The 115,638-nt window shown below is 48.5% G+C and overlaps 5 protein-coding genes and 2 long non-coding RNA genes across 14 annotated transcripts in view; 4 read left to right on the plus strand and 3 right to left on the minus strand.

The window, feature by feature from the left end:
* The window catches only part of HAPLN2 (hyaluronan and proteoglycan link protein 2), a 5,455-nt gene extending 842 nt beyond the window's left edge, over positions 1 to 4,613 (minus strand). Inside the window, exons 1-6 of one of the 2 annotated variants that reach the window (XM_040230250.1) lie at positions 4,382 to 4,613; positions 3,771 to 3,829; positions 1,503 to 1,608; positions 949 to 1,302; positions 636 to 752; positions 310 to 492 (exon numbers count right to left, since the gene is read on the minus strand). In XM_040230250.1, the coding sequence (XP_040086184.1) occupies positions 310 to 492; positions 636 to 752; positions 949 to 1,302; positions 1,503 to 1,590 (742 nt within the window). In that variant the 5' untranslated portion in view covers positions 1,591 to 1,608; positions 3,771 to 3,829; positions 4,382 to 4,613. Of the gene's footprint in view, positions 1 to 309; positions 493 to 635; positions 753 to 948; positions 1,303 to 1,502; positions 1,609 to 3,770; positions 3,833 to 4,381 lie in introns of both variants that reach the window. The other variant, XM_040230249.1, reaches the window with a different exon arrangement.
* Positions 4,614 to 12,723: 8,110 nt separating this feature from the next.
* On the plus strand, positions 12,724 to 21,373 carry LOC120855679. Its single transcript, XR_005719285.1, has 3 exons — positions 12,724 to 12,832; positions 16,915 to 16,922; positions 21,362 to 21,373. It is a non-coding gene; the product is annotated as an uncharacterized LOC120855679 (long non-coding RNA).
* A 367-nt stretch (positions 21,374 to 21,740) lies between these two features.
* GPATCH4 (G-patch domain containing 4) lies at positions 21,741 to 28,361 on the plus strand. Of its 2 annotated transcripts, XM_040230251.1 has the most exons (8): positions 21,741 to 21,823; positions 23,729 to 23,865; positions 24,313 to 24,386; positions 24,494 to 24,586; positions 24,680 to 24,766; positions 26,566 to 26,657; positions 26,895 to 26,945; positions 27,175 to 28,361. In XM_040230251.1, the coding sequence occupies exons 2-8, from the start codon at positions 23,787 to 23,789 to the stop codon at positions 27,911 to 27,913; spliced, it is 1,215 nt and encodes a 404-aa protein (XP_040086185.1). In that variant the 5' UTR covers positions 21,741 to 21,823; positions 23,729 to 23,786; the 3' UTR covers positions 27,914 to 28,361. The 2 variants fall into 2 exon arrangements, with proteins under 2 accessions (XP_040086185.1, XP_040086186.1); XM_040230252.1 differs by lacking the exon at positions 21,741 to 21,823 and having other exon boundaries at positions 23,728 to 23,865.
* NAXE (NAD(P)HX epimerase) lies at positions 25,080 to 31,174 on the minus strand. 2 transcript variants are annotated; one of them, XM_040230254.1, is made up of 7 exons: positions 30,936 to 31,160; positions 30,693 to 30,801; positions 30,432 to 30,542; positions 30,240 to 30,353; positions 29,329 to 29,476; positions 28,792 to 29,000; positions 25,080 to 25,451 (listed from the first exon to the last, which is right to left on the minus strand). In XM_040230254.1, the coding sequence occupies exons 1-6, from the start codon at positions 31,115 to 31,117 to the stop codon at positions 28,798 to 28,800; spliced, it is 867 nt and encodes a 288-aa protein (XP_040086188.1). In that variant the 5' UTR covers positions 31,118 to 31,160; the 3' UTR covers positions 25,080 to 25,451; positions 28,792 to 28,797. The 2 variants fall into 2 exon arrangements, with proteins under 2 accessions (XP_040086188.1, XP_040086187.1); XM_040230253.1 differs by lacking the exon at positions 25,080 to 25,451 and adding an exon at positions 28,245 to 28,483 and having other exon boundaries at positions 30,936 to 31,174.
* Positions 31,175 to 35,268: 4,094 nt separating this feature from the next.
* Positions 35,269 to 46,627, minus strand: TTC24 (tetratricopeptide repeat domain 24). Of its 5 annotated transcripts, none has more exons than XR_005719287.1 (11): positions 46,541 to 46,627; positions 44,028 to 44,737; positions 43,633 to 43,836; positions 42,648 to 43,024; positions 42,212 to 42,310; positions 39,414 to 39,511; positions 39,166 to 39,266; positions 38,472 to 38,568; positions 38,148 to 38,303; positions 37,870 to 38,047; positions 35,269 to 35,517 (listed from the first exon to the last, which is right to left on the minus strand). XR_005719287.1 is itself a non-coding variant. In XM_040230258.1 (11 exons), the coding sequence occupies exons 2-11, from the start codon at positions 44,731 to 44,733 to the stop codon at positions 37,966 to 37,968; spliced, it is 1,785 nt and encodes a 594-aa protein (XP_040086192.1). In that variant the 5' UTR covers positions 44,734 to 44,737; positions 46,541 to 46,627; the 3' UTR covers positions 36,766 to 37,965. The 5 variants fall into 5 exon arrangements, 4 of the variants coding, with proteins under 4 accessions (XP_040086192.1, XP_040086191.1, XP_040086190.1 ...); XM_040230258.1 differs by lacking the exon at positions 35,269 to 35,517 and having other exon boundaries at positions 36,766 to 38,047; positions 42,648 to 42,760; positions 42,896 to 43,024; XM_040230257.1 differs by lacking the exon at positions 35,269 to 35,517 and having other exon boundaries at positions 36,766 to 38,047; positions 42,212 to 42,307.
* Positions 46,628 to 49,289: 2,662 nt separating this feature from the next.
* IQGAP3 (IQ motif containing GTPase activating protein 3) lies at positions 49,290 to 89,599 on the plus strand. Its single transcript, XM_040230260.1, has 38 exons — positions 49,290 to 49,379; positions 51,547 to 51,634; positions 56,166 to 56,322; positions 56,956 to 57,033; positions 58,289 to 58,365; positions 59,103 to 59,170; positions 59,261 to 59,374; positions 59,612 to 59,790; positions 60,227 to 60,314; positions 60,880 to 61,043; positions 61,772 to 61,859; positions 63,427 to 63,590; positions 65,015 to 65,172; positions 66,834 to 66,955; positions 67,058 to 67,221; positions 68,531 to 68,621; positions 70,022 to 70,189; positions 70,283 to 70,422; positions 70,524 to 70,694; positions 74,078 to 74,161; positions 74,326 to 74,397; positions 74,499 to 74,568; positions 77,364 to 77,572; positions 78,271 to 78,423; positions 78,720 to 78,883; positions 79,217 to 79,441; positions 80,285 to 80,425; positions 81,860 to 81,944; positions 82,381 to 82,613; positions 82,978 to 83,110; positions 83,212 to 83,314; positions 83,869 to 83,995; positions 85,262 to 85,349; positions 86,122 to 86,334; positions 86,788 to 86,954; positions 87,242 to 87,343; positions 87,798 to 87,906; positions 88,577 to 89,599. The coding sequence occupies exons 1-38, from the start codon at positions 49,343 to 49,345 to the stop codon at positions 88,688 to 88,690; spliced, it is 4,908 nt and encodes a 1,635-aa protein (XP_040086194.1). The 5' UTR covers positions 49,290 to 49,342; the 3' UTR covers positions 88,691 to 89,599.
* A 22,242-nt stretch (positions 89,600 to 111,841) lies between these two features.
* On the plus strand, positions 111,842 to 113,795 carry LOC120855687. Its single transcript, XR_005719288.1, has 2 exons — positions 111,842 to 112,161; positions 113,481 to 113,795. It is a non-coding gene; the product is annotated as an uncharacterized LOC120855687 (long non-coding RNA).
* The last annotated feature ends 1,843 nt before the right edge of the window (positions 113,796 to 115,638 follow it).

Consider the following 115,638-nt stretch of genomic DNA (forward strand, 5'->3'; position numbering starts at 1 on the left):
GGTGGGGGAGAGGGGCAGGTGTAGATCGGTGGGTCCGAGCCTGGGTAGCAGGAGTGGGAGTATAGAGACTGGGGGTGCAGGAGAGGTTGTAAAAGACAGGCTGGAGGCTGGGTGGGCCTAGTGACGGAGGGGCGAGGCCTTCAAGGAGTCGGCCTGTAACCTCAAGCCTCTAGCCGTCTACCTTCCCCGCCGCATGGGCCCCGCCCGCCCCGCCCCCCGCCTCTTTCTCAGGCCGGATCCTCCTCTGTCGCGTGCGGGTCAGGCCCGGGCCGCTCCCGACGCGGAGGACGGCTCGCCCCGCCCCCTTACCTGACAGCGCGGAGGTGAAGCAGAAGGCGTCGTAGCGGTCGCGCTTCCGGTCGCGGGGCCCGTAGCTGCGAATCCCGGGCCGCCCTCGGCCACCGCAGGGCGCGCGCGCGGTGAGGACAGGGTAACGCACGGAGCCCTCGAGCAGCCAGCCCGCGTTGCACCAGTCCAGACCCTCGGTCCACGCTGGCGGGAGATGGCGGGGGAAGGAACGGGGGTAGCGGGATTAAACGCATCACAGGCGGGAGCCAAACCCGGAGTTCGCCTCCACTGGGGTCCAGGCGACAGCCCGGAGGGAGCCTGGGCGGTACCCGGGCTCGGCCACTCACCCTGGTACAGCTGGGCGTAGGTGGCCAGACGTCCGTCCTGCTCCTCGCACGCCTGCTTCGCCTCGTAGTAATTGAACTGGTACCGGCCCCGGCTGGGCTGGTATGGAAACACCACACCTGGGAGTGGGGGGCAGACAGCCTGGAGAGGGCCGGCAGAAGGAGGGGGGGAGGAAGGGCGGTGCAACCTAGGAGAAAGGGCCGGGGGCTCCGGGAGCAGGGAGGGGGAGAGGCTGGAGAGGAGCCCCGGGAGACCTGAGACGAGACGGCCGAACCACCGCCAGAGAGGCACGCGGCAGCAGCCGAAGGGCCTCACCCTCCAGGCGCAGGGTCAGCGCCACGCTCTCATCCTCGACGCCATTGATGAGCTCACAGCGGTACCGGCCCTCGTCTTCCAGGCGCACGCCCGCGATGACCAGGGAGGCGTCCAGCCGATGCCCTCTTCGCATCCTGGCGCGCCCCCCCAGGGGCCCGTAGCCCCGGGCGTGCAGTCCGTTGGTGATGAGGATGGGCGTTTCCCGGAGTTCCCCGGGCTCCACTTTGCTCCAGCGCACCTTGTAACTGGGAGGCGGGGCGCCCAGGACGCAGGGCAGCGTGGTCGTGGCCCCACGACGAGAGTGAATGACCTCGTGGATGGGGGGCAGGAGGTAGTGGGGGCCAGGGTGGGGTGCTGAGCAGAGGGGGCCACAGTGGCAGGAACCCCCTGGCCCCCACTGCCCCAAGTGCCTGTCCAAAGCCAGCGTTCCGCAGACCCCACCAAACCTCTCTCCATTGCTCACTCAGAAATGACTCAGTCCCTGGGACCTCCAACAACCCTTCCCACTTTCCCCACCACAGTTCTCCAGATTCTGGGCCGAGTTAAGGTCTTACCTTGGCTCCCCAGGGCTCTGTGGAAGGTGGTGAAGGCCCAAGGGAGAAGGAAGTGGCAGAGAGTGGGGAGGCTGATCCTGCCTTGCATGATGGGAGTCAGCCCAGTCTGTGGGGCACAAGGTTGGGCATTCCTTAGCACTCTCCTTCCTCCGAGAAGGCAATGGCAACCCACTCCAGTACTCTTGCCTGAAAAATCCCATGGACGGAGGAGTCCACGGGGTCTCGAAGAGTCGGACACACTTCACTTTCACTTTAGCACTAAGGAAATGGGGTGGGGAGATGATGAACTCCCACCCGGATTCCTCATAGGGGACTGTTCAGCTGGAAGCCATGGCGGCAGATAAAGGGGCTGAAATTGTCAGCAAAGAAAGGTGATGGGGAAGGGGCAGTAACAAAGTCTCCTCCCCGCCACCCCACCCCCCCAGGCCTCCTGAGCCCATCCTTTTTCCTCTCTTGTCCCTTCAGTCAGCAGGTCCTCTACCTATCCATTTTCAGCACAAGTGCTGCTTCCAAGTCTTCCCTTCTGGATTGCCACCTCTGGCCTCTGTCTTCACCCAACACCCATTCTCCATCTGAAGCCAGAGTAAATATGATCTTGTCACTCTCCTGCTTAAAGCAGTGACTCCTCGTTGCCAATGAGGATCAAATCCAGTGTCCTAACCCAACTTCCAAGGCTCTCTGTGATCCAGCCTCTCAGGGCACCTCCAGCATTGCCCCCCTACCCAACCCCTCACCACCTGTGCCCTCGGCACTATGCCGCAGACACGTTCTGGCTCCAGCACAGTCCGAGTTCACCCTCTCCTTCTCACAGGCCATCAGTTTGGGCCTCGCCCCCTCTGGGAGCCTTTCCTCTAGCCCCTCTCATCACACTGCAGTGCACCGTGGTCTGCCACTCTGGGTTCCCACTGCTCCGGACTCAGAACTTTTGCCCTTAGAAGTATTTCTCTTAGCAGCTAAATTAGCAGTGTGAATTTGAAAAGTTAAATACATATGCATATGTAGACTACATCAGTGAGCTCTCCAGTAATTATAAAGTATAAAATTATAAGGCTACTAAAAATTATTTTGAACACCGCTGTCTATTTCAGTAGTTGATTTCCCCCTTCTTTATCTTATCTATTCTTTATCACCTTGGCCATTTTTTAAAATAATTGGACTAAAGACCCTTAACCTAGTTTTATCCCTTTTTAAGACCTAATTCCTCGACTTCCTTTGAACAAGTTACTTAACCTCTCTCTGATTCAATGTCCTCATCGGTAAAATGCGGGGGATAGTGGCACACCTACCTCCCTGAGTAGTTGTGGAGTCAGACGAAGTAACATATATGAAATGCTTAAATAGGTCCTGATATCTATTTAAGCATTTTATGGATAAGTGCTATGTATATGCTAGTTGTTATCTGCCACTGCCGGCATAGTTGCTGGCACACGGTCGGTGCTAAATAAATATGTGTGTTAATGAATGAGCTCACATGAAGGACTTTTGGGAAGAAGAGCAGGGACATGGCAAGAGGAAGGAAACTTTGAGGAGGACTAGGAAAGCTAAGGAGCCAAGCTCCATCTTCCTGCAGATGAAGGTCAGAGCTGAGTATGCGGCAGGAGACAGAGGTTAGGTGCAGAAAGGACTTCCCAGTGGTTAAGAAAAGCATCTGCGACAGGGAAGTCAGTGAGAGAACATGTCTTCTGTACAGGACAACCTGGTAAACACCTGGTTGAGACAGTGGGAACTGGTAAGAGAGAATGGGAACTGAGATCAGTTGAGGGATCCATAGCAACCACAGCCAGCACCAACACAGTCAAGTTAAACGTGCCTGAAACTGCTCCAAGCACTTCTCAAGTACACTTTTATATTTACTCCCCTCAGCAACCCTATGAGTTAGGAATGGTTATGAATCCCAATTATACATGCTCGAAGGAGCTCCCATGTCAGGATTCTCGAATGAGGTCACACAGCTGTTAAGGGGAGGGGTTTGCTGGGACTTGAATCCAGGCTTGAGCTGAGGTTCAAGCTCTTAGTCACTGGCCTGCATTTCTGTGTCTCAAAGCAGGCGCACACATTCCTTCTTCGTGTCCCTTACAGAGAATGAGAGAGTGGCCAACAGCCCCAGTGCCTACTCCCTGTTTTGTTTTCACTTACAAAGCTTTATTTAAGAGAAACATTCAAAATTTTTATGGGATGCTTTTAGATACAATGCAAAGTCATTTCTCTGGTAATTATTTTTATGAACATTTTGATCAATAATATGCTGTAAGATACTTTGACACTGACCTGTTAGAAGTGGGCCTCTTCACAGAGATGGCAGGTGCAGTGATTGGCAGCTTTTAGTCCTGCTGGAGAAAGAGTTTCCAGGTGAAGGAGTTGCCCGGGTCCCGGGAGGTCCAAGCACTTAACAGCCTCAGGACTTGGGCCCCTGATCAGTGTGGTCTCTCCTTTTGCATCTTTGAGGCAATGCTTCTGCCCTGAGTTCAAAGAAGCCAAGGTACCAGAAACTCCCCCACTCATCATTCCACTACGCCACGTTAAGTGACGCGGGTCCAGCTTTGTGACCGGGCACTGGATCTACGATACTCACTGCCCTGGGCCCGGGGGAAGACACAGAATGAAACGGGAACCCATGAAGAGGGATGGAGTGAAGGAGGCAACCCAGGAATAATTGCCTGAAATGTTGCAGACAGTGGGGTGCCCCGTTTCTTATAGATGCTCTTGGACCAGAGAAGGGATGGATTGATTGGTGGGTATAAGGATGTTGGACTGCTGGACCGGGGGATAAATTACAAATGAGGCTTAAAGATCTATGTGTTGAATTCCAGCTGCCTCTGCTTTTCTATATGATCCTCCTCTAAGCAGCACCCCTCTCCCTCCCCGAACAGAGTCCTCACCTCTGCCCTCCGGCGCCTGGGTGCGCATTGCCTATGGGAAGAGGCTGTCAAGGTGGGAACCAGACTTCCAGGACCTCCACTTGCTTCAAGAAACCTGACCCCTTCTGTCCAGCCCCCTCTGTCTGTCATCTGTCTGTCCTTTCCTTCTCTGTCCCCTCCCCATCGGAAGCACAATTTCCCATTGTCTCCTTCTTTTCCCCTATTGTTGGATAACAGGGGCCCTTTCTTTATCCTCTGGGTAATGGCAACGAAATGTCAACAGCTGGGGATGTGGGATGCAGGACCGGCTGGCACACACCACCGGAAAAAGGGCCCGAGTAGGGGCGGGTTCAGAACAGGAACTGACATCCCCAAGGAGAAGAAAATGGGGAGAGAGAGAAAGTTGGTGAGAAGGTTGAAATGGGATCTGCCTTAATACTCAAGCTTCAAGTCTCGAAAGAGATTTGGGGTAAGGCCAGGGAAGTGGCTGGGTGCCAAGGAGGGCAGAGTGACTAGTTAGCATTGCAATAGGAGAGGATGGAAATTAGAGAGTAAGGAAAATTTTTCTGTCTCTGGGAAGGACTTGGGAATTTCTGAGGATGGAAGGACTTTGGAAAGCTCTCAGAGAGGTCATTTTATTTGTTCCCTAGTTCCCACCTCCTCCTTCAGCAGATGGATGAAGCTCTCAAGAGAAGGGAGATCCTTAACTTCCCCGAGTAGAGATTCACTTCTCTAAAATTCCCCTTATTAGGAAGTTCTTTCTGAAGTCTAAACTCCTACTAGAGCTTAAGCTCATTTTTAAAACCTATTGAGATAGAATTTACATACAACAAAGTGCGGATCATAAGTGTACAGCTCAATAATTTTGACATGTGTACACACCCTGGAACTACCGAGGCCCAGGTCAAGATATAGAATCTCTCTAACACCCAGAATAGCCCATTTTTTTTGTATGCTATCGATGCAAACGGAGCACTCTCTCTGTAAATAGCCATTTCGAAAAGTTTCAAGCTTCAAATTGCCTCTTGGCCTTTTTCCTCTGCCACCCAAAATCAGTGGCTTCAAATGACTAATCCTACACTTTCAAAACTGGAGGGGACCTTGGTGTCATTATCGTCCTCATTTACCAGGTGGAAGGGAAAGTGACTTGTCCAAGACCACACAATGCAGTTGTTGACTCAAGCCTAGAATGTTCTGCTTCTCCAGCTGATTCCTCTTCCATTCCTTTCCTCAGCCTTCGGAGTCAGCCCCCCAGCTACAAGGTCTCCCCTGGGGCCATATTTGAGAGCACAGTGCCCACCAGGATGACGCTCTTTAGGGACTGGATTGATTGTCTTACCTCACTCCTCCATCCCTTCCTAAACTCTTCCCTCTTCTTCCCAGAGAAAGGGGCAGATGAGAAGAGACAAATAGCAGCCTGTCTCCTCTGCCAGGACACCCTGATCCCGTGCATCTGACTGGCTTCAGCCCAACACAAACAGCCTCCCGCAGAGAGGGAGCATAAAAAGGCTCCACAGCCAGCGGTTGTGCCCCTATTCTCCAGCTCCCTTCTTTCTCCCATCGCTTCTGAGTCGTGGTTTGGAAGTTTATAAATTTGTAAAAGGCTGAGTTTGGCAAGGAGGGAGGGTTAGAACTGCGATAGATGCCAAAGAACCCTTTGAGTATGGAATGAGAAAGGAACAGACCAGGAATAAATATCCCCTGAGTATAACCAAACTGTGTTTAGTTTGCTCAAGGTCACGCTCATTCTCAGTTCTCCCGGAAAGACACTGCGAGATAAGAATGGAGTAAGATTGCTAAGGCTTGAGATGGCATCTTTTCTAGCATCTTCTGAGGACAGGCCTTTGCCATTCTCACTGCCTATCAACCAGGATAAAGTGGAATCATCCAGGATGAGCCTGGATGAGCCTCTTTCCCTAACGCCCCAGGCTCAGCCCCCACATTCCAGGCTCATTCAGCTGACCAATTTGCTGGATCTTTGGTGATGGCAAGCAGGGGCCCAGTTTTCTACGGGATTGTTGCATGAAGGACTGGAGGAGTTGGCAAAATGGTACTTTAGGGGGCACAGCAGAGAGGGACCAGGTGTGCCTGGCAGGGCTTCCCTCTCCTTCCAATAGAATTTACATTCACACCCAACTGCTTGCCCACCTCCCTGTCTCCCTGCAGCGCTGTCTTTGGCAGACGGTGCACAGCAGTCTCGTGTCCCTTCTCTGATGGCTCTCACCCTTGTCCTCCTGCCTGGGAGCCTCAGGCCTCCCTTTTTTTCTAACCCAGGCTCAAGCCTTTTATGGGGCTGGATCCTGGCCGCACTGCAGGACGCTGTTGGGGGTGAACCTGGGGGATGCAGCCTTGTGGAAAGACATGTTTTCCTCTCAGGACACCTCAGCGTACTCTGAACGGTGTTTGTACTGTGGTTAGAGTCAAGGGCGGGAAGGAAGGGGAAGATGTGGTCCCTGCCCTTGTGGGGGACCTGCTAATCTGAAGGGGGCATGAGGCCACATCGCCTAATGGGAAGAACTCTGGACCATGACTCAGGAATCCTTCTCCAGATGCCGACTTCATATGAGGCTCTGCCAACCTCCTGGAGCTTCCGTCTCTGTAACTGCCAAATGGGCCCCACACCTGCCCAAAGGGGCTGGCTGGTGTGAGGGTGATGGAGCAGGCTGCTATCAAGTGAAAGTCATACTATAAATGATGTTCATTGTTACAACAGTTGGTTCAAGTTAGAAAAGGGTTAGAAAAGGGGAGAACAAGATGGGAAAGAGCTGAGACTCATTAGACCCACTCATCCTTGCCCTAGCCACACCCTTCAAGAAAGGGGGGCCCCTCGTGGGGCTAGGGTCTGTCTAAACAGTGAGGGTGTCCCTCTCTATATTTCTATCTTACCCTATTTCCGTCTCTGTGGAGAATAGGAAGAGATCACCACCACGCCTCAGATGCCACATGGAGCCCTGACTGTGTCTCATCTCAGGCTGCCCAGCCCTGTTCCCTGTTTGTCACTCCAGCCGCTTGATTTGGGGCTCTTGAGAAGTGGACCCCACAAAGCCCACTTCAGTCCTGATCAGAACCTAGAAATGGAAAGTGCAGATGTCCAGAGGGAGCAGCTGGCTGACTCTAAAAGATTTTGGAAGACTGCAGTGGGGATGTCTTGTCCTCATCTCAGCCTGGCAGATGCTCAGGCTTGTCAACCACCTCCATCCTTAAGGTGGGGTGGGTGGGGGTGGGGTCAGAGTAGGGCTTTTCTGAAGGGCTTCAGGATATAGAGAACTGTTTGAGCAACTCAGTAAATGAGCTTATGAAAGCCTTGACCTTATGAAGTGCTCAGTCTAGTGAACTGACACCTCTCCTGTCTTAAAGGTGCACGCTGAGTTGCTAAGTTCTGCTTGGCTCTTAGTGACCCCATGGACTATAGCCTGCCAGGTTCCTCTGTCCATGGGATTTCCCAGGTAAAAATACTGGAGTGGGTTGCCATTTCTTTCTCCAATCTCAGAGGTAGATGAGGGTAAAATAAAATGATGGAAAGCGCAGAGAACAACAAAAAACAAATATCTAGAAGCTATTTTCATGGTTACTAAGATTTAACAAGATTTACATTTTGTAAGATTTATATTTTACATATTACTAACCATGTTACCTACCTATTCTGTTTGTCACAGTCACTTCATGGTTACATTCGGGTTGGGCTTCTCTTTTGGCTGTGCTGAGTCTTAATTGTGCCACTCGGGGTCCTCAATCTTCACTGTGGCATGCAAGGTCTTTAGCTGCAGCAGGTAGGACCAAGTTCTTGGGGCAGGGATTGAACCTGGGCCCCCTGCATTGGGAGTGAGGAGTCTTAGCCACTGGACCACCAGGAAAGTCCAAGTGGGCCATTTAAATTGTATTTCTGTGGTGCAGCCACTACGGAAAACACTATGGAGATTCCTCAAAAAACTAAAAATAGAGTTGCCAAATGATCCAGCAATCCCACTCCTGGGCAAATGTCCAGAGAAAACTATAATTTGCGAATGTTCACTGCAGCACTGTTCACGATAGCCAAGACATAGAAGCAACCTAAATGTCCATCTACAGATGAGCAGGTGAAGGTGTGTTCCATATATACAATGGAATATTACCCAGCCATAAGAAGGATGAAATAATGCCATTTGCAGCAACATAGATGAACACAGAGATTATCAGGCTAAGTGAAGTCAGAAAGTGAAAGGCAAATACCATATGTGAAGTCTAAATACGGCACAGATGGACTTACCTATGGGAGAGAAGTAGACGCGTGGACACAGAGAATGGATCTGTGGTTGCCAGGGGCCAGGAGGGAAGGGAAGGACTGGGAGTTTGGTATTAGTAGATGCAAACTTTACATGTAGGACGGATAAACAACAAAGCCCTACTGTATAGCATAGAGAACTATATTCAACAGCCGGTGATAACCCATAATGGAAAAGAATATGACAAAGAATGTACATATGTGTGTAACTGAGTCACTTTTCTGTACAGCAGAAATTAAATACAACATTGTAAATCAACTCTACTTCAATCAAATAAAATTTTAAAAAAATAGTGGTTTTGACCTCTGCAAATTCCTTGAGTTCCCGAGTCCTCATTTTTATCATCCCTTCTTATGCTCCCAGGCCTCAGGCTTGCTCTCTCAAATTCCTGCTTCTGTTCTCCTTCAAGCCAGCCTTGGTAGGATCTAACTCGACTTTGTACATAGTCTTATTCTTGGTCTCACGCGGCTCAAATTTAAGCCCAGAAGTAGGAAGATTTGCAGGTATTAATCAACCGTTCTCAGACCCAAATGTGAATAATTTTAAAAAGTTAAGTCCCTGGACTTCCCTGGTGGTTCAGTGGCTAAGAATCTGCCTGCCAGCGCGGGGGTCACAGGTTCGATCTCTGGGCGGGAAGATCCCACATGCGACGGGGCAATTAAGTCCATGGGCCACAACTACGGAGGTTGCGCTCTAGGGCCAGCAAGCTGCGACTACGGAAGCCCTGCAATGAGAAACCAGTGCGCTGCAGTGAAGAGTAGCGCCCATTCGCCACAACTAAAGATGGCCTGCATGCCGCAACGGAGTCTCAGCACAGCCGAAAATTTTAAAACTAAAAAAACGGATTAAAAAAAGCAAGCACCAAATTATTGCTTTACATTGTCCCTGACAGATACAAATGCTCTCACAGTATCATTCCCATTTTATGGATGAAGAAACTAATATCTAAAGAAAGTTATTAAATTGTTAGTAAGTAATCCAGGTAGCTCATCTCCAGAGTTAGATGAGTTCTTCCCTTCTGTAGAAGAATAATTCCTCCAAACTTAGAAGAGATAAAATGAGAATTGCTTCTTTTTGTTTTGTTTTGATTTGATTAGGGCTTCCCAGGTGGTGCTAGTGGTAAAGAACCCTCCTGCCGTTGCAGGAGACGTAAGAGACACGGGTTCGGTTCCTGGGTCAGGAAGATCCCTTGGAGGAAGGCAACCCACTCCAGTATTCCTGCCTGCAGAATACCATGGACAGACGACCTTGGCGGGCACAGTCCATAGGGTTGCCCAGAGTTGTTTTGATTATTGGGGTTTTTGTTAGTTTGGGGGGGGTTTTTGGTGTCGCTCTAGTGGACTGTCTAAAAGCTTGCTTGACATTCAACTAGTTCTCTTGGAGATTGTAACTTTGCTGTTGAAGTGTATTTGATAAATAATCTACAATCAAAAAAGATAGAACATTTACAGTCTTGAGAGTGAAAAAGTTGGCTTAACGCTCAACATTCAGAAAACGAAGATCATGGCAACCGGTCCCATCACTTCATGGGAAATAGATGGGGAAACAGTGGAAACAGTGTCAGACTTTATTTGGGGGGGCTCCAAAATCACTGCAGATGGTGACTGCAGCCATGAAATTAAAAGATGCTTACTCCTTGGAAGAAAAGTTATGACCAACCTAGATAGCATATTCAAAAGCAGAGACATTACTTTGCCGAGTAAGGTCCGTCTAGTCAAGGCTATGGTTTTTCCTGTGGTCATGTATGGATGTGAGAGTTGGACTGTGAAGAAGGCTGAGCACCGAAGAATTGATGCTTTTGAACTGTGGTGTTGGAGAAGACTCTTGAGAGTCCCTTGGACTGCAAGGAGATCCAACCAGTCCATTTTGAAGGCGATCAGCCCTGGGATTTCTTTGGAAGGAATGATGCTAAAGCTGAAACTCCAGTACTTTGGCCACCTCATGCGAAGAGTTGATTCATTGGAAAAGACTCTGATGCTGGGAGGGATTGGGGGCAGGAGGAGAAGGGGATGACAGAGGATGAGATGGCTGGATGGCATCACTGACTCGATGGACGTGAATCTGAGTGAACTCCAGGAGTTGGTGATGGACAGGGAGGCCTGGCGTGCTGCGATTCATGGGGTCGCAAAGAGTCGGACATGACTGAGCGACTGAATTGAACTGATAGTTAGTGGTTAGGCTTCCCTGGAGGCTCAGTTGGTAAAGAAGCCACCTGCAATGCAGGAGACCTGGGTTTGATCCTTAGGTTGGGAAGATCCCCTGGAGAAGGAACTGGCAACCCACTCCAGTATGCATGCCTGAGAAATGCCATGGACAGAGGAGCCTCGCGGGCTACAGTCCTTGGGGTTTTAAAAGAGTCGGATACGACTTAGTGACTAAACCACCACAACCATCGTTAGTGGTTAACTTGCTAAAGTTGCTAAAACCATAGGGTTTTATTGCCCAATAGAGAAATTAACCACAAAGGTATTTTGGTTCTATTGTCCTGGGAAATTGACCAGTCATCTAATTAGCAGTCTTATTTCAGTATTCCTTTTGCTTATTGACTATATAAATTCCCTGTTTCTCAAATGCTCTCCAAAGCAGCTCATTTGTCTTCTAGTTCCCTCATTAATGAGTTAATGTGTGTTAACAAATAACTTAGAGAAATGTGTTTTTCCACTTCTCAGCTTCCCTATACTGCTGGCTGTTTTCCCTCCAACCACAGATTCGAGTGTCCTGACAGCCTGAGCCTCTGTGAGGGTAGGCTCCTTTGTATCACCAGCCTGCAGAGGACCAGCAAAGGCACGAGGAGGAGGTAGCCATTCGCAGCAAGAGGCCTCTACAGTGCCTCCTTGTAGTTAAGGCTACGAAGGCTGCACCTCCAGTGGGCCACCACTGTTACAGCAACTCAGTTTCATTGGCTGCATCAGAGACAGCATAATGCATCCATTGTGCTTCCTCCAGGAAGTCACCGCCTCCCCCAAATTTAACAGCTTTCTCACATGGCATATAGGAGGCATTCAGAAAATGTTGACCGAATACATAGATAAAATTGAGGTCTTCTTTCTTTAATTTCTGCAAACTTAACCAAAAGGCAGGGCATAATGTTGGAGTTTCACAGGCTCTGGAATTTGAGTGTCTGGAGATAAATCTCAGGCAGCCCACTAGCTGGATAACATTAGGCATCTTACCTTCTCTTCATTGTTTTCATCGGAAAATGAGGATAACAACATCAATAATTAGAACTGAGCCTGACTCATATTGGAGAATGAAATGGCAACCCACTCCAGTATTCTTGCCTGGAAAATCCCATGGACAGAGGAGCTTGGTGGGCTCCAGTCCATGGGGTTGCAAAAGAGTTGGATACTACTTAGTGACAAAAATAACAAACTGACTCATATAATGCACTCAATATATTTTAGTCCTTACCGTTGGTAAGGGGACGAAGTGTCAAAGGGAGCAGAATCAATCAAAACACAGACACTGATTGACTGATTCTAAGGGATCATCTGATCTTAAGAACACAAATACTGTAAACGCATACAAGTCAGTGTTCTGCTTATTTTTATCACAAAATACAACAGAATTAATGCATGAACAGAATAAAAAAGAATTAAACTACAAACAAGAATAAAATGAAAAGTAAAATCCTTCCTTCTTCTTACCTTCTCCTGGAGCAATTAAACTATTGTTAAGTTTCTTCTGTAAATGCCCAGAAACTTTTAAAGAAACTTCAAGAATGCAGATAAATAGAAATATACACCAGGTATATATATTCTTTTTAAAATCTATTTTAGATCATATAATACAAACTTCCCTACTTTGCTTTTTTTAATCTAATAATATGTTGTGAGCATCTGTTCCTATTAGTTTGTGACATAAAACTTCATTCCTTTCCATGTCTGCGTAGTATTCCAGCTGTGATCTACACAGTCAAAGGCTCTTGCATAATAAAGCAGAAGTAGATGCTTTTCCAGAATTCTCTTGCTTTCTTTATGATCTAACGAATGTTGGCAATTTGATCTCTGGTTCCTCTGCCTTTTCTAAACCCAGCTTGTACATCTGGAAGTTCTTGGTACAAGAACTTCAGACTGCTGAAGCCTAGCTTGAAGAATTTTGAACATAACCTTACACGCATGGGAAATGAACACAAATGTATGGTAGTGTGAACATTCGTCAGCATTGCCCTTCTTTGGGATTGGAATGAAAACTGATATTTTCCAGTCCTGTGGCCACTGTTGGGGTTTCAAAGTTTGCTGACATATTAAGTGCAGCACTTTAACAGCATCAGTTTTTAGCATTATTTTGAAATAATTAAGCTGGAATCCCATCACCCCCCACTAGCTTTGTTCATAGTGATGCTTCCTAAGGTCCACTTGACTTCACACTTCAGGATGTCCAGTTGTAGGTGGGTGACCACACCATCATAGTTATCCAGGTCATTAAGACCTTTTTTTTTTTTTTTTTGGTATATTTTTTTGTATTCTTGCCACCTCTTCTTAATCTCTTTTGGTTCTGTTAGGTCCTTACCATTTCTGTCCTTTATCATATCTGTTCTTGCATGATATGTGACTGTGTGGATCACAACAAACTGTGGAAAATTCTTAAGATATGGTTTACCAGATAGCCTTACTAGTCTCCTGAGAAATCTATATGCAGATCAAGAAGTAACAGTTTGAACCTTACATGGAACAACAGACTGGTTCAGAATTGGGAAAGGAGTATGACAAAGCTGTATATTGTCACCCTGCTTATTTAACTTCTATGCAGAGTACATCATGTGAAATGCTGGGCTGGTTGAATCAAAAGCTGGAATCAAGATCGCTGGAAGAACTATCAACAACCACAGAAATGCAGATGATGCCACTGTAATGGAAAAAAGTGAAGAGGAACTAAAGAGCCTCTTGATGAAAGTGAAAGAGGAGAGTGAAAAAGCTGGTTTAAAACTCAACATTCAAAAAACTAAGATCATGGCATCTGTTCCCATCATTTCATGGCAGATAGAAGGGGGGAAAGTGGAAGTAGTGACAGATTTCATTTTCTTGAGCTCTGAAGTCACTGCTAACATTGACTGCAGCCATGAAATTAAGACATTTGCTCCTTGGAAGAAACGCTATGACAAACCTGGACATCATATCAAAAAGCAAAGACATCACTTTGTGACAAAGGTCCATATAGTCAAAGTTATGGTTTTCCCAGTAGTCATATACAGATGTGAGAGCTGGACCATCAAGAAGGCTGAGAAATGCTTTTGAATTGTGTGGTGCTGGAGAAGACTCTTGAGAGTCCCTCAGACTGTAAGGAGATCAAACTAATCAATCCTAAGTGAAATCAAGCCTGAACATTCATTGGAAGGACTGACACTAAAGCTGAAGCTCCAATACGTTGGTCACCTGATGTGAAGAACTAGCTCACTGGAAATGACCCTGATGCTGGGAAAGACTGAGGGCAGGAAAACGGGATGACAGAGGATAAGATGGTTGGATGGCATCATAGACTCAATGGACATGAGTTTGAACAAACTCCAGGAGATAATGAAGGACAGGGAAGCCTGGTATGCTGCAGTCCATGCAGTCACAAAGTATCAAACACAACTGAGCGACTGAACAACAACAAAGCCATATATAAAATAATGAGCCAGTGGAAATTTGCTGTGTGATGCAGGGAGCTCAACCCCGTGCTCCGTGACAGCTTAAAGGGGTGGGATGGGATGGGAGGTGGGAAGGAGGTTCAGGAGGATGGGGACATGTGTATACTCACAGCTGATTCATGATGATGTATGGCAGAAATCAACACAACATTGTAAAGCAATTATCCTCCAATTAAAAATAAATAAAATTTTAAAAAGTGAAGCCAGAATAAGTCACAGAATAATAATTTTTAAATTGGAGGAGCACTTTTATTGCTTTCTTAAAAACTGATCCCACAACGAGGCACCTAATTGCAGACAATTTAACAAACATAAAAACATTTAAAAATGAAAATCCCTCTTAATCTTACCATGCAGAAAGAATTAATTTTTTTACATTTTGTCATCTGTCCTTCCAGATTTTCAAGGAATTTTTGTTTCTTAAGGCATCTGGTCCCATCACTTCATGGGAAATAGATGGGGAAACAGTGGAAACTGTCAAACTTTATTTTGGGGGGCTCCCAAATCACTGCAGATGGTGATTGCAGCCATGAAATTAAAAGATGCTTACTCCTTGGAAGGAAAGTTACGACCAACCTAGACAGCATATTACAAAGCAGAGATATTACTTTGCCAACAAAGGTCTGTCTAGACAAGGCTATGGTTTCTCCTGTGGTGATGTATGGATGTGAGAGTTGGACTGTGAAGAAGGCTGAGTGCCGAAGAATTAATGCTTTTGAACTGTGGTGTTGGAGAAGACTCTTGAGAGTCCCTTGGACTGCAAGGAGATCCAACCAGTCCATCCTAAAGGAGATCAGTCTTGGGTGTTCATTGGAAGAACTGATGCTGAAGCTGAAACTCCAATACTTTGGCCACCTCATGAGAAGAGTTGACTCATTGGAAAAGACCCTGATGCTGGGAGGGATTGGGGGCAGGAGAAGGGGACGACAGAGGATGAGATGGCTGGATGGCATCACCGACTCGATGGACATGAGTTTGAGTGAACTCCGGGAGTTGGTGATGGACAGGGAGGCCTGGCGTGCTGCGATTCATGGGGTCGCAAAGAGTCGGACACGACTGAGCGACTGAACTGAACCGAGCTGAACTGTTTTGACTTTTTTCATGACTTAATATGCAATACATCACATAGCCAGCAGGTGGCGGGAGAAGGCTGCATTACCGGCACTGACAAGCCCTGCAGAGTGCTGGACCCCACACTCAGCTGGCGTCCTGTGCCCTGCTGGAAAATCACCATTTGTTTAAGGCGGAGAACATTCTGAGATGGGAATGCTACAGCAGAGACTTTAAAGTTCTGGGGGCGTCTACCAGACTCAGAGCGCCCTTCAGACTCTTGCTTGCTAAGGCTTAGCTAAGCTTCAGTTCAGAGGGAGAGTCCCAGTTTCTCAGAGCGTTTTCCTTCTTGATATATGCATCAGCAGTGTCAAAGGAATGAGGTGTTTCTCTTTTCAGCTCAGTCTTTTTTCCTACCTCTGCTCCCACTCATGTTGGTGTATTTCACACTTCCCCCGTTCAGAAAATTTTCCATGGCATTTTTACTGAAATTTTTCCATTTCATTTTTTAAATATAAAAAACAACCCAAGTTGGAAGTATCTGCTGTCTTGAAAACTTTACTCCCCTAGGTTGACTCTAGAAGTGGCAGCAAGCACTACAGAGGAAAGAAGACCTCTTCGGTGGTTCTCCCCCTCATGCATTCTCCCCACCCCCGACCATGACCCCCATGGCCGGCTCTGGGGTGTTCAAGCCCCTTCACAGGAGACACTGAGGCCAGAGAGAGTCAGAGACCAGAACTAGAGGGACAGGGATGCCGGACTCAGAGAAATGTCTTGATCCAGACTGGAGAGAAGCATGGAACCAAGGAGCAGTGGCAGTGTGATTCAAAGAGAAATAAATGTTTGTTAAGCAGAGCACACACTAAACTGCGTCAAAGAACAAGCCCTTGCGGCTGAGACCATTCTATTCCCTTTTTCTGTGCCGACTGGCCCTCAGGTTGCTGCTGCTAAGTCGCTTCAGTCGTGTCCGACTCTGTCAACCCCATAGACGGCAACCCACCAGGCTCCACTGTCCCTGGGACTCTCCAGGCATGGCCCTCAGGTTACCTACTTACAAATGGGGAAGATTGTGTACAACATGGGATTAGGCTGAGAATCAAATATACTGATGTTTGTGAAAATATTTCAAACTGTAAACCACTGTTTTAAATAAAAGCCACTACTTTTAAATAGCAGAGCACTCTACACAAGAAATTGTATTATTTTTATTGTTATAAATTCCAAATGGTTAATGGAGTAGGAAAATTAGAAACTGCCTAAGGCCTGAAGATTAGGAAATACTATCAGCCTGAAGAAAAACTCTAAGAGACAGACAGAAAAATAATATTATGTTAGGGAATTCCCTGGTGGTCCAGTGGTTAGGACTCCTCGCTTTCATTACTAGAGGATTGTTGGTTTCAATCCCTGGTGGGAGAAATAACATCCTGAAAGCCTTGCAGCACAGTCAAAGCACTCGCACACCCAAACATTATACTAGATAAACACTGTCAATATTTGTGATACAAACTTTAAAAAAAATCCCCATACTGTAGTTGCAACCACAAGTTCTTTTCTCTTCCCTCAATCTTGCAGTCCAGTAATAGAATAAATAAATAAATGAGAAGAGGTAGAGGAAAATGTTACACAAGTTTATGCACCAAAGGTATTTGTTAGCAGAGTATGGTTTTTATGACATTGTGCAGACTTAGAGTAAAGAAAAATAACCTAATATCTAATTTTTAGGATTTCATTCTGCTCCAGAAATTTAGAAAGGATTTCAAGTGTTGGTCATCTCAGGGCCACACTCACCTCCTCTTGAAGATCCCCCTGTTACCAATCATGAAAAAAGTGAAAGTGTAAGCTGCTCAGTTAGTCCTTCAACTTTGCTCATTTTCAAGAAAAAGTATCCCTGGCATTTCCACTTGAATTTTCAAATCACCTTGTCGACTGATGCAAAAATCCGACTCGGATTTTGATAGAGATTGTGCTGAATCTGTAGACCAATTTGGGGAGAGTAAGTTCAGTTCAGTCACTCAGTCCTGTCTGACTCTTTGTGACCCCATGAATCGCAGCACACCAGGCTTCCCTGTCCATCACCAACTCCTGGAGTTTACCCAAACTCATGTCCATTGGGTTGGTGATGCCATCCAGCCATCTCATCCTCTGTCGTCCCCTTCTCCTCCTGCCCCCAATCCCTCCCAGCATCAGGGTCTTTTCTAATGAGTCAACTCTTCACATGAGGTGGCCAAAGTATTAGAGTTTCAGCCTCAGCATCAGTCCTTCCAGTGAACACCCAGGACTGATCTCCTTTAGGATGGACTGGTTGGATCTCCTTGCACTTGAAGGGACTCTCAAGAGTCTTCTCCAACACTACAGTTCAAAAGCATCAATTCTTTGGTGCTCAGCTTTCTTCACAGTCCAACTCTCACATCCATACATGACTACTGGAAAAACCATAGCCTTGACTAGATGGACCTTTGCTGGCAAAGTAATTTGGAGAGTACTGTGATCTTATTAAGTCTGCCAATCCATAAACACAGGTATTTATCCATTTATGTAGGTCTTCTTTTGCTTCTTTCAATGACATTTTTGAATTTTCAGTGTACAATTATTGTACTTTTTTGCTATATTTTATTAAATTATTAAGTGTTTTATTTATTTTGATGTCATGGTCAATGAATCTTTAACATCGATGGCTCTTACTATTTAAGGACCAGTTTGTATCTGCTATTTTGCCAACAAAGGTCTGTCTAGTCAAGGCTATGGTTTTTCTAGTGGTCATGTATAGATGTGAGGGTTGGACTGTGAAGAAAGCTGAGCACTAAAGAACTGATGCTTTTGAACTGTGGTGTTGGAGAAGACTCTTGAGAGTCCCTTGGACTGCAAGGAGATTCAACCAGTCCATTCTAAAGGAGATCAGTCCTGGGTGTTCATTGGAAGGAATGATGCTAAAGCTGAAACTCCCAATACTTTGGCCACCTCATGTGAAGAGATGACTCATTGGAAAAGACCCTGATGCTGGGAGGGATTGGGGGCAGGAGGAGAAGGGGACGACAGGATGAGATGGCTGGATGGCATCACCGACTCGATGGACTTCAGTTTGAGTGAACTCTGGGAGCTGGTGATGGACAGGGAGGCCTGTGCTGCGATTCATGGGGTCGCAAAGAGTCAGACATGACTGAGCGACTGAACTGAACTTGTACCAGTTTTTTTCACTTCAATCATATCATAGACATTTTCCCCAAATTATTAAGAATCCTTCTTCAAATTCACTTTTTAAGACTATGTATTAGTGCACTGTATAGTTCCACTCTTGGAGGAAACTCTGGGAGATAGTGAAGGATGGGGAACCTGGTGTGCTGCAGTTCAAGGGGTCACAAAGAGTAAGACATGACTTAGTGACTGGGCAATAAGCAACAGTGGTTCCACTGTAAGTTATTTAGCCATTCTCCTGTTGTGGAATATTTAGGTTCTTTGCATTTTTCTCCATTTTATAAATATTCCTGTAATAAATATTTCTGCTGATCTTTCTATGTCTGCATTTCAGATTATTTTCTTATAAGTAGACATGGCCCCTTCCACCACAAAAGAACACAGCAAGAAGTTGCCAGATATGAATCAGGAAAAGGGCCCTCACCAGAGGTCATCAATCTGGTGCCTTGATCTTGGACTTCCCAGCATTCAGAACTGAGAGGGGCCAAGATGGAGGAGTAGAAAGACCCCGAGGTTACCCAAGCAAGAGTCATATATTCTTGCTCTCTCATAATGGCTTTTATTTTGTACAACTCTTGTGAAGAGTTTGAAGCCCCTGAAATTTTGAACTCCTGGAGGCCCATTTCTTCTTTTGCAAGCCCACATAGCCTCCAGGGACAGGCCTGCAGGGGCCCTGACTTCTCCTTTTACCTCCACAGCACTGTGTTCTGAACTTGCCACAGCTCTCATCACTCACTGATATAAGCTCATGGAAACTTGTTACACCCCACATGATCGAGAAGCCCAACAGGACAAGGGCTGGACCTTTAGTCCTTGGTCTATAGAAGACCCTTAATAAATGTTTATCAAATGAGTGAGCCAGGCAGAGCAGGAGTTCAAGTTCCTAGGCCAGACTCAGAATCTTGAGTCAACAAGTTATGTTGTTGTTCAGTTGCTCCGACTGAACAAGTTGTATCCAACTCTTTGCAACCCCATGGACTGCAGCAGGCCATGCTTCCCTATCTTTCACTATCTCCCAGAGTTTGTTCAAACTCATGTCCGTCAAGTAGATGATACCATCTAACCATTTCATTCTCTGTCGCCCCCTTCTCCGCCTGCCCTTAATCTTTCCCAGCATCAGGGTCTTTTCCAAGAGTAGGTTCTTCTCATCAGGTGGCCAAAGTACTGGAGCTTCAGTTTCAGCATTAGTCCTTCTAATGAATATTCAGGGTCGATTTCCTTTAGGATTGACTGGGAACTCTCAAGAGTCTTCTCCAACACCACAGTTTGAGAAAAAAAAATTCTTTGGTACGCAGCTTTTGTTATAGTCCAACTCTCACATCCATACGTGACTACTGGAAAAGCCATAGCTTTGAGTATATAGACCTTTAAAGGACAGTGATCTCTCTGCTTTTTAATATGCAGTCTAGTTTTGTCATAGCTTTTCTTACAAGTAGCAAGCGTCTTTTAATTTCATGGCTGTAGTCACTGTCTGCAGAGATTTTGGAGTCCAAGAAAATAAAGTCTGTCACCGTTTCCATTTTTTCCCCCCATCTATTTGCCATTAACTGATGGGACTGGATGCCATGATCTTAGTTTTCTGAATGTTCAATTCAACAAATTATGACCATTAGGTTTTCAGAATGGCCGACAAAGAGTATGCTGAACAGAAATTGTGGGCTGAAAAGGGCCCTTGACCTATTCATGAGTTTTCAAACTTCTTTTATGACCACAGTATAATATGTAATATTAGATAGACGGGGGAGATAGAAAGGGTGGAAAATTGAAATGGTGGAAATTGAAACCCTATCTATGGAATTTTCTCAGTGGCCTCTGAGACACTACAATAAAACCAAGTTTGTAAAGATGATTGCACGAGTCCAACATTCTAATTTTATAGACCAGGGAAAGGTTGCTCTTGAGCAGGAAAAGGACTCAGATCTGACTGCCATTCACGAAATGTTTCTCTATTGAATCCAACCTCTGAACCGTATATTTGAAGCATTCCACATCACTTATGAAAGCATCTAAAAGCCCACTAATCAAGATCCATTGTTTAAAGTATTGTTCCCATGTAGCATATTTTTAAAGTAAAATTAATTTCATGTAAAAAAAACGTACTGGAATGAGGTAGTATGACATACTGAGCAATTGTGACAAAGCTTGAGTGAAATGGCAGCTTTTCTCTTTGAAGATCCTAGGGGGCGCTAAGTTACCGTAAATATTGATATGAAAGTGAAAGTGAAGTCGCTCAGTCGTGTCCGACTCTTTGCGACCCCATGGACTGTAGCCTACCAGGCTCCTCTGTCCATGGGATTTTCCAGGCAATAGTCCTGGAATGGATTGCCATTTCCTTCTCCAGGGGATCTTCCCAACCCAGGGATAGAACCCGGGTCTCCCGCATTGTAGACAGACGCGTTACCGTCTGAGCCACCAGGGAAGTCCAAATATTGATATAGGGATGCAAATAAGGGAAAACTTTTTTTTTCCCCTTCCGATTTTAGTTCCTGGGTGGCTCAGTGGACCCTAAGAACACTGTGGGCATGAGAGGATGTGCAACCTCTCTTGCTGACTTCTTTGCAATATGTTCTTTCCCTCTCCTGCTCAATGGATTCTCATACTTAGAAGGCAAGTCTGAACTCCTCAACCTATTATGCATCCCGGGATTTTGCCTCTCCAGTCCCACTCAAGCTTCCAGCTTTGCTTGGGCTAGACAAAGTGCTCCTCGAAGTCAGGGCTCGTGTCTTACGCATCTTTGTATCACCAGTACTAAAGAAGAACAGGTCCTGGCACACAGTGGTGAATCAAAATGTGTTTGATGAACGTATTGAAACCTCTTACCTCTAGGATTTTATTAAAAAAAAAAAAAATCAACTGTCCCCGCAGGCTGAGTATTCATCCCCTGAATTATTAATCACCTCAGAGGTACTACCTCCTTCTCTGCCTCCACGAATCTCTCAGGCCACTCTCGATGCTTTCACCTAAAATTTTCCTTTCTCGTATTTGTGCCTAGGACTAGTCAATGTCGGACCCAAAGCTATTCTCCGAACCCCAATAGAGCCAGGTAGGACTGAGGTCCCTTAGCTGCTCAGGGCCTGCTGGGAGGCAATAAGTAGAATACTTCTCGAATCTCCAGAAATGGGCTAGCTCTGGGGCGGAGTTTCTATGGCAACCATACGGCAAGCCGGCCTCTCAAGATGGTTTCTCCTGGGACCACAGAGACTCAGCTCCAGCGTGCATCTCTATGGTTTCCACAGCCTAGAAGGGTCGAAACAGCACTTCCGGGAAGATGGCTGCGCACAAGTCACGTTTGTCACATGTTTCTGCGGAGAGGATCTCTCAATGACGGTAAGGGGCTACAGTCCCCCGAATGGTGACTGTCATAGCCCGGGCTCAGGGGCAAATGTGACAGAAAGAGAATAGTTTTACTCAAGTGAAGCTGCGGTGGGAGGGCTGGAGTTTTAACCTCCACAGGAAGGAACCCTAGGGAAAGGAGCCAGCGCTTCAGAACCTCTAAGAATGGTAGCCCAGGGCCCCTTCTCCAGAAAACTCACGTTGACTGGAAAGAAGACAGTTCCTGAAAGTGTGCTCACAGCCTTCGCAAACACTGCGAGCACAGCCTGGTGTCTAGCTTCTGTCCACAGTTACCTGTTCTAGGTCGGTTAAGGAAATTTCTACCTGTGTCATTCAGTTCAACAATTAAGGACTGAACGCATTCAAGAGCTGCATTAAGTGCATCAGGGGTTTGGGAATAAGACTAAGCATAGGCTGTGGTATATACTATAATTTCGAATTAATGCGACAAGGCATAGGCTGTGGTAAGTCTTAGAGTGTAAAGCGTAAATGGCTATGAGCCTGTGAGTAGTGATTGAGAACACCAGTTCTGGAGTGCCTGAGATCCTAGATCCGCTACTTAACCAGCTATTTGATTTGTGCAAGTAGCTAAACTTCTCAGTGCCATTTCTTCAGTTGTAAGTTACAGTAAAAACACCTCCTGGGAATTCCCTGGTGGTCCAGTGGTTGGGATTCTGCACCTTCACTGCAGAGGGCTGGAGTTCAGTCCGTGGTTGGGGAACTAAGATCCTGCAAGGAACCTGGGGCAGCCAAAACAAAAACCCCAAACACCTCCCTGTGGGGTTGTTGGAAGGATTAAATGAGATAATATTCGTGAAACAGTTAGCAACATTCTGGCATGTGGAAGGCTGAGTATGGAATTTGGGTTTGGGTATCAATGGCAGGTCCTAAAACAAGTCCCCTGCTGATAACTGAGGGATGACTGTAGTTGGGAATGTAATAGAAGCAGGGCTACTATACAGTCATGCATCCTGGGCTCATATTTCCAGCTGCATCCCTTACCAGCTGTATAAGAAACCAGGCAAGAAGCCGAGACTTTATTTTTCTCCTCTATAAAATAAGGATAGTATCTGTCTTACAGAACTGTTGGGGTTAAATGAGACAGTATAATAGTATGTGTAATCCTCCTGTTAAATATAAGAGCACCTTTCCAAGCTGGACAGTTTCAAAAAGGGTGCTCCAACAAGACTGAAAGACAGTGGTGGTGAAGCCCGCACAGTGTAAATGTTGGGGCACAGGTATAGGATACAGGCTCTATTAAGCACTGCTGTCTTATAACTCGAGGAGGAGATGGCAACCCACTCCAGTATTCTTGCTGGGAGAACCCCATGGGCAGAGGAACCTAGCGGGCTACAGACCAAAGGGTCACAAAGAATCACACAACTGAGCACAGACAGATATCACTCAGGTTAACAAACATCTCATTGCTTTGCTTTGTTTTTAACATGGTAATAAATCATGGGAGATGTTGTCAGGTAGCGGTAAAGAGTGGGAATTCTGCAGACCAGCTGCCTGAGTGTGAATTCTACATGCATCAGCTGTGTGACCTTGAGCAAGTCACCTAACCTCTTTAGGCTTTAGTTTCCTCATTTGTACAAAAGGATAGTAATACTTTCCTGAATGCAAAGTTTAGGACGTCTTCCTGGACTGGGACGATTATATGAAATGATCCATGCAAAGCCTTAGCAAAGCCCAGCGTGTGGTGAGCTCTCCATAAATTTAGGCATTATCATTAATACCGGTCCTCCTTGACTTTCAGTATGTTGACCTCTCAGGGAGCTCCCTAAGGGCCAGGCCTCCCAGCTTGGTCTCTGCTCCAGCTCCAGGAACGAATTCTTATAAGAGCAGTTAGGGTGGATTTGGTACATGATCTGAGCACTTTCTCCCTTCCTCTTAAAGGGATGACAGTGACTGCTGCTTCTCCAGTGAGAGCCTGAAGACAGTGGCTTTTCTCACCATGAATATCACCCCCGAGGTCAAGAGTCGGGGGATGAAGTTTGCTGAGGAGCAGTTGCTAAAGCATGGATGGACTGAAGGTGATTCCCATGGGGCCCCTTCCACATCCCCCAACTCCCTCACTACCCTCTGCCGGGGGGAGAGGCATTATCCTGGATTAACCTCTATGTAGTCTGTTCAACGGAAAAGTTAAAGAGAAAATTTGCAGAAGAAAATTGCTGACGTTTCCAGAAAAGGGAAGAAATATGACTCTGGGCAGTGGGAAGGAAGTGGCTGAGAGAACTGGGAGTGGGAAAGAGATGACCTCTGTCCTGAGAGAATTATGGGAAAAGAGAGTTTGGGCTCAAAGACCTGAAGACCGTATGGAGAGGTACTAGGAAGAGTGGAACTGGGAGGGTTTCTGAGAGAGACAGGGCACACCCAGTGCTAGGTGTGTGGAATGACAAGGAGTAGCATGTGTCCGGGTGGCTTTGTGAGGGCTTAGGGCAGGCAGTAGAATAAGCCAGGTCATTCACTGTCTTCTGCAGGCAAAGGCCTGGGCCGGAAGGAGAATGGTATCACCCAGGCCCTCAGGGTGACGCTGAAGCAGGACACTTACGGGGTAAGACTGGACAGACTGCGGGAGGTCAGTGGGGATAGGAGATGGGGGCCTTGAAGATAGGGTGAGGGAGGGGAATGACAAGCCCTGAGTTCACACTTCTCTGGCAGGTGGGACACGACCCTGCCAAGGAGTTCACAAATCACTGGTGGAATGATCTGTTCAACAAGACTGCAGCCAACTTGGTGGTGGAAACTAGGCAGGTATAAGCTCTAATAGCAGGCATGTAACACACGAGGGCCTGGACACGTGGGGGTGAGGGAGACATGGCACCCACTCACACATACTTCTCCCAGGACGGAGTACAGATAAGACGCCTGTCTGAGGAGACCACCCGTCAGGATCACGCCAAGCCCAACTTGCTGTATCAGAAGTTTGTGAAGGTATTAGAGGCTGGGGGTGAGAGGGCCCACCCTTTCCCCTTCCCTGGTCTCTTGGGGTCTGAACAATTGCCTTGCATGCCCTACCTGTTCTCAGGACTGTCCTAAGTGGGGTCCTGTGACTAACCTCGCTGTTGCTGACCCAGACTGCCCAGATCCTCAGCAAGAATTGAAATCTTCAGGCTGCATGGATCCCTGCCCTCTGCTGAGGAGGCTGCAACAGGGAGGGGGAGGCGGAGGACAGTCAGGAGCTGCCAGAGGAGAGCAGGGAGGGGACATCTATTTCAAAGGACTTAGAAGCCAGAGACCTGAGAGGTTATCGGACCCATTGTCTTTTATTTTGCAGATATGGCCAGAAGGGGGAGGTGGCTCACTGAAGAGCCCACAGGTGGCTAGTAACTATAAGAACCTGTTCTAGCCAAGGACTAGAACCCAGGTGTTCAGACTTCCCTTTTCTAGCATGCCAATGGAAGGGAGCTGACATTTAATGATCTTCCATTACCTGCTTAAAGGCTCTACACGTTATCCAGCAGATCTTCCCCATTCATCTCTGTGGCCATCTTCGGCCCCAGTTCAGACTATCATCTCCTGCATTTCTTCCACAGCCTCATAACTAGCTAGGATCCTCACTCTAGTCTCAATCCTCGTGCCAATCAGTTCATCCTCCACAAAGCATCCAGAGTGTTCTCTGTAAAACACAAGTTTCACTGCATCACTGACTCCTCCTGACCTAGGATGACAGTCTACAGGTGTCAGACTGACTCGGATGGCCCTGCAGCCCTTGTCCTCGCCTTCTTCCCTAGCCTGTTTCTCGCCACTTCTCAGGACCTCTGTCTACACTTTAGCCAGATTGATTCTGAATCTTTTTCAGGTACCATGTTTTTTCACCTTCAAATTTTTGCACATGCTCCCCCTCTCTGGGACATTCTGCTTCCTTTACCTGCTGACCTTTTCCTTGTCTTTCACAGCCGAGTTACTTGTAGGAACTATTCCCCAAACCCTGAAGGCTGAGTCAGGTACCCCTCCTCTAGCAGAGTTAATTGTTGTTTAGTCACTAAGTCATGTCTGACTCTTTGGGGACACTATGGACTGTAGTCTGCCAGTATTTTCTTCATAATTGCCTACATTCTGCCATATCTCCTTCCCTGTTAACCATGTAGGATCTATGTTGCTGCACCCATCTCATTCTTATTCCACTCTGTATCCCCAGCCTTTTAATCCACAGTAGGTTCTTAACCTGGTTAAATAAAGAACTGTGCATAGGTATTGGCCCAGGGTCGGGGGGGTGGGGAGGCGCACAGGTTGTGAAAAGAACCATCTTTATTGTCTGTTGCTAGAACCAAATGGCAACCCACTCCAGTGTTCTTGCCTGGAGAATCCCAGGGACGGGGGAGCCTGGGGGCCTGCGGTCTATGGGATCGCACAGTCGGACACGACTGAAGCGACTTAGCAGCAGCAGAACCATGAGATGACCACCAGGGGGCACTTGTCCCTCTGTGAAGACCTGATGACCCAAGCACTTGTCCCTCCCTTCTTGTTTTGCCCACTAGCTAGCTGGCTGTGGGCCAGGGAGCCAGGACTGCCCCTGCCCCACCCATTCCCAACTGCAGCCTACTTCCTGCCCAAGCTGACATATGCAGGTTGGCACACCTCTGTGGAGGTCTGTAAGAAGTGATGTCAGGGGCTGACAGATCTGTGCCTCTGGCTACTTGAGATGGTGGTTGGGAGTGGTTTCCAGAAGGGAAGTGGGATGACGGTGGTGTTGAGTGGGCCTTGTCCATCCCCACGATTCCTCCTTCTAGACGGCCACACTGACTTCAAGTGGGGAGAAGCCAGACAAAGACTGGGAAAGCTGCAGTGATGACGACAGCCAGGAGCCCAAGCCTCCAAAAGTGTGAGACGTCTTTCTAGTGCTGGGGCATATGGGAGGAGAGGCCTTCAAATCTCAGAAGAAAAAGGACCAGTATAATGCTTGACTGTGGTCTTCTTTGGGGGTGGAACTGTTGGACTAATCTTTGGCACTTCCAGGTCCTGAATAGGAACTCATTGGTGAATGTTTTAGAGGGGAGGAGAGGTCAAGCCTTTCCACCAGATCCATTTGTAATTCCTGATTCCCGCCCCTCTCCAACAGTCTGACCGATGAGATGCTGCTCCAGGCCTGCGAGGGACGAACAGCACACAAGTAAGTAGTGCTTGGCTTCTTGGGCTCCCTTCTTTTCTCCCCATCACAAGCCCACCATTGAGGGTGGCCTGTGCCACTCTTTTCACCCCAGAGGAAATGATTCCTACTCTTTGCCCATTTCTGAAGCTGCCTGAAGATAGCTCCTCCTTACCAACTTTCCCTGCAGTCTCAAAGATGAGGCCTCTTTTCCCTGATAGCCTCCCTCTGACTTGGGCCCCATCTGTTTCAGGGCTGCCCGTCTTGGGATCACAATGAAAGCTAAGCTTGCTCGCTTAGAGGCCCAGGAGCAGGCCTTCCTGGCTCGGCTCAAAGGCCAGGACCCTGGGGTCCCTCAACTGCAGTCTGAGAGCAAGTCCCCCAAGAAAAAGAAAAAGAAAAGGAAGCAGAAAGAGGAGGAAGAGGCTACAGCAACTGAAAGGAGTGCAGAAGAGTACTCAGAACACCCTGACGAGAGCATCAGAAAAAGCAAGAAGAAAAGACGGCATCAAGAAGAAAAAGTCACAGATGAGAGAGAGGGCACAGCTACAGAAAATGAAGAGACCACAAGAACAGGTGGGCTTGGGGAATTGAAAAACAGAGAGCACACCGACTGGTCCCTCAGGAAAAAGAAGAGGCAGCACCGTGAAGAGAAGGTGGAGCTGGCGGTCTTAGATAATGAGGGAGGCAAGGTGGTTGTCAGTGGAGTCGGGACAGAGGAAGTGGAGAGGAGAGTATACACTCACCCATGTGGCAGAAGCAAGAAGAGGCGGCAGCATGAGGAAGAAGACTTGACCACAGACGACGAAGAAGTTGAAGAGGCTCTCGTAGATAGTGGGACCAGAGAAGCAGAAAGCACATCATGCAGTGATCAGAAAAGGGGGAGAAGCAAGAAGAAAAGACAGCAGCATCAGGAGGAGGAAGTCTTGGATGGACCTGGAGTCAACACTGCCCAGAAAGCAAAGAAGAAGAAACGGAAGAAGAGAGACTGAAGGCCAGGCCACGGAGGGGCCTGACTGACTCCCCTCCAGGAGCTGAGGCCTCAGGGGCCTGAGCTGATGCAGGTCTTAGGCACCCTCTCAGTGAGGAGTCCCTCCCGAGGAGGAAACAGCCGTGAAACAGCAGTCTGCTGAGAGGAGAGTGGTAGTGCCGTGTCTGAGCTGAGGGAGAGGCAAGTCCCCCTTACAGAACCTATCCCAGAGATGGTGAACTCAAGCACCTGCAGGGGCCAGGCAGATAAGGGACCAGGATGCGGGGAGCTGTGGCAGTGGGAATGCAGACATCTGAAGAGACATCTTGGCTAAAAGAAGCTGAAAATGTAGATCTATGGAAAATATACTGATTTTTTATTTTGAAGGCTAAGAAAAACATGCAAATTCAGCCTATAGATTGCCAGTTTCTAACTATACCAAATTGAATAAACATCAGCTTGGTCTTCTAGTCTGTAGATAAGTTGTGACTGTCATCTCCATTCTCAGCCCGGGAAGGTCCTGAATACAAATTAGTTCCCTTAGAGGCCTCTGAAGAAGTTCCTTCTGTTAACATCTGGTAGTCTTGCTATGCTGTTAAGTGAAAGGAGAGAGTTCAGAGAACCTCACCCAGCTCCCTGTCTGCATCCCTAATAACTCTGCGCGTGTAAAGGACGCACACCTCGCCTGGGAGCCTTTTTCAGCATCTGAAAGCCAACTGTCATTGCCCCCAAATGCCACAGAAACCTCTCTTGCATACTGTTCCCACAGAGAGCACACCACCTCTCCAGTGTTGCTCTCTGGCTATACCATCTCTTAACCGTTATTGTCAGAAGAGCTCCCAGGACTCCACAGTTCTGGGAGAGAGGCACTAAGTCTTTATTGAAAAGAATGCCCCCCACCTTCTCTCACTGCAGACGATAGACACATTCGGTGTCAGGGTAGGGTGGTAGGTTCAGCTGGTACTTCTTTTCCAGAGCAGGTGGCACGAAGCGACCCCCCAGGTAGTGGTAACGACCAGTAAACTGGGTTGCAGACTTTTTGGGTGCTGTCAGGGAGATGAGCAAGTCTGGCTGGATTCCTCCAGAGCTTCCCTTCTCCACGTCCCATCCTGAAAAGGTGGTGGTAGTCAGAGCAGAAGGGACCAAGATGTCCAGTCCCCTTCCACACCTTGCTCTGCTCTAATCTTAAAGGAGTGGGAAGCCCCCTGGGTCCCCACCTGCAGAAATCATGTCCTTGGAGCTGCACATACTCCTGGGCTCTGGTCTCACAGTCAACATGTAAAGGGCATTCCTAAACTCTTTGTTCCTCAGCCCTACTTTGGCTCTTTCTGCACCTCTAGACTCTTGTCTGAACCTTGAATCAGGAACAAGAACTCCTAGGTACCTACCTCAAGACAGGGCAGGGCCCTGATCCCCCCAACCTCCTTGGACCCGCACCTGAGGGAATGTCGATGCTGGCAATGGGCACAGTGAGTCCATTCAGGACGCTGAGGATGCTGCGGAATGGCTCCCGAACCTCACCCGTGAAGCTGAAGCCAAAGATGGCATCCACCACCAGCTCATACAGTTCATCAATCAGCATCGGCTGTAGTAGAGCAGAAGGAGATGTCAGAACTAGCAGCTTCACAAAGAACCCTTAACAGGAAAGGGCTGTCCTCTGTACCCAAAGGCCATAGGCACAGGGAGAATTTTAATCTCATTCAAATGGCATTCTGAGGCCTAGAGTTCAGTGCAAGTCACTGATTGAGGCCAAGCTGAGTCCAGTCACATCTTCCGCTCTGAGTGTCTGCCAACCACTGGAGAGGTTACAGTGTACCACAGCCCAAGACCTGGAGTCAGGACGGGCAGGCTTTGGCCTTGCCTCTGCCGTGAACTGATGTGTGACTTTGGACAAATCACTTACCTTCTTTTGCATCTCAGTCTCTTCATCCATAAAACGTGCTAAGGAATTTTAAAATGTTCTCAAGTTACCCACTCCTAAATCCATCATCTGAAGAAAGGGTTTAGGATAAGGTAGTCACTTCAGTTCCCAAGAGGGGCACATAATGTGTTTACCGCATGCTAGAGGAAGAGGAATTGGCTACCGCGTGGAAAGAGTGACCAGGGGAGATTAAGGGGAAATAAAGCTTTAGAGAAGGGGGTGCAGGCAACTCATAAATGGAGCACACCCTATGACACTAATTCCATTCAGGTAGCATACTTTAGGCACCTGTGTGAGGCACGCTCCCTGCCCTCTAAGAGTTAATCTAGAGAGGAAGAGTTGTAAGTGAGCTCAGCCTGGAAAGGTGAGGGACGAGCAGGATGCAGGCAGCAGTTACTGAGGAGGGCAGTGAACAGGAGCCACCTACCTCTGAGGGCATTTCACCAAGGAAGGGGATGTCCATTTTCTGGCACTGTGTCACCAGTGCAGTGAAAAGTGGCTTGTTAGGCCTCTTAGGGTAATAGATGGTTGGCTGGTAGCCCTACGAGGAAAGGAAGGTGGGTAATTCAAGCCCAGGTCTTGGAAACCTCTCCCCCACAGCCCTTCCCTGCGTACTCACAAAGAGTTTGAGGTGTCGAGCACAGACCAGGCCATCTCCTCCGTTATTCCCAGGGCCACAGATGACCAGGACGGTAGGGGGGCTCCTGGACAAGGACTTAGGGGGATATGCCTGAAGGCAAGAGTCAAAGGGGATTCAGAGGGGCTTTGGGCAGCGACAGACCAGGCTTGGCCTGGCCGTCCCTCCCCTCACTTCGTTGTGCCTAGGCCAGGGGGGCTTGTACAAGGGCTTGCCCCAAAGGTCGAGAGTTGTGCCACTGACCTTGGCAATGGCTGTAGCACAGCTCAGACCGGCCAGCTCCATAAGTTGGTCCACGCTGAACTGGTACTCATTAAACAGCTCCTGGTCCACGGCTTGGGCCTCCTCCTGGCTGAGGAAACCCACGGCCTGAGTCCCCACCGCTTAGGTGCTCCCTCGCGCGGGCGGCGCGGCCGCCCCAGGTCCCGCCCCCTTGGGTTCCACCCAAGCCCTACGCCCCGCTTGCCCGCTCGGAACCTCGCCTACCTCAGGTATTTCACTGCTGAACTCGCCATGACTTCTGAGTCCCCGCGGCCACCCGAGATCAGCCGCTGCGGCACCCACCAGGTGTGTCCTGCGCGACAGGAGCCGGCCTGGACTCTGACGCGTGACAGGCGCGAGCCTGCAACCAGCAGCCCGAGCCCCAGAAGCGCCCGCAAACCGGACATCCAGCTAGCCGGGAGGGAGCACGCTGGCCCGCCCGGCGCATGCGCAGCACTTAGCCCTGCCCCCGAGGGGCCGGGCCCGCACGCACCCTGGCCGGAAGCGGCCCTAGGACTGGCAACTCCGCCGCTTCCCTTCTTGTTACCGTGCGCGCCAACGCGCGGGTGCCTTCCCACCCCGGCCCCGCCTCCGTCAGGGCGTCTTACGGTCTGGATCCCAGCCCGTCGCTGGAGCATTTTCATATTGCCTCGCAAATGACCCGAAGTGCTTTGCTCCCAAGCGCCCGTCGATAATAACGCTTCATTTCCTCATGCTTTTGTGTAGCAGTTCTGTTACTGCTAAGCTGTATAGCACAGCAGTTAACCCGGGTTCCTGCCCTACCACTGACTGAGTGAACTTGGCTCTCCAGATTTGTTGCCTGTCTATAAAATGGGATACGAGTACATATGGGGCTGTATTCCGTGCAAAGCCTTAGACAGCGTCAGGCACATAGGGCTCCATAAGTTAATGTTCTTATTAACATGATTATACATTGGAAGTGAGAAATAGATTTAAGGGACTAGATCTGATAGAGTGCCTGATGAACTATGGACGGAGGTTCGTGACATTGTACAGGAGACAGGGATCAAGACCATCTCCGTGGAAAAGAAATGCAAAAAAGCAAAATGGCTGTCTCAGGAGGCCTTACAAATAGCTGTGAAAAGAAGAGACGCGAAAAGCAAAGGAGAAAAGGAAAGATATAAGCATCTGAATGCAGAGTTCCAAAGAATAGCAAGAAGAGATAAGAAAGCCTTCCTCAGCGACCAGTGCAAAGAAATAGAGGAAAACAACAGAATGGGAAAGACTAGAGATCTCTTCAAGAAAATTAGAGATACCAAGGGAACATTTCATGCAAAGATTGGCTTGATAAAGGACAGAAATGGTATGGACCTAACAGAAGCAGAAGATATTAAGAAGAGGTGGCAAGAATACACAGAAGAACTGTACAAAAAGGTCTTCACGACCAAGATAATCACAATGGTGTGATCACTCACCTAGAGCCAGACATCCTGGAATGTGAAGTCAAGTGGGCCTTAGAAAATATAACTACGAACAAAGCTAGTGGAGGTGATGGAATTCCAGTTGAGCTATTTCAAATCCTGAAAGATGATGCTGTGAAAGTACTGCACTCAGTATGCCAGCAAATTTGGAAAACTCAGCAGTGGCCACAGGACTGGAAAAGGCCAGTTTTCATTCCAATCCCAAAGAAAGGCAATGCCACAGAACGCTCAAACTACCACACAATTGCACTCATCTCACGTGCTAGTAAAGTAATGCTCAAAATTCTCCAAGCCAGGCTTCAGCAATACGTGAACCGTGAACTTCCTGATGTTCAAGCTGGTTTTAGAAAAGGCAGAGGAACCTGAGATCAAATTGCCAACATCTGCTGGATCATGAAAAAAACAAGAGAGTTCTAGAAAAACATCTATTTCTGCTTTATTGACTATGCCAAAGCCTTTGACTGTGTGGACTACAATCAAATGTGGAAACTTCTGAAAGAGATGGGAATACCACACCACCTGACCTGCCTCTTAAGAAACCTGTATGCAGGTCAGGAAGCAACAGTTAGAACTGGACATGGAACAACAGACTGGTTCCAAATAGGAAAAGGAGTACGTCAAGGCTGTATATTGTCACCCTGCTTATTTAACTTATATGCAAAGTACATCATGAGAAATGCTGGGCTGGAAGAAACACAAGCTCAAATCAAGATTGCCAGGAGAAATATCAATTACCTCAGATATGGAGATGACACCACCCTTATGGCAGAAAGTGAAGAGGAACTAAAAAGCCTCTTGATGAAAGTGAAAGAGGAGACTGAAAAAATTGGCTTAAAGTTCAACATTCAGAAAACAAAGATCATGGCATCCAGTCCCATCACTTCATGGGAAATAGATGGGGAAACAGTGGAAACAGTGTCAGACTTTATTTTGGGGGGCTCCAAAATCACTGCAGATGGTGACTGCAGCCATGAAATTAAAAGATGCTTACTCTTTGGAAGAAAAGTTATGACCAACCTAGATAGCGTATTCAAAAGCAGAGACATTACTTTGCTGACTAAGGTCCGTCTAGTCAAGGCTATGATTTTTCTAGTAGTCATGTATGGATGTGAGAGTTGGACTGTGAAAAAGGCTGAGTGCTGAAGAATTGATGCTTTTGAACTGTGGTATTGGAGAAGACTCTTGAGAGTCCCTTGGACTGCAAGGAGATCCAACCAGTCCATTCTGAAGGAGATCAGCCCTGGAATTTCTTTGAAGGGAATGATGCTGAAGCTGAAACTCCAGTACTTTGGGCACCTCATGCGAAGAGTTGACTCACTGGAAAAGACTCTGATGGTGGGAGGGATTGGGGGCAGGAGGAGAAGGGGACGACAGAGGTTGAGATGGCTGGATGGCATCACTGACTCGATGATGGACGTGAGTCTGTGTGAACTCCAGGAGTTGGTGATGGACAGGGAGGCCTGGCATGCTACGATTCATGGGGTCACAAAGAGTCGGACACGACTGAGCAACTGAACTGAACTGAAGCATTTCATATAACTTGGGACCCCTCTCCCCACTAAATTAGCCTCGCTTATCTCTGCTTACCTGGCTTCCCAGGTAAAGAACCCGCCTGCCAATGCAGAAGTAAGAGAGGCGAGTTAGATCCCTGGATGGGGAAGATCCCCTGGAGAAGGAAAGGGCAACCTACTCCAGTATTCTTGAATCCCATTGACAAAGGAGCCTGGCAGGCCACAGTCCATGGGGTATAAAGAGTCAGACACGACTTAGCAACTAAACAACAACAGGATTTAGGGGGGTGTTTTTATGCTAGTTTATTCTTTTTCTGTAACATAAATTCCATTCCTGGCTAGTTCACTGAGAAAAGCAAAAACCCCTCCTACTTTAAAAGAAAAAAATTATGTATTTATTTCAGCTGTGCTGAGTCTTCATTGCTGCCAGGGTTTTTTCCCTTATTCACAGCGAGGGGGAGCTACTCTCTAGTTGCAATGCTTGGACTTTTCATTGCGGTTGCTTCTCTTGTTTCAGAGTCCAGGCTTTAGGGCACACAGACTTCAGTAGTTGCTGTTCCTGGGCTCAGTAGTTGTGGTTCCCCAGCTCTAGAGAACAGCTCAGTAGTTTTGGCGCCTGGGCTGAGTTACTCTGCAGCATGTGGGATCTTTCTGGACCAGGGATCGAACCCATGTCTTCTGCATTGGCAGGCAGATTCTTTACCACTGAGCCACAAGAGAAGCCGGAACCCCTCCTGCTTTTAACTATTCTTCTGATGCTGTGCAGTGCTGTGCATAGTCGCTCAGTCATGTCTGACTCTGCAACCCCATGGATTGTAGCCCGCCAGGCTCTTCTGTCAATGGGATTTTTCGGGCAAGAATACTGGAATGGGATGCCATTTTCCTTCTCCAGGGGATCTTCCCAACCCAGGGATCGAACCAGTGTCTCCTGTGTCTCCTGCATCACAAGCAGATTATTTAGTTACCCACTGAGCCATCTGGGAAGCCCATTCCTCTGATAGTCTCTCTTTTTTTATTATAAGAGGCTTATGATCGCCTATGGGTTGTAACCTTGCCTTCATCTACGTTTATTTACATGTCTGATGTGGAAAATTGAATGTATCAGACTGTGATTGTGGTGGAAAATTGTTTTGGTTAGACTGTTTGTGGTTTACTCATCCTTGTTTTTAGTTTATTCATCTTAATTAAAAGAGAGTTTACATTACAATTGCATAATCTTATCTAAGACTTCCCTAATTTTGTTTTATAGCTTCACCAGTATGTGTAGCTTCACTTTTATATATTAGTCATGACTTAGTGACTGAACAACAAGACTCCCTACAGGCCTACTTGAGAAAATTAGTCAATTCTGAAGATTCATTTCCAAAACACAATGTGAAGAATGTTTCTTTAACATAGATAACATTTTGAGTATATGTACCCAGTGCTGACATGAGTCTTCTCATTTTATCCTTACAACAACTGTCATTATCCCTATTTTCCAGATGAGGAAGTGAGAGTGTTAGTCACTCAGTAGTGTCCGATTCTTTGCAACCCCGGTCAGGTTCCTCTGTCCATGGAATTCTCCAGGCAAGAATATTGGAGTAGGTGCCATTCCCCTCCCCAGGGGATCTTCCTGACCCAGGAATTAAGCCCGGGTCTCCTGCACTGAAGGCGGATTAGGAAACTGAGGCTCAAAGATGTTGAATGATATGTCCAATGATACACTGATAGCTGTCAGTGGAGATAGGGCCCAAGCAGCTTGACCTAAAGTCTGAAGTCTTAAGCATTATTCTATGCTGAAATGCCTCTCCAAATGCAGAGCTATATATCTGAAGGGTTATCAACTGCTGACTTCATTCAGATGAGATGTAACTATAAAATAGTAACACAAAACATATCCCACTGTACACACTTAGAATTTATGAAACAACCAATGGAGGCTATCTTCAGGAAGGCAGTGCCCAACCTGTTCCACCTTGCTGCCTTTCACATTTTGGAGTGTACTCTAGAAAATGCCTTCAAAGTCAATTTAAGAAGGGCATGTCGGGCTTCCCTGGAGCTCAGTGGTAAAGAATCTATCTCCAGTGCGGGAGACACAGGTTCAATCCCTGATCTGGGAAGATTCCAGGTGCAGAGGGGCAACTAAGTCCATGTGCCACAACTACTGAGCCTGTGCTCTAGAGCCCAGGAGCTGCAACTACTGAGCCCATGTGCCTAGACAACCCACGCTCTGCGACAAGAGGAGGATCCATTGCCATGAGGAGCCTGAGTACCACAACTAGAGAGTAGCCCCTGCTCACCACAACTAGAGAAAAACCTGTGCAGCAATGAAGACCCAGCACAGTGAAAAAATAAATGAAAACCTTTTAAAGAAAGGGGGCATGAGGATTGAGTATTTGCTAAGTTCCAGATGCTCTGCCTATATTATCTAATTTGATCCTGTCCATCCTATGATGTATTTTTGTCCTTATGTTATAGATGAGAAGTTGCGTAGCAGAGAGAAGTTAAGTAATTTTCCTAAGGTAATATAGCTATAAAATGGTAGAGCCAATGATGCTTGATCCTGACCTAGGACAAATACATTTGTGTGGCAGATGCTGCTACTTGTCCCTCAAAATCATTCTCCTTTCTTCTTTCTTCATTTAAAGGCAGTTTGATTGGCTTTGTTATAGTCAGTGAATCCATATCTCAGTCAAGACATCTCCAATGCCTGACAAGATAATAAGCTCCACTGAAATAAGGAAGATTCAAAACCTGGTTTTGTGCCTGAAACCTATCTACAAATATTTTAATGAATCCTTAAAGTCTCATTGTGAAGTAATTCACAGTGCAGTAGAATGCCTCTTATCTGACACGACTGCTGCTGCTGCTAAGTCGCTTCAGTCGTGTCCGACTCTGTGCGACCCCATAGACAGCAGCCCATCAGGCTCCCCAGTCCCTGGGATTCTCCAAGAACACTGGAGTGGGTTGCCATTTCCTCCTCCAATGCGTGAAAGTGAAAAGGGAAAATGAAGTCTCTCAGTCGTGTCCGACTCTTAGCGACCCCATGGACTGCAGCCCACCAGGCTCCTCCTCCACGGGATTTTCCAGGCAGGAATACTGGAGTGGGGTGTCATTGCCTTCTCTGATCTAACACGACTAGGACTAGATTATTTTATTTCAACAAACGTTCATTTGCCATCTGTCAAAGTGTGACCAGGGTCTTGCCTTTGAGGATAAGGCCAAAGATTGTAGTTATCCATCTTCTTTCTTGCATAAACTTCACCACTTACATATCACTTAACAGTTTGAAGTTGGCTTCCTTAAGGTGGAGCAAAAAACTGATGGTATATTCAAAGCAATCTGAGTGCAAAATTCACCTAGATTTTCATGATTTCCCCCAATTTGTAATAGTCTCTCCGCTCACATCTAATTCAACAGCAGTTTTTAAAGTCACTCACCTGAATTGTGTCTTCTAAAGATTCAATATAGTTGTCATAGAAACAGCTTGTTTTCACACTCTTAGTTCATCAGTTTAATTACAAACAACAATAACACATACATTTGGTATCAAACACAAACAGCTGTTGGTAAGCAATGGCTTAACTGGGGAAGTTGAACTGCACAGTATCCTAAAAGGTACTCACTGCCTAGGTATGAACCTCAGCTTCACTTACTAGTTGTATGACCTGGCAGGTAAACCACTTAAGCTTTGTGCCTACTTTTCCTCATGTGTGAAAGGGGATTCATCTGCTGTGAGGATTAAAGAAGACACTTGTGAAGCACAACAGGGTGTGGCATGTGCCAAAGTGAGCAATGGTGCAAAATACTGTTGCTGCAGCAGCTAGTAGCAGTACTGCTGCTATAGGCCCGAGGGGCCCTGCATCCAGCATCTGCGTTTTTTGTGTGGAGGAAGAGGAGTGTATCAATAGCTCCCTTAAGATGTATCTTCAGTAGCATGAGATACCCATTTCCCATATGAGAAAATGGAGTCAGTGGCCCTAAAATGTCTTAAACAAGATGTCATGCTTCTTAAGAACTGGCAAGGCCAGACTGTGAGATTTGATGCCAGAAAGAAAGGGGAGACATGTACTATCCATTTTCCTTTTTTCTTTTCCCTATTGAATCCAAAAATCCCAATGAGAAGCACCCAGAACACCTTGGTGCTGAGACTGCCAAGCCCTTGTCCAGCCTGCTCGGGGGCCCACTTGCAGACATTGCATTCCATGCCCATGCAGTCCTCACCGGAAACGACGGGGAAGGGGTTCAGCCCCAGAAGTCCCTGAAGTGTGCATGTTGGGAGGGTACTGCAGAGGCCATGCTGAGGCTAGCAGGGGATGGTCACATGATTATGCAGAAGCCAGACTCCATGGATCTCCTCTGAGGGTTCCTGCCAGGGGGTTCCCTGGGCTCTTTGAGTGACCTGAAGGAGGCAGAGGGGGGCTTGCCAACGGGAGTGACTAGGGAGAGAAGAGAAGGCAGCTCGCTCTGGCTCCAGCTTCTGTAACCCTCTCTGGCCCTACCTCTGCCGGTGGGCTCCAGGGCAGTGGGGAGTACGCTGAAGCCGTGTGTTCCCCCATTCAGCAGGATTCTCCCTTTCGCCGAGGTCTACACTCGGGCCATGCAGGAGGCGGGGGACACTCTGGACCTCCAGAGCTGGGTGAAGGTTGTGCAGACTGCTAAAGGGCAAAGTCAGAGAGGCTCAAAGCACCATGTCCCCAAGCAACAGACCGCCTCTTCCCCCAACTTTAACAGTGATCATGTTCCATTAAAGTCATCCAAAGTCACATCCTCTCCTACTTCTTTTATCCATTTTCCAGGCTTCATCCCTCCTCCCAGGTACCCACCTATTGCCACAGGGTCCATTGGGTACCAGAAGACCAGGGTTCTCCATTCTGTGGGGGCCTTGGCCTCCAAATGAGAGCTGGGCCTTGGGTCTTGGGCCTGGATGGAGAGACAAACACATTCATCATAGGCCTCGCTGTCCTAGGAACCATCACGAGGGGAAAGAGACATCTTTGGCAGAAGAACCAGGAGGGTGGGTATCGGGATGTTTTGGTCGCTGTACGCAGAGGGTCCCCCTGTATAGGGCAGGTGCTTGGCAAACTTGGACTGAGTAGATGGGAATGATGCACCAGTGGGCCTGGGGCCTGGAAGAAAACACACTGAAAAGAAGACATCAGTGAATTCAAGTCACCAAGAAGCAAGGAACTCTGTCCTCAGAGTGCAAAGCCTTTGGGGGAAAAGACTAGCAAGCTAAGGTAAGAAAAGCACTCCGTGCCTGGCATGTAGCAGGTGTGGAAACCTTGGTGCTCCAAGATACAAAGTTCTAGATGTTAGGAAAGCGTCATGAGAAGGGGGGAAGAGGCAAATTCAGGAAAGGGTTTAGGCAAAATGGTCCAGGGCCTTGAGAGAGGAGCAGAAAGTGGGGAGGGCTGGTCCTGGCCTTGGGAATATGACAAGTGGGAGGGTGCAGCACAGGGAGTAAGAGCGCTTGCATCTGGGGGACGGCGATGCTACAAGCAGCTTCCTTAGACTCACCCTCCAGCCTTGGTGCCTGAGATGTCGTGGGAACATTTGCTGACTCTTCCTCTTTCCCCTCGTGGCCTTCCTCTAACTCATCTTCCCACCCACCAGAAGATCTGTAGAGGCAGGAAACAGGTGGCAGAGTGGTACCCTGGCCAGCTCCCCTCCTCCCCATGTCCCACCCACTGTGCCAGGCTGTGACACCTCCCAACACACCCCCGAGGCCACATCCATCCCTGAAGCTCTGCTCCTGCCCTGCTTACCTATGTTGCACTCCTGGTGTGCCCCTGCCTACCCTGGCTGGGGTCCCTTCCACCAGGCTGGCTCCACCTGGAGCCAGGGATCTCCCTGGAGCTGAGGTCTAGGAATGAAGAGGGGTAAACGGGGTCAGTTTGAGAAAAATGGCTATCCCAGCTGTGGTTGTGGTGTGAATGTACGTTTCTTCCACACACAATGGCCCCAGAGAGACAGAGAAGTGCTAGAGACAGCTGGGCTGTGCCTTGTGTCTAAGGATGAAACTACAGGGCAAGGCCCTTTGTTCTATTAAGGTTCCCAGTAGTAACTCTCAAGTTAGAACTCAAGCTCATGGAGTATCAGACCTGGCCAGAGCTTGATGACCCCCTCATCCTTCCTGGGGCCTCCAGGGACAAAGTCACAGAAAGTTGGTGGCCAACTTTGGATAGAACCTAGGTGTTCTGACGCCTAATCCAGTCATCTGCTTATACCGAGATAATGTTACCTGCGAACTATAAATATGATGTCCTAGTCTTTCAAATAAGAGAGGACACACATGAAAAAGTGAAAGTGTTCGTCACTCTGTCATGTCCAACTCTTTGCAATCCCATGGACTGTAGCCCACTAGGTTTCTTTGTCCATGGAATTCTCCAGGCAAGAATACTGGAGTGGGTAGCCATCCTCTTCTCTAGGGGATCTTCCCAAGAGAGGACATCAGTTCAGTTCAGTCACTCAGTCGTATCTGACTCTTTGAGATCCCATGGACGGCAGCACACCAGGCTTCCCCGTCCATCACCAACTCCTGGAGCTTACTCAAACTCATATCCATCAAGTCCGTGATGCCATCCAACCATCTCATCCTCTGTCGTCCCCTTCTCCCGCCTTCAATCTTTCCCAGCATCAGGGTCTTTTCCAGTGAGTCAGTGCTTCGCATCAGGTGGCCAAAGTATTGGAGCTTCAGCTTCAGCATCAATCCTTCCAATGACTATTCAGGACCGATTTCCTTTAGGATTGACTGGTTGGATCTCCTTGCAGTCCAAGGGACTCTCAAGAGTCTTTCTTCTCCAACACCACAGTTCAAAAGCATCAATTCCTCAGTGCTCAGCTTTCTTTATAGTCCAATTCTCACATCCATACATGACTACTGGAAAAACCATAGCTTTGGCTAGACACACCTTTGTCAGCAAAGTAAAGTCTCTGTTCTTTAATATGCTGTCTAGGTTGGTCATAACTTTTCTTCCAAGGAGCAAGCATCTTTTAATTTCACGGCTGCAGTCACCATCTGCAGTGATTTTGGAGCCCAAGAAAACAAAGTCTCTTACTGTTTCCATTGTTTCTCAGTCTATTTGCCATGGAGTGACGGGATCAGATGATCTTAGTTTTTTGAATGTTGAGTTTTAAGTCAGCTTTTTCACTCTCCTCTTTCACTTTCATCAAAAGGCTCTTTAGTTCCTCTTCACTTTCTGCCATAAGGGTGGTGTCATCTGCATATCTGAGGTTATTGATATCTATCCTGGCAATCTTGATTCCAGCTTGTGCTTCATCCAGCCCAGCATTTTGCATGATGTACTCTGCATAGAAGTTAAATAAGCAGGATGACAATATATAGCCTTGACATAATCCTTTCCCAATTTGAAACCAGTCTGTTGTTCCATGTCCAGTTCTAACTGTTGCTTCTTGACCTGCATACAGATTTCTCAGGAGGCAGGTAAGGTGGTCTCATATTCCCATCTCTTGAAGAGTTTTCCACCATTTGTTGTGATCGACACAGTCAAAGGCTTTGGCGTAATCAATAAAGCAGAAATAGATGTTTTTCTGGAACTCTCTGCTTTTTTGATGATCCAATGGATGTTGGCAATTTGATCTCTGGTTCCTCTGCCTTTTCTAAATCCAGCTTGAACATCTGGAAGTTCATGGTTCACGCACTGCTAAAGCCTGGCTTGGAGAATTTTGAGCATTACTTTGCTGGCGTGTGAGATGAGTGCAATCATGTGGTAGAGACATAAAACCCAGCAAATAAATATAACAAATATTCAAGCATAATTTCAATTCCTGGGGTAAGTAGGTTGCCTGAGAGTGAGGGAAGAGGCAGTTGAAGAAACATTGACCTGTTGAGAGAGGATGGGAGGTAGAGAGGGAGGGAGGAGGAGTTCGGAGCCGGAGGGGCACAGATAGAGACCCACAGAGAACTGTCCCCTAGAGAATGAGAGGAGAGAGAGAACATCCTTGGAGCACTGCTCCCATCCTGTGGCTGTTTTGGGAACTGCAGCCAGAGACAAAACCACGTCCTGCAGGTTTGGCTCATTTATCTTTGATGGTGTGCATGTGTGCAAGTGGGCTCAGCCATGTCTGACTCTTTGGGATTCAATGGACTGTAGCCTACCAGGGTCCTTCTGTCCATGGGATTATCCTGGCAAGAACACTGAGTAGGTTGCTATTTTCTCTTCCAAGGGATCTTCCAAACCCAGGGACGGAACCTGTGTCTCATGGGGCTCCTGCATTGGCAGGCAGATTCCTTACCACAGAGCCACCTGGGAAGCCCCATCTTCAATGGCAGCCTTTGGCCTTCACCCACTAGGCTATTACCAATCAGCCAAAGCCCTGGCACAGTCCTGGTGTTGGGGACAATCCCCAACCCCCCCACCCACCTCCACACCCTCAGGTGGCCTCTGGAAAGTGTTATGTGTCCCACACGCAGGCCCTGGGGCAGGTGAACATAGAGGAGCAGTCAAGTGCAGCATCCTTGGCATCAGCTCCGCTCATCACCACCCCTTTCTCTGGGTAACCTCTCCCCACCCCCTCCTGCTTGTCTCGGGTGTCATCTCACCAGGGTGTGAGTCGGAAGCAGCCCACCCCGGGCCAAGTGGGTCCTTATGGCGTCTGTCAGCTTGGCCACCAGTCGCTCTCGCACAGAATCGGACTCCTTCTGGGGAGAGAGTGTAATGGGCTAGTGGGGAAGGCCTGGGCTTCGGGACCGGGGAAGAAACAGAAAAGGAGGAGGGGAGGGGCCTTTGTCTCCTCTCTTCTCTAGCCCATCCCTGTGCCTTTGCCAGCGTCCTGCCACCGCCTACCCAGAACCGTGGACAGAGGTGGATTCTTCCTCACAATAGTGTCCCAGGACCCAGCACACCGTGTGTCCAATGCACATTTGATGAGTGAATGGATGGTGGGGAGAGACAGGAAGATCAGCTGGAGAAAGCATGTCAGGAGAGCAACTGGAGGGCTACTGGGGAACAGTTCCATTCTGGGATGGAGGGTCTCACCGGACACCGGGCCAGCGCTTCCTTATAGTACTTCAGAGCCTGGTCATGCTGTCCCAGTCTGGCTGCAGCAGCCCCCAGACCCTCACAGGCCTGCCATTGCCCCTTCACGTCCCCTGGGGAAGACAGTCTGAGAGGTCCTCCCCTGGCTCCCAACCCCACCGACCCTCCCCTCCAGAGGTCCTCCCACCAGCCCCAAGGATCCTCAGGCTTTGCCCCACCCCAAACCACCTGCAAACCGCTCCCCTCACCAGTGTCCCGGGCAGCCTGCAGGGCATGTAGGTAGTTGTCTCTGGCGGCCTTGTGGTCTCCCAGCTGGCTCACTGCAAATGCCAGGCTGCCAAAGCTCCAGCCCTGCTCCCTCCGCTGCCCCACAGAGCCTGGGGACAGAGCCCGCCCCATCCTAAGAGAAGACTTGGCCTGCTGGGGCATCAGAGCCCTGCCCCCCAATGAGGAAGGTAGGGTTGCCAGGAGTCCTGGTGCGCAACCCCGGCACACCTCTAGAGGCACCATGAAGGCTTGAACTCTTGAAACCCAGCCTGAGTTTTGACCTGAATGCCTCCCCAGGCTACTTTGAGCCACATAAAAACTCAGGGAGGCAGGCAAGGCAGGTATTAATAGCTCCATTTTTTATACATGTGCAACCTGAAGCTCAGAAAGTGAATGTGCTGAAAGTCACACAATCATTTAGAAGAAGCACTGGGCTCCACTTCAGGCCTCCCCTTCCAGCCAGGTTCTTCTCTCTGCCCATTGCTGCTTTCCCAACCCCAGGCTTCAGCCTCTGGGCCCAAAACGCTCTGTCCTGCCTGGCTATCCCATCCCCTGCACCCTCCCACCCCCACTCTCTCTTCCCTGGTTCTGGACTTCCCAGTCTAATTCGTTCTAAAGTATAACCATAATTAGTTCTAGAGTTCCACCTTGGGGCCCAGCTGGAACCCCCCTCTTAGCCCCTTGGTCTCAGTCTCTCTCCCCAGTCCCTGGTACCCACCATGCAGGTCGGCAGCCTTCTGGTGGAACTCCCGGGCTTCCTGATAGTTGCCGAGGGCATTGTGGGCCATCCCGAGGTTCCTTAACACCGTGGCCTCCTCTCCTGGCTCCCGGCACAGGGGCAGGGCTTGCAGGAAGGCCTCTACTGCTAGCGGGAACAGCTGGAGCTGGGAGTAGCCCAGGCCTAGATCGTTATAGAGTTGCCCTAGAGGGCATAGCCAAGGTCACTGGCCGGATGCTGCTGAAGCTGTACTGGTGCAGCCTCTGTCCCACTCTCCCAGGGTACCCATGCCCCTCCCAGCCCTCAGAAAGGCCTCTGCTTCCACCCCATGTCTCAGAGAATCACCCGGTCTGAAATCCCCCAGATCCCACACCTTCTCAGCCCCGAGGCCTCACCCAGCAGTCCCCGCTCAGTGCTGCTCTCAGCAAGCCTCCGACTTTCCTCCAGCACCTGCGTGACTTCACCCACCCCATGCTGCCCGCTCTTCAGCATACACCCCGCCGCAGCCCTCAGTGTCAGGGCTGCAGCCTGGGGCTGCCCTGCTTGGGCATAGGCCCGGCTCGCTTCTTGCAGGCAGTGGGCTGCTAGCCCAGGCTGTCCCAGGGCTCGGTAGCAGGCTCCCATTTTTGCCTGGGCTTGTCCCTGGTCACCTAGTGGCTGGTAGTGGCACAGGGCCTTGTGGTACCAGGCCAAAGCTTGAGGCAGGTCACCCAGGGCATGGTAGGCCAAAGCCACATTGAAACACTGGTCGCCATGACACCCGCCTTGGGCCGTCTCTTGAGGGTGAGCACGTAGGAGCAGCTCAAGGCCTCTGGCTGGGTCCCCAGTCTCCACGTAGGCAGCCCCCAGGTTGAAGGCACAGGCCTGGAGAACAGGGGTGTCTCTGGTTTGTGGTGACTTGGAAGCCAAGAGGAAGGCCCTCTGGAAGCTGGTCAAGGCCTCATGGTTCCGGCCAGCCAATAGGGCCCTGTGGCCAGCCCTGGTGAGGGCTTGGATGGTGGCCTCTTGCTGAGGCCACTTTCTTTTCTTCTTTTTCTTCTTGGAGCTTGAGGACAAGAGCGAGGGTTCTTGGGGGGTATCCTTGGTGTTGAGGGAAGACATAGGGCTGACAATAAGGAGCAGAGGGGTCAGTATGTTATCCTTGGTCCTCCAAAGGACCACTGTCCCTCTATAGCAATTCAGCTCTACTTCTGCCCCGGTGTGACCCTCAGGGTTAAAGGATTTCTCTCTGCCATCCCACTTTGCTTCACCTATCCCATTGGACACCACATCAACTCTCACTCTAATGTCCTGACTAATTGTTCATGCTCCAAGACTCGTTTTAAGACAAGGAGGGGCAGGGCACAATCTTTAAAAAAATGACTTAGCCTGAGGACACAACAAACTGATTTAGAACCAACTGGGTCCAAGATGGCGGACTCAACTTCCACTTGACCTTGAGCCTCAGTATACTCTCAATGTGACACACCCCAGGTGCCATGATGGTTCTAAGGATGACCACAAAAATGTCAAAAAGTGGGTGGTGGCCCAATTCCTTGAAATCCCCACCCCTTTTCCAAAATAACTGGAATACTCCACCCAATCATTAGCCTATATAATCACCTCAATACTGAGGATACCCACCAAGAGCCTATGTAAAAATTGACAACCCCACACACTCTGTCTATGGAGTGTGTTTCGTCCCTGAATAAGCCTTCTTTCTTTTTACTATGGCTCAACATTGAATTCTTTCCTGCATGATGCCAAGAACACATACTTGGCATCCACCCCAGGGACTTGGACCTGGGATGTGACATCCTCTCTTGAACCACTCTCTTTCTTGCAACAATTTCAAGTAACAGCTTCCTTTAGAAAGCCCCTCCCCTCAACCAACTGGGTCCTTCTTCTGTACTCCCATAGTACTTATCTGTCCTTGGGTCTTTTATGGCTTTTTTCACACCAGGTTAGGGTTGTTGACTTTCTTGACCATTTCCCCTACTAGATTTGGAGCAACTTGAATGTTCTAAAACAGTAGATTCTCAAAATATGTTTGCCGAATGAGATGAAAAAGTTGTGGAGATGGATGGTGGTGAAGGCTGCACAACAATGTGAGTACTTAATGCTGCTGAACTGTATGCTTAGAAAAGGTTTAGAATGGTGAATTTCATGGTATATATAGATTTTTGCCACAATAAAAAAGGTGTACTGAATGAATAAATGAATGGATGAACGAACAGAGCACATACAGGGCCTCTGCTCCACCATCTCCTTCACTCTGTGCATCCAAAGACATCCACTCATAATCTACATACTCCTGCGTCTAATCTCAAGGTAGAGTTCAAGTCAGTTCGACAAAAGCTCAGTGTGCTCCTGCTGTGTGCCAGGAGCCATACAAGGCACTAGGGACACAAAGCTGACTAGGCCATGTCATTGGCGAGGAGCCAGCTTTCAGGAGCAAGGCCTCTGTGTCTCCGGTTACTGCCTACTCCCTATCTCAGGGGGAACCTCTCTCCACACTACCTCCTTGACTTTCCGTCTGCTTGCTAGTTTTGGTCGCCTAACATCCTGCTGTCATCTCCGGGGCACTGTTAAACCCAAATACATTTCTTGCATCAGCATGTGTTTCTCATTAGTATCTCTCCCCCTAGAAAGGCAAAGCCTTTTTCCTGAATCCTCCCGAGACAGGAAAAGGAGTGGAAAAGGCCCAAGAGGTGAGTTCTCAGTCCTTCCCATTTTCTTCTTCTTCCCTGCTGCCTTTTTTTTTTTTTTTTTTTTTTAGGAGAAGCAAGCAAAGTGATACATTCTCTTTTTAAAGAAACTACCCCTGCTCCTAAGAGCACCCAGAAATTCTGTCTCTTTGAGGCCCTCCTTCCTGGCCATTCCTGGCTACCCCCACCAGACCTTGGGGCCCCAGGCACAGGCGCCTTACCTTCTTTGATCTTCTTTGTAGCTGACTTTCTGGAATGGTCCCTCTGGCTAGGGTTACCTCTCTCAGCTCTTAGCTCAGAGCCCCTGGGGTTACCAGACAACCAGGTACCGCCCTCAATGCCTAGGGAATTCTTTGATTGACAGCTCAAATATCCTATCTTAGTGCTGAACTCTGCTGGTGCTTGGGCACAGATACCTGGATTTCTTTGCCCTTCCTGCCCCACCTCTCCCCACTCTTGCAGACACATGCCTCAAATCCTTCACTTCAAGCAAGAATCAAAGCAGCAAGGGCTCGTTGCTAGTTATAGCTTCAAAGATCATCTATCACATTCCCTCATTTCACAGAGGAAGGGACCTCAGAAGAGCAGGTGTGCCTGAGGTCACAAAGCAGTCATGAGGCTGAGATCAGAGCCCAGGTTTTCTGATTCTGGGCTAACTAGCCTAAGGTCCTTTCCACTAACCGTGATTCCAAGTTTTAATGAGGCGTGGGTTATCCCGGCAATGAACCCTTTCACACACACACGAACACACTCATACACTGTGCTTCTGTGTGGTAGTTTTACATTTGGGAAGAGGGCGAAAAGTTGATGGTCAGGAAAGGCCTGGAGATCAGAGGGGCCTCTCTGCCCCCGGACTCCTTTTCCCAGCTCCACTGATCTGCAACCTCCAGGTTCTGCTTAATGAGAGAACAGCAGGACCCGGAAAAACAGGCACCTCCTGCCCTCACTCACCAAGGGTGGCCTGCATCAGAAAGCAAATGTCCTCATTTATCTAGGAGAAAGGCCTCTTTTAAGTAGAGAGGCCATGGCCAGAAACACAATTATAAGGAAGTAGTTGGGCTCACCTGCATTTGCCAGGCAGACTTGGTTGAGTGCCTGCTGTGTGCAAGCCTAGTGCTGTGTGCCGCAGATAGTGTCCATGCCCGAGGCGGGCTCTCCTAGCTGCCCGCGGCTTCTGCCCATGGGCTGGGCCTTCAGGATGCTACCACAGCATAACCAGTCAAATATGCTGCTCAGTCTGTTGCTCACTGACCAGCCTTTCTTAAAGGAAAAAAAATGATTTGGGAAGGGGGCAGGGACTGAAACTGATCTCACCAAGGTTCCAATGACCTCTTAAAGATCTAGTGATCATTTCTGGATCATATTTCTTGTTTGATTCCCTGCTATATCTGACATATCCTTGCAAATCTCTGCTTACATGGCTCCATGAGCCACTGTGTTCTGGCTGTCTTTCTCCTGTGCTGACAACTCCTTCTCCATCTCCTTTGCTTGCTTTCTGTCCACTTCATTTTTTTTTTTTTTTTTTAATTTTTATTTATTTGGCTGTCCACTTCTTCTTTTTTTTTTTTTAATTTTTATTTATTTGGCTGTACCAGGTCTCAGTTGTGGCATGCAGGATCTTCTTTCTTTGTTGTGGCATGTGGGACCTTTCGTTGCAACATGCAGATTCTTTAGTTGCAGCATGTGGCATCTAGTTCCTTGACCAGGGATGGAACCCCTGGGCCCCTACTTTGAGAGCATGGAGTCTTAGCCACTGGACCACAAGGGAAGCCCCTGTCCACCTCTAAAATACCAGTGTTCCCCGACACTCTGCCCTTTGCTCCTTTCTTACTTTACATACTTTTCCTCAAACACTTACTTCATCCCGTCCTCTGAATTTTTTTAATTGAAGTATCATTTATTTATAATCCTATGTTATTTTCAGGTGTGCAGCATTGTGATTCAGTATTTTTGCAGATTATAACCTATTATGTGCTCTGTTTAGCGGCTCAGTCTTGTCCGACTCTTTGAGATCCTTTGGACTGTAGCCCGCCAGGCTCCTCTATCCATGGGGATTCTCCAGGCAAGAATACTGGAGTGGGTTGCTATGCCCTCCTCCAGGGGATGTATCCTATTATAGGCTATTATAAGATATTGGGTATAATTTCCTGTGCTATACAGTAAATCCTTGTTGCTTTCTATTTTATGTATAGTAGTTTATGTCTGTTTCTCTCATACACTTAATTTGTCCCTCTCCTCTTTGGCAACCACAGGTCTGTTTTCCGTGTCAGTCTGTTTCTGCTTTGTATATACATTCATTGTATTATTTTTTATATTCCACATGTAAGTGATATCATATAGTATTTGCCTTTTTCTGTTTGATTTATTTCACAAAGTATTATTATTTCACTGCTCTTAACAACAGCAATTATCTGCTCCCTCTGTGTATCACTGACCTCTGAGTTACTTGATTATGTCTTTATCACTCAAGCAAATTTCTTTAGGGCATTAACTGTGTCTGTTTATCTCTACATTGGGCTTCCCTGGTGGTGCTAGTGGTAAAGAACCCGTCTAGTATTTCTGCCTGGAGAATCCCATGGACAGAGGAGCCTGGCGGGCTACAGCCTATAGGGTCGCAAAGAGTTGGACACGACTAAAGCGACTTAGCACGCACGCATCTCTCCATCAGCACCACCTTGATGAGCGCGTAGCACAAAATAGGCCCTCAAGTTAGCGAGACCAAACCAAAGAACACTATAGGAACGGGAGTGGGGTTAATGGGAATATTAGGGGGAAATGAAAGTGGCAGGGGCAGGAACAGAGGGTACTCGAAATAAGACGATTTAGCAGCGAAGAAGCCCTGGAGAAATAGAGACCCAAAGTACCGCAAGGGTCCTCCCAGCCTTGAGTGGTACCCTTCCTACCTGGTACTACAAATCCCAGAGCACCCTGCGGCACAGACCGGAAGTATCCTGTCCGCCTGTGGCAACGGTGAGGGGCGGTGGCTGGGCGGCGGGAGATTCAAACCTGGAAGAAGGAGGAACATGGAGCGGAGAGGAGCGGGCCCGGGCCGGGCGATCTGTGAGTGCTAGAAGAGGCCGAGTAGGATCCGGTTGTGGTGCCACTGGTCGGGGACACGGCGGTCCTGGGAGAGGTTGGGGCTGGGGCTGGGCGCGGTGCCCGCTGGACAAGGGGCGCCCGGACTGTGTTCCTTGGAGGGGGAGCACCCAGTTCGGACTCTGGCGGGCAGGAGTCAAGCTGTGAGCTGCGAAATGCTCTGACTTCTGTGTCGCGTGTCAAAGCTTACAAAGAGTTTTCTCCTTTATTCCCAAATTCTGGGGCTCCGGGGCTGGGAGAATGTAGGTGGTTTGGTTGGCTCCTTAAAAATTCAGCAGTTCATATTTGCCAAGCACTGCCTAACAAGACATGGGGGACTTCCTTGACTTTTTGGTGCTTCTTTTGAGACAATGCCTCTTAAACTTTATGGTGTTCGTTCTATCCCAGAGCGTTAGCAACAGTAGGTCTCAACTTGGGTCCATAATCTGCATTTATAACAGGCACCACTGGGCTTCTTCCATAACCCTACCTAATTGTGATGCGGGTAGTCTGTGTACCACATTTTCAAAACCACTGCTTTAGAGTGGGGTCGGAAAAATGAAGTGCAGAAAGGTTTTCATCTGACCTGAGTGAAAGCAAAACCTTCTACTCCTTTTCCTTCTTCTCCATTTGGATTCAAAAAGCTAAGTCCATGTCTACCGATCAGTTGAAGGAAAGCTAGTTTCAGACCTGAAAAGAACAGGAAAACTGATTTTTTTTTTTTAAGACTCTGTGTATGTGCAAAGTCCCGCCCATCTCTCACAGTCCTCAGTTCATAATTCTGAAGTGATGTCATTCACTTACTGGTTTATTTTCCATGCTTAGCAACCAACAGTTGTTCCTTGTACACCCCCTCAGAGGAACTGGTGGATTTCCTGCTGTTGGCCAGTGCTTTCAAATCTGAACATGGAGGGGTGTGTGTGTGTTTTAACTTGCTTAACTACCAATTCAAAGAAGCCCTGCCCCTCCCGCAAGTCATATCATAGGATAAGCAACAGAAGGAAAAGAGATAAAGAGTCGGAATGGCATTAAGTGCTGAGTCAAAGACAGATTTGCTAAACTCTCTTTTCAAGTTCTCTGAGTTTATTTTCTTGGTGTGTATATGTAGCTTTCTCTCACTGTGTCTGATTTTGTATCGTCTTCCCTAAGGAGACTGACGGATGGGAGAGAAGAGTTAGGGGAAGGATAAGAGGAGGCTGTGGCTAAGGCAAAATAAGGCTGCCTCATTTAAGGGATTTCCTGTTCTTGAGTTTGGGAGTCAAATTATTGTCTGCATTTTATTTAGCTTGGAGATTCTTTTCTTTCTCAGGTGACCTATACCAAAAGGGAGAGTAAATACACCTTTGTGATCTTTTAAAATTTTCTGTCATTCCATTTAATCCCAAGTTGAGTGGCTTTTTTTTCACATGGTACTCTCTGTTGAGTTGCTTTTCCTTCCTTTCTGCTTGGATTTCCCTGGTGGCTAAGATGGTAAAGAATCCACTAGCAAAGCAGGAGACCTGAGTTCAATCCCTGGGTAGGATCCCAGGGATCCCCTGGAGAAGGGAATGGCTACCTACTCCAGTGTTCTTGCCTGGAAAATCCATGAACAGAGGAGCTGGAGGGCTCCAGTCCCTGGGGGTCAAAAAGAGTCAGACAGGACTGAATAACTAAACAAGAACTTCTTGAGAGTAGAGCTCCACTAGTCTAGTGCGACACACAGGAGGTATTGAATGAATGAATGGTTGCTGAATGATGCATCTTAGTTGGTTCTGTTAACCTAGTCTCTGGGAGAGTACATGAGGAGGATGACAGAAGTCCAGTTCTTGGAGAACTAAGACTAATTAGGGATAAAATGAGGAGCTAAGTTCTCAGCCAAGGAGGGATCTGGACATCCCTGAAGGGAGGGAGGAGGTCTGGAAGATGGCTGGAGAGGAAGATGGCTGGAAAGGGAAGGAATGCCTCCAGTAGAGGAAGGATCCTCCCTCTAACAGGGTGCTGACTAGGGTATCTTTATTGAATAGGAGCAGAAGATTGGAGCCAGTGTCCTGGGAATAGGGGGACAGGCATGTGGGAGCTGCCTCTAGTCTCTGAGCAGAGTTGCCTAAGAAAATCTACTAAGAAGAACCTGGCTACGGCCCTCTGTCTAATGCTCCCTTCTTTGACTCCTCAGATGAACGCCTCACAGCGGAGGAAATGGATGAGCAGAGGAGGCAGAACATCGCCTATCAATACTTGTGCCGGCTGGAGGAAGCCAAGCGGTGAGCAGAGGGACTGCCTCTTTCTGGCCTCCTTTTCCCATCTTGCCCACCCCAGGCATCTGCCCCCAAAGCAAATGGAAAAGGGCAAGAGTCCATTCTGTGGGAAAGGGAGAGTTGAAATAGCATCTTTTATTTTTTTAAAGACTTTATAGAGCCTATTTAAGTTCACAGCAAAATTAAGATAAAGATGCAGAGATTTTTCATACATCCCCTTCCTAGAAACATACATAGCCTCCCCACCATCAATATCCCCCATAAGAGTAGTACATGTGTTACAATTGATGAACCTACTTTGACACATAATCTCTCAAAGGCCATATTTTGCCTTAGAGTTCACGCTGAATTGTAGGCGTTCTGTGAGTTTGAACAAATATATAATGACATGTATCCTTCCATAATTTTTGTATTAGTTTCACTGCCCTAAAAAGGCTCTGTTTCAGGTATTCACCCCCTCTCTCCCACCCCACCCCCAGTTCCTGGCACCGACTCATCTTTTTACTGTCTCCAGAGTTTTGCCTTTTCCAGAATTTTACTTACCTGGAATAATGCAATATGTAGCTTTTTCAGATTGATTTCTTTTTACTTGGTAATATACATCTATCTAAGTTTCCTCCATGTCTTTTCATGGTCTCATAGCTCATTCGTTGCTAGTGCTGAATAACATTCCATTATCTAGATGTACCACAGTTTATTAATCCATTCACCTATTGAAGGTCGTCTTGGTTGCTTCCAAGTTTTGGCAGTATGCTTTGCAGATGTAAGTTTTCAACTCCTTTGGTTAAATACCAAAGAGCACAATGGCTGGATCACATGGTAAGAGTACAGTAACCACCAAATGGCTTCCCAAAGTGGCTTCCCATCAATGAATGAGAGTTCCTGTTGTTCCATTGCCTCAGCAGCACCGATATTGTCAGTGTTCCAGACTTTGACCATTCTTATAGGTGTATATTGGCATTCCATCATTGTTTTAATTTGCGTTTCCCTGATGAGATATGATGTGAAGCTTCTCTTCAGATTCTTATTTGCCATATGTTTATTTTCTTTGTACATCTTTCTTTCTTTTCTTTTTTCTTATGAGGGAGAATAAAGTATATTAGAGTGGGAGATGCTGTTAGAACAGCAGGCTGGCTCAAGGGAGAGCCAGACCTGTTCGTCTTTCTTGGTGAGGTGTCTGTTAAGATCTTTATCCCATTTTTCAGTCAGGTTGTTTGTTTTCTTACTGTTGAGTTTTAAGAGTTTTTGTATATCTTGGGTAACATCTTTTATCAGATATGTCTTTTAAAAAACTAATAATTTAATTTAATTTATTTATTTTTGGCTGTGGGATCTTAATTTCCTGACCAGGGATTGAACCTAGGCCCTGGTAGTGAAAGCACCGAGTCTTAATCACTGAACCGCCAGGAAACTTCCTCAAATGTGTCTTTTGTACGTGTTTTCTTTTGCAAATATTTTATCCCAATCTGTGACTGTCACATTATTTTCTTGGCATTGCCTTTTGTAGAGTAGACGGTTTTAATTTCAGTGAAATTTAGCTTATTATTTCTTTCAAGGACTGTGCCTTTGGTGTTGTATCTAAAAAGTCATTGCCATACCCAAGGTCATCTAGGTTTCCTCCTATGTTGACTTGTAGGAGTTGGGTTACAGTTTTGCATTTTACTTTGAAGTTGATGCTCCGTTTTGAGTTGATTTTTGTGCAGGGTGTAGGTCTGTGTCTAGATTCCTTTTCTGCACATGGATATCTAGTTATTCCAGCACCGTTTGTTGAAAAGAATGTCTTTGCTCCGTGGTGTTACCTTTGCTCCTTTATCAAAGATGGAGTGACTGTATTCACATGGGTTCTGTTCGGTTCCACTGATCTATTTTTCTGTTCATTCACCAGTACCATACGGTCTTGATTACTGGGGCTAAGTCAGGTGGTGTTAGTATTCCAACTTGTTCTTCAGTGTCACTTTGGCTAGTGTGGGTATTTGGGCTCTCCATGTAAACTTTAAGACTCTCATGCTCTACCAACTGAGCTAGCTGGGTGCACCTCCTTGTGGACTTTAGAATCGTTGTATGGACAACCACAAAATGACTTGCTGGGATTTTGATTAGGATTGAATTGACTTATAGCTCAAGTTGGGAGGAACTAACATCTTGACAAGATTGAATCTTCCTATCCATGAATATGGAATATTTCTCCATTTATTTAGTTCTTTGATTTCATCATCAGTTTTGTAGATTTCCTTATGTAGATTTATACCTAATTTCATTTGGAGGGGGGTGCTAATATAAATAGTATTGTGTTTTTAATTTTGAATTCCACTTGCTCATTGCTGGTATAGAGGAAAGCAATGGAATTTTATATATTAACCTGGTCTCCTACAACCTTGCTCTAATCCCTTATTATCTCCAGGAGTTTTTTGGTGTCATGCTTTCAGATTTTCTGCAAAGATGAATGTACCATCTGTGAACAAAGACAACATCACATCCTTTTATCCCCCTATATACTTTAATATATATCTCTGTATATGGACATTTGCCTTCCTAACCACAATGCCATTATAATACCCGCCTAAGTTATCCATTAATCCTTGAAAGATCAACACTCAGGCCATTTTCACATTTTCTTGAGTGTCTAAAAAAATCACATATTCTTACAGTTGACTTATCCAGTTAAGGATCTGAAAGAATTCATATATTGTGTTTGGTTGTTATGTACTATTAAGTCTTCTTTCATCTAGAACAGCTCACCTCCCCTTTTCAGTTCTTTATGTCACTGACTTGTTGAAGAAACCAAGTCATTTGTCCTTTAGAACATCCTACATTCTGGCATTTTCTATCTACTTCCTGTCTCACTCAACTTGTTCCACTCTACCCCATATTTCCTATGAATGGATGTTGGCTCTAAAGGAAGGATAAATGCTTAATTTTTTCCTTTCAATCAATAGTGTAATTTTAATGTTCTCCCAAAAAGTAGGTAGGATGGGGTAGATAAGAAATCAGGTGTCTGTGGCAGACAAAGCATAAAATGAGGTGTGACTTGCTCTTTCTTTGAAAACAGATATACTTTCCTTGCTCTCTTGGTGTAAGACCTACAGTCAATAGACTCAGGTCATGGGGTTACATTTGATATAAATGCCAGCATAACAAAAGCCTAGCCTCCAACAACCAATAAATCTACCTTATTTACATGCTAGGTGGACAAGATCCGTGTTTCAGTGGTATGAGTATATTGCTGCTTTATTTGTACCCTCCATAGGGACAACAGATATCATGATTAAAGTAGAGGCCTTGACTAATTTCACAAAACAGGTCCTCCTAGATAGAACAAAAGCCATTCCAGCCTTAAATGAAGAGCAACTCCAAATGAGAAAAGCAGTAATTCATAATAGAATGGCTTTGGACATACTCACAGCTGCTCAAGGAGAGACCTGTGCTATAATTAAGGTTGAATGTTGTGAATACATTCCTGACTTATCTGGCAATGTATCGACTGCTTTAGATGACATGAAAAACCAGGTAAAAACAATATCACATGAAAACATTCCTTTCTGGACTTCAGTCCTATCTGGGTGAAGGGCGATTGGTGGAAAACTATATTTACCACTGTTATGGTCGCCTTGATAGTTCTGCTTTGTGGACCCTGAATTTTACAATGTATTATGAACTTTGTAACCTGAAGGTTGATGTCATTCTCCCAAATTGGTGGTCAGAGAGCCAGGGTGCAATATATCCCTATGAATGATGCTCATAATATGAGTTAAGAGCATCAAGGGGGGGAATAATACTTTCCTAAAGGTCCCAAAATGTGGAGGAAGAGCCCACATATTGGGCTTCTCAGATGGGATCCTTTATTCTCTCCCTTATACACTCATCAGCCATAATAATACTTAATATTTACATTCACGGTGTTTTCATATTCATTAACTCATTTAATCATGGCAGCTTCCCACTGAAGTGGGAAGTACAGGTATCTTCATTTTGCAGATTATGCAACTGGAGGCTCAGAGAGGTGAATCTGGGAGATGGTGTGGAAAGCAGGTCTCCTGATTCCTTTTTGTCTGTTTGTGCTGCTCCCCTTGCTTCAATCCTACTCCCCTCTTCATCATCAAAACTGGGTTTTGGGCTGTGTAGACATGACCTTTGTGTGCCTTGGTTCTGAGAACATGCAGAATAAGAGAAGTGAACAGGTACAGTTTGGTTCAGCACTCAAATGCATAACCAGACTGAGTGAGAGGTTATATCACGTAACAGGTAAGAGAGACTGTTTAAGCCTCACCGAAGATGGGCAGCTTCAGTATCTGTCATGGAAGATGTATGGGGCAGGTGGGGGCTGAGGACTGGCCAATCCAGGTGTTGGAGGCAGCTTGGAAGACTATGGAAACAGCCAGGCAGTGGGCAGAGGTGGGTGTTGCAGGCAGGGCAGGAGCAGGAGTCAGGAGAGAGTCAGAGGCTGCTTAAAGGGAGAGAGGGAGGGAGGAGGGTCCTGGGACTGGATGAAGTGCTGTGGCCTGCCCGAGCGGGCCACAAGCTGCTCTCATGCCCTCAGCTGGATGGAGGCCTGCCTGAAGGAGGAGCTGCCTTCCCCGGTGGAGCTGGAGGAGAGCCTCCGGAATGGAGTGCTGCTGGCCAAGCTGGGCCACTGTTTCGCACCCTCTGTGGTTCCCTTGAAGAAGATCTATGATGCGGAGCAGCTGCGGTACCAGGTGGGGAGCAGAGGTCTCTACCTTCTACATTCTTCCTCTCAAACTCCCTCTTCTCAAAGCTGTGAGAGTGGGATGACCATACAATTTATTGTCCAGACCTGGCTACTATTGAGGATGAAAAGGATGCTATTAATCTTTGCACCAGAATAACAGGTTTCAATGGGTATCTCCCAGCCAGGCAGTGTGTATCACCCTTAACAGGCATTTGCTAGGTGGGTTTTGAGAGGGCCTGGTATGAGAACCTCCAAGCAGACTTTCTCCCTACAGTCTACACGCAGAGGCTGTGGGCTTTACCACCTGAAGGCACTTCCAGGCCACGCTTCCCCTTCGCTGTGTTCTGGCCAGCCCAGCCTGCCTCTCCTTCCCATCCCAGCTCTGGACTCCCCTTTTCTCGGAAGCCGTACTAGCTTGCTAATCCCATCCCCGTGCCATCCTTCCCAAATGCCCCACTGGAGCATCCATACCTGGTGGTTTCTGTCTGTCTGTGTGTCTCCATCCTGGGGGCATGGGAAATCCATAGGGCAGGATCCTCTGCCCTCACCCCTTGAATCTTCAAGTTCCGGTCTGGACTCTACCCATAACAAACCCCAAGAACTGTGGAAATAGATTCTCTTCTCTTTCCTTCCCTTTCAGGCAACTGGCTTGCATTTCCGTCACACGGACAACATCAACTTTTGGCTGTCTGCAATAGCCCACATCGGTCTGCCTTCGGTAACACTGGGCCTTAAGATTGGGGTTCATCTTTGCTCTTTACCAGCACCCCCACCACACACATGCTTTATCTCCCTGGGACTCTTCAGTGTTCATCTCCATGTGTCTTTGAACCTTGTTACTTGGTCTCTGCCTCTGTTTCCCTATGGGTATGTCAAGTGAAGGGCGGTGAAGGCTCCCTAGCCCAGGATGTTCCCATTAGTCAGTGAGGCACCTGTATCATGCAGGAGGTGGGCCTTATGTTGACGGGCCGTCTTTCCACCAGATTTTCATAGTGTGAAGCAAGGACACACCACACCCCTCGGTGATAGACTTGGAAGCCTGGGCCAGGACCCCAGCTGGACACATGCTGTGTGTCCTCTCACTCTTTGACTCTCAGTTTGTCTCTCACCTGTAAAATGGGGATAGTGATCCCTCCCTATCTACCCTATAAGGTTGTTAGGAAGATCACATGATCTGTTTGATCTCTTTTTGTAGATTGTAAAGACTGTACAAATGGTAAGACTGTGCTGTGTTTTTCTTCACTACAGGAGGGAACTGTAAGACAAGGAAATGACAGTTAAGAAAGAAGCTTTAGTGAGAGGCAGAAACAATAGAAACATGTGTCCTTGATGAGGCTAGAATGCTTTTAAGTCCCTAGATTTGGACCTTTCTTACGTAGCTAGGGTAACCGAGGTGTATTGAGGTTAAACCTCATTACTGTCATCAGGTGGCATGGGAAGTCATGCCAGGGGTGACTCAGCTCTTAGAGGGGTCCCCGCTGGCTAGAGACCTCTGGCTTGGAGACAGTGATGGCACGTCCTGATCCTGTGTGGTCCTTGGCAGTGTGTGTCTCACTGGGCCCTTTTTGGGGTCATGGCCAGCTCCCAGCATGCCACCTTTCTGGTGAGAGTCCAAGGTGAGGGATAGCGGCTGGCTGCATCTGTAGGATGAATAGAGGCACCTATCTCTCCTGAAGCGTGTGGCCTGCATCCTGTAGACCTGATAGTCTTGTCTGATGTTTGGTTCATGTTTGGTTTGGCTGTGTGTCTGTGCCTGGGCCTCAGCTGGAGTGTGTCCCAGTGCCTTTCTTCTACACTGAGTATGTGGATTAGTGCTGGCTGTAAAGAGCTGGGGAGATTGACCCAGAAGCCCCAGGCAACAAAGGAATACACACCCCAGGTCAGATAGGAGAACCTATTCCTCAGCCCCTCTTTCCACATCTGGTGCTGCTTAGAAGTCTCCAGTGGCAGTAATTGGGCGGTTTCCCCTCCAGACCTTCTTCCCAGAGACCACGGACATTTATGACAAGAAGAACATGCCACGGGTGGTCTACTGCATCCATGCACTCAGGTGAGAGGCCAAGACTTTGTCATCTGGGTTCCTTGGGTGGATGCAACCAACAGTCAACAGCAGCAAACACTGACACAGGAAGGGTGGAGGGTAGACCACAGGAGTGATGTTTTCAATCTACCTAATTTTGTTTAGATTTATGTGTGTGCTGGAGGGCACCCTTACATGTGACCTCTGTGGGTGAAGGGAAAGGTCAGGCAGTGAAGAGTCTTCAGCTTGTGACTGGGGTGCAGAGAAGTCCGATTAGGATGTATCAGGAGGGTCACATGCTGTCACAGACAGTGTGAAGAGAGAAGGCTGTTTAGTCCTACTTACAGCCAGCCATCAGCAACCAGTTGGCTAAATCACAGAAAGTGATTGACCTGTTCCTGTGTCCACCACGTCACCTCCTTCTGGCTTCATTTCCCGCGTCCTTTCAGGTTGCCATGACTTAGCTCAGTGGGTCTCTGCTTGCTATGCCCTTTGCATCCTCCGTCTCCATCCAATGACCTGCCGCTGCAGTGTGTCCTTCTCTGTAAAGCCTTCCCAGTCCCCACAGACCTCCTGTAGCATCTTACTTATCTGCTCCAGCATTGCCTTGGGCTGACTTACATTGCCCATCTCCCTGTAAATGGGGGATGAGTTGTGGGCAGGCACTGAATGGTCTTCATCTCTAAATTCCCATAGTATCTCCTGCAAACCCATTCTAGGCAGCCTGTCAAAATGAATAGGCCCCAATGCCTTCCGTTCTTTCCCAGTCTCTTCCTCTTCCGGCTGGGATTGGCCCCTCAGATACATGATCTATATGGGAAGGTGAAATTCACAGGTAAGCCCAGCTCCTCCCCCAACCTCCACAGTCTGGGCGGGGTCTTGGGGGTTCGGGGCCTGATGAAGGGCACCTGTGCTATCATTGCAGCTGAGGAGCTCAGCAACATGGCCTCTGAACTGGCTAAGTATGACCTCCAGCTACCTGCCTTCAGCAAGATCGGGGGCATCCTGGCCAATGAACTCTCAGTGGATGAGGCTGCAGGTAGAGATCAGGCTCACCTGTTGGCGTCGTTCCGTGGGTATGGGAGGACTCTGAGCCTTACGCCCCCCTATAAACTTTGGTTACCTCTCATCATAGGCAGGGCCATTAGGCTACCTGACTTGCCTGGCCTTGTGGATAGAAAAAAGGGTAATGTCAGAGTGGTCTGCAGCTGATTATGCTGTAGCTGGACTGGGGTTTGCTCTGGCCTCCTGACCCTGTTTTCATGTTCCCTCCTAGTCCATGCAGCTGTTCTTGCCATCAATGAGGCAGTGGAGCGAGGGGTGGTCAAGGACACCCTGGCAGCCTTGCAGAATCCCAATGCTCTGCTGGAGAATCTTCGAGAGCCTCTGGCAGCCATCTACCAGGAGCTGCTGGCTCAGGCCAAGATGGAAAAGGCTGCCAATGCTAGGAACCGTGTAAGGAGACTTGGCTGGCAAGGGCTGAAAAGCTGGGTGGCCTGGAAAGTCTCTAGTGAAACCAGGACTCCTATCTGTCTTGTCTCTGAGTAAAGTTGCCTGGAGAAACTAACTTGTCAGTTACTATAGAGAAATAGGAGAGGAACTGAGGAGAATGATGAGAATGAGAAGAGACTATGGGGGGAAAGGTTCTGGGGCAGGGCTGAGATTGGAATGTAGAACTGGATGAGACTGGACTGGAGATTCCCAAGGTTAGTTCAGCTTAACTGTGTCAGTACCGGGGGGGGCGGGGGTTAGCTCACACAATTTCCCCAGATTCCTTCTAACCAGACTGATCTTTGGCTTTGAGAAGACCCCCAGAAGACCAAATAGTTATACAGGGAGGGAGGAGTAAGAAAGATTGAACTGGTTTTCCCAGGTTCCCCTCTCAATGTAGTTTTTGCAGAATGATGGAGAAAGCCAGGACATCTATGACTGCTACCTAACTCAAGCGGAAATCCAAGGCAACATCAACCATGTCAATGGTAAGAGGGACAGGCCAGGACAGGTTTGAGGGATTAGCCCCCACCCAGGGAGTTTTGAGGTTGGCTTCTCTCAGGCCAGAAGGCCCATGGCCTCACTTGGGTCAACCTTTATTTCAAAGTCAAGGCTATATGTGTTCTTTACATCCGTCAGTGTCTGGAGAAGCAATCTCTGTCAAGGGGGCTTCTGTTTGAATGGAGAGCCATGGAGAGGACAGAGGCAAAGGGGAAGGCCATTCAGCCCTTGGCGCTGGGGGCAGTTGGTCCAGGGTCCTTCAAGAAGAGAGTTTGGAGGATGGATGGATGGGGATGGGGGATCAGGGCAGGAGAGGATGCTTGAAGGCCCAGGATGGAGTGTGCACCTGCCTGTTTGGGTAAGGGTATCCTCAGGTCTGGAGTGATGAGCTAGGAAGACCATGAGGATCAAGCTAAAGAATTTAGGCTGGGCCCTAGGAGCCCAGGGGGCAGGGGTGGGGGTAACCCTGGGCAGAAAAGAAGCGGGCTGAGCCGGGAATGGTGAGGGGTTGGCTTTCTCACACTGTGCATTATGGAGTCTTGGTCTTTTCAGTCCATGGCGCCCTAGAAGTTGTTGATGATGCCCTGGAAAGACAGAGCCCTGAGGCCTTGCTTGAGGCCCTTCAAGACCCTGTCCTGACCCTGCAAGGAGTGAGGAGAGACTTTGCGGACTGGTACCTAGAACAGCTGAGCTCAGACAGAGAGCAGAAAGCGCAGGTCAGGCTCTGTCTATGACTTGCTTACCTTCTCTATCTGACTATGGGATGGTGGAGAGCCTCACCACTGTCAATTCTTTGTATCTAGTACGTGCTGACTACATGCTCTGTGTGTGTGTTAGTTGCTCAGTTGTGTCCAGTTGTTTACAACCCCATGGACTGTAGCTAGGCTCCTCTATTCATGAGAGTGCCCAGTCAAGAATACTGGAGTGGGTAGCCATTCCCTTCTCCAGGGGATTTTTTCCCACCTAGGAATCAAACACGGGTCTTCTGCGTTGCAGGCAGATTTTACCATCTGAGCCACCAGGGAAGCCTATTTAAATGGTTAAATTACCCCAAAGTCTAATGGACCAGACTGATGAGCTTCTGCCCTCTGAGCATCTCTCATACTGACCAGGGGGCTCCGGGGGGCAGCCCAATAGGCAGTGATATGCTCCACCATTGCTGAATTGAGGCTTCAAGTTAGCAATCTTATTTTCAATGCTGTTGACTTTCTCCCAGACACTATATTTGTGTTGCCTATGTTGTTACTTCTGATGTTTGCTGGGTAAGAAGCCAGAGGTTAGAGATGAGTTCCTAGGGCTGGGCAGGCCAGGCTAGTCTGCCTAGAGGGGGAGGTGGGCTTGAGGGTAGGTGACTGGGTGGACCTGGGGCGCTCACTGGCTGCTCCTGAAGCACATTCACAGCCCTAGGAGGACTCTCTTCTATTGCATCTCTTCCCTCTTCCAGGAGCTGGGCCTGGTGGAGCTTCTGGAAAAGGAGGAAGTCCAAGCTGGTGTGGCTGCTGCCAACATAAAGGGTGATCAGGAACAAGCCAGTAAGTCACCTCCAGACTGAGACCTGGTCTGGCTGTATCCCTGGTTCTTGGAAGAGTATGTAATTCCTTGGCTGGCTTCTGTATAGAGCAGTGCAGACTGCTGCTCCATTTCCTGGCCGCCACCTAGTATGCCCTATTCTTGGCTCCCTAGAGGGATGCTACAGTTAAATTCATTAAGGCCTTGGAGATAATGACAGTCAGTTCTGCACCAGGCTGAACTCCTGGGGCAGGCAGTTTCCTTGTAAGCACTTGCCTTGTATTTTGACCGTTTCAACCTGCTTGGGTTCCTTTGGCTTCCAAAATACAGTGATGGCCCAGATGAGAGAGAAACTCGTGATGCAGCTCAGTTTCCCTTAAAAATATGCTATACAGATATAATTCTTTAGTAAAAGAATGTGAGTTAGTGATTGTCTCCCTCCCAGGGGATCAACCTGGAGAGCAAGCGTGAAGGAAAATAGAGCCCCAAGCGTCCTGCAGAGGCCTGTGGACAGCATACCTGGCGCGAATGCTTGCCTCTGTCTAGACTTGCTCGGTCACCTTTCACCTTTGTCTGGCAGGCTCTGCGGAGCCCCCAGGTCACTCTTGGCTAATGGCCTGTCTTATCGCTCAGTTCTTTCCTCGTGCCAGAGTAATCTGACAAATCTGATCTGATCTTTGTTGTGCACCTTCAGACCTTCACAGATTCTTCCATATTTCTCCAAGACTTGAGTCTCTTTTCCTCCTCCTCCTGGTATGTGAGACCTTCTGAATATCTCTCCTACCCTTCTCTTCACATCCACCAGCCTAGCCGGGTCAGACCACTTGTTCTTGCTTGATGGCCCCAGCCTTGCCCACCGCCAGGCCTCTGTCCTCTAGACTAAGTTCCTCCATATTGTCACCGGTGGAAACTGGATGAAAATGTCCTGCAGAGCTGCCTCACAGCTTCCTCCTCTGTGAAATCTTCCTCCTCTCTCCCCTGAAGTCTCTCCTCCCCCACACTGCCAGGATACTAGTGGGAAAGGGAAGTACCTTTCACAGCAATGACAGCAATGCCGTGTAGTAATTCTGTATCCTTATTTTTTCCAGTAGATTTTGTGCTCCTTGATGGCAATGCCCATATCTGCCTGACATTTTATAAGCCCCAGCATTTGAAAACTAAAACTACATTGATGCACCATGGCCCCTTTGCAGCCCAAATGGCTCTGCCTGGAAGCTAGTTCCTTATTCCTCTGCACTGTCATCAAGATTTGGTGTCTGGAGCCTCTTGACCAACCTCATCTTAGCTGTGCTCCACAACCTCCTGTCAGTCTTGCGCTCACCACCTTAGGAACTCACCTCAGCTATGACAGCCACTCCTTGTTACCTGCTGAGCTACTCAACTTCTAGGCCTGACAAATTGCTTCTTCCAGAACCTCTTCTTAAAGTGACCCAGCCCCTTTTCCTCCTGAACATTTAGAAATACATTTGGAACCTAGCAGAGGTTCAAAGCCATTTCCACTCAGAGATTACCAGCAGAACCTATTTAGCTAGGAGAGTGGAAATGGCACTGGATGCCCAGCCTTCACAGCCTCTCTCTCCTCCCCTGCAGTGCTCCGGGCTGTGCAGAGGATCAACAAAGCTATCCGGAGGGGAGTGGCAGCTGATACTGTGAAGGAGCTGATGTGCCCAGAAGCCCAGCTGCCTCCAGTGTACCCCTTTGCCTCGGCTGTGTACCAGCAGGAGCTGGCAGTGCTCCAGCAGCAGCAGCAGGGGGTAAGCCCTAGAAGTGAGGGTCCAGCTCTCAGGTTCCCAAGCAGCTGGAGGGATCAGAGTAGTCAGTTCAGAGCACCCAGGAGAGCACGGTTAAATGCTGGCAAGCGACTAGGGCTGGAGGTGGGCTGCCATCCCTGCCATCCTGGGTATGTTATAATGGCGAATACGTTTGAGCAAATGCTGCTTTAAACACTCATTTAATGCTAAAGGAACCCGATAGGATAAGTATTATTTCCATTTTAGAGATGAAGAAACAGATGCTGAGGTTAAGTAATTTGCCCCAAACAGCTATAGCTGGCAGTGCTGGGAGTGCATGCAAAGCCGAGTGTACTTGAAGCCTATGCTTTTTGCCACTCTGCTATCCACCTCCCCTCGTCCACACAGCTGCTCTGACAGTGAAGTGATAGGGCCTTCCTGGCCTGCTGGAGAAGTTAGAACACATCCGAGGGTCCAAGCAGAGACAGGGAGGAAGGTGTGAATGGAAGACAGTTTCTCAGTAGGAGAATGGAGGGGGCAGAGCTTGGGGTAAACCTGGGAAGTCTTGGAAGAGAGGAGACTCAAAAGAGAATCCTCCCCACAGCAGGCATTTACAGAGCCTCAGGTCCAGGCACAGCACCTGGGAAGGGGATGGTCTCAGTGAATGTGAGGAAGTCTATGACAAGGAAGCAAAAAATAAGTCCTAAGAAGTAAAATATAGCAACTAATGTGGACTTTCGAGCCAGACTGCCTGAGTTAAATTTCAGCTCTGCTACTTCCCAGCTCTGTGACCTTGAGCCAACTATTTACCTCCTCTGCCCCTCAATTCATGTATAAAATCGGAACAGTAATATGTTTATCTCATAGGATTGTTGTAAGGATTAAATGAGTTAACGTCTGTGCTTAGAAATGAGCCTGGCACGAAAGTTTTAGCCATTATTATTATTTGCAGCATTCTGTTTGTAGAGGACAGGAAGGGTGCTCCAGACAGGGCCAAGCACAGGGTGAAGACTGGGCAGGAAAGGGGCCCTTCGGTGTGTGGTATAGCACAGAGGGACCTACTTTTTCTTCCTCTCTGTGTGTCCAGGGATGACTGCAGTTCTTAGTGTGTGATAGGGACCTGTAGAACTCACTGGTTGAGTGTGGGCTCTGGTGTCTGGCAGTTAGGTTTATCTTATATTACTTTACTATAGTCTCATCTGTGAAATGGGAATATCAGTGGTACTTACCTCTTTGGCTTGTTAGAAAAGTTAAGTGATAGTGTGCACAAAGTACTTATACATTGAATACTAGTAAGCATTATTAAATTTAATTATTCGTGAGTGGATTAGGCCATAAGGGTTTTGAGATGTAGGCTCTGGGATGTGGGAGAGGCTTGGGGGCAGGAGGGCAGCTGGGCCCCCAGCCCTTCACCAGCCCGTGGAGACTCAGCCCTCCCTGTGTTGCAGGAGCTGGCCCAGGAAGAGCTCTTTGTGGCTGTGGAGATGCTCTCAGCTGTGGTCCTGATCAACCAGGCTCTGGAGGCCAAGGATGCTAGCAGCTTCTGGAGCAGCCTGGTGAACCCCGCCACGGGCCTGGCCGAGGTGGATGGGGAGAACGCTCAGCGGTAAGAAAGGTGTAGCCGCATACGGAGGGAGGGGATGGGTGATGGAGAGAGTGTAGCCAAGACTCCAAGTTCTTGTGCTTGGAGGCTAGCCTTCTGCATGATGTCCTGTTCCTGGGCCCAGGCCCGCTCTCTGGGTCTTTTTGCAGTTCTCTGACCTGTTTCTTCTGGGAGTGGTTGGGTTCACAGTCATTCCCCTTCCCTCCATTTATTTAGTATTTCATTGCTAATGTTTGAGTACCCACTCACGTGCCAGATACTAATCTAGGTGCTGGGGACAGTTGCGAACAAAACACAGATCCTGCTGTCATCTGACTTTGTGCTAGCAGAGGAAGAGAGGCAAAAAACAAATACGTTAAATGATTAGAAGAGCTATGGTGATAAATGGGCTTCCCTGGTGGCTCAGTCGGTAAAGAAGCCTCCTGTAACTGAGGAGACCTGGGTTTGGTTCCTGGGTTGGGAAGATCCCCTGAAGGAGGGCATGGCAACCCGCTCCAGTATTTTTGCCTGGAGAATCCCATGGACAGAGGAGCCTGGCGGGCTGCAGCTCATGGGATCGCAAAAAAGTCAGACGACTAAGCGACTAAGCACAGCATACATGGTGATAAATAAAACAGGGCAGAGAGGATAAAGGATGTGGCCCTGGTGAGCGTGGTTTGTGTCTGCTACATGGCATGGTTAGAGAAGGCCTCTTTGGTAAGAGTGTCATTTTGAGAGAGACCTAAATGGCATGAGGGATTGCCATGAGCTATCTGTAGCACAGATTCTGAAAAAGAAGTGTGCTTGGTGTGTTCAGAGAACACTGGGAGACCACGAGGTGGGGTGGAAGGAGGGGAGGAGAGTAATGGGAGGTGAAGTCTCAGAGACCTGACCACGTAGGCCTCTGGCTTTTACTCCAGGTGAGGAGGAAGCCATGGGAGGGATCTGAGTGTGGAGGGAGGTGATGCAGTCTACTTTTAACAGGATCACTCTGGCTGCTGTGCCAAGACTCTCAACTACAGGTTAGAAGGGAAAAGCAAGGAGATCTGTTAAATGTCTATTGGAGTAATCCAGGCAAGAGATGATGGAGGCTTGGCCTTGGGCCATGGCAGTGGACGTGGTGAAGAGGAGCCATATTTTGGATATATTCTGAAAGCTGACAGGATTTGGTTATGTGGTGGATATGGAATGTGTGAGAGAGTCAGGTGTGACTTCAAGATTTTTGGCCTGAGAAGTTGGAGTGAATATTTACCAAGATGGAGAAGACTGTGGAAGATGCAGAGCAAGTGGGGGAATCAGGAGTTCAGATGTGAACTCAGCTGGAGGTGAGTGTCAGACATTCATGTGGAGATGCTGAGCAGGCAGCTGGCATTTATGAATGGGTTGTAGGTGTACTTTGGGGAGTCACTAGCATATGGTGCTTCAGGCCATGAGATTAGGTGAGATCACTTAGAATGTGAGCACGGAGAGAGAAAGGCTTGAAGACTGAGTCTTGGGATGCTCTGTGCTTAGAGGTGAAGGAGGAACTAGCAGAGTAGACTCAGAAAGGACAACCTGTGAGGTGCGATGAGAACCAGGAGAATGTGATGTCCTGGAGGTCAAGCGCGGAAAGTCCAGAAGTTTCCCCTGACCTCTGGCTGGTGATGCACACGCTCTCCCCTCATCCTCACTCACCTGGCTGCCAGGTACTTTGATGCTCTGGTGAAGCTGCGACAGATACGTGGAGTGGATGGGGCCTTCCTGAGCTGGAATGACCTACAGGCTGCAGTGAGCCAGGTCAACGCCCAGGTCCAGGAAGAGACTGATCGTGAGTGGAGTCCAGGACAGGGGGATGACAGCCCAACTCGGACAGCCCCATCCTTTAGCCATAAGCCTGTGCCCTCCGCCCACCTCAATCTCCCTTTCCCAGAGGTCCTTGCGGTCAGCCTCATCAACGAGGCTCTGGACCAGGACAACCCCGAGAAGACCCTCTCCTCCCTTCTGCTTCCTGCTGCCAGCCTGGATGATATCAGCCTTCCTGTCGCCCCTCGGTACCATCTCCTCCTCGTGGCGGCCAAAAGGCGGAAGGCCCAGGTGAGGTTTGGGCTGGCTGGGTTGGTCACCAGCACAGGAAGAATGTCTCCTGTGCGTAGAGCTGTGCCCAGCATGCACCCTGGAAAGCCAGTCTGATGGACATGGTCCCTTCTGGGGCTGGGAGGCGGGGGGTTCTGATCTGCCCTTGGGGAAGAAGGGCAGAGCTCCAGTTGGCAGCACAGAGTGACCTGTGGGCACCTGGTGTGTGGGAAGAGCACAGACCTGGGGGGCTGAGGGCCAGGCTGTATTCCCTGCTCTGACGCTCAGTGACCATGTGACCTACAGCAAATCCCTAACGTCCCTGAGCTCTCCTTATACACTGCATGCCCTGGTGCTACCCCCCTACTGGAATGGGGGTGAAAAACCAAGTGAGCTGACGAATGTGGCAGGGTTTTGAGCCTGTAATGGCCGGAGTAGGTGGCAGCATAGAGAGTGGCTGAGGGCTGCTAGTCCTGAGCCAGGCTAGCTGAGTTTGGATGCTGGCATCTGACCCTGCACGTTACTTACCCTCTCTGGGCCTCAGTTTCCTCACCTACAGGCTTGTGACAATAATAAACTTACCTCAGAGATATAGGGTTTAAGTGAAATAATATGACAGGGACACCAGCTAATGTTGATCAAGTTCTCACCTTGTGCCAAATATTGTCTTATGTGCTTTACAAATGTTAGTTCATAAGTGCTTTAGAACACTGCCTGGAACACCAGGGCTCAATAAAATGTTAGTTCGGAAAGTTCATCTATGAATGAGGAGAGTGGGGAGGGAGCAGAGTCTGGGGTTGGGGTTGGGTAAAATCTAGGGAGGGAATAAGCCTGTCAGTGAGACGGGCACAGGCTCCCTTGGCCTGTGTGGCAGAGGAGCCTGGGGAGGAAGGGGACGGTGGAGGTCAGGGTCAGCATTGGCCTGAGAAGCTGTGTGTTGAGGCATAAGGGAACAGGGAGGAGGAGTGGGGAGAGCCCATCACCCTCCGATGTGGGCTCTCCCTGGACATGGCTAAGGCACAAGGGCAGGAAAGGGAACTATTGAGAGCGTGGTGGATGCTGAAGGTTTCAGAGGGTTCTGGGGTGCTACGGCCCACCCGAGTTGACGCATGGCCTGAAAGCAGGATGGAAAGAATCCTGTGAGCCTGGCAGCAATCCAAGGGAGCCACAAGGCTGTGCCCATGCAGGGTGGGCAGAGGGGCACAGAGACTGCTTATCCCTGTGGCTCCCCAAGCCAGTCTGCAGTTTGGCTCCCCTGGGCACCTGGGCTTGGGAACCTGAGGAGACCAGCCTGAGCTCGCATCATATCCCATTATTCTCAATTTATCAGGTGACAGGGGATCCTGAAGCTGTGCTGTGGCTGGAAGAGATCCGCCAGGAAGTGGTTAGGGCCAACCAGGACACAGATGCAGCTCAGAGAAGTAAACGGGCCGGGGCGGAGGTGGGGGCAGTACTGGCGGGGAGAGGGCTTGCGGGAGGCGAGGAGATGGGGCTCAGTGGGGGCCCAGCCAGCCAGGTAGCCTCCCCAGTCACCTCCTTCTCCATTTCAACTGATTTGGGGAGGCAGGCCAGAAAGAGAACAGGAGGGCTGCTGCTTTGACCATAGGATGGATTTCCTAGCAGTCAGCTGGGCAGGAAATCCTCTGGAGTCGAGAGCCCCTGGTCCACCCACTGCCTCCTTCTATGCCTTCCTGTGTGCACTTTCCTCCTGCAGTGGGAGCATGTGAAACAGGTGGGGGCCAAAAATCCATCCCATTTTCTGCTGGTAGCTTGAGTTTGGGTTTCAACAATTAGCTCTGGTTAGAGAATGTTCAGTCTCAAAGTTGGCAAAGAGGGGTTGGCTTTGAGGAAAAATAAAGGCCAAATCGGCACAGACACTGGTGTTCTTGTGTGGGATGCTGATGATGTTAGTTCTCAGTGTCTGGAATCCATCGGTATGTCTGTTAGTGACTGGAAGGCAAGGGCTACATCAATTCCCCCCACTTCTTGGACTTTCTTCTCTTCCTATGAAACTGTCCTGTGGTGTCTCTGACCATGTCTTGCCCCAGAACTTCTGTATAAGCCTTCCTTTTACCAAGCCCTAGTCCAGCCCTGGAGAAGGCAATGGCACCCCACTCCAGTACTCTTGCCTGGAAACTCCCATGGATGGAGGAGCCTGGTAGGCTGCAGTCCATGGGGTCGCTGAGAGTTGGACACGACTCAGTGACTTCACTTTCACTTTTCACTTTCATGCATTGGAGAAGGAAATGGCAACCCACTCCAGTGTTCTTGCCTGGAGAATCCCAGGGACGGCGGAGCCTGGTGGGCTGCCGTCTATGAGGTTGCACAGAGTCGGACACAACTGAAGCGACTTAGCAGCAGCAGCAGCAGTCCAGCCCTGCCTTCCCTGGTGGCTCAGTGGTAAAGAATCCGCCTGTAAATACAGGGGATACAGGTTTGATCCCTGGGTCGGGAAAATCCCCTGGAGGAGGAAGTGGCAACCCACTCTAGTATTCTTACCTTGGAAATTCCATAGTCAGAGGAGCGTCATAGGCTACAGTCCCTGGGGTTGCAAAAGAGTCAGACAAAACTTAGTGTGTAAACAACAGCCCAGCCCTACACTGCTTTCTTCCAGGAAGCCTTCCTTGATTGCTACCTTTCCCTTTAAGCACAGCTGCTTGCTGCTTCTTTTCATCTGTCCATCCTGGGATGTCCTTGTCCCTTCTATCACACAGCGTGATTTTGAGTCCTCCTTCTCTGGATTCCTTCACAATAGACAGGACAGAGCCTGTGGAAGGGGCTCAAGGAAAAACTGACCACTTCCTCTCTATACCCCTGTTAGTGGCTCTTGGTGTGGCTGCCATCAATCAAGCCATCAAGGAGGGCAAACCAGCCCAGACAGAGCGGGTATTACGGAACCCTGCCGTGGGCCTCCGAGGAGTGGTTCCCGACTGTGCCGATGGCTACCAGCGGCTCCTGGAAGATGCCGTGGCAAAGAAGCAGCGCCCAGGTAGTGGCTTCACCTTGCCTCTCCCCTTCGTGGCCGGCCCCAGCTACCTCTCACCTCCTCTGAGCCGCCTTTGCTTATTTGGCTTCTGCTTAGGAGATACAGCACTCTGGGTTCAACATGACATGAAGGATGGTACTGCCTACTACTTTCACCTGCAGACCTTCCAGGGGACCTGGGAGCCACCCCCTGGCTGCCGCCTCCACACCTCCCACCTAACTCGGGAGGAGATCCAGGTTGGTGGAGCCCCTGTGAGAGAGGGGCTCGTGGATGGGAGGTTTCCTGTGGGAGAGGCTCCCACCCACCAGGACACCACAGGCCCTCTCTTCTTCTACAGTCAGCTGTCACCAAGGTCACCACTGCCCGTGACCGCCAGCAGCTCTGGAAGGCCAACGTGGGCTTCATCATCCGGCTCCAGGCCCGCCTCCGCGGCTTCCTGGTCCGGCAGAAGTTTGCTGAACGTTCCCACTTTCTGAGGACCTGGCTTCCAGCAGTTGTCAAGATCCAGGTAGCAGACTCTGGCATTCTGAGGTGGCAGAGCTGGACTTCCCTGAGGTTCAGAGGTTCCTCCTGCTTCCTCTTTGCTGAGTGGAGTTGGGGTGGTCTTTTGGCCTCTGTGCAGTAGTAGTAAGGGCATGGATGCTGGAGCCCAGACTACTTGGGTTTGAATCCCCTCTCCACCATGTTAACTAATCACTTACTCTCTCCCAGTTTCCTCATCTGAAAACTAGTCATCTGAAAGTTATAGCACCCCTCTTCTAGGGTGTTATGAAGTGATATCTAAAGTACATTTAAACAGTACCTGGCAGATAGGCAAGAACATGGGCAAATGCTAGTTACTGTTGTTATCATCATCACCATCCAGAGGGTATGAGAGCTGCTTTCTAGCTTCCCCACAGAGAGAGTGGAACAAGATTTAGCACGACATCAGGGTTTAGACACCAGGAGGACTAGGAAGGAGTAGTGAAGAGGTGGTAGTGGTGATTGTTAAACAGAAAAGGGATGAAATCCCTTAGGGAAAGAACTTCTACCTTTCTCTCCAGCCAGCCCTTTCCATTTTTATTCTTCCAGCCTTTGGGTGGTTCAGTGTGGCCTCTGAGACTGACCCATAAGTCACTCAGGCATGAGGCCTTGGGCTGAGGCACTTTCCAAGCCAGGAACAGTGGGAGCTGAGCAAACAGAGGCCTCCTCAGGCAGACGTGATCTGGAGGGTCTCATGGCAAGGTGGGCAGTGTAAAGAGACTTTATTTAATGAACACCTCCAAATGCCCAGTATCTGCAGAGGATACCACTTGGCACTGGGCAAGGGTGAGAGATGGTATGTGAGACGCAGATGCATGCTCACGTCTCTTTCATTGCAGGAACTGGAATACAGTGGGTGTTAGATGTTGTGGTAGTGAGGACACAAAAATAATAGCAGAGAACCCTGAGGGAGCCAGAGGCACGGAGACGGGCAAATGCCCTCAGTGGTGATGTGGGATACGTGGTCACTGAGAGGGCAGGCTTTAGACCCTGAGGCTGCAGTTTGCATTCTGGTCCTGTAACTTCTGGGTACCTTACCGAGCCCTTTCCAGCCCTCAGTTTCCTTATTCATGATGATTCCTTGCCTCATGCTGGTTGTGAGGGTGAAGCAGGAAAATTACATGTAGCACTTGGTGCGGGGACATGCTCTTGGTGAAAGCCGTTATGAGATGTTAAATTTGGGGGCACTGATCCCAGAACTCAGAACCTTAGCCATCAGCATTTAGTGTCTGAATCAATCCTCCTGGACGCAGCCTGGAATTTCACACCAGCTAAGGAGCAGAGAAGCCACACCAACAGTGGGAGAGGGGACAGAGTCAGAAGGTGAGTTTGCCACCCATCCTAGAGCTGTGCTGACTCTGGCCTGGGTCTGGGAGGCAGAGAAGGGAGAGGGGGCCGAACCCCAGGCCACCTGCCCTCCAGCTAGGGAGAGTGAGAGTCAGAAATGAAGCAGCTTGGGTCTCCTGAGAGCTCTAACCCTGGCCGGGACTCCAGTCAGGGTCCTGAATTCTCACCAATCCAGACTGAGAGGGCTTCTCTCTTAAAGGAGAAGCCGTGTGGGGATGGGTGGGTGGTCAGAGCAGAGGAGACCCCTCTGCCTTTCCCTGTAACAACTAACAGTATGTCAGGCAGTACCTGGAGTGGGAGGGGAAGGAGTGCTGAGAAAGGACATAGACTTGGGGCTCCCTGGCCTCGAGGTTCCAAAATAGACAGCTGGTACCATGGGACCAAGTGCCTGTTTTATATCCTTTCCAGCAGAAGGACAGTGTAAGTCTTAGGGGGAAAGCCTGCCCAGGAGAGTTGGCTTTAGGAAAGGCTGGGAGAGCAGTTGGCTGAAAGGGGCTGCTCTTTTAAAAAATATTTTGGCTGTGCCGTGTGGCACCTGGGATCTTTATTCCTTGACCAGGGATTGAACATGTACCCCCTGCACTGGAAGCACAGAGTCTTAACCACTGGACCACCAGGGAAGTCCCTGAAAGTCAATGCGCTTAACACACTAAACCATGACATCATCAGTGGCAGAGTGTCCTCCAGGATCTGAGTGCCCAGGAGAAGTTTAATGATTAGCGCCCTAAAGACAGGTTTCAGTAGGTGGAGATAGGGCTGGGATAAGGGCATAGATAGACAAAGGCTTGGGGCAGCAGATCATAAAGCATGTTTGAAAGAAAGTGAAATGTCTGAGGTGGCTAGACTTCTTAAGGAGGTAGGGACCAGTAGACAGTCAGATAGGAGTGTGGGGTCAGATGGTTGAGATTTCCTGGAAACTGGCGCTATGAGAAGCATGGTCCGAGTAGTGTTTTAGGAAAATTCACACAAGCTTGGGGTGAAAGGGGAAAGGCCCACAGGAAGGACACCAAAACAGAAGGGAGTCATGAGATTTGTGTCTTAGAGACCAAAGCGGGTGTGATTATTGAGGAGAGGGTCATTTAGACGCCTTTGCAGCAGACTAGTCAGCGAGGAAAGGCCATCAGCCTGACAGCTGAATTACTGGGGACCTTGGAGGGAAGATTTGCTTAGAGCTGACGTTCAGAGCTAAGTGGTAGAGTTGTAAAGAGAAGTGTGAGTTATGAGAACACGAATGACCTGAGGCCCATATGGCCGTTGGCAGAGATGGTGGGCACACAGCTCTGTGCCTGCACACACTTTCCAGCCACTGCACCATGCACGTCTCCAGACTTTGGATTGTGTGATGGTGTGTGGGTAGTTTTTTTTTTAAATATGTATCTATTTGGCTACATTGGATCTTAATTGCAGCACGCAGGATCTTCGCTGTGTCATGCAGGGTCTTTCATTGCGGATCACAGACTGTCTAGTTGTAGCATGAAGGCTTAGTTGCTCCATGGCATGTGAGATGTTAGTTGCCTGACCAGGGATCAAACCCACATTCCCTGCATTGCAAGGCAAATTCTTAACTCCTGGACCACCAGGGAAGTCCTATGGGTAGTGGTTTTATGGGTGGATGAGTATGTTGTAGGGGATATGGTACATGCTGTGGTGAAGTTGGTAAGTGTGTGTTTTACTAATATCTTTTTAAAAAGCTTGTGTCTTAACACTTGTTTCTGTGAGGAGGTGTTGGTTATGAATGTATGTTTGATTGCATAGTGCATGCGTCAGAGTTTGTGTGCGGGAGTATGTGTTTGCTGGGTCCAGGGAGTATGGCACAGGGCTTGGGTGGCTACATGCAGATGTTTAGTCTTCCCCATGAAGTTGGCAGTTCTTTGAGGACAGAGCCAAATAAGCCTCTCCATTCTCCTTTCCGGCCTCCCCACCACCCTTTTCTGGAGAGTCCAGAACGAGGCTTTTCCCACAAGCTTTTCAGGGCAGTTGGGACCAGCTGGAGTCATCTTTCTTCCCCCTTCTGATCGGCAGGCTCATTGGCGTGGTTACAGACAGCGGAAGATTTACCTGGAACGGCTACAGTATTTAAAAGCGAACACAGATGCTGTAATCAAGGTAGCTCCCATGATTTGGGTGGGTTCCTGGCTCTCTTAAAGGACCCTCTGAAAACCATTTGTAGTCTTCTCACCTCCCATGACCTCTGGAGAAGGCTAAATTGGCCTGGGTCTAAGGGAGGGCCCTGAGCCTGGAGCTCTGAGTCAGTCTGTCTCTGCCCCCAGATCCAGGCTTGGGCCCGGATGTGGGCAGCTCGGAGGCGATACCGGAAGCGTCTGGGCTACTTCCAGAAGAATGTGAGTCTCATTCTGCTCCCCTTGTCCCCATTCCCCACCTTTATCCATGAGACCAGGGCACGGGCCACCAACAGTGCTTTTTCCATCTGCATTCATGACAGGTTAACTCCATTGTGAAGATCCAGGCGTTTTTCCGAGCCAGGAAAGCCCGGGATGACTACAGGATGTTAGGTAAAGTGTCTGGTTTCCCTCCTCTGTCTATGCAAGTGACTGTCCTTGTGAGCTTCCTGGCTTTCAACAATGAACGAGGCAGAAAGCCATACCACTCCATAAACTGCAGCCTTGGAGAGGTGGTCTGACCTTCCTGAGCCTTTCTCTCACCAACAGCTAACGCCTACAACCTTGAGCATGCACCGTAGGACCCAAAGTGGGCTGAGGAGTGAGGAGGTGTGCTCCTGCCTTTGCCAATCCCCTAGTTTGGTGGGAGTGATAGGAGTCCCCTGAGAGTCAGGCAGGTCTAGGTATCCCTCCTTGGAGCCACACAGCAGGTTAGGGGAAGGTACTAGTTGTCTGTGCAGGAATGTGGAACAGGGCTGGTGACAAAAGCCCCCCGCCCCACCCCAGCAGCAGATAACCTCATCACAGGAAAAGTCCCTCAAACCAGCTACTGTCTGTACCAGGCTTTGACTTTCTTCCTCTTACTATGACAAAAATCAAAAAGGCAAAAAAAAAAAGAGAGAGAGAGAGAGAAGGGGAAAGGGAAGGAAAAAGGGAAGGAAAGGCTCTTTTCCTACAGTTGCAGCCTTCCCCATCTTTCCCCTCTTCCCTGACCCATGACTCTTCCCCTGTTAGTGGCCCAACCCACAGGAAGGCAGACCTGGGGTCCTTTCTGCAGTCCTGGGGAACTTGAGGGGGTTGCATCTTCCTGCCCCATGGTTCCCAATAGTTGAACATCCCCCTGAAGTCTTACAGAGGTCCTTCAGGGTCCTCTTGATTCCTTTGTTAAAGCCTAGAAACCCAGCCTTGGAAGTCTGCCTCCTTTTGGTAAAGTGGACTAGTGGTCCATCTCCAGGTTGGCCTCCAGCCCTGGGTTTCCTGAAGAGGTAGGCTCCTTTCCTTCCTGGGCCCGAGACTACGCTTCTGGGCTTCAGGATTGAGTACACTGTCCAGGAATCGTCTCCTTCACCTCCTCAGTCCCTCTTCCCACCCTGTCCTGTGGCAGGGGTGCTCCTGCCCCTCTCTGACCACAGAAACTCAGCCCATTTGCTTCTGGGCAACTAGCTGCTTTTCCGTCTTTACGTCTCCCCAGCTTGGCCATTTCTGTTTTCTCTCTTGCTGTTACATTAACACCAGTGCCCTGAGGCATCCTTTATCTTCTTTTTCCTCTTTAGTTTATAGTTTTTCTGGAAGAACTTGTTTTTTCTCTGGTCTTCTCTCTCTTCATTAGTCCCACTCACGTAGGGAGCTGCCACTTACTAGCCATGTGGCCCTAGGCAAGTTACTGAACTTCTTTACTGCCTCCACTTTCTCACTTATAAAATGGAGATAAGGATCAGGTCGAGTTGTGAGGATCAAATGAGTTAAGTACTGTATCGTCGAATCCAAGATGCCATCAGTTGTCTTTGGTTCCACCACTCTTCACTCCTCAAAGATCTGTCCTCCATGCAGCAGCCAAATTAGTTTATTAAACCTTGTGATCTTATCACTCTCCTTAAAACACGTCAGGATGCCTCACTGCCCCAGGGATAAAGTCCAGCCTCCTAAGGGCAGCTTCTGAAACTCTGACCCAGCCTCTCCTGCACCTCTGGCCTCACTGAACCCCGCCCTGTCCCTCACCACCTGCACCCTCCTCTCTATGCTCCAGACATGGCCTTTGGTGGCACGCCTTTACTTTCCCAAAAGTCCCCATGCTTGCCCCTCTCAGAGCACTAAACCGCACTGTAGTGAGTTGTTTAATTGTCTGCTTCCTTTACTGAATAGCCTTTAAGGACCAGGCCTAGTTTTGTTCATCTTCCATATCTGACCCTTTTATTTCTTACTAGCTGTGCAGTCTAGGGCAAGTTACTTACTCTCTCTCTGCCTGGGTGATCTCATCAGTAAGTTACAGTGTATAAAGTATGTAAAGCACTTAGAGCAGTTTCTGTTCCATAGTGAAAATTATATGTCTTCAGTTCAGTCAGTTCAGTTCAGTCGCTCAGTCATGTCCACCTCTTTGCGACTCCCATGGACTGCAGCATGCCAGGCCTCCCAGTCCATTACCAACTCCCAGAGTTTACTCAAACTCATGTCCATTGAGTTGGTTATGCCATCCAAGTATCTCATCCTCTGTCGTCCCCTTCTCCTCCTGCCTTCAGTCTTTCCCAGCATCAGGAACTTTTCCAATGAGTGAGTTCTTTTCATCAAGGGGCCAAAGTATTGGAATTTCAGCTTCAGCATCAGTCCTTCCAATAAATATTCAGGATATTTCTTGTTATTCCCTGTAGCTCAGCCCTGAGACTCTTCTTTGCTCAAATGCTCATTCCAAGAGAGATTCAAGGAGAATCCATCTAGCTCTGATCTCCCTATATTATAAAACCCATTGTTGTATGAGGGTCAGGCAGGGCCTCATGGAGGCTGATAGGTGGAAGTAAACTCAGGATGAAGAATGAGTAAGTCGACCTGGCACGAAGGGGAATGAATCAGATTGGGGGGGGGGGGGGCCGAGGGGGTCATCAGAGGCTGCTAGGGCTCTGACTTTAGGGCGGGATGGCACTGAGATAGGCCCAGGTTGGGGGGGAACCCAGGCAGAGGAAAGCAGCTTTTGTGTCATCCCTGGTTATAAGACAAGGAGTTCAGAGACAGGACTGGCTGGGAGGCTGCCCACTGCCCTCCAGCTGCAGGCAGAACTATTGGAAAAGAACTGGAGTTGGGTGCCTGCTAGCTTCAAGCAGCCTGGACACTGAGGGTGGGGTTACTGGGGAAGAGGGCGGCGAGGAAGTGTCTGCTGAGGACATGTCTAATCCTGGCACCTCTCCTCTTCCTGCCAGTCCACACACCCCATCCCCCACTCAGTGTGGTACGCAGATTTGTCCATCTCTTGAATCAAAGCCAGGAAGACTTCTTGGCTGAGGCAGAGCTGCTGAAGCTCCAGGAGGAGGTGGTCAGGAAGATCCGGTCCAATCAGCAGCTGGAACAGGACCTCAATCTCATGGATATTAAGATTGGCCTGCTGGTGAAGAATCGAATCACCCTGCAGGTGAGGGGCCCACCCAAAATCTAACTAGCAGCCTCTGGAGAGGTGATGCTGGTCATTCTCTGGTTGCTAATCAGATATTTTCTGAATGTCTAGATTTTATCATCTGGCTCAGATCCTTGTTCCAGCAGTCCTCTGCCCTTCTAGTCATTTGTTGGGGGCACATGATATAATGGAAAGAGCGCTGGACATAAAATTGTAATGCCCGGCTCTGCTGACTCCTAGTGATGGGACTGGAGGCTGGTTGTTTAACCTCTTGGTCTGTTTCCTCATTAGTAAAGTGGGAATAATGAGAGTGCTCACCAGGGCAGATGTGAAAATAGATATGAGAGCTCCTTAACCTGTCAGTTACCATACATGTATGCTGTGATGAGGTAGAAGTGATTCAGCAGTATCTCCACCTCAACTATGTACAACAGGCTAATAAGAAGTCAGAGTGGAGATGAATACACCTGGCGCCTCAGTCCCGCAACCCAGCTCTCTTTGGAGACTCACCTGGTGAGCACAGAGGTGCCAGGTGAAGTCTCAGGACAGCAGGAGGCCCTTCCTCATCCTAGAACTGTTTGTCTCCCCTGGCTCATGCCTTCAATACCTTGCACAGCAGAAAGCCCAGGCTCTTCGAAGCACTGACTCTAGACCATATGTTCTGTGCTCTGTGCTGGCCTGGATGGGTTGTATCACCTGCTCCCCTGCCCCGGCAGGAAGTGGTCTCCCACTGCAAGAAGCTGACCAAGAAGAATAAGGAACAGCTGTCGGATATGATGGTTCTGGATAAGCAGAAGGGATTAAAGTCGCTGAGCAAAGAGAAACGGCAGAAGCTAGAAGCTTACCAACACCTCTTCTACCTGCTCCAGGTGAGCAGAGGGCTTTGGGAGGAGACATCTCTATTCTCTCCTGAGGGCCTGGGACCTGCTGGACCTTCGCGTCTAAGGCCTCACCTGCGTATCAGGAGTCATTTCCTGCCATCCTAACATCCTGTACCCAGGGAAAGAGACTGCCTCCTTTCATTTGTCTGGAATGTTCCTAGGACCCTTGAGAAAGTGTAGCCAGTGCTCCCTATTCCTAGTTCCAGTCAGCAAAGCCTTTCTTTATCTGATCACTAGTCCTTGAGGTACATCATCTGCCATTCCAATCTCCCCATTGCTTTCAGACTCAACCCACCTACCTGGCCAAGCTGATCTTTCAGATGCCTCAGAACAAAACCACCAAATTCATGGAGTCAGTGATTTTCAGTCTGTACAACTATGCCTCCAACAGCCGAGAGGCCTATCTCCTGCTCCAGCTGTTCAAGGCAGCACTCCAGGAGGAAATCAAGTAGGTTTTCCAAAAGCAAAAAGAATGGGAAGAGAAGGGGTTAAGAGATGCCACTGTTGGCTGCTTCACAAGGTGACAATTTATTGAGGTTTGAAGGTAGAAATGGACTCAGAAGACCTCTTTTCTCTGCCTCCCAGGGAGGCAAGGCATCTCTTGGGACAGCCTGGGGGAAGGACATGCGCTGACATGTTAACAGCACAGCTGAGACAGACGTAACAGAACGGTCCTTAAGAAAAGGGATGCCAACGCAGGCTTTAAAGAAAATCTCAAAAGGAAAAGCAGCTCTTCTATACCAAGGCAGGAGACCAGCTTCAATGACCTCTTAATCCACAGGTCAAAGGTAGAGCAGCCCCAGGATATGGTGACAGGCAACCCGACTGTGGTGAGGCTGGTGGTGAGATTCTATCGGAATGGGCGGGGGCAGAGTGCCCTGCGGGAGATCCTGGGCAAGGTGATCCAGGACGTGCTGGAGGACAAGATGCTCAGCGTCCACACAGACCCTGTCCACCTCTACAAGAGCTGGATCAACCAGACTGAAGCCCAGACAGGGCAGCGCAGGTGAGCAGATGGGCAGAGAGAGAGGTCTCTTTGATCAGCTTGGTCTTGGGCCTCACCGGGGAAGCTTGAGTGTGCTTTGAAGGCGGCATATAAATGAGCTTGCTGATTTATGTAAATATGACACCAGCCCTATAGGATGAAATAAGGTAGCCTTTTAGACCCCCTCTGGTAATTAACATGGAACTGATGTAAATGACACTGGACCTGGTGCGCTTAACATAGAGTGAGCCCAGATGAATATGCAAATGTGTATAATTGCTGTGTCAGTGCTTGCAGATGATTTGTCAAATATACTGGGAGTTGGGATAGGACTCCTTATTGATAGGCATATAGCTGAATATTCAGATTTATAGATGAATAGGCAAATGAGGTGGTGGAAGAAATAAATCAGCCTTCCAGATGGCCATTAACTGAGGTGCATAGGTACTAAGGAGATGGAGCCACGGAGGAGAGTAGGCAGTGCTAGTGGCTTCTCTGGATGGTGCACAGGCATCCAGGTGGGGGCACTGCAAGGCCCTGGCCCAGCCTTCAGCATTCCCATAACTACCAGAGACTTGCAGGGAGCCCTGGTCTCATCTGGTTCCCCTTGGGATCTTTCCACAGACCCCAGACCCTCCATTTCCTCCTACACTCTTCCACCTCCCCATAGGGGCTTCATCTCTTCTTCCACCCATATCACTAGTCCTCTCTGAGTCCTTTCTCTTATTCTGGCCTAAACCCTGGGCTGTCCTCAGCATGTATGTATGAGATCTTGTTGTGAGATGAGTTTAAGGGGTGGAGCCTCAGGGAGGGGAGGCCTTGGGAGGGGTTTCTGGCTGATAGCTTGTCTCTCTCTGCCCACAGCCACCTCCCCTATGATGTCACCCCAGAGCAGGCCTTGAGCCACCCTGAGGTCCAAAGACGACTGGACATCTCCCTCCGCAACCTCCTCGCCGTGACCGATAAGTTTCTTGCAGCCATCATGTCATCTGTGGACCAAATTCCGTATGTGCAACAGCCTAGGCATGGATCTCCGGAGCGCTCGAGCATGGGGGGTAGAGCAGAGCAGTCCTGAAGGGTGACAGGCAGGAAGGGAAGCTGGGCTGGGGTGCTCAGGGGCTTCCAGGAGGTGGTGGAGAAGGCGCGAAGCCCCTGCTAGAGACTTGCGCTGGATTATAGCACACATGGATCTAGTGGGCAGTCAAGACCTCCCTGGGCCAGAGAAAGGCACCTCAAGTGATCACGGGGACATGTGATTGTCCGAATGTAAGTGATGGAAAATGTAAAATTCTTCAGTCTATAAAGTCAAAAATAAGAAAACTTCACACCAGTAAAGCACTTTATAAAAGTCCTTTCCTTTCCTAAAATTTGGTCAATAATTATTTTCTGAAAAGCAAATGATTGAAAATGTTGACAGGGTGGGTCTCCTCTAGATCTTCACTCAGCCAGCCAGCCTTCCTGGTGCTCAGTGGTGCCCAGGGCAGGGTGGGGGTGCGGGAGAGGGGAGCCCGCGGAGCTCATGTCCCTGCTCCCCAGACCTGGAAGACTGGATTAAGGACTTACAGTTAGGATTCAGAAAACATTGTCCTAGGACTGATAAAGGAAAGCGCACAGTGAGCTATGAACTTCTCTCCCTGGTACCCCAGGAGGAGGCAATAGCTTTTTAAAGTATTTAATTAGATTTGTAGGTGGCACATCCATAAATAGGAATAATAATAATAAGGTCCCAGGGATCGAACCCAGGTCTCCCACCTTGCAGGCAGATTCTTTACCATCTGAGCCACCAGGGAAGCCATTTGAATTGCACTCTACCATTACTTTCACAAAAATAATTTTACTTGATCCTCACAAAAGCCCTAGGAGATAGAGAGGGCAAGAATGAACAGTCCCATTTTCCAGACCAGGGAACAAACTTGTAAGGGGAGCGCAATAGCCTGAGCTGACGTCTCTGGTTGGTGGCGGAGGCAGGACCAGATGCTTCTACTCCAGTTCATTGTCCTCCCAGGCCTGCCTCTAACCCAGACGAGGCCCTCACAGATGCTCTGTAATAACAGAGCCTCCTGGGCTGTCCTGGGATTGGGTTTTGGCTGCAGGTGTCAGACACCTAACATACAGGCTCAAGGTGCTTCTGTGGGGAAGGCAGGATGGACACTGGGATCTAGGGTGTCCCCAGGGGAGACTAAAGGGGGCCGAGGAAGAGGCTCTGGGGACAGGCTGGAGGCTTCATGAGAGCTGGCTGGGCCCTGGTCCTGGGTGCTGACACAAGGGCATGAGGGAGGGATAAGGCCCAGAGATGTTTGGAGGAAGCAGCAGGGAGCTGGCTGTGGGAAGTGGAGGGTCAGCTCTGGTGTGGCTATGCCCAGGGAAGGAGAGGCAAGCACTCAGGCCCTTGCGCTGGGGTGGGGGCAGGGCCATAGTGCACCTATTGCTTGGCCCCAGGTACGGGATGCGGTACGTGGCTAAGGTCCTGAAGACGACTCTGGCAGAGAAGTTCCCCGACGCCACAGAGCACGAGATCCATAAGGCAAGTGCTGTCGCCCATCCCCACCTTGAGAGCTCTGCTTTGCCCTGATGGTGGCCGTGAACCCCCAGAATGAGACCAAAGGACCAAAAAAAAACCTTATGCTATAAAAAGCCAAGAAGGCGAATATTCTCCACCCTGTCAGACAAGCCTGGCTCACCAACAGGGCTCAGATGGCAACAGGTGGCAGACGGGAAGGGATCCAGGACAGGAGTTAACAGTACACAACCACCTGAGCTTGTCAGAGCGGGTTCTGTCCCAGCTACGGCTAACATTTGCTGCGTGACCCTGAGCAAGTTGCTGGTCTGCTCTGGGTCTGTTTTCTACACAGGGATGGGATTGACCCGGGGGTCCTTCCCACCCGCTAAGCTGGGAGAGCGGGGCTGGGGCTGTGGAGGTGGGCCACAGGCGCTTCTACGACAGCCTCCTCCGCCCTCAGGTGGTGGGGAACCTCCTGTACTACCGCTTCCTGAACCCGGCTGTGGTGGCCCCCGACGCCTTTGACATTGTGGCTATGGCAGCGGGCGGCGCGCTGGCGGCCCCCCAGCGCCACGCCTTGGGGGCTGTGGCTCAGGTCCTGCAGCATGCTGCGGCCGGCAAGGCCTTCTCCAGGGAGAGCCAGCACCTGCGCGTCTTGAATGACTATCTGGAAGAGACGCACCTCAAGTTCAGGTCTTGGTCCCGGTTTCCTGTTCCTCTCTATTTCCTTCTTCTCCTCCTCTTCCCATCTTCTTTTCACAGACCACTTCCTTTCAGGCACAACTTACTTTCTCAAATCCGTGAGGAGGGGAGGCGCGGAGCATAGTTAGTGGGCTGGAGGAGAGATTGTTGGAAGGACTCCCAGTGAAGAGGAGAGAGGGCTATTGAGGGAAGCTGGTTTGAGGGGGCCCCTGGGAGAGGTGAGGCAGCAGATGGGGGCAGAGAGGCAGAGTTGGCTTGAGCAGTCACCGGCAAGGCGGGAGAAAGGCTGATGGACACAACGTGAGGCGGGTGCCGGACCGCCCCACCCTCTCACATGCTTTTCCTCTGGAGCTAGGAGGTTCATCTGCCGAGCCTGCCAGGTGCTAGAGCCAGAGGAGCGTTTTGCGATGGATGAGTACTCGGACATGGTGGCTGTGGCCAAACCCATGGTGTACATCACCATGGGGGAGCTCGTCAACACGCACAGGGTGAGGGCCTGTGCAAGCCTGGGGCAATGGGTGGGTGGGCTGGCCCTGGAAGGAAGGCCTGGCTCAAGCTCTGTGTCTCCTTTACTCTCTCCACCCTGTAGCTGTTGTTGGAACACCAGGACTGGCTCGCCCCTGATCACCGAGACCCCCTGCACGAGCTCCTGGAGGACCTTGGGGAGCTGCCCACTGTCCCTGACCTCATCGGTGCGTGCCATCCTTGACACTGGGGCGGGCGGTGGGGCCTGCAGGAGGGGCGGGTGGGCAGGTGGGCAGGTGAGCAGGGCCTTGGAACGTGCCCTCTCGAGTTTTTGTTCAGGCTGGCTGTGCACTCCCTTTCTCCCTCTGGTCCTGAGATAGACACAGAGTGATGTAGGGGACCCTGTACCATCATATAAATATGATGTTAAATCACATGAAATAGGACAGAGGGATAATGGCCTGTTTGGGGTCCCAAAATGTGTCTCTGATGAGGGTAGATTTCAGGAGCTGTGAAATGGAAGGAAGTTGGCTTCCAGAGGCAGAAGGGCAGGGCAGATGGGGACAGATAAAAGAAAGCCAGGAGGAGCTCCCGGCCTAGAGAGGCATAGCCCCAAAGACACAAGGGTTAGCTCTGTGGGTGACAGCCCTTCTGCTGGTGCTCAGGGCGGCCAGAGAGACAGTGCGGGAAGGCTTCCTGGAAGAGGGGCACTTGGAGCAGCATGCTCACCATGGCCCCATCTGTGCACGTGCTAGTCTCTCTCCTTCCTCACTCGCGTCAGGGGAGAATGTAGCTACGGATGGGAACGTGGATCTGAGCAAGCTAGAAGTGTCCCTGACTCTCACCAACAAGTTTGAAGGACTGGAGACAGACGCTGACGACACCAACACCCAGAGCCTGCTTCTGAGGTGGGAGCACACCTTGGCCCCCTGGGACTCTCCGGGCCAGTGAGCTGGCTGCTCTGGAGTGGCCATCCCGCCTTCTTCCCGGACTCTCTTACCCTCCAGAAAGTTCTCCCGCAAGCCTGACTGGCCTTCCCCTTCCTGCAGCCTCAGCTGTTTTCCTTCTGGCGGCCTCAGCTTTTGGCTCCGTGTTGTGGCTGAAGGCAAAGGACTAGTTAGGACGTTGGCAGCGTGGTTGTTGGCATGTTGTTGTGCTGTCTACCAAATGCTCGCTTTTTTTAATTGCTTGTTTATTTATCTGGCTGTGCCAGATCTTAGTTGCACCATGCAAAATCTTCTTTGTGGCATGTGGGATCTTTAGTTGTGGCGTGCGAGATCCAGTTTCCGAATCAGGGATTGAACCTGGTCCCCCTGCATTGGGAGCACAGAGTCTTAGCCACTGGACCATCAGGGAAATCCCCCAAATGCTTTCTTACACTTCATTTAACGTAAGGGACAAACAATGAGGTAGATGATGGTTTCCCTGCCTTCCAGTGGAGGAAAGAAACTCAAGCTAGGTGACTTGCCTAAAGTCCCGCAGCCAGGAGGTGAAGGAACTCGTGTTCTAATCAATCCCCTGGCCTTGTGAACTGTGATCAGGAGATGGGTGTGGAACTGTTCATCCCCAAGTCTGCAAATGGGAGGCAGGACCCCCAGTAGGCCCAGGCTGGTCATCTAGGCAAGAGAGGAGCCAGGTCACCACTTTGACCCCCCTGCCAACAAGACAGCCTCTCCACTCATCCATGCACCAAATAAACCAATGAGCTGAGTGTTCAGCTCTATCTTGCCATGGAAGGGCTCACAGCGGGGGCCAGGCTAGAGGTGAACACACGTCAGAGGACACCGAGAGGGGGCGGGCATCGGGTGCTTGAGAGCTCAGAGGGACCCCTGGATGGGAAAACGTTTCACAGAGGAGGAACCACATCCTTCAGCCAGAGGACTCAAAAGAAGGCCCTCTGTGGGAGACGTTGCAGGCAGAGGACACAGAGGCATGAGAGAGCACAGTGTGTTCAGACATGGCAGTTCAATGTCATGGGCCATCAGTCCACCCGGGTCTTCTTCCTGGTTACGTCCTCTTCATAATACCCCCCCGCATCGCTCTCTCCTTACCTCCAGCCATGCCGGGCAGCCATCATGCAGGGCAGGGCTGCTTACTGGCAGCTCCCTCGCCAGCCCCAGTCCAGACCCTCCCCCATCCCTCACCTCTCCCCCATCACTCCCCTCCTTCCGCAGCACCAAGCAGATGCTGGCTGACATCATGCAGTTCCACTCAGGAGACTCCCTCCAGGAGATCCTATCCCTCTCAGCTTCCAGAGAGGAGGTGAGTGGCATCCTGGCTTCCAGGTCCTATCTCATCCACCCCACTCCAGCATGGCAGGTTCCTTTCCCAGGTTCCTTTCCTTTTCCTTGCCCACAGTCGGCTCCAAGCAGACACCTTGCTCACCAGTCATGCGAGCTCTGGAGGGCTGAGGCCTCTGCCCTTAACCCCCAGAGACCCTCAGGCTGCGGAGTCCCAAGACTGCAGCTCCTCCCTACTCCCCACTGAAACAAGAGTGAGCTCTGCAGGAAAACCAGTCCTGCTGCAGCCCTGCTGTCAGTGGTAGGAGGGGTTGGGGGTGCAGAGAGGCAGAATGGGCAGACTCCCTTGAAGAGCACCAGGGAGCTGGCGCTCAGCATAGGGAATGGGCTGCTTGAGGGCCTAAAGGCCAGAGAAGGTGGTTAAGTGTGGGAGGCCAGGGGCAAGTTGGACCAGCTGGATCACAGGCTCAGCCAGGGTCTTCCCAGAGCACAGGTGGGGACAGCCAGTAGAGGCCTGTCCCAAACATGAGACAGAAGGAGGGAGATGCCCCGGGTCCCTTGGAGCCATCACAAGCCTCCACCGTTGGGAAGTCACAGCCAGTGTCCACTGGACTTTTTATGCCGTCCTCCTGCTGGGTCTCCTGGGCCACTCGTCCTCTGTGCTGACCCACAGGGCCCTTCAGTGGCTATGAAGTTGTACACTTTGATGTTCTTCACCACCTCTAGGGTGGGGACCCATGGGTGGGGCAGTATGTCAGTACCCGCTAGACCCCTCCAGCCTCTCTGCCCCCCAGGAAGTAGCCCACAAGCGGCTGATGTGCCGACGCCAGGCCTGTGAAGCCCAGACCCCGGAGCTGCTGCGACGACACCGCTCACTGACAGCCCACTCCCTCCTGCCGCTGGCAGAGAAACAGCGGCGCGTCCTGCGGAACCTGCGCCGACTCGAGGGCCTGGGGTTGGTCAGTGCCAGGGATGGCTACCAGGGGCTGGTGGACGAACTGGCCAAGGTAACGGTCTGGAGGGAGGGAGAGAATGTGTGTGTGTGTGTACACATGTTCATAGTGTTGACACTTCAAGGGCAGGCCTCTCCCTGGGAAGTGCCCACCCAACATTGTCACCAGCCAGGGGAAGGCCAAGCGACCTCCAAGGGCCTTTTTGAAGGAAAGGTCTCAAAATTAGTCAGGGAAGGGAGTATTCTTAAAATGCTCTTTTACTTAAAAAAAAAAGCAAGCTTTGGACCTGTTACTGCTCAGTAGGAGGGCGGCCCTGAAACATCCTTTGAGGGTTTGGGGTGGGGTCCTTGAGGTTGTTCGCCTCCTAGAGAAACTGCCTTGAAGTCTTCCTCTTCTGGCTTGTCCTGAAGATCCTCACAGTAAGTTGTTCTTGGGCCTGAGTCAGGCCCTGAGGCTCTCCTGCCAGGAAGGGTCGACTCAGCCCTCCCTTGGTCCCCCCACCCCCAGGACATCCGCAACCAGCGCAAGCGCCGGCAGCGGAGGAAAGCAGAGCTGCTGAAGCTCCAGGCCACACTCCAGGGCCTGAGCACCAAGACCACCTTTTATGAGGAGCAGGGCGACTACTACAGTCAGTACATCCGGGCCTGCCTGGACCACCTGGCCCCCAGCTCCAAGTATGTGCTCCCTTCCTGCACTCTGAAGGTGACCTGTGACCTCTCACCCATGTCGACCTTTGCCCCATGGTTTACCAGCTTTGGAACGGACGTCTCCCCCCAGCACAGCGTGGTCCCTTCCTGACACTGTCTTTGAGTCTCCCTCGTAAAGTCTTAGGCTCAAGTGTCTTCCACCAGTGAGAAGTCTTCCTCAGGCTCTAATTTCCTTCTACCAGCCACCCAGAGAATTAGTGTCTTTGGTGTTGAAGAGTTTGTTAAATGAACGGTCTGGGACTTTTCTTCCTCAGGAGTTCTGGGAAAAGGAAGAAGCAGGTATCTCTCCACTACACGGCTGCCCAGCTCCTGGAGAAGGGTGTCTTGGTGGAAATTGAAGATCTTCCCACCTCTCAGTATGTGTCTTTGGAGGGCAGAATGTCAGGCCGTAACCTGGGAGGCGGATGGGGGAGCTCTGGGCTGGGCACTGGGTGGGAGGGAAGAAGCGTGGTCCCTGCCCTGAAGGAGCTATTAGGATGATGGGGAAGACAGGGAGCTCCAGACAGAGAGCAAAGGGCAGTGGGCATGGTCTAGCACAGTTCTGGACACCCCAAGGCACAGGATGCTGAGAAAGCATCCTGGAAGAGAAAACAGCGTTTTAGGGCCAGCCAGAGAAAAGGGCTGAGGTGTGCTGAGCAGAAGTAAAATTGGAAGGAGGAAAAGAGAGAGGGGGAGTGACACAAGGGAAGCCTGGCTCTGGGTAACACACAGCACTGCCTGGGAAGAGTGGGTGGAAGCCCTGGGTGCAAGAGTGGGGTGTGGCCCTGGTAAGAGGCAGTGGGTCCCTGTTTTGAATCCTGCTGTTGATAGTTTCAGAAATGTGATCTTTGACATCACCCCTGGAGATGAGGCGGGAAGGTTTGAAGTAAACGCCAAGTTCCTGGGTGTGGACATGGAACGATTTCAGCTCCACTATCAGGTGAAGGGACATTCCCATGAGCCCTCCAGATACCCGGTGGGCTTTAGGTGCTAGCCTGAAGGTGGAAGGCTGGCCTGGCTTCCCTGGGCCTTGGACGGTATCAACTTTGTTCCCTGTCCAGTCCACATTGTCTGTTCCTGAAGACAAGAGTGATGGTCTGTGTAGCCCAAGCCTCCCCCGTGCCCTGACACAGACCCCACAGCCAAGCAACAGGAGAGTGGAGTGGGCTGGCATTGTCAGAGCAGATTAATATTTGATGCCCTCTCCCATGTCAGGGGCTTTACACATTACCTCATTTAATCCTCTCCAAAGCTCTCCAGCATTATCCCTATTTTATAGGCTCTGAGGCTAAAAGGTTAAGAAGCTGGCCTAAGTCATAGGCCAGTGTTCAGGAAAGCAGTGATTTTAAATCCAAACCGTGCCGCTCTGCTGCTTTGCCTTTTAAATGATTTCAAGCCCTGGCTCTGCTTGAACTGACATTTGGTCAGGTCACTGCACCTGCCTCTCTCGGTCGCGGTTCCCTCATCTGTGAAGGGGGTTTCCACGCCCGCTTCGGTGGCCAGTGCCACCGGATGACTGTGTGGCTCCAAGATGCTGGTGCTCTGTAGACTCTGTGGGCCACAGTGAGAACCCCTCCAACTCTCCTCCCTGCCCCTTCCTTCCCTCCTAGGACCTCCTGCAGCTCCAGTACGAGGGTGTGGCTGTCATGAAACTCTTCAACAAGGCCAAGGTCAACGTCAACCTTCTCATCTTCCTTCTCAACAAGAAATTCTTGCGGAAGTGACTGAGGCAGGGGGTGCTCCTCAAGCCCTTCTTACCTCACTGGATGCTTTTCTTAACACTAATGCACTGCTCCACTTTCCTGCAGACACCCAGAACTCAGGCCCAGGCAAGGCTCAAGGAGTCTCGCCTTTCCCCAGCTGGGAGGAGTCTGGCTCCCTGGCCCACAGGCAGGGTCTCTAATTGGCTCCAGGCCGGCCATGTGGCTAATAAGCCACAGAACTCCATGATTTTCCAGCCTGATGGGAAAGAATGAACCCAGGGCCTGCCCTGCGAAGGCTACTGCTCTAGTGTCTGCTGCCGCCCTCCCCATACGCAAGCACTGTCCCAGTGGCCTGATTCCTGCTGCCTCCCTTCTCTCTGCAGACCCAAGGCAGGGCTGGGCTCCCTGCCCCACCCCACTGCAGCAGCAGCTTCTGTTCTCTCCTGCTGAGGCCAGGCCACTCTGCTGCAGCGAGGCCTCACACCCTCCCGCCCCTGACCCTCACCCCGTGTGGACAGCGCTCATTAATGCCCACTCGGCCTTGTGACACGGTGGCCTGGGCAAGATGACCCTCCATTAACCTCAAATCTCACTCTCCTGTTTACAGTCTGTTTTACATGTGGGTCACCAGGGTATTTATTCTCTCCTGTGCAACCTTAATCATGGTTTTTATTCTTTCTTCCTGAGCTCAGAGAAAGAGTTCCCATTTCCCTATTCAAACTAATACTCATGCCAATCTTTTATACCTTGTATATAAAGTCACCTTGGGTCCCTTGTGTTTAAGATCTCATTATTTCAGCCTCATACGGTACGAAAAGCAGTCTTTCCCTTTTCTCTCTCACCCAACAGGATTCTTACATCTGAGAGCTAACTTCCTGTCCTGGTGGCCCCTCTGATTTCACTTTAATATAAACAGCTGTTACCTCTGCATCTGTTGTTAACCGCTTATTTCATCTCCTGCAGAGCAGGCGCCTAGGTTCTGGGATAAATCCGCCCTGGTGAGTGGGGGAGTCTTTCCTGCAGCGCCCCCCCTTACCTTTCTGCAGGCATCTACTGTGGACCCTGCCTACCTGAGCTCATTGGTTCTTAATGAGATGTGGCGTTTATTCCTCTCTTCCCTCCCCCAGGGGACAGAGAGGAGGAAGAAATGCTTAGATTTCGATTCCGTTTTTATTGGCCACTCTGAAGACTAAAGCCCAGAGGAGGGGAAACCAGTCCAGGTTCTACTCCACTCGTTTTGCACACATTTGCAGCAGGTTCTTTGCCTGAGCCTTGGATGACAACACCAAAGGCCCCTGAGCCACAGCTTCTTGGATTCGTGGGCTCTACACTCTGGCCCAAATCCCCTGTCCAGGAGGAAAGCCCCACTCTTTTCCCCCTGGGTTTCAGGAAGCTGGGAGGAGGGGACAGTCTAGATGGACACCTATCCTGCCCTCGGGACTCCCGAGCAGCTCCTGCTGGGCAGGCACACACAGGTCTGCGCGGCGCAGCCTGTCTCCCTGCACTCCTTTCCATTCTGTCGCTCAGGATCTGTCTTGCTGTCACATTCCGTTTCAGTCACATCCTCCCCCCACCACTTAACATGTCACAGCAAAGACTTCAAGTACCGCCTCGCTCTGGGTGACAGTGACATGTACCAGTGGATCCAAGTTTCTATGCATCGGTCATCATTAAAAGACTTAGATTCACCAAGTGATTCCGACACTATCCCACTGTGACGCTCCCCCACAATCACAGGGTCTCCGCCACATACAGCACGTACAGAAAAGTCCCAGTAGCTACTGTGCTTGCCGGGATATTTACACACACGTACTACTCACAACAGCTACAAAGGTGAGCAGTCACCAGTTTCATTTAATAGATGATGAAACTGCAGTTCAAAGGGTCAGATAACTGCACAAAGCACCAGAGCCATAAGGGGAAGAAAGTCTTTAAACTCAGGTCCATCTGCTCAGATTTATATTCCCCTGTACTCTTCTCTGAAACATTTCCACTTCCATCACCCCACACTCTCATGCCACTCTTGTCTTTCAAGCCCACCCCACTCCACCCTAGTGTTGGTCCCTGATGCGCTTCAGTTCATCTTTTCCTAACTATTGGTGCCCAATCTGAGATACAGGCACTTAGTTCCGATGGGTGGGACTAGATACCAGTACAACCTCTTCAGTAGACAATTTTGCAACATCAGAAATAACAAGAGCAGGGACTTCTCTGGTGGTCCAGAGGCTGAGATCTGTGCTCCCAGTGCAGGGGGCCTGGGTTTGATCCCTAGTCAGAGAATTAGATCCTGCAGGCTGCAATTAAGACCTGGTGCAGCCAAATAAATAAATATTTTAAATATATGCATATTCAAGTGCAGAGTACCACGACAATTCAATGGGGAAAGAGTAGTCTTTTCAACAAATGGTGCCGGGATGCTGGATATCCACATTCAAAAGAGTGAAGTTGGACACCATAAACAAAAATTAAAACATCAGGCCTAGATATAAAAGCTAAAACTATAAAACTCTTAGAAGAAGCATGGATATAAACTTTCATGACTTTGGATTCAGCAGTGGTTTCTTTAGATAGTGAAAGCACAAGCCACAAAAGTAGATAAACTGAACTTCATCAAAATTCAAAACTCTGTGCTTCAAAGGACACCTTTAAGGAAATAAACAGCCCACAAAAGTGGGAGATGTTCTCAAATCATATATCTGACAAAGGATTTATATCTGCAATGTATAAAGAACTCGTATGTTACACAACTCAAAAAGATAGCCCAATTAAATGGGCAAAGAATTTGAAAGGCCATTTCTCCAAAGAAAATATATGAATGGCTAATAAGCACCTGAAGTGATGCTCAGGGTTCCCCTGGTGGTCCAGTGGTTAAGAATCTGCCTGCCAATAAACGTGGTTCGATCCCTAGTCTGGAAAGATCCCACATGCCCTGAGGCGACTAAGCTCCTGGACCACAATTACTGAGCCTGTGCTCCGCAACAAGGGAAGCCACGGCAGTGAGACACCCAGGCACCGCAACTAGAGCAGCCCCTGCTCGCCACAACTGGAGAGAGCCCCTGTGCAACAGCGAAGATCCAGCACACCCAAAGGTAAATAAATAAAATCTTTTTATAAAAAAGACTGTAAAGGCCCAAGATTATTAGAAAAAAATGATATTCAACATCATTAATCATTAGAAAAATGCAAATCAAAATCATGAGATACCACTTCACCCCCCACTAGGATAGCTAAAGTACAATAGGGAATAACAAGTGTTAATGAGGCTGTGGAGAAATTACAAGTCATGTATTGCTAAGGAGGCTGTAAAATAGTGGACTCACTTTGGAAAACAATTTGGCAGTTCCTCGCTAAACACAGAGTTACCATATGAGTCAGCAATTTCACTCCTAGGTATAAATCCCAAGAAAATTGAGAGCATATGTCTGCACAAAAATCTGTATACAAATGTTTATAGCATCATGATTCTTAATAGCCAAAAAGTGGAAATAATTGCATTGCTCATCAGCTAACAAGTGGATAAACAAAAGGTGATATATCCATACAATGGAATATTCAGCCATCAGAATGAAATACGGATATAAGCTACAACATAGAAGAATCTTGAAAACACGCCAAATGAAAGTCAAACACAGGCTTCCCTGGTGGCTCAGTGGTAAAGAATCTGCCTGCCAATGCAGGAAACTTCAGTTTGATCCCTGGTCCAGGAAGATTCCACATGCCTTGGGGGCACCTAAGTTTATGCACCACAGCTACTGAGCCTGCGCCCTAGAGCCCACAAGCCTCAACCACTGAGCCTGTGTGCTGCAACCACTGAGCCCGTGTGCTAGAGCCCCGGCTCTGCAACAAAAGAAGCCACTACAACGAGTGGCCCACGCACTGCAACTGGAGGGTAGCCCTGCTCGCGGCAACAAGGGAAGGTCCACGTGCAGCAATGAAGATCCAGCACAGGCAACAATAAACTAATTACATTTTTTTAAAGGAAGGAAAAAAAGAAATGAGCTAGATCTGAGTGTACTGATGTGAAAAGCTGTCAATGGTACATGTTATTTGGAATGCTACATGAGAAATGTGGCAGTGGTCCACCTTTGGGGAGTAGGAAGCATCTTTCTGTGCTGTTATTACAGTAAACTTATCCAAGTCTTATAGAAAAGGAGGCCAGCACATGCTATGCGTCTAGAACAGGGGTGAGCAACACGGAGGAGTGGCGTGGCCCTTGTCCTAGAGCAGTGATGCTCCAACTAGGTGCTACAGTCTGTGCCAGGTCAGCTACTAGGACACATGCAGAAATCGACAGCAAGCACTTAGAAACTCACAGCTTGCAGTTGTACCCGTGATTCTAATGATAAAAAAACTGAGATTATATTTTATATTATATAGGTCTCTTCATTTCATTTTTCTAGTAACTTAGTTTTTTGATATCTCACGAAAATATCAGTCGATAACAGAATTGAAAATTTTAAGGAGTTGCCCTTTACTACAGACTGTTTGAGAAGAACTGTTCTACAGGGCATACTTCTAGTCAAGCGACATAGAATGCATTAGCACTGAAGAACTAAACCAGAGGAATTGAATGGAGTAGCTGAGATCACACTATATATGCAATTTTGGATTCTGCTGTATTCACTGAGCCATGAAAAACATTCTCCGTTTCTTTAAAATTTCTTCAAACCATTATGTAGGCCATATAGTTCATGTATTTAACATTCGTATAATATCAGTTTTCCATGATCAATAACATATAATTCTGCAATGAATATTTTTGAATTCAGTACAGTTGCTCAGTTCTGTCCAAGTCTTTGCGATCTCATGAACCACAGCACGCCAGGCCATCAACTGCCAGAGTCCACCCAAACCCATGTCCATTGAGTCGGTGATGCCATCCAGCCATCTCATCCTCTGTCGTCCCTTCTCCTCCTGCCCTCAATCTTTCCCAGCATCAGGGTCTTTTCAAATGACTCAGCTCTTTGCATCAGGTGGCCAAAGTACTGCAGTTTCAACTTCAACATCAGGGCTTCCAATGAACACCCAGGACTGATCTCCTTTAGGATGGACTGATCTCCTTTAGGATGGACTGGTTGGATCTCCTTGCAGTCCAAGGGACTCTCAAGGGTCTTCTCCAACACCACAGTGCAAAAGCATCAATTCTTCAGCACTCAGCTTTCTTTATAGTTCAAGTCTCACATCCATACATGACCACTGGAAAAACCATAGCCTTGACTAGATGGACCTTTGTGGACAAAGTAATGTCTCTGCTTTTGATATGCTATCTAGGTTGGTCATAACTTTCCTTCCAAGGAGTAAGCGTCTTTTGATTTCTTGGCTGCAATCACCATCTGCAGTGATTTTGGAGCCCTCAAAACAAAGTCTGACACTGTTTCCACTGTTTCCCCATCTATTTCCCGTGAAGTGATGGGACCGGATGCCATGATCCTCGTTTTCTGAATGTTGAGCTTTAAGCCAACTTTTTCGCTCTCCTCTTTCACTTTCATTAAGAGGCTTTTTATTTCCTCTACACTTTCTGCCATAAGGGTGGTGTCATCTGCAGATCTGAGGTTATTGATATTTCTCCCGGCAATCTTGATTCCAGCTTGTGCTTCTTCCAGTCCAGCGTTTCTCATGATGTACTCTGCATAGAAGTTAAATAAACAGGGTGACAATATACAGCCCTGACGTGCTCCTTTTCCTATTTGGAACCAGTCTGTTGTTCCATGTCCAGTTCTAACTGTTGCTTCCTGACCTGCATATAGGTTTCTCAAGAGGCAGGTCAGGTGGTCTGGTGTTCCCATCTCTTTCAGAATTTTCCACAGTTTATTATGATCCACACAGTCAAAGGCTTTGGCATAGTCAATAAAGCAGAAATAGATGTTTTTCTGGAACTCTCTTGCTTTTTCCATCATCCAGTGGATGTTGGCAATTTGATCTCTGATTCCTCTGCCTTTTCTAAAACCAGCTTGAACATCTGGAATAGTACACGGTTCGTGTACTATTTGAAGCCTGGCTTGGAGAATATTGAGCATTACTTTACTAGCATGTGAGATGAGTGCAATTGTGTGGTAGTTTGAGCATTCTTTGGCATTGCCTTTCTTTGGGATTGGAATGAAAACTGACCTTTTCTAGTCCTGTGGCCATTGCTGAGTTTTCCAAATTTTCTGGCATATTGAGTGCAGCACTTTCACAGCATCATCTTTCAGGATTTGAAATAGCTCAACTGGAATTCCATCACCTCCACTAGCTTTGTTCATAGTGATTCATCCTAAGGCCCACTTGACTTCACATTCCAGGCTGTTTTTGAATATAAGATCTTTATTTATATTTCTAAATATTTCCCTAGAATACTAGGACAGAAATTGCTAGATCAAAGAGTATGAACATTTTTCAAAATTAGGTTTTTCCATATTATAATACATATTCATTGTAGAAAATTTCAGTTCAGTTCAGTCACTCAGTCGTGTCTGACTCTTTGCTACCCCATAGAATGCAGCACGCCAGGCTTCCCTGTCCATCACCAACTCTGGAGCTTATTCAAACTCATGTCCATCGAGTCCGGGATGCCATCCAACCATCTCATCCTCTGTCTTCCCCTTCTCCTCCTGCCTTCAATCTTTCCCAGCATCAGGGTCTTTTCCAATGAGTCAGTTCTTCGCATCAGGTGGCCAAAGTATTGGAGCTTCAGCTTCAGCATCAGCCCTTTCAATGAATATTCAGGATTGATTTCTTTTAGAATTGACTGGTTTGATCTCCTTTCACTCCAGGGACTCTCAAGAGTCTTCTCCAACACCACAATTCAAGAGCATCAAATCTTCAGCACTCAGCTTTCTTTATGGTCCAACTCTCACATCCTTACATGACTACTGGGAAAACCATAGCTTTGGCTAGATGGACGTTTGGCAAAGTGATGTCTCTGCTTTTTAATATACTGTCTAGGTTGGTCATAGCTTTACTTCCAAGGAGCAAGTGTCTTTTAATTTAATGGCTGCAGTCTTTTGGAACCCAAGAAAATAGTCTGTCACTATTTCCATTGTTTCCCCATCTATTTGCCATGAAGTGATGGGACAGATGCCGTGACCTTAGTTTTTTGAATGTTGAGTTTTAAGCCAGCTTTTTCACACTCCTCTTTCACTTTCATCAGGAGGTTCTTTAGTTCTTCTTTCATTTCTGCCATAAGGGTGGTGTCATCTGTGTATCTGAAGTTATTGATGTTTCTCCCAGCAAACTTAATTCCAGCTTGTGCTTCATCCAGCCCTGCATTTCTCATGATGTACTCTGCATAGAAGTTGAACAAGCAGGGTGACAATATACAGACTTGACGTACTCTTTTCCCAATTTAGAAGCAGTCTGTTGTTCCATGTCCGGTTCTAACTGTTGCTTCTTGACCTGCATACAGATTTCTCAGGAGGCAGGTAAGGTGGTCTGGTGTTCCCATCTCTTGAAGAATTTTCCACAGTTTGTTGTAATCCATACAGTCAAAGGCTTTGGCCTTTTGTCAATAAAGCAGAGGTAGATGTTTTTTCTCTAGTCTTTCCCATTCTGTTGTTTTCCTCTATTTCTTTGCATTGATCACTGAGAAAGGGTTTTTTATCTCTCCTTACTATTCTTTGGAACTCTGCATTCAGATGCTTATATCTTTCCTTTTCTCCTTTGCTTTTTGCTTCTCTTCTTTTCACAGCTGTTTGTAAGGCCTCCTGAGACAGCTTTTTTGCATTTCTTTTCCATGGGGATGGTCTTGATCCCCGTTTCCTGTACAATGTCATGAACCTCCGTCCATAGTTCATCAGGCACTCTATCTATCAGATCTAGTCCCTTAAATCTATTTCTCACTTCCACTGAATAATCATAAGGGATTTGATTTAGGTCATACCTGAATAGTCTAGTGGTTTTCCCTACTTTCTTCAATGTAAGTCTGAATTTTGCAATAAGGAGTTCATGATCTGAGCCACAGTCAGCTCCTTTCATTCCAATCCCAAAGAAAGGCAATGCCAAAGAATGCTTAAACTACCACACAGTTGCACTCATCTCACACGCTAGTAAAGTAATGCTCAAAATTCTCCAAGCCAGGCTTCAGCAATACGTGAACTGTGAACTTCCAGATGTTCAAGCTGGTTTTAGAAAAGGCAGAGGAATCAGAGATCAAATTGCCAACATCCACTGGATGATGGAAAAAGCAAGAGAGTTCCAGAAAAACATCTATTTCTGCTTTATTGACTATGCCAAAGCCTTTGACTGTGTGGATCACAATAAACTGTGGAAAATTCTGAAAGAGATGGGAACACCAGACCACCTGACCTGCCTCTTGAGAAACCTATATGCAGGTCAGGAAGCAACAGTTAGAACTGGACATGGAACAACAGACTGGTTCCAAATAGGAAAAGGAGCACGTCAGGGCTGTATATTGTCACCCTGTTTATTTAACTTCTATGCAGAGTACATCATGAGAAACGCTGGACTGGAAGAAGCACAAGCTGGAATCAAGATTGCCGGGAGAAATATCAATAACCTCAGATCTGCAGATGACACCACCCTTATGGCAGAAAGTGTAGAGGAAATAAAAAGCCTCTTAATGAAAGTGAAAGAGGAGAGCGAAAAAGTTGGCTTAAAGCTCAACATTCAGAAAACGAGGATCATGGCATCCGGTCCCATCACTTCACGGGAAATAGATGGGGAAACAGTGGAAACAGTGTCAGACTTTGTTTTGAGGGCTCCAAAATCACTGCAGATGGTGATTGCAGCCAAGAAATCAAAAGACGCTTACTCCTTGGAAGGAAAGTTATGACCAACCTAGATAGCATATCAAAAGCAGAGACATTACTTTGTCCACAAAGGTCCATCTAGTCAAGACTATGATTTTTCCAGTGGTCATGTATGGATGTGAGAGTTGGACTGTGAAGAAAGCTGAGTGCCGAAGAATTGATGCTTTTGCACTGTGGTGTTGGAGAAGACTTTTGAGAGTCCCTTGGACTGCAAGGAGATCCAACCAGTCTGTTCTAAAGGAAATCAGTCCTGGGTGTTCATTGGAAGGACTGATGCGAAAGCTGAAACTGCAGTACTTTGGCCACCTCATGCAAAGAGTTGACTCATTGGAAAAGACTCTGATGCTGGGAGGGACTGGGGGCAGGAGGAGAAGGGGACAACAGAGGATGAGATGGCTGGATGGCATCATCGACTCAATGGACATGAGTTTGAGTGAACTCCGGGAGTTGGTAATGGACAGGTAGGCCTGGTGTGCTTGGATTCATGGGGTCGCAAAGAGTCAGACACGACTGAGCGACTGAACTGAACTGAACTGAAGATGTTTTTCTGGACATCTCTTGCTTTTTCAATGATCCAATGGGTGTTGGCAATTTGATCTCTGGTTCCCTTGCCTTTTCTAAATCCAGCTTGAACATCTGGAAATTCATGGTTCATGTACTGTTGAAGCCTGGCTTGGAGAATTTTGAGCATTTCTTTACTAGCATGTGAGATGAGTGCAATTGTGCAGTAGTTTGAGCATTCTTTGGCATTGCCTTTCTTTGGGATTGGAATGAAAACTGACCTTTTCCAGTCCTATGGCCACCTCTGAGTTTTCCAAATTTGTTGGCATATTGAGTGCAGCACTTTCACAGCATCATCTTCCAGGATTTGAAATAGCTCAACTGGAATTCCATCGCCTCCAGTAGCTTTGTTGGTAGTGATGCTTCCTAAGGCCCACTTGACTTTGCATTCCAGGTTTTCTGGCTCTAGGTGAGTGATCACACCATCGTGGTTATCTGGGTTATGAAGATCTTTTTTTATATAGTTCTTCTGGAAAATTTAGAAAATATTTAAAAGGTAAAAAAACAAAAGGGGGCTTCTTTGGTGGGCCAGTGGTTAAGAATCCTCCTTGCAAAGTAGGGGACGCTAGTTCAATCTTTGGTCTGAGAGGATCCCACATGCCACAGAGCAACTGAGCCCATGCACCTCAACTACTGAACTCACTGTGCCCACGCGCCATGACTACAGAAGCCGGCCCCTGCAGCCTGTGCTCCCCAGCAAGAGAAGCCATCGCAGTCAGAAGCTGGCGCACTGCAACTGGAGAGTAGCCCCTGCTGGCTGCAACAATAGAAAGAGCAACGACAAAGACCCACCGCAGACAAAAAGTAAAATAAAAAAAGAAATCTTTTTTAAAAAGAAAAAAGGGTTAAAATAATTCACGATACCATCACTAAATGATAGCTACTTGTAACATTTTGATGCATTCTCTTCCAATCATATTTGTAATTAGAATCACACTATGCATCTTATTTCGTTAACTGCTTATTCCATTTAACACTGTAAACATATCACCATATTAAATGGAATATACCCTAATTTACTTAATCCACCCACTATTAAACAACAATTTAGAGGGTTAAGTTTTGATATATAAAAGAATGCTATGTTGCAAATTCCTTGTAGGGGCTCTGTTGACATTGTTCTCTCTGGATCTTTTTTTCCCTTTTTTTAGTATCTTAGTTCCCTCACCAAGGATCAAACCTGTGTCCCCTGCAGTGGAAACACAGAGTCTTAACTACTGGACTAGCACAGAAATCCTGGATCTTTTTCTTTAGTGAACTGATCCTCCCTTCCTCCAAATGACTGGTGGGGTTAATGATTTGCAGAATCTGCCTCCCACTGACCAGGACACTGGACTCCAGGTTCTAGAATAGACACAGACTCTCTTCCCCTCTGCCACTAGAATTTGAATTCTGAGGGCGGCACCCAGGAAGGGAAACCAGTGGTAGCTGAGTCACCAGCTGGCAGCACCATGGAGAGATGGCCACCAGTTTCTGGCACTGAGATCCCCAGAAGGGTCAGCGTGTCACCTTTCCCAGCACAAGTCACCTAACCCCTTACAACCCTGAGTGCCTCTTGGCATCTCCCAGCCAATCCCTGCTTGCTCAAGTTCTTCAGTGCCATGTTTTATTATTTACAAAGATTCCTTCCTGATTCATCTCAGTACCTAATCTTTATGCCTGGATTTATTTTCTCAAACTATATTCCTAGAAAAAAAGATGCCGTGTTGAAGGGTAGGCACTTTTTGTATGCGACCTAACATCCTCCAGAAAATCAGTATCAGTTAACTAAGAAAGGGGGCACAGAATGTGATAGAAAACTGGTGCACCTTGCTGGGGCCAAGAGTCCTGGATCCAGAAGGAAGCCCAGCATGACTCTTGCCAGTCAACCTAAACTTGCCCTCATGGGACTGTGAGACCTCTCAGTTGCCTTTCTACCACCATCATTGCAGCATAGGCGGCCCCTTCCTCTGCAAGGAACACACATTTAAAAAATACAGGTTGCCAAGATTTTCCTGGTGGTCCAGGGGTTAAGAATCTGCCTTGCAATGCAGGGGATGTGGGTTCAAACCCTGGTTGGGGAACTAAGATCCCCACATGCCTCCCAGCAACTAAGCCAGTGTGCCTCAACCTGAGGGAAACAAATAAATAAAAGAACTTAAAAAAATAAAATGAACATAAAAAATACAGATTTCCAAATGCAGTGTGGTACCCTGGACTGGATCCGGGAATAGAAAATAAAACATTAATGGGAAAACTGGTAAAACTGAATAAAGTCTAGAGTCTAGTTAGTAATAATATGTTAATATTGGTTTCTTAGTTTTAACAAATGTACCATAGCAATGTAAACTGTTAACCGTGGGGATAGACAGGAACTCTCTGTACTGTTTCTGCAACTTTTCTGTACATTTAAAACTATTCCAAAATTAAAAGTTTATTTAAAACTGTATCACACCAATTTAGAGTCCCACTAAGAGGGCATAGAAATGTTAGTCTTACCACAACCTTGCCAACAGCAAGTATTTTTAAAAATTCAGTCTTTCAGCAAATATTTATTAAGTACTGTCTATGTGCCAGGCACTATCCTAGGTTCTCGGGATCCATCTTTAAACAAAGCAGACATAGATTGATGCCCTCATGGTGTTGACATTATAGCAAAAAAGACAGATATTTTAGTCTGTTAGAAGCAAAAAGTGCTTTGAACAAGGATTTACTGTATAGCACAGGGAACTATAGTCAGTTGCTTTTGATAAACTATAATGGAAAAGAATTGAAAAAAAAAATATATATATATAACCGAGTAATTTGCTGTAAATCTAAAACTAACAAAATACGTAAATCAGCTATACTTCAGTTTAAAAAAAAAGAAGTAAGGACTTCCCTGGTGGTCCAGTGACTAGAACTCCAAGTTCCCAATGTAGGGGGCCCAGGTTTGATCCCTGGTCAGGGAACTAGATCTCACATCATAACTAAGAGTTCGCAAGCTGCAACCAAGATTGAAAGCCCCACATGCTGCAAGTAAGACCCAGCACACTTCCAATAAATAAATTAAATTAAATTAATATTTTTTTAGAAAAGAGAGAAAAAGAAGTAATTCTACTTTGGAAAAAGTAGAATAGGGAACAACACAGGGGAAGAGAGAATAAGGGGTGAGCTACGATTTTCAATAGGGTGATCTAGAGAGGCTTCATTGAGGAGGTGACATCACAGCAATGACCCGAAGGAGGTGAAGAGGTAAGCCATGTGGATGTCTGGAGGAAAGGTCTGAGAGATACAGTGGAAGGACGGATCGCATATGGCCTTGTCAGGGGCTGTACAAGATGTCACAGGGACCAAGCTCACCCCAATCCTCAATTCCTCTGCTGCACTCCCAGCCCCTTGCAGCTAGACAGGACTGTAGGAACAGTTTGGACCAATGAAACGTGAGTGGAGGTGTAATGGGTGTCACTTCCAGGTTGAGGCAATAAAAATCCCACATGTGATTCTCTGGTCTTTCTTTCCCTCGTTGCTGTCTGCAGTCCACATAGTGCAGCGCCAAGATGATAGAGCCTTCAGCAGCCTGGGTCACTCCTGAGTGACTACCTACTACCTACCTAGAGCAGAGCCTCCCCCTACTAACTGTTTGACAAGTGTCATGAGCTGAGTCACCAGTTGGTGGCACCCTGGAGAGATAGCCGGGCACAGGCACCAAGACTTAATACCTTAAGCTACTGAGATTTGGGGAGTAGTCATCACTGCACCACATCTTAGCCCATCTGGCCTGACATGGAAGGACTTGGCTTTGGGTTAAATGACTCCACTGTTTCTTTAAAAATTCAAGCATGATTGTTCAGCTTTCATTTCTTGGATAATTACTGAATATGGCTTTTGAACTATGGTGTTGGAGAAGACTCTTGAGAGTCCCTGGAGTGAAAGGAGATCAAACCAGTCAATTCTAAAGGAAATCAATCCTGAATATTCATTGAAACGACTGATGCTAAAGCTCCAATACTTTGGCCACCTGACGCGAAGAACTGACTCATTGGAAAAGACTCTGATGCTGGGAAAGGTTGAAGGCAGGAGGAGAAGGGGAAGACAGAGGATGAGATGGTTGGATGGCATCACCAACTCGACAGACATGAGTTTGAGCAAACTTCGGGAGATGGCGAAGGACAGGGAAGCCTGGCGTGCTGCAGTCCATGGGGTCACAAAGGGTCAGACATGACTGAGCAACTAAACTGAACTGAACTGATAGCAGATTGTATCTTCTAACATGGGCATAACAAATTCTCCCACGCGCCACGCTCTTCTCACCACGGCATTGACACTCCACCCATTGAGAGGCGGCCTCTGTGCTCCCTTCCCTTGAAGGGGCAGGCCTAGAACCACACTGAAGACGAACCTATGTGACTTCTAAATCCAGGTCATAACAAATGCTATGGCTTGCATCCTGTCTCGATGGAACATTTGCTCACGGAAGCCCACTGCCATGTAGTGAGGAAGCCGAGGTGACCCAGAGGAGTCAGGTAAGGGTGTTCCAGTTCGCGTTCCCAGGTGAGGTCCTAGCTGACAACCACACGCATGAGGAGGCCTTCGGGAGGACTCCTGCCATCGTCTGTCTGCAACCTCATGAGAGACTCTAAAAGAGAACTGTTGGGCTGAGCTCGGGCAGGCCCAGAGCCATAATGATGGTGATGAGGAGGAGGAGAAGGAGGAAGCTTTAAGCCACTAAGATCTGTTTTTGTTTTTTCAGGTTATTGAATGAACTTAACCCATGTAAAATACTTGAAAGAATGCCTGACACATAATCTGCTTCCAACAAATGTTACAAAAATTACCTGAAATTTCACCTCTCAGAGAAAATTACAATTAAGATTCTGGTAAATGTCCTTTCCAGGAAACAGCCGTTTACTTCTTCAATCGTGTATACAGATGAGACCAAACTCTACATGATGTTCTGAAACAAATGAAACTCAGTCTCTGTATATACACATCCCATCCGTTCTGCTTCTCTGGAGAATCCTGACTAATACAGTTGATTAGGTTGCTCAGCTCAAATGTTTATTGACTTTCTGTATTTATTTTTTTTTTATCTTTCCTTTCTCTCTTCTTTTTTCAAAAAAAAAATTTATTGGAATATAGTTGCTTTACACTGTTGTATTAGTTTCCACTATGCAGCAAAGTGAATCAGCAATACATATACACATATTCCCTCTTTTTTGGATTTTCTTCTCATTTAGGTCACCGCAGAGGACTGAATAGAGTTCTTTGTGCTAAACAGTAGGCTCTCATTAGTTATCTATTTTATACTTAGTGATGGCATGTATGTCAGTCTCAATCTCCCAATTCATCCCACCCCCCTTTCCTCCCTTGGTGTCCATAATTTGCTCTACAAGCCACTAACTTGTTTTGAAAATGTTTATTTATTTGGCTCTGCTGGGTCTTATTGTGGCATGTGAGATCTTCGATCCTTGCAGCATGGAAGCAGCTGCAGCATGTGGGATCTAGCTCCCCGACTAGGGATCAAACTCGGGCCCATTTGACGCAGAGTCTCTTAGCCACTGGGCCACCAGGGAAGTCCCTCAAAGCCACTAAGTTTCAAGGTGGTTTGTTATATAGCAATAGATAACTACAAGAGTAAGGCTGAACATTTTCATTATTCTTACCTAATATATTAAAGTCTTTTTACACGAAGATACCAAGCCTGCCTTTTCCCTTTCCAGATAACCGTGTGAAAAAGGATGAGGCAATGTATGAAACTACCAGAGATGTCCCTTAGAATGAACTCAGAACAAAAATGTTCTCAGAATAGCTGTTCAATTAACACACATAGGTATTCAATAAATATTTGTTAAATCAGTAATCTTATTCATAGAAGGTGGGGAGATGGGGATATATTGGTCAAAGGGTACAGACCTAGTAATAAGAGGAATAAATCTTGGATCTAATGTATAGCATGGTGACTATATTTAACAACACTGTATTCTTATACCTGAAAGCTGCTAAGAGACTTTTCTCCTAGCAAAGAAGGAGAAAAGTGTGTGTTTGTTCTCACAAAACACACACACACACATGATAATTATGAGAGGTTGGTGGTGGTGTTAACTAACCTTATTGGATAATCATTTTGCAATTCATAATTATCAAATCATCACACTGTACACCTTAAACTTATACAATCTTATATGTCATTATAGCTCAATAAAGAGAATAATAATAATGCCCATATTTCTGTACCTTGTTTAAATATATTATAATCAATCTAAATCAGTGTTTTTCATGAAATTCAGATGTATTATGCAACATTCCCTAGAAATACCAAACTGTTAAATAATTTTATTTTAAGAGGCTTACAGCAAAGTTTTACTTTTTCCTTCTCTTTAGTTTCCTTTTCATTAAATGAATAAAATAATGTATATTGCGTGGATGCTCAGTCACTCAGTCGTGTCTGACTCTTTTTGACCCTATGGATTGTAACCTACCAGACTCCTCTGTCCATGAGATTCTCCAGGCAAGAATACTGAGTGGGCAGGAGATGCCAGAGCCTCAGGTTTGATCCTGGGTCGGGAAGATCCCCTGGAGAAGAAAATGGCAACCCACTCCAGTATTCTTGCCTGGGAAATCCCATGGACAGAGGAGCCTGGTGGGCTACAGTCCCTGGGGTCGCAGAGAGTTGGACAAGACTTAGCGACTAAACAACAAGCACGGTACATGTGAAGGTAAGCTAAAATACATTTGCATCCCATTTTCCCTAGAGATAAGGTTTACTGACAGTTTGGTATGGATTCTTCCAGATCTTCTTTCTATATATTTACATTCCTGGATATGAACTTTTTGTGGCAGAATGTATTTTCCAAAAATGGCCGTGACAACATTTCCCATCCCACGTGCTCTTTCAAAACCTTGCCACACCCCATCAGGCGGAGGTTCTGTCCTCTGTCCGCCTGAGCATGCCTCTCTGTGACAAAAGTGATGTGAGCTGACACCCAAGGCTTGTCATAAGAAACAATATTGATTCCCCTTGGCTGTCTGTGTTAGGACACATACTTCTAGAGCTGTAAGCCACACTGTAAGAAGTCTGGCTACCCTGAAGCCCCCATGCCAGGGAGATCACAAAGACAGACTAGAGAAAGAAAAGATCATAGCTTTTCTGAACCCCACCTGCTTGAGTGTTCCCACCCCAGGTGCCAGACAGGTGAGGAAGCTTTCATCTTAACCCCTGTCAGCGTGGGACAGTGTGAGACCTGGATGAAAAAGCCACTAACCATTAGGTAATTGATTTATATATATATATACCTATACATGCTTATTTGCATAAATGACCTATTACATAGATGTCTCTGAGACTTGTTTTTTTAATTTATTTATTTTTAACTGAAGGATAATTGCATTACAGTATTGTGCTGGTTTCCGCCAATATCAACATGAATCCACCACAGGTATACGTATGACCCCTCCGTCTGGAATCTCTCCCCCATCTCCCTCCCCATCCCATGCCTCTAGGCTGTTACAGAGCCCCCGTTGAGTTTCCTGAGTCATACAGCTAATTCCCATTGGTTATCTATTTTACATATGGTAATGCATGTTTCTGTGTTATTCAGTACATCTCACCCTCTCCTTCCTCCCCTGCCACCGTGTCCATACGTGAGATTTGGTTTTTGTGGGATCTTAGTTCCCCAACCAGGGATCCATTGAACCTGTGCCCCTGCAATGGAAAGGCAGAGTCTTAACCACTGGACCACCAGGGAAGTCCAAGGTTTGCTTTTTTCACTGAGCAATTTCTGAGACTGTTGTGTGTCAGTGGGCTCAGATCCACTCAATATTTTGTAAGGCTGTGCAGTATTCTATAGCGTAGATATTGCATAACAGAGCATAGAGAATTTTCAAACATCTTTAGCTGTGGCCTCCCTTATGGCAAAAAGTGAAGAGGAACTAAAAAGCCTCTGATGAAAGTGAAAGAGGAGAGTGAAAAAGTTGGCTTAAAGCTCAACATTCAGAAAACTAAGATCATGGCATCTGGTCCCATCACTTCATGGCAAAAAGATGGGGGTTCAGACTTTATTTTGGGGGCTCCAAAATCATTGCAGATGGTGATTGCAGCCATGAAATTAAAAGACACTTACTCCTTGGAAGGAAAGTTATGACCAACCTAGATAGCGTATTCAAAAGCAGAGACATTACTTTGCCAACAAAGGTCCGTCTAGTCAAGGCTATGGTTTTCCAGTGGTCATGTATGAATGTGAAAGTTGGACTGTGAAGAAAGCTGAGCGCTGAAGAATTGATGCTTTTGAACTGTGGTGTTGGAGAAGATTCTTGAGAGTCCCTTGGACTGCAAAAAGATCCAACTAGTCCATTTTAAAGGAGCTCAGTCCTGGGTGTTCACTGGAAGGACTGATGCTAAAGCTGAAACTCCAATATTTTGGCCACCTCATGCAGAGTTGACTCATTGGAAAAGACTGATGCTGGGAGGGGTTGCAGGCAGGAGGAGAAGGGGGTGACAGAAGATGAGATGGCTGAATGGCATCACCGACTTGATGAACGTGAGTTTGGGTGAACTCCGAGAGTTGGTGATGGACAGGGAGGCCTGGTGTGTTGCAATTCATGGGGTCGCAAATAGTCGAACACGACTGAGCGACTGAACTGAACTGAACTGCCTCTTCAAAGTAAGAGTTCCTGGAAACTCATGGTTTAAAACAAGTCAAATAAGCTGCTGGTCCCAGCCAGTGCCTCTCCCCACTACCCTCCATACAGGGAGAGGCCTCTGAAGAGACTCCTAGCTTTTGATGACATTTACAAATCAATCACCTTGTAGAGGGTCTAAGGACAGGTCAAGCAGCGCTTCTCTATGTTTGTTTTGTTTTGCTTTAAAGAAGGCAATGGCAACCCACTCCAGTACTCTTGCCTGGAAAATCCCATGGACAGAGGAGTCTGGTAGGCTGCAGTCCATGGGGTCGCAAAGAGTCGGACACAACTGAGCGACTTCACTTTCACGCACTGGAGAAGCAAATGGCAACTCCAGTGTTCTTGCTTGGAGAATCCCAGGGATGGGGGAGCCTGGTGGGCTGCTGTCTATGGGGTCGCACAGAGTCGGACACGACTGAAGCGACTTAGCAGCATAGTTGATCCGGGCTTCCCTGGTAGCTCAGCGGGTAAAGAATCTGCCTGCAATGCAGGAGAGCCCAGTTTGACTCCTGGGTCGGGAAGATCCCCTGAAGGGATAGGCTACTCACTCCAATATTCTTGGGCTTCTCTGGTGGCTCAGAGGTTAAAGCGTCTGCCTGCAAGGAGGGAGACCTGGGTTCGATCCCTCGGTTGGGAAGATCCCCTGGAGAGGGAAATGGCAACCCACTCCAGTATTCTTGCCTGGAGAATCCCATGCACAGAGGAGCTTGGCAGGCTATAGTCCATGGGGGCCCAAAGAGTTGGACATCACTAAGCACAGCATAACATAGTTGATTTAAAATGCTGTGTTAGTTTCAAGTGTACAACAAATGCGTCAGTTATACACACACATATATCCACTTTTTTTTTTTAGATTCCTTTCCCATACAGGCATCTATTGTTGTTGTTGTTGTTTTTAATGCTCTCTCTCTCTTTTTAAGGTACAATGGACATAGAACATTGTATTCGTTTCAGGTATACAACATAATGATTCAATATTTGTATATACTGTGAAATGACCAGCACAATCCATGATCGCATGTAGTTCCAATTTTCTCTTGTGAAGTTTTTTTCAGTCTTGACTGTACATTCGAATCACCCCTGAAATCCTGTTAAAAGGAATGTTGTGATGAGTAGTTCTGGAGTGGGCTGACCTTCTCAGCAGTGCTGACCGTCTCCCAGGTGATACCCGTGTCCACTGAGTCAGGGGTTACCAAGCCTCAGCTAGCTTCTGATGACCCTTGCTTTCCTCGCTCACCTTCCAAAGTGGTGTGGGGGTGGGGTTCAAGCCTGGAGTTTTGAAAACTGATCTTTCCCTCCTCCTAAAGACTGGAAGCTCCTATTTTCACCTCCAGTCTTTGCTTCCCTTGACCGGGAGTCACCGAATGAATGGGCTATAGATGTGATTCTCACTTTTCCAGAACGTCAGTGCTTTCGTTTCCACTTTAAATATCTGCTTTAGGAGAGAAATGGGTAGAGAACGGGTGTTGGAAATCGTGTTCCCTCTGTGACCTGTCATCGTTATGCCGTCTGTTCCAGTAGAGGACTCTTCTTTGGCCCTTTCTTGGCACTTTTGCTTTAAACATGACCTTCCTCCACCCTGCCATGAGAGAGAGAGAGAGAGAAACCTCTAAGATGTTCCACAAACCTCTGCCATGCTTTGAGCATCCTGGTACTTTACCAACAGATTTGCACCACTCTGGCATCTGGCCTTGGTTACACACGATCCTCTCTTCTGCCGGGGATGGAAGGAGAGGGGCTTTGTAGCAAGGCACGTTTACATTATGTATGGTAATCTTTGCAGTAGTTTGTGAGTATCACCCTCACGTTATCCCTGAGGAAACTGAAACTCAAAGAGGGTCAGTGACTCATCTAAGGCCACACTGCTAGAAATGACTAGCTGGGATTGGATCTCAGATCTGCCTGACTCAGCCTTCTCCCCAGGTTTTCTCCCCAGAAATCTGAGCAATTCCGAGGTCCCTGTGTGACCATGGTGGGTTTCTCAGTGCCCTTTTCTTCCTCATTAGCAGCTGCAGCAATGAATTCATGAGAGTACAGTTCTGATTACCCCCTGAGGTCTCCCCTCTGTGTGGAGTCCTGGGCCCCTCCAGTGTTCCTTCTTTTGGCAAGAGTGAAACCATTTTCTCTCTGACCCATGACTGGGCACAGAGGGGCCCAGGTTAGAATCCCACAGCCACCTCTTGGACGAATATGCATACATTCCTTAAACTCTCTGAGCTTCAGTTTCATCCTCTGTAAAATAAGGATGATAATTGAATGTCAGCTGAGCTATTGTAGGATGATGAGAAGAGGGCATCTAATGCCTTTCAGAGTGCCTGGCATCAAGCAGGAATGAAAACAAAACAAAGCTTATACCTTTTCTATCCTTGATTTTTAAACTTTCTCATGGATCAAGACTAAGACAGCCTCTTATTGGCCCCTGAGTCTTCCCAGCAACACAGCCTTCCAGGGGCAAGTGGGGAGTGTGTGGAGTGTGTGAGATGAAGCGATTTCCCAGCTCTTACTGAGAGCAGGGGTGGCAGGCGTGGGGGAGTGGATGTCTGAGGGTAGGGGGTGTCTTCCCAGGGGGAGCAGTGGTAAAGAATCTGCCTGCCAATGCAGCAGATGCAGGAGACGGGTTTGATCTCTAGGTTGGGAAGATCCCCTGGAGGAGGGCAGGCCCATCCACTCGAGTATTCTTGCCTGGAGAATCCCATAGACAGAGGAGCCTGGCGGGCTACAGTCCACGGGGTCGCAAAGAGTCAGACACAGAATACGCACACAACAATAATAAATAATAACTGAGAGCAAGAGGGGGCTGAAGCACACCCTGTTCCCTGTGGAATCTGGGGACCATACCCAGACAGACCTCAAGAAGTTATTAACCAGTATGTGCAACATGTGTGAGTGGAGGGCAAGGGGGAGAACCAGAGTTTGGCAAGATACCAGTGGGCAGGCTGGCACTCCAGAGGGGGTGCTGAGCATGAACCACCATGGTGCCCACCCCCTGTCACTTCCCCAGTGCCCTGTCACAGATGCTCAATAAACAACTGTTAAAGGAAGGTGCTCTTTGGGGACAGGGGCTGGCTGAGCCAGTGGAGGAAGCGGCAGAAGAATGGTGATGGCCCTGAGTCCACGCTGCATGAAGGCCGGAGCTACTTCCTGACAGACTTGTTAGAGGTGCGGTTCAATGAGCGACAGGGCTCAAAGGAGAAAGAATATACTCTTTCCTATTGGTGGTTGCTTCTGTCGAACTCCAGCCAACCTGAAAACAAATTTTAAGTAACAGAATGAAAATAATGAAATACAATGGAGATCTTCAGTTTTGAGAACACTGAGATTTCCGGGACGAGTGAGAGACCCCACTACCACACTGCTTCTCCTTTATGGAGCCTCCATCAGACTTGGGAGGCCAACGCAGCAGGGTCAACCAGACTCTTCATTCCAACTCCTGCCAAGTTTCTGCCCTCTGGCCTATGCATTTCCGCAGAAACTCCTTTAAGCGGATGGGGCATTTGACCCCTTCTGTCACCTGATGAAAAATGCTTAACCTGGTCTTTTGTCCCCTAGCTCGCATCCCCACCACTGGCTGCTCTCAAGAGAGAGTCTGAGGAGTATATCACAGGCAAGTGCACACACAGTCACAGCACCCTGGAGAAGGACCACACACTTACACACGCATTAACACTTGGATTGACAAGTGCGTCTCTCTTCTGTCACTCATGAGGAGGATGGGAGAGGGAGCCTTGAGGCTCGTCCACTCTGTCCCCTTACTGTCTCCCTGCCTGCCCTGCCCCCTACAAACGGTGCCAGGGCCCCTCCTATGCTGCCAGGTACACAGCCTCTGGTTGCTTAGCAACGGCGTGCCTCTCCTCCCTATCTCAGCAACCTCTCCACGTAGCTTTAGTATCAGCCACAGCAGGGAGAGCCAGACTGGTCTGACAGGAGCTGCTGCTGCTGCTAGGGAACGTGTGGGGAAAAGTCCCCAAATAGGCCCAGGTTCTTTTTTAACATTCGTGTTCCACACGGACTCTCAGAAAGTCCTGCCACCCTCCCTTGTCCCCAACTTCTGCCAGGCTGCTGATTCCCCCTCCCAACTGGACATCTTGCCCCACTGTTGTGCTCTCTCTGCCCTGGGTCTCTGGATCTGTGCCATGTAATCTATTCCTCTTTTGAGCTTGAAGGCCCCTTGTATAACTCCACGTCCACGGGTGTCTATTTCTGGGGTCTCTGTGGTTGTCCCAGGCTCTCTTTAGGCCCCTCCTGCTTAGAATGAGTAACTGTCTGTCTCCCCTTTACTAACACTAATCCCCTCCCTCCCCACCTCCAAAAACTGATCACTGTGATGACCCCATGTTGCCTTAGCAACCATGACCACACCCCTTGTTTCCACCTTTTCAGGAAAAGTCTGTGGTGGGAGGCGCCTCACAGAAATGACCCCTAGGCTTTCTGCACTCAGCCAGCCCCCGCTTCAGGTTCAATGGAAACTGACATTGGACTTCTGGCCAACCAGAAGAGGACTAGCTCCAGAAAAGCAAGTCGTCTCTGCTGCTCTCCCTCCTTCTCATCAGCTATAATGTCAGAGTCCCAGAGAGAAGCTCTTGCAGAGGCTCAGCACCTGCAGTGGGCAGGAACCCGCCCACCCAGAACAGTGCTGCCTAGCGCTGCCCCAGCTGACAGAGTGCCTTCCCAGGGCATAGCGTCGATCCCCCTGTCTGTGTCACCTGGCCTGATCTCTTTACCTACCCCATCTCCCTCAGTCCCCGAGGCTCGGGTCTGATGATATCATCTGTGGATTAAGAACCAGGACTAGGGAGCAGTCAGCAAACAGATGGCTGAGAAAATACTTCCAGAGTAAAGGAAGACGGGGTGGAGCCCAGCTCCTAGGCAGGGTTGGCTTGGAGGGATGCTGAAATGAGGGCATGAGAGAGATTTAGGGAGGGAGGCCTGGATTCTGCCTTCTAGCAGAGGAAGCCAGCAAACAGCAGATGGAACTTTCAGGCAGGAGACCGGACCGAGTGACCTCACCCAAACCCTGTGGTCTGCTGCTATTGCAACCTGGCGAGTCTCCCAGCTCTCCTGGGTCCCCAAGTGGGAGAGCTTTTTATAGTTCACTCCCCAACTTGGGTTTGAATAATTAAACAAGATGGACAGAAATAGCAGCCGGACAGCTAAGGCGGGTTATTTTCGGGTTTTCTAGAACACAGAGTGCTCCTGGGCGGCACCCCACCCATGCAGGGGGTGGAGCCAGCATGACGGCCGATGGGAGATTCCTGTGGGGGAAACCCACCCGCATCCCCCAGGGTTCCTTGGGGTGACAGGTTTGCTGTCAGCCAGAGGAGGGTCTCACCGCTTCTTCCTGGTCTTCAAGGAAGGAGAGGGCTCTCTCTCTCTCGGCCTCCTGCTCATAGCTCCACCCCTGGCAGGAAGTCCCTTCTGTTGTCTGTCAGACTTTCTACTTCAGAGATGGTGACAGATATTGAAAATCAGATCGATAAGCAGCTTCAAGACAAACTGAATCAGGAGGAGGTGGCTACAGCTCCTCTGGCCAAGGAGCTGGATCAGGTGATAGGAGGGTTTGTGACCCTCTCCAACCTCACTCCCCATGTATCTGTTGGGAAGCCGTGGGGGGAATGAGGACTGGCATGGAGGATGGGAGGCAGAGCAGGAGAGAATTGAGGGTGTATGTTGGGGGACGGGGTGGCGAACTAGGCTCCAGAGAAGAAAAGACCAAAGCTGGATTAGTGTCAGGGCTGAGAAACTCTGAAGGGGCAAGCAGCTCTCCTCTTCTAGCTCCCTGGTGTCCTGTGTTCCGGGCATATGCTCAGCCTGGGTTTGCTGGGATAGAGCTTTAGCAGCTGAGCTGGGGAGGGCCCCCTCAGTTCTCCATTGCAGACCAATCATTTGTGGCTTGTTTGCATAATACTTTTGGTTCAACCGCAGAGATTAGGGCCTCACCCCAACTCTACCCTGAGGCTTTAAAAACCTGGGGCACAGAGGGGGCACTTGTCATGTTTTCTCCCTTTAGATAACAATTTCAGGGGTGGGTTTGGAGGTCAGATTTCAGGAAATACTGAAGTACTCATTCATTCGTGTTTATTCATTCAACAAACATTTCAAAAGCACCAACTCAAACTCTTGTGTTGGTGCTGGGAATAAATTAGTAGGGCAAGCTCCTTGCTCTCAAGAAGCCTGAAGTTTAATAGGGAAGATGGCCATCTTAAAACCTACTCTCCAACATTTTTGAGCGCTTACTATGAATTAGATACCATATAGGAACTTCGCAGAAATTGTCCCATTTAATTCTCATAACAAGTCTGTGGTCTAAGCAGCATTAGCCCCATTTGACAGTCAGTAGAACCGAGAAGAGATCTGTCCAAAGTCACAAAGCTTGTAAACGGAACTGGAACCTGTGTGCACGTGATTCCAAGTTCTGTGCTCTTATGCCGTGGATATTCAAAAGAGAGCGAGACTGTCTTTAGCTTTGGGTATGTGCTATGCGTGGTTGAGTGGGGCAATCAGGGAAAGATGTGTTTTTGCCCTGTACTTCATTCATTCTACAAATTCTTAAACTGAGTATCTAGATATTTCGTCCTTTGCTCTTAGTGCCGAGGATCCTGAAGTGACCGAAGTCCTTGCGCTGTGGACATGCTCTTCAGGGATAGAAGAAAGGCTGAAATTATAATTGGGCGAGTCGTAAAGCCAAGTTGCCTTTACCCTCAGAGTTGTTCTGTTCTCTCCCAGGGACAAATACCCAAATTTCTGGGTAATCTAGAGGAAAGGCCCGGCCGTCCTACTCTGGGAAGTCCTTCCTAACGTCTATCCTGCATTTCTTTCTGTTCCAATAGATTTCCCCACCTCGCATTTCATTTCTCTTTTTCAAGGCCAAACCTCACAGCAGCAACCCGGCAGGACGAAAGCGTCTGGCCCTTTAAGGCCACCTTCTTCCCCCCACGTGCCGTCTGGTTGGGCTGGCGACGCTGACGCACGCGTGACGTCAATGGCAGCTGGCGGAGTCTGGGCACGAGGAGCGAAGTTGGGATGGGGGTTGGGGGGGGGCGAAAAACCAGAGGGCGGTTTATTTGCATTTAAAGGGGCCACTCCAGGGTTAGCGCTCAAGGCTTTAAAGATTTGTGTATTTATTTGGAAAACTTTCCGTCTTGCGCTAGGGGACAAGAAAAAGGCGTGGTACAGCCAAAGTCTGTCGTGACTGGAGTTTGCGATGTCGATTATGTCCTTCCGCGGAAAGGGGGAAATAGTCCCTCGGTGCCGGGGCTGGAACCACGTGACCTGGAGGGGGCGGTGGGGGGGTGGGGAGAGGGAAAAAGGGAGGAGCTGGGGAGTCGACTGTCAGGCTTGGTTTCAGCTGCCCCCACCCCCACATCCTGCCCACCCTCCTGCAGCTGCCACCACATCCTGCCCAGCCGGGGGCAGGGAACTCGTGTTGGGGGGCACTGACCCAGGACCCGGCTTAGGCACCCCGTCCCTGCCCCCTTCAGCTCTAGGGTGGGGCATCTGCCCTTTGCCCCCGGCCTGGCCCCAGGCACCCTGGCACTGAGCTTGGGGGACAGCTCTGCCAACAGTATTGGACATCTCTCTGCCTGACTCCTCCCTGCGCCCTACCCCCAGCCCAGAATGGGACTTGTTCAGTCCCAGATCAGAGCCCCATTCCTGGCCTAGCACAGTTATCAATAGACAAATGGAGGTGTTCAATAAAGTTTTTTGTAATCTTAACTCAGTTACACAGCTACAAACACATACAGAAATTCATGCAACAGAATGCTGAGCGCATACCATGCCAGCCCCTGCAAAGCTCAAAGCTGAGTTAAACTGCTGCCCTCAAGGAGCTCAAAATTACCGAAAGACAGTAAATTAGAAACCAAGAATGCCAGTACAATGCATTGTGTACTGATGAGGTAGATACAGAGAATACACTAAACAGAGGTACAGGAAAACACAAGTTCACATGGAAAATGTCTACACAGAAGAATCACCAGTATATTACGTGTGCTGATGGCACAAGCAAGGTGGAAGAGGTGGGGAGAGATTGGGGGCCTTTGCTGGGATTACTGGAAAACTGGGAGGAAGAATGATCAGCGCAATGTAAAGGATGACATGCATGGAGGTGAGGATGGAGATTGTCCAGATGGCTGTGGAGAAGGCAAGAGGGGTTAACCAAACAGCCAGACAGAGGCTGAAACGGTAGTAATGGCGTCCCAGAGTTCCATAGTCAGGACAACAGTCAGGAGAGCAGCAGCCCTTGTGAATGAGGCAGGCCTTTCCAAATTAAGTTGTACATGGGTGTTTGGGAAAGCACGAATCAAGGGAGCTGCTGAGGTCCCTTTGCCATACAAATAGATGAAGATGATACTGTTCAGAGGAGTTTACACACTTTTTAGAACCTTGGTGGGCATTTGTCTAACTCCTAGGGGGTTTTATGGCAATATTAGGTGGTTTTTCTCTTAAGAAAGATGAGTTGGTAAAGGGAGAGAAAGATAAGGGAGACCCAGGCGTCTGAACCTGTCTAGGTATTTTTCACCTAGTGCATCCTGGGATGGGTAGTCCAGGGGCTAGAAGAAAAAGATATAGTGAGTCATTTTCCGGAAGTCTTTATTATAGTCTAACTTGCAGCAGTACTCCCTAGATCCCTTCTTAGTTCTCCATGGAAATCAAGACCTCATGTTTGTTACTCTTCCTTTCCTATGAAGTTCTCTCTATAAATAAGTATATGTAAATTCTATTCCACTTGTAATGTCAGCCTGTTCCACTCTTTCCTACTCTGTTTTCTACTGGATTATCATTTCAGCATCTCAGGGTCCAAGATACTTCATCTCCTCTACTGAGTTCATCCCTCCCTTCCTTTCTCTCTCCTGCTTTTCCTGGCCCTTTAGCACCCTCCCAGGTGACTCACCTACCTTCCTCCCTCATTCCTTTGTTAAGGACCCAACATTCCAAGGCAGGGAGGACCAGCTGGCCAATCACAGCCCGGACAAGCCTGCCTCAGGCTTGAGATTGGCTGAGCTGCAGCTGGCGGGAGGCTCA

The sequence above is a fragment of the Oryx dammah genome, unplaced genomic scaffold (genome assembly GCF_014754425.2).
Source record: "Oryx dammah isolate SB20612 unplaced genomic scaffold, SCBI_Odam_1.1 HiC_scaffold_28, whole genome shotgun sequence".
Lineage (NCBI taxonomy): Eukaryota > Metazoa > Chordata > Mammalia > Artiodactyla > Bovidae > Oryx > Oryx dammah.

Excerpts from the sequence above, each read along its gene's own strand:
- GPATCH4 (XM_040230251.1), top strand. The coding sequence starts at position 23,787 with ATGAATATCACCCCCGAGGTCAAGAGTCGGGGGATGAAGTTTGCTGAG. Across the intron at positions 23,866-24,312 it reads AAAGCATGGATGGACTGAAG|GCAAAGGCCTGGGCCGGAAG; the intron begins GTGATTCCCATG and ends TGTCTTCTGCAG. Across the intron at positions 26,946-27,174 it reads GAGGGACGAACAGCACACAA|GGCTGCCCGTCTTGGGATCA; the intron begins GTAAGTAGTGCT and ends CATCTGTTTCAG.
- NAXE (XM_040230254.1), bottom strand. The coding sequence starts at position 31,117 with ATGTCCGGTTTGCGGGCGCTTCTGGGGCTCGGGCTGCTGGTTGCAGGC. Across the intron at positions 30,543-30,692 it reads GTGCTACAGCCATTGCCAAG|GCATATCCCCCTAAGTCCTT; the intron begins GTCAGTGGCACA and ends TCTTGCCTTCAG. Across the intron at positions 29,477-30,239 it reads TTGGTGAAATGCCCTCAGAG|CCGATGCTGATTGATGAACT; the intron begins GTAGGTGGCTCC and ends GCTCTACTACAG.
- TTC24 (XM_040230255.1), bottom strand. The coding sequence starts at position 44,733 with ATGTCTTCCCTCAACACCAAGGATACCCCCCAAGAACCCTCGCTCTTG. Across the intron at positions 43,837-44,027 it reads CACTGAGCGGGGACTGCTGG|GGCAACTCTATAACGATCTA; the intron begins GTGAGGCCTCGG and ends TATGCCCTCTAG. Across the intron at positions 39,267-39,413 it reads ACACCAGGAGTGCAACATAG|ATCTTCTGGTGGGTGGGAAG; the intron begins GTAAGCAGGGCA and ends CTGCCTCTACAG.
- IQGAP3 (XM_040230260.1), top strand. The coding sequence starts at position 49,343 with ATGGAGCGGAGAGGAGCGGGCCCGGGCCGGGCGATCT. Across the intron at positions 77,573-78,270 it reads AGAATCGAATCACCCTGCAG|GAAGTGGTCTCCCACTGCAA; the intron begins GTGAGGGGCCCA and ends CTGCCCCGGCAG. Across the intron at positions 78,884-79,216 it reads GCACTCCAGGAGGAAATCAA|GTCAAAGGTAGAGCAGCCCC; the intron begins GTAGGTTTTCCA and ends CTTAATCCACAG.